Source organism: Alosa sapidissima, chromosome 2, assembly GCF_018492685.1.
Source record: "Alosa sapidissima isolate fAloSap1 chromosome 2, fAloSap1.pri, whole genome shotgun sequence".
NCBI classification, from domain to species: Eukaryota; Metazoa; Chordata; class Actinopteri; order Clupeiformes; family Clupeidae; genus Alosa; species Alosa sapidissima.
Window position 1 is genome coordinate 22,735,264 of NC_055958.1, and position 143,066 is coordinate 22,878,329.

General features: G+C 42.3%; 7 protein-coding genes across 18 annotated transcripts; 4 read left to right on the top strand and 3 right to left on the bottom strand.

Annotated features, from left to right (window-relative positions):
• Positions 1-2,917: 2,917 nt before the first annotated feature.
• glra2 (glycine receptor, alpha 2) lies at positions 2,918-14,323 on the top strand. Of its 4 annotated transcripts, none has more exons than XM_042084567.1 (9): positions 2,918-3,429; positions 4,227-4,363; positions 7,059-7,126; positions 8,630-8,853; positions 10,226-10,308; positions 10,398-10,535; positions 10,736-10,950; positions 12,494-12,640; positions 13,472-14,323. In XM_042084567.1, the coding sequence occupies exons 1-9, from the start codon at positions 3,362-3,364 to the stop codon at positions 13,742-13,744; spliced, it is 1,353 nt and encodes a 450-aa protein (XP_041940501.1). In that variant the 5' UTR covers positions 2,918-3,361; the 3' UTR covers positions 13,745-14,323. The 4 variants fall into 4 exon arrangements, with proteins under 4 accessions (XP_041940501.1, XP_041940500.1, XP_041940502.1 ...); XM_042084566.1 differs by lacking the exon at positions 7,059-7,126 and adding an exon at positions 7,203-7,270; XM_042084568.1 differs by lacking the exon at positions 2,918-3,429 and adding an exon at positions 7,203-7,270 and having other exon boundaries at positions 4,295-4,363.
• Positions 14,324-18,010: 3,687 nt separating this feature from the next.
• On the bottom strand, positions 18,011-26,342 carry fancb (FA complementation group B). 3 transcript variants are annotated; one of them, XM_042084731.1, is made up of 9 exons: positions 26,173-26,342; positions 23,516-24,489; positions 22,689-22,841; positions 22,514-22,609; positions 22,083-22,211; positions 21,633-21,802; positions 19,683-20,086; positions 19,181-19,421; positions 18,011-18,978 (listed from the first exon to the last, which is right to left on the bottom strand). In XM_042084731.1, exons 2-9 carry the CDS (start codon positions 24,425-24,427, stop codon positions 18,549-18,551), a joined length of 2,535 nt encoding a protein of 844 aa, XP_041940665.1. In that variant the 5' UTR covers positions 24,428-24,489; positions 26,173-26,342; the 3' UTR covers positions 18,011-18,548. The 3 variants fall into 3 exon arrangements, with proteins under 3 accessions (XP_041940665.1, XP_041940663.1, XP_041940666.1); XM_042084729.1 differs by lacking the exon at positions 26,173-26,342 and adding an exon at positions 25,396-25,565; XM_042084732.1 differs by lacking the exons at positions 22,689-22,841; positions 26,173-26,342 and adding an exon at positions 25,396-25,566.
• On the top strand, positions 25,578-39,683 carry mospd2 (motile sperm domain containing 2). Its single transcript, XM_042084733.1, has 15 exons — positions 25,578-25,961; positions 26,048-26,102; positions 26,566-26,721; positions 27,184-27,270; positions 27,691-27,845; positions 30,351-30,411; positions 30,724-30,762; positions 30,876-31,000; positions 31,242-31,415; positions 35,789-35,907; positions 36,896-36,989; positions 37,081-37,177; positions 37,800-37,929; positions 38,055-38,157; positions 39,118-39,683. The coding sequence occupies exons 1-15, from the start codon at positions 25,929-25,931 to the stop codon at positions 39,262-39,264; spliced, it is 1,575 nt and encodes a 524-aa protein (XP_041940667.1). The 5' UTR covers positions 25,578-25,928; the 3' UTR covers positions 39,265-39,683.
• Positions 39,684-42,623: 2,940 nt separating this feature from the next.
• On the bottom strand, positions 42,624-45,692 carry LOC121704111 (ankyrin repeat and SOCS box protein 9-like). The gene is made up of 6 exons (XM_042084741.1): positions 45,388-45,692; positions 45,232-45,311; positions 44,923-45,030; positions 44,456-44,606; positions 44,154-44,288; positions 42,624-43,344 (listed from the first exon to the last, which is right to left on the bottom strand). The coding sequence occupies exons 1-6, from the start codon at positions 45,476-45,478 to the stop codon at positions 43,139-43,141; spliced, it is 771 nt and encodes a 256-aa protein (XP_041940675.1). The 5' UTR covers positions 45,479-45,692; the 3' UTR covers positions 42,624-43,138.
• gpr143 (G protein-coupled receptor 143) lies at positions 45,625-53,800 on the top strand. Of its 4 annotated transcripts, none has more exons than XM_042084737.1 (12): positions 45,625-45,994; positions 46,353-46,438; positions 46,791-46,864; positions 47,255-47,732; positions 48,751-48,860; positions 49,544-49,638; positions 49,787-49,879; positions 50,089-50,198; positions 50,703-50,811; positions 51,408-51,525; positions 51,652-51,913; positions 53,229-53,800. In XM_042084737.1, the coding sequence occupies exons 4-12, from the start codon at positions 47,477-47,479 to the stop codon at positions 53,330-53,332; spliced, it is 1,257 nt and encodes a 418-aa protein (XP_041940671.1). In that variant the 5' UTR covers positions 45,625-45,994; positions 46,353-46,438; positions 46,791-46,864; positions 47,255-47,476; the 3' UTR covers positions 53,333-53,800. The 4 variants fall into 4 exon arrangements, with proteins under 4 accessions (XP_041940671.1, XP_041940672.1, XP_041940673.1 ...); XM_042084738.1 differs by having other exon boundaries at positions 47,330-47,732; XM_042084739.1 differs by lacking the exon at positions 46,353-46,438.
• A 122-nt stretch (positions 53,801-53,922) lies between these two features.
• On the bottom strand, positions 53,923-78,715 carry tbl1x (transducin beta like 1 X-linked). 3 transcript variants are annotated; one of them, XM_042084734.1, is made up of 15 exons: positions 78,390-78,713; positions 62,496-62,581; positions 60,766-60,911; positions 60,032-60,251; positions 59,497-59,629; positions 59,112-59,253; positions 58,903-58,966; positions 58,700-58,797; positions 58,478-58,538; positions 58,202-58,323; positions 57,993-58,067; positions 57,252-57,379; positions 56,381-56,546; positions 56,175-56,276; positions 53,923-56,087 (listed from the first exon to the last, which is right to left on the bottom strand). In XM_042084734.1, the coding sequence occupies exons 2-15, from the start codon at positions 62,551-62,553 to the stop codon at positions 56,061-56,063; spliced, it is 1,542 nt and encodes a 513-aa protein (XP_041940668.1). In that variant the 5' UTR covers positions 62,554-62,581; positions 78,390-78,713; the 3' UTR covers positions 53,923-56,060. The 3 variants fall into 3 exon arrangements, with proteins under 3 accessions (XP_041940668.1, XP_041940669.1, XP_041940670.1); XM_042084735.1 differs by lacking the exon at positions 78,390-78,713 and adding an exon at positions 78,268-78,342; XM_042084736.1 differs by lacking the exons at positions 53,923-56,087; positions 56,175-56,276; positions 56,381-56,546 and having other exon boundaries at positions 57,248-57,379; positions 78,390-78,715.
• A 6,699-nt stretch (positions 78,716-85,414) lies between these two features.
• On the top strand, positions 85,415-119,426 carry LOC121701119 (anosmin-1). 2 transcript variants are annotated; one of them, XM_042084098.1, is made up of 14 exons: positions 85,415-85,651; positions 91,113-91,160; positions 104,463-104,525; positions 104,879-105,101; positions 108,672-108,856; positions 109,134-109,263; positions 111,585-111,790; positions 112,783-112,927; positions 113,180-113,326; positions 115,360-115,448; positions 116,411-116,582; positions 116,883-117,103; positions 117,657-117,798; positions 118,177-119,426. In XM_042084098.1, exons 1-14 carry the CDS (start codon positions 85,460-85,462, stop codon positions 118,233-118,235), a joined length of 2,022 nt encoding a protein of 673 aa, XP_041940032.1. In that variant the 5' UTR covers positions 85,415-85,459; the 3' UTR covers positions 118,236-119,426. The 2 variants fall into 2 exon arrangements, with proteins under 2 accessions (XP_041940032.1, XP_041940033.1); XM_042084099.1 differs by having other exon boundaries at positions 113,183-113,326.
• Positions 119,427-143,066: the final 23,640 nt, after the last annotated feature.

Consider the following 143,066-nt stretch of genomic DNA (forward strand, 5'->3'; position numbering starts at 1 on the left):
CCCCCTCTCAACAGAAGCATGGTGGTGGAAATGTGGAGGTGGGGATGCTTTTCTGTCTTCAGAAAACCATGAATTCTCAGGCCTATCAACAAATTCTTGATCTGAACCTCATGTCAGTCAGGGAGATGAAGGAGGAAATAGATTTTACAACAGAACAATAAGCATTTAAGCAAAATGACCAATGAATGGCTTTAGATAAAGACAATTCATTGGCCTAGTCAAAGTCCAGACATCAATGTTTTGGCTAGATCTGAAGCGAGCAGTACACAGGCCAGGTATCTCTCCAACCTCTCTCGACTGGCTCAGTTCTGCAAGGAGAAGTGGGCAAAAAGTCCCAGAACCAGATGTGAGAAACTGGTTAATGGACACAGAAGACGTCTGGTTGAAGTAGTGGTGCAAAATGACACGCTACAAAAAATTAACTACATGGGTTCACATACTTTTGCACATGTCATATTTGGACATTCTAAACCACTTTTGTTGAATTTATAATGAAAATATATAATTTTCTTTTGTTTCTGTCTATTATTTGGAAGGTCAGCTTTACAAATTGGGGTTTGGATGTGCATTAAATAAGGTTATTTTAATATTTTTGCAAAAAACAACTGACTATGTCTGAGGTTTCAGAAACTTTCAAGGAGCACGACAAAGGGCTTTTCATAGCAGTTCCACAAAAGGTGAGCACCCTTTACGGTCTTCATTAACAAACAGCCAGACCCAGCATTGGACTGCTTTATGTTTCTTACTTTAATTACCCAGAGTCTGAAGATCTCAGATTTTCATTTTCCCCAAATGAATTATCAAAGTGCCTCTCATAACATCCTACAGTTGAAAAGAGGTTGGCCATCTGTTTTGATTTGCTCAGAATGGGTGGAAAGGGTGAGTTTGAGAGCAATTACAAAAGAGAGGTCTATTTTCATGACAGAGAATAATAAGGACACATCATATCCAGTATGACATGGAAGGCCAACTCTCAGCTTTAATTACCATACCCCTGGTTCAAATGTCATCACTCATGCCTTTAATGACCACCTAAGCCAGGTCTTCTAGATGTTAAGGTTTTAAGGCCAATTTTAGCTGTCTACTGGGAAACTATGGATTCAAAGACGACTCCAACCCTTTCCCTCAGCCCTCCACAGCCTCATCACCCAGTTGTATCTGTGTATTTAATGAGAAGGGAGATTTCTTTGTGTCTGACTCGAGAGAACACACACTCTGTATAGGTGACTTCACGGAGGTGTGAAAATGATCTCTTCTCAGATGAGGGAGGTGATTAGAGATTTTAATAGTATAGTCTTTTTAGGCTATATATTCTTAACAGAAACACTAATCTGTCTTTTAAACATCAACTCAATTCCACGATAAATTTAAACGAATCTTCCTGACGTGTTATACTTTAGCCTAAATAATAATAAAAAACACGGAGAGAGAAAGATACATACTGTGGAATGTGAATTGTGGTTGCTCCAAATATGAACTACAGCGGCAACTAACTTTAAACATGGGCCAGTAACACGGCCCATCTGTTGAATGGGTGTGAAAGTGTCCATCCAAACTGAAATCGACGAAACCGTGGACGTGCACACAGATGTCAAACTGAGAGTATAAATGATGGAGGGACTTTTTCTGAGTTTAGTGCGGCAGTCGGCGCGCAGTCACTTGAAGCGCTCAGCGCCCAAAGGTGATGTAAGTTAAATACCATGTTGATACCAATTAAATGTTTTCGTGCAACCACAACCACAACATCACAAAGCGAGCATTGTAGGATCGAAATCCTACATATCACAAGAAAAAGATCTTTAGAATTATTAAATTCTCTCTGGTTCACCTTCATAATTATATGTGAACCGGCTAATCAGTCTGTGACCGATGGGTAGAGCCGGTTGCGTCGTTTGGGTTTGGGATTAATTTTAGGGTGATGACTGGTAACGACATCCATGTCTGTCAGCATCCCTGATCTCGCATCAGCTCGGCAACCTTTCAGCATTTTCAATCATGTGATCAGCAATACCGTTTCCAGGGCAACCATGGGTGCCAAATATATTCCAAAAGGCATGCTGGTGTGGCTTTGTTTGTTGTATTAATATACAGTGGACAATTTTCCCATTATGTTTATATTGTGGGGATTATTTTAAGACCCTATAACTGATTGATAAAGCTAAATAAATAAAACCAGAGATGAGCACAGTTCATAAACACGTAATTAAATTGCATTTGTAACTTCATTGTTTATTCATAGCAATATGTATAGTGACATCTATGTTGGAGCTGTTATTTGGTTTTAAATATTCCAAACAGACTATGATAGATTATACCGTGATTTATGTTACAGTTGCACACGAACTAGGCAATGCTATTACGTAGGCAGTATTACGTTTCTTTCTCAATATTTATTATGTTGTTTTTTAAGAAGAGGAATGCTTTTAGACTAATTATTCTGACTACTTACGCACAGACAACTACACTCTAAGAGTTGTATTGGTTAGCCTACAAATGGTGGGCTAATGTAGGATTGCAGTGATGTGGGCTATAGATGTACGAGGGTGAAATTATACAACTGAGCGTTTCCCTTTTGGCTTTTTGCTGGTGCGTAAATAGTGAAAAAAGTAAAAAAAAGTAAAACCTGTTGCATACATTGTTGCAATCTAAATTTTCCTCTTTAAATTCCACATCTTTGTGGTTCATTTCTCACATTGAAAATCTACTCACGTCTTCCACTTTGGAACGGTTGCGCTTGCGCGCAATGGAACCTGGAGCTCTCCAAAGAAGGGTATTAGAAAGGTTCGACTTGCCGGTGCCAACGTAAGATCTGACACCAATGGTTAACTTAACATACGTCAATCTGGTCCCGCCTACACCGTGCATGACGTTCCCTACGCCTTTAGGCAAGTCTAACCATTCCATTGCCAACCGCTGCCCGAGTGTTGATTCCGAACCGAGCGCATCTTCAGCTCCAACCCTTTTACGGGTAGAATTTCCATTACTTGAAGTCTTTTTCAATACTGTCGTCCCTGCTATGCATTTCCAGTCGGTTGGAAACACTGAATAACGATTTTACGCCTACTGGCACATTGCAGGTTACTTTGTTGCCTTGTCAACTACGCGTTCCGGACATAATTAATATTTGGTAGTAACAAGTCACCAGATGTTTTGGCATACATCGCCCACAGTTCAACTGGGTCGGGGAATCTGTGCTCCACCAAATTAAACAATGTCTCTATGGATTGGAATACATGTCATCTATTTTCTCTTCTCCACAAAAACATCTTGCGCTTTGGTGAGAAAAAAAGCTGTCGTAGGTTTTACCACCATTTCCATATGGAAGAAATAAAGAAGTGATTACATATCTACACCAAGAGGAATGAGTCGCCTTTTTACAAACATCTTTACGGCCTTAATTGCATCTTTAATTGGGACGGTCAACTACAGGTATGTAGCCTACCGTATGGTTACATACCACGGGGGTCATTGTGTTTACTAAATTGTACTTGGGAAAAGTTATGAGGGATGTTTGCTGTATTACTGCATTAAAAAAAGTCTCCTTTCACATATTGCAAGAACATCAAAAACGTGTAAACTCCAGATGTATGAAATCATGCACGGTAACGTTTACTTTAAATGGAAACATCACATGGCGTTCGCGGCAATTTTATCGGTAGTCGCTACAAACTGATATTGTCAAAATAGGCAGCCGTTTTTCTGTCATATGTTGTTGCATTGTTTTGCACCCAGTGGCATGTTGCGAGGCTGTGATTCGTGAAATGACATTGGAGAAACGCATTCATCAAAGGACAGTGAAGCATGTTTTCCATTCATATCGTTATTACCAATTACTTCAGTTTTAAACTGAACAGAAATTATATCTGCTGGACCACTTTAAATTTCAATTCAACCACTATGTCAGGCTCAATAGTTCAATTCTTCGTTGTATAACTTAATATTGGCAAAGTATAGCCTAAGACGACGTCAGACGTTTATCCGGAGGGCCAGTAATCATGACACAGTTACATCAAGGTGGGCGTTGTCAAGGCAATAACATATGTAAAAAATTGTACGTGAGAGGGAGGGGGGAGAAAGTGCAAGGTATCTATTAGCCACAATCAAACTTCCTGTTGTTACTCTGTTCTACTGTCTACTAATTATATTGTCTGTCATTGAAAGCAATATATCTTATGTTAATATGTTGTAACATGCACTTGCTTCATCTTATCCTTTTCCTTTCTTAGGATGACAGATGCAAAGGAGTATGACTCCAGATCCTCAGGAAGAGGCTCAACTAAGCTGATGTCCCCATCTGACTTCTTGGATAAACTGATGGGCAGAACATCAGGTTATGATGCTAGGATCAGACCCAATTTTAAAGGTATGCCAAATGATCACAGCCCACAAGTTAATTGCACTAGCAGACCATTTTTTGGGGAAAAACCCTGTGAGGACCCATCAGATGAATTTCTCCTCTTTGCTTCATGATGATGGACTTCATGCCTTGTGTTTTTTTTACCATTTAAATGTGTGTGAATGTGTCATTGAGCTGCAAAAAGATTAATAATCCACTTAATTGCTACCAGCCACTTATTGATTAACTCCAACATTGGCAAACATCTTATCTGCGATCTCATCTATCCCTTAGCGGCCTCCTCTCTGCACTATATTTTCACAACACAGGCTGACTAGCACATCAACATTGACATTTAATAATTCACTAGAAAATATGCCATGCATTACACTCCTGTCAAGGCACAGGAACACAGAAGGCACAAAGGATGTTACGAGCACAGACTGCGGGCTGTGAGGCTTCAGACCTCTGGTGGGTTAAGGCTTCTTGTGGGTTTCAATACAGAGATGAGAGGGAGAGAGAGAGAGAGAGAGAGAGAGATAGAGAGAAAGAGAGAGAGAGAGAGAGAGAGAGTCAGCATTACCAAAGTTGAGAGCTGACTCTCTGTGAAACAAGCAACGGGCACTTGACCTCCTAGTCATATCGACAGGAGACTAAGGGTCAAATGAGCACAGAGCCAGAGTGAACTCGGCCAGAGCAGGCCCCCACAAACAGAGCACAGTAAACACACTGTCAGATTGGTCAACAGCAGCGCAGGGTGCTGTGACTGCCTGTGCTGGACCACAGCTCTCTTTTCTTATGAGGGAGAGGGAGGAAAAAAGGCATGCAGACAGCGTCTGAAAGAGACGCTAGTTGAAAGGACCTCAAGTTTCTTTTTGTGCAGGCTGGCATTCTGAAAAAGCGAGAGATGAAAACGCATACGCTATTCTTATCAGCAGAGGAGGCTTGGTAGAGTTGGATGTGACACTGTTAAGTGATAAGAACTAATGGATTATTTTAACGGCTTGAGTATAGGTTTCTAACAGAAGAGTGGTTGCTTACAATGCTTTCGGTGTGGAAATATACAGTACCAGAGCTGAATACAGAGGTGTCAATTTAATGACACACATGTATATCTTGTCAGTGTAACATCATGCACACTCTTAGAATGTAGTAGTAGGTACGGATATAGTGACTAGATATCACTTTCTAGGAGCAAGAGATAAAGCATGCATTTCTTGAGTTACCATTTTTTCCCCCTTTTAACATGATGCTCATTCACCCACCCCACCTTTCTCTTCAACATTACAGCTCTGACCTACATTGATCCACCTGGTTTCTCGTGTGGGCAGTATTTCACTGCAACTGCTGTTGAGTGGCATTGCTTCACAGCTCCGATGAATATTAGCAACACCAAGTCCCATGCAATATTGATAGAGCAAGTAGAAGAGCAGTGAACTCACAAGTAGACATCACACACTGCAGGGATTGCAGCTGCTTTAATCGCTGAAAATGGTCTCTGCAGACTTGAACATCACACTTCACAAGAAACTGATTAAACAAAGTAAGAAAGGATTTAGCGCTGCTTACGAGAAGTGTATCCAACTATAGGCCCTTTAAGGCCCTGTCTTTTCTCTGCTGACTCTGTGATGGACTCCCACTGAGAACATAGCAAAGTGACATTCAGAAACAGACTGTCCTATACAGTACTTAGGAGCTTTACATTAGTATTGTGAGAACTGGCTCATTTGTTCAGCCTTGAGTCCATCTGATTCCTGTCTGATTACACATTTAGATTGGCATTATTCTGCTATGTGTTTCAGGGATGAAGGGATGATTTTCTGTTTTCTTTAAGACTAGATGTTCCTGTTAGCAACATTGAGCTGTAGGAGTGATGTTATTCTTGACCAATGATTGATGATGACAGATGATGCTTATATACAGGTTTAGGTAACATTTTGCAGACTGCTCCTACTGATATGCTTCAATAGTGCACATTTCTTTGGATTAGGATTTGGTCATAGGCAATAATATCTTTGAAACTATATTGAAATGATCAACTTACTTTTAAAAGCAATGGAAAGGTCTTTAAATGGAAATCTGCCATTATAATGTGAAAAATGTTAGTCATGTCTCAAAGTGTTAATCCCATAATTAAATAAGATTAGTTTGAAGATTACATAAATGAGAAGATCTCCTATCTTTATTCAATGTCATTGTTTAAGACTCAGACTGCTTTTTCTTGGTGTATTCTGTGTAAAGCATTTTGTGATCGTGCGATGGCTTACTATAACTCTTTGATCACAAAACAAAATACCATGATCAACCAAATGGACACTCAGGTGTGAAGTATTCAGCCTGCCTGTGTCCATCCAATCATTGCTACATCCATGCCCCTTTAATTGAACTAATTACCCAAACACTTGATGGATTGTTGGCTCCAAGCTATGCCTATGCAATGTATTTGTCAATAATGTGTCAACCAATTGAGAACACACACATCAGTGTGCTAGTGATGGGGGAGAGTGTTGAATGATTATGTTATTGATTTACCTTTGTGGAAAGACATCACAACAGGAAAGTATTGTTTGCTCTCAAATATCTCATTTACCCAAGCAATAGATTTTTATGGTACTGATTAACTTGAATCTGTTTACCCATTGTGTTTTACTAAATGTATCTTTATTCAACTGCAAAACTACGTTATGTTATATTATCATCTCACTCTCATTCCATTTCACAGGTCCTCCTGTAAATGTTACATGCAATATTTTTATCAACAGTTTCGGCTCTGTCACAGAGACCACAATGGTAAGTCCACAGACATCTTGACCTCTCTGCCTCACTGAAAGATATGCCCATGTGTGATTTATCGCCCAACCTGCAGGTCCCCCAGTAAATGTTACCTGCAACATATTTATCAACAGCTTTGGCTCAATAGCTGAAACCACAATGGTGAGTTGGGTAATGCGAGACGCTGCACCATGTCCAGCCTTGCTTCCTACTCTTCCATCAGCCATCAGACAGCATTTTCAGGGCCTGTTGTTTTTAACCCCCCCCCCCCCCCCCCCCAAATACAACTGAGTGAATGTAATCCTGAAAGTCTATTGGCAGGACTAGGACCCATTAAGAGCCCATTTGATGGCATAACTTTCCAACAGTACTTAAGGCAAAATCTAATTGAAATTCCCAGTGCGCTGCAAGAGCATGTGTTAAATTAGTTTTGTTTTAATAATTCAGAGAATGCCAATGAATGATTCACTTTAATTGCATCCAATGCCAGAGGGCATGATGGCTGTAGGCTTGTGATCCAAACAGATTGATTGGTGCAGTGCCTGGATGTAGCCAACTGCTAAAGGGGTAAACAATTTTAGACCTTCTATTCAGCTTAGCAGTTTCATAAGAGATATAACTGAATGTGTGCGATCAACTACACTTCAACAAATACAAATTAAGAGGAGGGATTTAGAAGTCTAATTTTTTACATTTTTTTATTAGTCAATATCAACCCAAGTATAAAGCAATAAATTGCCCATATAGCTTTCAGTGCTGGCTCAGCACAATATGGAACTGCCAATAAACTTATTTATATAAATAACAATGTAAAATCCTGTTTACTTTAAAGGTACTCTCTGTAAATGATCATGTAGTTTTATCATGTGCCATTCATCTGAATTGTGTTTGAAATATTTCAATCATTTACTTTCTACAGTCACAACCAGCAGATTGATATACTGGCTTTATGATGTAGAACACATACAGCATTTGCCACAACTGTTTATCAGCCTAATGGACTTTATTGTGCTGCCATCAGTGCCCAGAGTTGGCCTTTAGGCTGAACAGCATATCTGCTACTGCTTATGCCATGCATGATTCAATACTAACTGCATCTCAAAATGTAAACCATACCCAGTGGCTTACATCTGCCATTCACCCAGCATTGTCTAGTGTGATCATGAGGCAAATAAACAACACCTTAACAGTGGAGATAACAAGAGAAGCATGTTCTCATAGATCTACTCCAGCATATATACATCCAGAATATAGAATAGAATATAACAGACATATTCATCAGTTATGAATGGGAAGATTTTGCTCTGCTCATTGTTCAGGGATATCCTCAAACTTTTAAAACGTTTTTTTCTTCAAATTGAACCCCTGGAGTAATTACTTCACCTGTCCCTTCCCTGAACATTAAGTGCTGTTATATTACCAATGGCCCTCAGTGAAGGATCACAACCATTTTCATACTAACCAGAACATGATCACTTTAAATGTCAAGGGAAAGGATTCTCATTGGCACTTTCTCTGCAGGACTACAGAGTAAACATCTTCTTGCGTCAGAATTGGAATGACCCACGGCTCGCCTACAGCGAGTTTCCAGACTCCTCCCTGGACCTAGACCCTTCCATGCTGGACTCGATTTGGAAGCCTGATCTATTCTTTGCCAATGAGAAGGGTGCGAATTTCCATGATGTTACCACTGACAACAAACTTCTGAGAATCTTCAAAGATGGAACGGTCCTTTACAGTATCAGGTTTGTACAGGGTTGATTTTAAACCAACTTAAAAAGATTCTTAAACACAGGGTGATAACATATGATATTTGGTATTTGATGAAGTTACATGCAGTGTATTGTGAGCAGGAAAATGATGACCAATTAGTATAAATGATTTTGTTTGTGCTCAAATGATGATAGGGACATCAAATATAGCCCAGCTTTCCACTCAATTCTGTGAGTATTTTCAAGGTAATTATTTCAGAGAATCAGTCCTAATGGATGTCTGTCTGGAGTGTGCGGTTGTGTATCTCTGAGTCATGCTAATTTATCAATGAAAACCCACTTAAAAATCACTCAAAACACAGAGGAACCCTTCGAAGAACCCAGTAATGATTGAAATCCAGTGATGTACCACATTAAATGAGTCTGTGGTCTATACTATTGGTGTGGTAACACTCCAGGACCTGATTTATCATGCAACATGATTTTGATCTGTGACCATCATTTCCACATTGCCTTCCTTCACACACACACACACACACACACACACAGTATGTCTAAATGCATTTTATTGCCATTCTATTCTGCTTATATTGTTGGCATGGTGAAATTGGAATTGGCCTAGTTTTTATAAATACTCACTCAATAACTCACCAGAATGCCACAGCCTAAAACCATCAAATGCATTTCCACTTCTATCTATTCCTTTCCATTTCCCACCCCCACAAATTCATTTCTATACTGTAGTATCTCGAAGACACAAATGAATGAAGGCAGCTCAGACATAGGCTAGGCACTTTTATCTATGGTGTATCTGCAGGGCTGACTTAAAGAGATGACTGTGTACCCAGGTGTGGTCTGTCAAGCGGCGGGTAAAAGTGGCGAGGAGACGTGGTTAGCTGCGCTCTCGCTTCATCAAAGGGCTGGGAGTGAGCGGCAGGGCCTCCGAGTACAGCATCTCACAGACAATAACGGGCGCTAATGAAAGTGTGATAAGCCCTGGCTGAGGGGAGCCCTACACTCTGTGTGGGAGGACCCTTCAGAGACAGAGATGGCGAAAATATGAGGCCAATAACGGGGCTGTGCTCACCGCGCGCTGAGAGGCACAGGCTCATGTGTGAACACTCCAGATCGGCCCTCTTCCTCTGGGAGGAATAGCAGTCCTCTCTACCAGGTTGTATATTAATGCAACCAAAAATGATTAACAAACACCCTTAGTGCACACGATGAGGACTGGCCAGATAGCCATTCTAATCCTGTCCCAGTAAATTAGATATTTAGTTGGGCAGAGAAACTGGCTCGTTTTTCTTGGACCTAATTACAATTTTTTTTATATCTCATGCTGGTTGTTTCTATTCATTGCTGCTTTGCTCAGATGTGGGTTAATGAATTATTTGCTTTATCGCAGGCTGACTTTAATCCTGTCTTGTCCAATGGATCTGAAAAACTTCCCTATGGATGTGCAGACATGCACCATGCAGCTGGAAAGCTGTAAGTACCATCTCCTTGACGGCCATTTTTACTTTGGAAAAAAGTGTCATTAAATGGATGTATCCATTGTTCAATGTGATGGTTTGCAGTTGGCTACACCATGAACGACTTGATATTTGAATGGAAGGATGATAGTCCTGTGCAGGTTGCAGATGGTCTGACCCTACCACAGTTCATCTTAAAAGATGAAAAAGAACTGGGATACTGCACCAAACATTACAACACAGGTGAGTGCTGTATTTTGGTTCAGTGCAAAAGGCTAGAAGTAATACTTCACAGTAGGGCACTTTGGCAAAAAGCACTAGATGAAAAGACGATAAAATCTTCATGAGGCCTCAGTATTCATTCATGATAACAGATAGTCCAGTCCATTATATCCACCTCGAGCAGTTCCTATTCCAATTTCTGTGTGCCCCCACCCCCCCAGGTAAATTCACCTGCATTGAGGTGAACTTCCATCTGGAGAGACAGATGGGCTACTACCTGATCCAGATGTACATTCCCAGTCTTCTCATCGTCATCCTGTCCTGGGTGTCCTTCTGGATCAACATGGACGCCGCACCTGCCAGAGTGGCACTGGGCATCACCACAGTGCTCACCATGACAACACAGAGTTCAGGCTCGCGCGCATCTCTGCCAAAAGTAAGATTCTCTCTGAAAAAATAAATAGGCGTACTGTCATAAACCTGTAGTTTCTCAGTTTTAGCTTCTGTACTGCACAATGTTCTGTCTTTGTCATGTGTGCATGTACCCAATACATATACTTTTATATAATATTACCTCTAGAGGGGAAAACAAAGCATTTGTACCAACACCTAATCCCCCTATGATGAAACAGACTATCCCATTCCAAATAATACATTCCCAAAACATGTTTGGTACAAATCAAAGTCACATACATTCAATGATAATAATATTTCATGGACCATGTTTGTGTAGCTTATCTCCTGTTGATGAATGGGGTAATGCATTGTAGCTCATTATTTTGTATTCCGTGTTGTGGCAAAGCACCTCTTCTGACACATAGCTGGCTCATATTCCTGGGGATAGGGAATTGTTCCTCACATCTTTGAGTCTTCAGGAGCACATGCAGAGTGAGTCATCCAGCGATGCTCAATCAAGCCTCCCCCTCATTGGACGGCATATGACCCACGAGCGCCATGCAGAGCCGGCATGAAAGAAAGGCACACTGTTAAATATTTAGAGAGGCCTCTCACAGCACAAGTTCTCAAACAACAAAAGCTCAATATGCAGGAAGTGTACTTAACAGACTCGGCTGTTTTTCCCTCTCTCTCCTCACAATGCAAATGATCTGTCGCCTGGCAAGACACAGGAGCTGTCTTTCTGAGATGAAATGATGGGTGCTCAGAGCTGGAGGCTTTGTCTCCCTTTTTATCAGACAGTGAGCTAGATAAAGACCCACAGCGCCAGATCTACCTAGAGCTTTGAATCATGCACCGAGGCTAGCTAATTAGTTTACCCTTGAACTTGTAATGTACCCATGTTTGGTCCCTGTAATCATTCAATCTGATATGAACATTATCATTGTGAACTGGAGGCAGTCATTATCCCAACAATTCCTAATTGTGATTATTCATTTGTAATAGCCAGAATCACACGCAGGAATTAATAGGAGACTGTGGGGGGGTTTCTGTGGGGGAAATGCTGTTTTTGGGGGTTGATGGAGGTGCATTTTCAAAAATAACATCTATTATTGGTCCATGTCCTATAGTGATCACTCTTGTTCAAGCAAAACATGTTCCACCTGATTTGATGTACATTTAGAGAGCCATAATTGAATATTATTCTGATATAATTTGCATTTTAATGGACTACTTGGTAATGTAAAGGTCTACCTGCTAATATGAGATACTGTAATGAAATTCATGATTTTATAATTATGAATAATACAATATGCATGATACAATACAACCTTATACATGACACATGCCAAAAAATGATTTATGTGTCTATTAAAAAAATAGATGTTTCCTCTGATTCTGGTGTATAAGATATAGAGGTAGCCTAATCTAAAATACTGGATGACTTAAAAAAAAAAACATGACTTGATATCCTGAAGTGATGTTAAGTCCAGAAAAATAATAAGCACAATTTAGAATGAAATACAGTGTCTGTGGTGTCCCCTGTTCATTATTGCACATTTCTGTCTTCTCTTTATTGGCAGGTCTCCTATGTGAAGGCCATAGATATCTGGATGGCGGTGTGCCTCTTGTTCGTATTTGCTGCCCTGCTGGAGTATGCAGGAGTAAACTTTGTCTCCCGGCAACAGAAGGAGTTTCTGCGCTTAAAGCGAAGACAGAGAAGAAACAAGGTTGCACCAGTTACTTTCTACATTTAAGCTGCAGAAGTAGAAATGCACAGAAGTTTCTTGAAAGAGCTGTCTCGTCTTGTCACTCAGAGAGAAATAGTATGTGAGAATAGCTTCCTTGTCAGGGAAATGTGGATTTGGCAGGTGCTCAATTGGTTGTTGTTCAAGAAGGAAGTCAACCGTAGCAAGCTAAAAGGATTAGCATTATTGCTACAGACAGAGAGGCATTAGCTTCATCACACACAATTTATGCAACAAGAAGTCTGTACCTTAATGATTATGTATTTCTCTAAAGTCCTACACATTGTTAGAATTTCTGACAAATCTGTTCTCCTTTGATGCCATGTGACATCATTGTCCTTACAGACACAATTGCATAGGACTTGTGGTATCAACTATATAGGCCCACCAATTAAACACAGCCATACAGTAGTAGTGAGCATGAGACACACTTGCCAAAACGCATGCTGCTACCTCAGGCCACTCTGCATGTTAGCTCAGTTAATGAGGGCCTTTCAGCTGTGTGCCCAGAGCCCATTCTCATCAGCCTCAGTGTGATGGCCAGAACACCTGAGACACAGGCCAGTTAATTGAAAATTAAAGACTTGGCTGCTGGCAACTCATTACGGGGAAATGTGGGTACCGTGGAAGTTCATGTTGGAATGTGCTGTTGTTCATAAATTAAAATCGCATGCCTCTCAGTGATAACTGAGAATGTGAAATGGTGTTTTAGTTTCATGTTATGGAACTCTTTTTTTTCTACCTGTTGCCACTGTTTAGTTTGTCTGCATGGGATCAGTAATGTTATCTAATGTTTTTATCTTGACTTTCCAGGATGACGAGGGTCGTTTGAACTTTTCGGGCTACACCATGGGCCCCTGTCTGCAGATGAAGGATGGTAACGCCATCAAAAGTGCGACGCCGAATGCAGTGCAGGTGGGCCCCACACAGCGGGAGACGGATATCATAAAGAAGAAGTTTGTGGACAGGGCCAAGAGGATTGACACGGTGTCTCGAGCTGCCTTTCCCCTCGCCTTCCTCATTTTCAACATCTTTTACTGGATTACGTACAAAATCATCAGACATGAGGACGTCCACAAAAAGTAGCGCTACCAACCAAGGGGATCTGCCAAAAAAGGTAGCGGCTATTGGTTGTCAGTTTCTCTAGGGGGAGGATCGTGTCTGGGACAGGTCGCCAGTGGACCTCTACATAGAGGGGAGCAGTGATGTGAAATTTGTTTTCTCTCTGGGATAACAAATCTGGGTTTAGCTTTCTGAAGAAATGGACAGAGTCCCACACAGTGCAGTGTTTCTGATGAGATGTGATAAGCGTTCAGGAGCCATGGTCTCCAGGATGGTTAAACTGTTTCAACTACTGATGGGCCAAATGTTGTATGAGATCACCACCATTGTATTATTATTGCATTGAAATGACCAACATTCCGAGAGTTTGTATGAGCAAAACCTAAGATCAGGAAGGTTTGCTTTTTAACGTGAGGTTTCCTATAGTGGATGACTACACCGTTTTCTACAGCTGCACAACAACTGTTTTTACAGACTGATCAGTAAGGCCTAATTTGTCCATTCACAATAGTGAAATACTGCTGTCATTTCTATTAGAAACCTAAAGCCTTAGATATTATAACGCAAGATCAAACTGTATGCTTCCTTCCTGATTTTGTCTTACAGAATGTATTTATTTTTTAAATGTATTTATTATTATTTAATATATGTATTTATTTACTATTTGTCTATGTATTTATGTGCTCATTCATTCATTCATTCATTTATGCACTTTCTTTAAGTTGCACTGTTTGAGCACAATTTCGTGTAATAGTAAACAAAGCTTCCAATATCTCTGGGTTGTATGAATGTTGACGTTCAACAGAGTGTGAGATGTGAATCTATGATAAAATCACACTAAAGGCTTCTGTTTCACTGATTCTTTTCTATCCACGAAAGTAAACTAGCCACTTGTTTTGTCTGCTTTTTGGCATGTGCTGAAATGCTACCATATACGTAAACACCAAGTCAATTAGAATATTCACAAACCTGTCAGTGGCATTGGACAGTTGTACAACAACACCACAGAACAATTTTATAAAAAGGATATCGCTCTGAAAGAAATAAGCAAGAATACCATCACACTATACAGTAATAGTATTGTCACCACCTTTAAGGGACGAAACTAAAAAGGCTTGATCAGGAGATTGGATTGTTACAGAGATCGTCACAGCATGTATGGTTCACAGAGGTACTTTCCATTTCAAAGTTGAATCATTTTATTTTTGAAATTATATTGATAGTAATGTTGAGTATGTGCATAGCAACTATTTAAGTGTCTCTGAGAAGGCAACCTGCAGAGGACGAGTTAAAGAAAACCTGAGGTATCTCAATAAATTGAGTTAATAATCCAGGAATAAATGTATGTTAATAAACTCTCAGACAAATAAGTTTAATGACCTGCGATTTCAGATGCTTAATTTTGCTACAGATATTCAAGAATTGGTAAAGAATCCTTGTGTTCAAACACAGCCATCAGCACCACGATCCGACTGGCTGGAAAGAAAGTGAGAGATGGTCAAACTGCCTGCTGTCTGATCCTCTTACCTGGCCAATGAATCACTCGCCTCGCTGGCGTATGGGGCTGCTGGGGGTCAGCACAAGTGACATGGACGTGAGGCGACATGGAGAGAAGGCTAATATTGGATAATGGGCTTCACAGCTGGCCACAGTGATCCAGCAGCAGGGAGCATTTACCTGCATGGACACCACCTGAATGGAAAATGCCAGAATGGCTTCAGTGAGACGAGACAGCGATTCTGTCAGACACACACAGAACAAGATAACTGGTAACTCCTCCAAAGTGGGCCCCTGCAGTAATTACACATCAGTGGCCTGTTTGGGTTTTCTCTTTTTTTTTAACCTTCTCTCGTAGGCTACTGCTTTTTTCTGTTGAAAGTTCTATTCCAGATACCTCATTCTACTTGTATAAGGCTACACCAAGCTAAATCCAAATGATGTTTACTCACTCTAATGTAGACTAAAATGTGTTGTATTTTTCCCTCTTATGCCGTATAGTTGATCAATAAAAAATATATTGCAATGAACCAAAAGGTATATTTCCTTACCTGTGCCTATCTTTATTCTGCAAGTCTGAAGACCATAGTACAATTATATCACATGCAAAAGACAATACAGTTATGCTTTAGATGTATATATGGCAGCATAGAAGTTTGCTGTCAAACTGTACATACCAGTATTCTCTTTAATACCTTAAAAGAAAAAGATATACACATATCCTAATCCTAAACAAGGTTTCTGTTAGCAAGGTTTCTTGCTAAAGGACAAATGAAAAGAGCAGTAATGTTTCTCATATGTAAGGCTAAAAGGCTAATACATGCTTAAAAGGCTATTACAATCCTCAAGAGGACATGAAGGTATGTTTCCCAAGGAGAGAAACCTACATGACAAAGCATCATTTTAACAAGGTCAAGTTCATCCTCATATGTGCAGACATGCTATTTCAGAGGGAAAGCACACAGTACTTGTCATGCTTGCCCTTTACAAATGCCTCTTTTCAATTTATTAGGTATGTGGTCAATATCTAGAAGAAATACATATAAAGTCAAATTAGGGAGTTTTAGGTGTGCATAATATTAAAACCATCTTATTTAGACTAAATTTTATATGAAGTAAAAATTCTTTCACTTATTTCAATTCTCAGCATCAACACACTAAGCTCTTCTTGCTTATTTGAAAAGCACACTTGTGTTTTAAATGAGTTTGACCTATAGGCCTACTGCCATCAAAAGAGACATTCAACTAAGCTTAAAGAGTCAGTGACCCAGAGACTACAACTGTATCCATAGAGACTACTCCTATACCACTGCTTATGTCACTCAGCATCTGTGTTACTCATAAGCTGCTGGATACATTTTTATTCATGTTCACCACTGCTTCTGCTAAATGAACATGGGCAAGGTTGCTTTGCCGTAGCTTTGGCTCAGCAGCAAAAATAGTACCCTACATGCATTACATTAAATATTCCTTAGGTAAAAAGAAAAGCACAGCAAGTTGAGCAGCAATGAGAGCAACGACCACCTTACAAAAATAAAACAATAAAGAGGTCTGAGTAAGCAGACACAGGCTGTGAAACAGCTCTTTTCTGCAGATAAGAAATAATACATTTATGTCAGTAAGTAAGTTCCCTGATATTACAGAAACAATTTTTGTGGATGGTTCCTGCAATTTAGACAGTCTGCTCAAATGTAAAGGAAAATAGCACATCAATGCAATGAAAAATGGATGGATGCGTGAAAAAAGATGACGTAGTAGTAACAATCTCAGAACGCTGCTGAAGAGGTTCTAATGCATGGCTATTTTGTTTGTTCTACAAAAGAAAGCCTTTTGTACATGAAGTTCCTGAGGCGTCATGTGAAATGCTTGAACCAGTGGAACAACAAGCAAGCAATGCTGAGATAACATCGGTTTCTGAGATAACATTTCTATCTATAAACTAATATAAACTTTAACTCAAAACTGTCTAAATGGTCCAGCCCAACAGAGGCAGACCATTAAGTCTGGAAAAAATGATAATGAAGGCATTTCACACTTAAGTTTGGTTGGTGCTGGCATCGGAGTGCCATAGCTAGACTATATTTAGTGATGTCTTTAGCATGCACAGTATTATTCAAGGTCTCCCCAATATGCTGTGAGGTCTGATTGTAGTGTTCATGTTCAAATGGACCCAGCCCATTTCCATCTGACCAGTGTTTCAGAGCCCAATGGGGCCCATTACCTGACAGAGGCATTGGCAGTGTGCTGGCGACGGAGGAGGGAGTTTATCTCCGACAGGACCAAGTGGCACAGACAGATGGAGACACAGCAGCTCCTGGCTTAGTCGCAACACAGCCTCACACACACACACACACACACACCAAAATCCCCCTGGGCTAACTTCTCAAAGCAGGGGCCAAAACCACATATGAAAGAACACCCACCCACACAAACATTCATACACATTCAGACTCACACACACAAAACATACACACACACACTCATGTGCACACACACAAAACACACACACACACACACACACACACACACACACACACACACACAAAACACACACACACACACACACACCTCTCCTACATTCTCCTTGCACTACTTTTTCATCACACAACACAAGTATAATTGTATAGGAAAAAGCATTATTGATGAGATGCGCTTTAGCAACACCACAACCACCATCAAAGGCAGATTGTCTTTTCTACCACAGGTGTTGAGCCAGAAGCATATTGCTGATGAAAATCAATGAAATGTGGATCCAGAACATCTTCCAGAGAGAGAGAAGGGCCTGAGACAAAGCACAGAGCACTAAAGCTTTATTCTAAAACACAAGGCAGAGACAAAGGAGCTAGCGCTGCTTATGAAAGGAACAGTGGCGTTCCCAGAGGGCTTCACACAAACACACACAAGCCATCTGCAGATGCCAGAGGGCTGGGGCGAGGGAGTGTGGCTGACGAATGTCACCAAAATGTTAGAGGTGTGAACCCCATGAGAAGTTCATCAGAGGGGGCGACGGCAGCAGTGCATTAGTCTGGCTCCCCAGGGGCGGTCTGTCTGCAGAGAGCTCTTCCAGGTGAATGTCACCACCGCAAACATCCCCCCCACCAGGTTGGACGGAGTACCAGGAGAATACCCAGCATTCACTCAAGATCACATGAAGGGGCCAAAGAGACTTTTCTGAAAGGATTCGGACAAACAGCACCGCAGTGGCTGAGCTCTCTCTCTCTCTCTACTGCGTCCCAGTTAAACGGAGTAAAAGTGCTGCCGTGTGGAGTACAGGACAGTTCATGCCGTTGTTTGTGTGAGAAACCTCAAACTCATCAGTAAGAGGGCGACACTATGAAGCGAATACAGATCTGGCCTCTGATCCCAGGAGCACGTCTACGTCCACCTGCTTCTGAACCTGAAGCACACTCTCGACCAACGAGCAATAGCGCTCCATCACCACAAGGGGGCCCACCCTCCTCTTGCTCCCCTCAATGTCCCTGTGCCACTCCTCTCGCCGTCTCTGGAGCTCGTCCACCGCTGGCGGAGCCGGGGCTGGGGCTGCTCCTTCTCCTCCTGGCCCCCCGCTGCTCCCCCTCCTCTGGCAGGCAGTGAGGAGGCTGGACAGTCCATCCCTCAGGGCCAGCGCCTCATTCTCCAGGGAGCAGCCCACATCCTGAGCCCGCACCCCTGATCGGTCCTTCCTCAGGGGCTGGATGTGGTAGGAGGCTGGGAGGAAGTCACACAGAGAGTGCAGAAATCTGAGCAGAGCAAACTGGCCTCTGGAGGGAGAGAGGAAGGAGATAGAAAAGCAGGCACAGCACACCCGCAATTAGAAAGGCAATCTAGAGAGGATTGCATCAGATGCAGTCACTGGTGCTGTACTGACTTCTTGGGATGTATTTCAGAACCAGACATGTTTTTTTCTAAGAAATATTCTATAACACTCTCACTGTACCAGATCACTCAATTAGAAAGCTGCACCTGCAATAGATGACCAGTTCTCCCAAGAAGGGGCTCGTCTGTTGCCAGTGAAAGACCAGAGCAGCAGATGGTCCTGCTGAGTTGGACAGAAGGTACTGGGGACTTCTCTCCACTTTCTCACACCCCAATGCTTCCTGCAACCACTGGCTCACATCACACAGGGTGTGGTCTGGGGAGTAGATCTGGAAGGACCATGAGTCCAAGAATGCCAAGAGGCTTAGAAGGTCCTCTCTAGATTCATCTAAAACACAAAATAAGACATCATGCACTGTAATTGTTGTTTTTGCTATAGTATTGCTATAAAGATATTAGTTTTCCCCCATTTGGTCATGAAAAAACAGCACAGAATCCAATGTTCATACAACTGGTACAAGTAGTAAGCTTCCCTATTTCATAAAGATGGTAACAGCACTTACGCCACAGTTAGGAGCATGCCTCAACAAGACATCCCACTTGTATGTACATGTAAATGTAAATGTAAATGTGCAGTGTGCTGCTATACCTCTGTGGGCTGCAGCGTGCAGCGGGCTGGGCTGGAACACATCTGTCATGCTGAGGGAGATCTGTCCACACTGGAGTCCCTTTGGACCCTGGGGCCTGACACAAGCTGGTGACACCTCTTTGAGGACGTAATGGAGCATGACAGGGCATTTGACAGGACCACAGGTCAGAAGAGGGGTCAGCTCACAGACGGCGGTCAGCGCCAGCTTCTTCAGCATGCCTCCACCGCCACTCCAGCTGCTGCCCTCCGCCTGGTCCGGCCTCCTCCTCTTGGCCACAGGCTCGGGAGGAGACGAGGGGTGGGTGGCAGGGACCCAGTGGGCACGACTCTGGGTCTGGATAACTGTGGCAGCCTGGCCCTGAGCGGTCTCCAGTAGTAGGGAGATAGAGGCACTCTCAAGCAATCTGGCAAAAATAAACATCCAAAAGTCTTTAGCACAGTTAAGTAGCACATAAGCTTTCCACCAGGCTGCCTGATGCTGGAGAGCTCCTCCATCACAACACGGGTAAAGGTGAAACTGACACGGTCCTCAGCGTTAGTGGAGAGTCGTGGGTCACAGTGAGACTTGCTGGTCCTCATCACATGACAAGCTCCCGACAGCTCAGGACGCCTCTTGATGTGATTGCGGAGGCAAAGCAAGGCAGGACTATGATTGTACCACAGCTGAAGCCTCAAAAGAATTCAGAAATAAAGAAATAAATACAAGAGCTCTGAGGGGAGACACTGTTGCCATGGCAACGAGGTGGGCATGCTGTAGTAGAGCCTTTTTTGGGATCTTTTTTTTTTTGCCTTGAAGACAGCCTTCATTTATATGTTCACATCCACGTGAAGTGGCCACGAACTTGCCATGAGAGATATTTGTGCATCTCTAAATAAGGTTTACCCACTTCCAGCAAAAACATCAATCATTTTGACTGATAATTGTAAAATCAGCGGAAACTAATTTAGTTTTGTCTTGCATGGCCTGTTCATCCACTCTATACAGGTGATTAAACAAAGCCCATTGCACATTATACATACATTACATTCTTTCAATATCTATATTAAATAAAAAATATAGTCAACTAAACTGTAAAAGAATATGTGTGCGGTTCATTATGGAACAGGGGAGCTATGCTCTCATTTGTTTTTTTCAAATGGATAACATCAAAGTGTAGTAAAGAACAAATGAAAAGTTTTGTAAAAACATCAAAACAGTCCGTAAGCACATTGCTGATGATTACTGTCTGCTGCTGGAAGCATTTCCAACAATAGACAAAAGTATTTCTAATTCTACAGTATAAAAGAAACAAAGAAACTTTAAAATCTTTGAAAATTGTACTTCTCTCATATAACACCTCTTGCAGGATAGAATCACACTAACTCTGTCCAACTCTGTTGGCAGAAGAACAAGCAACTCTGTTGCTGTCAAAGAAGCAGTCAGAAGTCTCCAGCCCCTTCTAAAATGTGAATGCTTTCTGACCTCAAGCAGAAGGCGACAGCAGAGCCGAAGAGCCGAAAAACTGACAGCTGGCGGATAACATTCATAGGAGCCACGCATGATTGGACACAATTAGCAGAGTCTGTATCATTATCACGGAGTCAAGGCCAGTGTTCTGGTACAGATCAAGCTAATGATTCACACTGTTTGCTAAACGGAGAGAAAATGGAGTCGAGTCAAGCTAATTACTACCAAGTGATTTGGAATGAGACATTCCACAAGGCTTCTAGCTCAGGCTTAATTTGATATTTGGCCCGCAATGCTCATAAAGAATGGAAAACAGGCTGCAAGATCTGAGCCATGTCTGATTGGGGTGTAAACATTAGAAACAAAAAGAGTGTGTGTGTGTGTGTGTGTGTGTGTGAGTGTGTGTGTGTGTGTGAGTGAGAGAAAGAGAGAGAGAGAAAGAGAGAGAGAGAAACAGAGAGAGAGAGAGAGAGAGAAAGATCATTAGAGGACAAGGAACCTACATGGCATCTTCTTTTGTTAAGAGCACTCCTACAACCAGGCAGTCTTCAATGACTCGGTGCCAGAGTTTCTCCACCAGAAAGGGCTGCTGCTCTGACTCAGGCTGCATCCTCTCCTCCTGCAGCGCCTCCTCTCCCTCATCAGCATCTTCCCACAGCGACACCAAACCTTCCTATGCCCCCCCCCCACACACACACACACATACAGACACACACACGTCCAATACAGCACTACATATGCCATGCTCAGCAAATCACAGCCCATAAAAGCTATGTGTTTTCAAGTGAACAAAAAAACTGACATTTTATATGCCTTAGACAGAATACTGCTGTGCTGAACAGAATTGTAATGTTGCCCAGGGTGGAACAAAGAATGAGGAGTTTAAAAAAAGGTTGCAAAACATATTGGAACATGAGACATGAAAGAGCAGGTTCACTGAAGAGCAACCTAACCTGTTCTGTCTTTGATATGATGTGCTCTCTTCCAGACACCAAATCTGCCAGAGCATCAGTGGACTGCAGAAGCACCCTCTCTTTGACATCAACATCTCTCTGAAGGTCTTGGAGCAAGGTCAGGCCACTCTAAGGATCAAAAAACACAGGGCAGGTGTGTGGGAAAAGGCATGCACTGGGTAGAGGTTTCAACACTGCTGAGGGGACTTTGAACAGAAAGAGTGAAAACCTTACTCTATTAATCATGATCTAATGGAACATGTTTGCTTTACATTGTTTTGTTGCTCTATGGGCCGTAATAAATTATGATCCTTTACATATACATTTACATACAGGTGTGGCTTTTGACGAATTGTTATGAACTATACATTACATTATAGTTCACTTTTAAAATATGTAGAAATGACCTGATAGAGCTCGACAGAGCTTACCTGTAGTCTGGATTCTAATGCTTGTATGGTGCAAAGGTAATTTCCTTGAGCAGCATCTGAAGTTTCAGATTCCTCACTGATCTCGCCACGGCCACACTAAACACAGAATGCACTCACATTAGCATTCAGCAGGGAAAACAATAGAAAGAGACGGCTTAGAGCAATCTAAACTCACAGAGTACATTGTGCCACAGAGGTCTGTCATAATGAAGTTTGTTACGGTGTCAGCGGGATTCTGGTCATGAAACACCAGGAGGATCTGGTCAGTCCCATAGCCAACAAAGTCATCAATGAGTACTGAACTCACACCAGACCAACAGGCCGCAACCTGAGGAAAACAACCCATAAAAACACAATCATCCATAACTGGTACTAATACCATGACCGGTTTATACGCATTTTTTTTGTTGAGAGGAAAGGCAGTGGAGGTAGGACAGTGAGTTGTCATTTTTTTGGGCACAGTTCTTAGGAGTGCAGGTGTGCATTACAAGGTTTTCACTAAATGTCTTCAGAAGGTACACTCAGCGGATGTGTTCATAATAGCAAAAACACTTTGCTACATCTGTGGTTATACCCAAGTGCGTTAGAGTGCATCCAAAACAAACAAGTGCAAAAAGTCTACTAAAAGGTACTGTGCAATTTTCCATTCGAGGTTAGGGTTAGTAAAAAAACATTCACAAAAGGTTTTGGAGTCCATTCTTCTAATACACAGTGTTATATACAAGAAAGAAAAAGGAAAAAAAAAAACATACTGCTCTTATCAAGTACCTTTTGACTCGTCAAACTTCACAGTTACTCATTTAGCAGACGCTTTTATCCAAAGCGACTTACACAATGAGGAATAACATTCAAGTTTCACTGCAAAGGAGACCTTAGGTAAAAACACATAAGAATGGGCCAAAGGTTCCATCGACTTCACTACTAACTTGACCACAATTGCACATGAAATAAGACAACAGAGATTCATAATCGTAAAAAGTAGTGCAAGCTGTGCAACAGTACCTGAAATGTGTCTTTCCAAACAGCACACACATTTCCTTGGTTGAAAGAGACAACGAACACTAGCCCACTGTTCCCAATGGTGGCCATCTTGATGCATTCAGGTTCTTCAAATGGCAATTGGCAGACTTCTTTGAGTTTTCCATTCTCAAAACAGACCAACTGTTTTTTATTTGTGGCTACCACCATGTTCACTTTCATGTGCCCTTTGACCTCCTCTGCAGAAACCACCAGAGAACACTGTACGACAGAACTGTATGTATTTGGAATAATGCATGTTCCGTTGATCACCTTTTCATCCTCAACTGAGTAACCAACTATTTTGTTATCTTTACAAACACTGATTTGACCATTCACTTCTTCCTTTGAATGTATTTGTGAGCCTAATACAATCACATCACTGCATAACTCTCCCAAAAAAACAACAGACATCTGAACAGCAATACTTCTGACTTTGCTGGTCTGTGCTGATGCATAATGTACTATGTTCTCATGTGTCCATAGAACAGTGGGGCCTTGGAATATTGTGACACCATCTTGCAGTTCATACTGGGAGTTAAATTCCACATGGAGCTCTGCTTTAGTAGGGCTTGTCAATGTGATGAGTTTATACTTGTAACAAGACAATTTCGGCTTCCATAGTCTTAGCAAAAGGCAAGGCACCACAATTTTCTTTCTCACATCTAAAGCTGTGGAGCAACAAACTACATCTACATCTGCAGAGCTGTCCTTGTATATAGGTGTGTCCCCATGCCGTGACGTAAAACAGTTTGTTTCCTTTGTGAATGTCAACCTCAGACATGTGAGCTCTGATTTCTTCCGACTGTCGCCATCTTGATGGGAGTTTCTGCACCGAAATGAAAGGATGTCACCATTAAAGGTGATCAGCTTTGTGTATTGCTTTCCTTGAGTCATCACAAGTCTTAAAAGAGCCAACAGCAGTTCCACTGATGGGCCATCTTTGTGTGATCCACCATCTGAAAGAGACAGTACTTATGTTTAAGAATTGATACCATTAAAGAGTAGATGTGATTGCTAGGAAATCTCGTCAGAATATATGCACTTGTTTTGGTTTGTTTCCCATTGATTTCGTGGGCTACGTGTTTTTTAGGTCAGTGTTTTTCAAACGTTTTTGTGCCACGGCACACTTTTGACACTTAAAATGTCCCACGGCACACTAACATCCTGTTTGAATAAAAAATAAACATACTATAGATTAAAATTTCAAATAATACACAGATATGGCCTTATTATGGCTTCTATGCAAGACCTGCTCAATAAAACAAGCGCCCTCTGTTTCATTTCTAGGTGACTATATCTAATTTAATTGTTGTTATGAACTGGATATGTAATGATTCTGTGAATACTGGATATGGGGCCCCCGTTGTACAATGCCTGCATACCACAAATAGTGCAATCATACAATCAATGAGAGCATGTGGTTATAAATTCTTTGATGCAACAGTTGCTTTTCTGGACCAGTGAGTGACATTTGGGTAATTTTCTGCGGAACACCTGATGATCTCTCACGGCACACTAGTGTGCCCCGGCACAGTGGTTGAAAAACACTGTTTTAGGTCATTAGACGAGGGTGATGATTAGCTAACTTGTGAACCACTGGCAAGGGATGGAGGCGAACAGTTTTCAGTAATGGGGAATGGGATGTCCAGATAAAGAAATTGGGAAACAGACGTGGTGACATGCTAGTATGCAGCAACCATAGACTGTAGCCTATATATAGTCTATGGCAGCAACTATCTTATTAGCCATCACGATTGTAGCTTGTTAGCTAGTTAGCTATGTGCTCATGCAGTTATAGTGTATGCAACGAGGTTAACACACATTAATGTAAACGTAATAGCCATATTTAAAACAAAACTCACCAGAGCCAAGTTGTGATTTCTAGTTACTGAAACTCTTCTACGTGATCGTACTACGCTGTAACATACGTACTACAACTTAGTAGTACTAACTTAATTTCCATCACAAGCGACAGAGCTCTACCACTCAAAGCAGCGCGCCACAATCTGTCAGTGGGCTGAACTTTTTTACTGTGGGCTGAGCCGAAAGTGCTTTGTGGGTGAAAATCCAGATTCTCCAACATAAATATAGAAGCTAGGTCTAGCACACGGAGAATTGCCTAGTAGCAGTTGTACTACAATAGCCGCTCACATCAATTACATGGTTTTTATTTATTTATTTGTTTATTAACTTAAGTTAACAAGGTTTTCACTGAGTGTTTTTTCTCCGGCTTTAACGTTAACTGATTCACTTTTAGAGTTCCACTTTGGTTATTAGTGGACGCTGAATTTGATGTGCAAAGGGAAGAAATAAGGAACTTGCTCTAGTTTCAAACAGACCGCTTTAACTAAATACAAGCAAACGTTACTTGTGACAGTCAGTTCAAGCAACAAACATGGCGGAAGTGGGTCAGCCTGAATCAGAGCAGGTAGCTAACGTTAGCCTGACAACTCAAACTCATCATTAAGATATGTCTCCGTAAATAGTGTGATAAATATTCTCTTTTGTTAACAGAATGAAAGCAAGATCGAAGAGACGAGACAAAGGTTCAAGAGTGAATATGTTCAAGGTAAGAACGTTTGCCAGCTGGACTTGCTTGCTAGCTAACGGTAGCTAGCTAGCTAGCTAGTATATCTTACCTGTCACTGATGTTTTGACAAAGTGTGTACTAATTTCACAGGCTTTACGATGCAAGTACCGTAACGTTACAGTAGAATGCACAATTTCATCGTGAACCTTGAGTGACTAATGTAATGTTACACCTGACATTGTGTTCACGCTTGTGGACTTTGAAACTGTTTGCGTTTGTCTGAAATATCAGCTAAGTTGACAGAACTAGGAGCCCTTATTAAAATAACACCTGACATACATTACAAGAAAGTCTAGGTACAGGTTAGGTCACGTTAACATTGCTTTATCAGAATGTCATCACCCATGTGCAGTCACTCAGAGGGGCAAAGGCCAGAGGGTTCTAATATCAGATTTATTGCTGAAATAGTTTTATATGTGGGTCTTTTTCTATGTTCTTCCAGATTCGTCAGACAAATATGATTCCAGAGATGTGGAGCGACTCATGAAGGATGATAGTTGGGTTGAAGCCTATTTGACATGGCGACAGAATGTTGTAGACGACGCACTGAAAATGATTGATGAAAGTTTTCAGTGGCGAAAAGAATACACCCTGAATGGTTGGTTTTACTTATAAGTAAATAAATGTGGGTCAGATCATGAACGTATTTGTATGGCAATTACCTAATCATGCATTCAAAATAATCGTGGCTCATTAGGTGAAGATGATCTGTTTTATTTTAATATAGTAACTTGAGCTGTAAGACTTTGGTTTGTATGTCTAGTGTAGTTTTGAAAACACAAGGCATGATTTTCTGACAGCAGAACATTCTGCCTACATTTGCCCTTGGGTGATTTCTTGTTTTTCTCACAGAGAGCATCAGTTCCTGGATTTCCCCAGTTCTCTTTGACTCTGTGTTCCTTTCAGAGCCCTATGTGTTATTCTAAGCCACAGAATCCATTTCTGGTCCAACTAATGACTACACTGACTGACCTGTGTACGAAGTGTAACAGATGTGGTACACTTAACAATGATGTATTTTTGGGTGCATAACCTGAATTTGCCTTTTCCCTCTTAATAGACCTCACGGAAAGTAGTATTCCCAAGTGGATGTTTGAGACTGGTGCTGTCTTCCTCCATGGCTATGACAAAGAGGGCAACAAACTGTGTATGTATTTCACTGTCATATTGTAGATATTTGACTTGACTTATTGAAGTTAAATACCTCACCCTTTAAACATGTTGCTTTCATTCATAACCTATACGATTGTGTATGATCTTATTAATTTTAGGGCAAAAGTGGATTCTTGTTTTGTTTTCTTGGGCACCGTTGAGAAACTCATTGCTTAGGGGTGTTGCTCTTTTTGTATGAAGTAGGATGACTCCTTGCAGAGAGACTGCTACACAAAATGTCATAATTTTAAGAACATGCCTTGCCACTGTAACCACAAGCTTGCTCTTGAGATTTGGATATTAATTTCTGTAACGTCATTGGAGCACGAGGCTGGTAAAATGTCTAAAGAGATTATTTTTGAAAGGATGAGATTGCTGGCCCTACTTAATTCTTTGTGTCTGTTGTATTTCCTAGTCTGGTTCAAGGTCAAGCTTCATGTGAAAGATGCAAAGACATTCCAGGATAAGAAGAAGTATGTGGCCTTCTGGCTGGAGCGCTATGCCAAGCGTGAGCCAGGGATGCCTCTTACTGTGGTGTTCGACATGACGGAGTCAGGCCTTAGCAACATTGTAAGCCAGCATTTCAATAATTGCTTCCATGCTTTTGGGTGTGTGTGCTTCCCTTATTTACATTACAGCATCCACAAAACATTGATTAGTTGCCAACCACTGAATTAATCACCAACTATTTTGATAATCGATTAAATGGCTTGAGTAACTTTTTATGTAAAGATGGGTTAAGGTTTATTCTAACTTCTTATGTTAATATATATTTTGCCTCAATACATACTGACATTTTTAACTAATTGAAATTAATAAAAAAATAAATAATGGACAGATTAATTGACTATGAAAAGTATTATTTGCAGCTCCAATGGATATACTTGGATATAACTGTGCTCAGGACAATGTTAAATAATTGACAATTATATACATTAATGTTTGTGTTTGACGTCTATATAGGCAAAATTGACATAATGCTTTGATTCACATCATTTTTGCTTTGAGACAATGACGGGATTCTGCAGTGTCTAAATTGCAGTACACACATGTTCAGTGTGTCGCCAAGAACAAATAGCTAATATTTCTGGAGTTTTCAACTTCTCTATCTCTGTTTCCATCGCTATCTCTGCCTTTGTCTTTCTCCCTCTTTCTGTCTCCTACACATACACATAGATCATATTCTCCAAACCCATTTCTCCCAGAAAATTATTCCCAAATTGGAAGCGAGAACGTTAAAGAGACTTACCTTTTTTCTTTATTTGCCAGTGTATTAGTTTATTGGGCTATTTATTTAGTAGTCCAATAAAAACAATGTTTTCTTTTTAACATTTGACTATTTGAATATTTTTTGGGCTCATTTTTAGACTATTTAATACTTTTTTTACCATTTGACTATGTACTCACTATTGTACATGTGTAAATACATATAACTAGTATTTATTATCATGCCTTTGTGTGCCCTTATTGGCTGGGCTGTGCATCCTAATATCTCTCGCTGTTTGAATGCAGGCTTGAAAGGATTGTTGTTGTTCAATGGTTTAACACGTTGGAGATTAAAGTGACCTTTAAATCCGTTTGGTCAATCCAACTTGCCTGTCTAATCCATAAACTGACTTGTTTCAGTTCCTCCTCCCTACAGGAGCAAACCTTTTCTCCTGCTCATTTGTCAGGCCGTAGTCACACTCTCATTTATTTGCTTTTCTCTCTCCCCCATCTCTTTCATTCTCTTCTCATCTTCCTTTCGTCTCTTTTCATCTTTTCTTCTTTGTGTCAGTCTCTGTCCATGTCTCTACTGTCTCATCCACTTTGAAATGGCCTACTTAAGAAAAGCAGGCACAGTGGAAAAAAATCACCATTCTAATCATACTATGGACTAGTATGGAATGAACAGATTAGTAGACATCTGTAAAATCTTTTTAAGATGCATAATACGCATGGATCCTTCTTCCGTGACTTAATTTTTTAAAATCTTTTTTGTGCAAAACTACCATGAAATTTGGTCTCTTTTTACATAAATCTTGCTTATTGTCTCTAGATTTTAACTGCTTCTTGAAACTGTCTTGTCTAGATTTATAACAGTTTATTTTTATAACAGTTTATTGATGAAATATGTTGAAATATGTGTCTTGTTCTTCACTGAAAACATGTAAAGGAGGATTTTGCAGGTAACTCTTAGGTTTTTTTTCTCTGATGAATTTGGACTCTAGTTCTGGACTCTGACTCTGTCTTTACCACATTTCTGTGTTTGCATGATTACATAGCATACCTCTCTCTGGTTTAGGTGTCTACACACATACTTTATGTGTTTTGGGGATAATATGTGTTCTCCACAAGTTACCAGAGGAAAAAAGTTATTGTTTTACAGGATAGCCATGAAAAATGATCGGATACACAGTGAGAAGTTGCTCATTCACCATTTATATAATTTAGTTATTGGGATCGATCTATATTTGTAAAAACTGGTTGTTTTTAAGCATTTTTGACATTTGATGGTGATATGGAGAACACATTTGTAGCAACAGCCTACAGAGATCATGGTTGCTTATTCTCTGCAGTAAACAAGGAGATTGTGTAACACCTTTAGTAAATGAATGACTCAGTATAGCAACATGTATCTCTTGCTTGGATCTTGCATGGTGTGCTTACTCGGCAGTGGAGACATTTTTATTTTACTGACAAACTGGTATTCCTGGAGCTGAGGAGAGAGCGGGTGGCCGGAAGTAAAAAATGGATTAACAACAGTGCACTGCAGAACTTGTGACAAAGTTTCAGTCTTTATGAAGTGGGTCATTTCCCAGCTTGGGGCAGTAAATATCTCAGCCTGTGCAAACAGTCTCCTTACTGAGCTTATGAAATTCTGAAATTTATGAAATGTATGGTTGAACTCTGCTTTGAGCCTGTGTATGTGATTCATGCCACTCATCTCCTCTCTCTCTCTCCCTCTCTGTCTCCTCTCTCTCTCCCTCTCTGTCTCCTCTCTATCTATCTATCTATCTCTCTCTCTCTCTCTCTCTCTCTCTCTCTCTCTCTCTCTCTCTCTCTCTCTGTCTCTGTCTCTGTCTCTGTCTTCAGGATATGGAGTTTGTGAAATATATCATTAATTGCTTCAAAGTATTCTACCCAAAATTCCTCTGTAAGTACATTCTGAATTGTAAGTCTATAAATATTTTTTTTCTTCTCCAATTAACAAAAGCCAATTCAGTTCACTTCTGTGTCTCCCAGAAAATAGTTGCTGAACAGATCCCACTCAACTGGCCTATCTAGTTTCAGTCATACATACTATATGTGGGCACATAGGGGCACTCAATGTTCGAGTACTCCTTTATGAGCTGTATGATCTGCTTAAGTCGATAACTATTTTAAGAATAGAGTTGTTTTAAACAGTTGGTCTTTTGACACAAGCTGTAATCTATAATTGATTTCTTTGTGACTGCTCATATTTCAGCCAAGATGATCATGTACGAGATGCCTTGGATCATGAATGGTGAGTATTTCTTTCCTCAGGCACAGTAGTTTGTTGTCATTAGCGTAATAGACTGATTCTATCAGTCAAGTCGGCCGTCTCCATCAACCTCTTGTTTGTTGTCCCCATGCTAGCTGCCTGGAAGATTGTGAAGACATGGCTTGGACCAGAGGCTATCAGCAAACTGAAGTTTGTTAACAAAAGTGAGATGCAGACCTACATCAGCCCAGAACACCTTCCCCCGCACATGGGAGGAACGGTACGTACTAATGGTGTTGTTTTGAGGAAACACCACAAACAGGAGACCTGTACTAGTCTGAACATGTTTGCTGATAAGAAATGACATAACATTTAGATTGTCTGTGTGTAGCAATGTGGGTGCTCTGACTGATAATGTCATTTTAGCAACGATTCAGCATATAGATGTTTGATAAGAGAAGTAGTATGGTGCTGGTTTATAGATGTTTGATAAGAGAAGTAGTATGGTGCTGGTTTTTCAGGATTCCTTCCAGTACACCTATCCTCCCCTGCCTGACGATGACTTCCAGTCTCCTGTCTCTGAGAACGGACCAATTGTCAGCGAGGATGAGAGTGAGTGTAAGGACCCAGAAGTGGACTGTAAGGAGAGCTTGGAGTCCAGCTACAGCTCAGAGGTGGTCGCCAAGCCCAGAAAGGTATGATAGTACTGGAACAGACACATACACGGCCAAATACAGTATGTGGTGTTGAATTGTAAACAACAGCAAAAAAACAAAAACATTTTCACCTCCCTTTCAAAACGTACAGTGTTTGCAGTTTGTTAAAAAGCCCTTGATTCTCTGATTACACCTCTCAGGGTCATTTGTCAGATTCTTGTCCTGAGCCAGCCACTAGTATCCTCATTAGTCATTAATGTATGGTAAAGCGCCCACAGTGTGCTGAATAATTTATTAATAACAGCACTAGCCTCACTATCGTTCCTGATTATATGAAGGCACAGTGTGCAGGGTTTTGTGAGGTTGTCTCTACTCCTTTGATGTTTTATTTATTTATATTTGGTCCATATATTTTGTTCTTGGAGATTACACCTGTTTAGTTCCTCTGAGGAAGGACTGAATTAGCTGGTGCTAAAGCTCTGATTGGGCAGCAGGGCTCCTATTGTCTGCTCTGTAAGGCTTAATCCGTAGCACTGTACCTGCTTATCCAACCATATCCCCCAGAGACGTGCATTTTCTCACGACCTCAGGATTGTGAAGGTGCCTTAAAGCCCAGAGCGGAGTCTTGTCCCATGCTTTAGAGGAAGTCATTTTATCAAGGGTGGTCCAGTATCTTTTAAAACGGTCTGTGGCCCCTGCCTACAAGACTCCTTTTATGTCCATTTCGTGGCTTGTGTTTGACCTTGCTTGTAGCTGGGGTGCTATGCTCTGTGGGAGCCTGTTATTCTGTACTCTGGGGCGGTCTCGTCTGGTGGGCTCAGAATCCCTGAGGAGAGGATGGTGTGATTGCAGCCTGCAGTTCAGTTCTTGGCTCACACCCGTCCACATCTGACGCTGGTCACACAGTCCTGCTATCATTAGCCAGGGTCCTGACCAATCCGCAGGCAGGGCACCGGCACACTGTGCTCATTCACCCGCTCCGTGTTGTGATTCAGGCGAGCTGTTTGAACTCCTGACACCGCTCAAACAAAGGTGGATCTGGCATGATGCAAGTAGCTGCAGTAAGGCTCACACCACGAGTAGTAAGTGCGTCAAAGAGGCCAGAAATCATTCATTTGCAGTCTGTGCCAACGCTTCTGTGGCGAGCAGTGGCATTACTGTTGCCGGCGGTTTGCCAGTTGCTGTCTTGGGCATCGTGAATGTTAGAAGTTTAAGTGCAGGCAACCACATTAGACTAGATGTGCATCAGTTCTGAGAAGTATTTGAACTTGAGCTCCAAACTTATGTTCCTTTTACTGTGTGTGTGTGTGGAGGGGGGGGGGGGGGGGGGGGGGGGGGGGGCGGGGCGTGTGGGAAATCACAAAATCACAAAAATGAATGAAAAGTGTCCAAAACTGTTGTGTTTACTGTTGCTGAATGTGTTGCATGAGTTAGTTGTCAATAGCTACTTGGATTACACTTTGGGAGGTATGGTTTTAAGCAAGTGAGGCCCACTAGCATCAGGGGTTGGCAGCAGGGTAGCCTGTGTGAATTTTCATGCTCTCCCTGCCCACAATGTAAAGCTATGGTTGGACGTCACAGATGTGAACATCTAGGAACAGATGTGGTAAAGCTAAAAGTTCCAAGGGAGGGTGCAAGGGAGAGCAGAAGGAGAGCTACGTGCCTGGGAGAGGGACATGTGGCATGAGTGGCATGTGGATTTGGTCTGATACATCATTGTTAAGTAAATAGCAAAGACATCTTGTTTCACTTTTAAACAACCAGTCATTTCATTTCATCTCAATCCAGAAACACCAGTATCTCTGACAAACAACTAGGCTATGTACCGCTTCAGATTCCACCAAAAAGTGTGTGTGTGTGTGTGTGTGTGTGTGTACATACAGTGCAGTGCTTACTTTCTCTGCTGCAACAGAGGTGGGAATCATAATGCTATTGCCACCTGAGGCTACTGAGGCTTTCCACTGGCCAACTAATTTCCTGTCTTTCTTTTTTGAACCAAGGGCTGGTGGTGGTAAGACATTGTGCGTGGTTAAGGTGCTGCGCAAGGAGCTGTTTGTCCGGATGCTCTGTCCCGTCTCTGACGACGGGCCTAAACTGTCACACACTGTTCCCAGAAACTCCTCCTCCAGGCTGCCCTGTGCCTCAAAACTGCGTTATTGGCGCTCAAATAGTCTGCTCTCAGTAGTAGTTCTTACTTTATCATGTTGTTTTTCAAATGACTACCTGATGTGATGACTACCAAATGTATTTTTTTTAATCAAAATGAACATGCATTTCTATAAGAGAGTGCAGACCTAACAAAATGCTCACTGGTTTTGGCCCAACATGTCATTCCGGAGTGCTCTGTAGAGGATATTTATAGCCTACTAGGGGCTCACCTAGTCTTTAGCCAATGTGGCTAATTGGCCTAACAGCAAGGATGACGTTATCAACTGTTGTTACCTCACTCTATCTTCTTAAGTGTACCTTTGCCATAGTCTACATTTTAACAAGCCAGTCTGATCCATTAATGAATGGTTAATTCATTTCAGAAAAAAATATATGAAAAAGACAAATTTAACCTGTTGAACTTTTTTTTAATGCTTTATTAATTTTTAGAAGCTAGTTATAAGCAGTGTTTATGAAACAGAGGCATTGTGAAATCTCAGGGCCACTTTATCTAGTCACTCCATCAGCCCATGCTGCATTGTTCTGTTGCCTAATGAACATGTCAACATACTTACATATTCAAAAGACTGCGGCTGCTACTAAAGACACACTCCTAATCAGAAGGGTTCTTATAAGAAGGGTTAAGGTTGATTTTAAGATAATCAAAACACAATTATTGCGCTTTTTTTGACCATACAGATCAAGTATTTGGTTCTTTCATTTCATATAATGGTTGCATTGCCGAGTCATTTTGCAGATGGATCTCTCCATATCTTTTTGCTGTATTTTTCCATATGGTGTAACATTTTGAAGTGGCCATGACCACAACACTACAATATATTAGATGTCATTGAGGCCTGGTGCTTCAAGTGCAATGTCATCATGCCATTAAGAATCACTCCCTATGCCTTTCTCCAACCCTGAATCTTGAACTTGGACATCAGCCTGAGAGCCACTTATCTGACTAAAAATGGTCTACATTTCAGAAGAGACTGCTTTTTTCATGGGTTGCACTTGAGTATCTAAGGATTTTCTATTCATTCATGCCAGTATTGCAATCACAGATATGTGAGCATTTCTCTAGTTAATAAGTCATCTTTATCTCTGATGAGTCCTTATTGTCTTTACACTAACATTGTTATTCAGGTGACTTTTATCAAGTACTGTAACTTTTCTTGGCACACTCAGACAGCGAGTCATATTGAATGGATGGGTCAAATTGGGTTCATACTGTAGGTTGTTTTGCCAAAGCCAATAAATCTTTCTGTGTGCAGAGTTGAGCAGATACAGTATCACTGTACTGCCTGATATAAACAGATACATTGTGCCTGGACTGCTCACATGTTAAGACTGTAATTGATTTTACTAATGCATTATCGTTCATTTCACTTGATTTCTATTGATCAATAAAACACATTTCAAGAACAAAATGGGCTCTCTATTTCTTTATTATTAACACACACAAAACATTTGACACACATTTCATTTACACCAACCATCTGACTTCGTGATGTTTTCACAATGATCACGTGCAGTCACCTTTGGCCTCCTCTGGGTTTCATGTCCGCTTTTCCATTCTTCCCCCCCCCAGCTGCTTGTAGCAGCTTGAGTCCAGAAGGCTGGTTTCACTGATAAACAAATGGGTGTCCGCATGCTGTGCCCACTGACCGGTGGTTACGTGGCGTCTCCTTTTGCAGACCTTGCACAAAGCATGTGGGTTCTCAGCAGTTTTGGGTGGTCACCTAATGTGCCAGTGTATGTGGGTGATGTGGATATGAGGCGGAAGTTTCTGGAAGGGTTTCTGGAGCGGTCAGCATTTACTTTCTGCAAAGCCAAAACAGATTGTACTGAGAATGGTGCGGGTTGTCATGAGACTTGAGTTGGCTAATTTGAGGTCCTTATATTCTGTTGGGCTAAGTTGAGAGCAATATTTCTGCTGGCCTCCGCTGACAGACAGAAACCACTAGTGGACGCCTCACATTATGGAAGTTTTTTTTTTAAATTAATAAGCGCAATCCCATAGAAGTAATTCTGGCTGTTTCCTCTAGCTTCTAGTCACATGTTCTATATTTAGTTCCTGTGAAATAAAGGAAGTCAATTTGCTGATTTGGGATTGTGCTTGTGCTTAGTTTGACCTAGAAGGGCTTTGACCTTTTGACAAATGGCCCAGATTGGCTTTCATTTTTAAAAAAAAAAAAAAGAAAGAAAAATGTCTCCCTCTAGATCATCTGTCTCTTACCTTGTTGCTCTTTTTTTGGCCATAGGTGAATTTCTCTGAGGACAGCTTGAAGCCTGATGAACTGGACAAAGGGGATGGGTATGGTCGACTGAAAGGAATTCGGAAGCCTCTGACCACATTTAAAGGCACACTACTGCATATCAGGTAGGCCTATAGTATGGACCTGATGGAAATTCTCCCCTTCTATGGCTTCCTCCAGTCAGAAATCCAAGTAAACTGAATTCAAGAAATGAACCATTTCTGCTAGAACGAAAAGATTGGGTTGTTTATGACCTCTTTCACAACTACAGTAGGTAAATTGCCAGACAACACTGACTTCCAGTTTGTAATCTGGAGCACAGTAATTATTCAAAGGAGCAGACTCATTTTCCCAAGCCCTATTTGGAAGTCTGCCTGTGGAAGTGGAGGCTCTCATTTTGATGTTTCCTCAGCTGACTTAAGGCCATGATTAAAAGCGATAAACTGATTGTGCCTATCCTTAGTCCACGAGGAAGTTTTTCAGTAAAGGATTCAAGGAAGGAAATGGGTAGGAAGAGCCTTTGATGGTTCATTGTTATCGTCAGGGGTGTTCTTTTCCTCCCCTGTGTAGAGACGGCAGAACTCACTATGACCTCAGGCATTTGCTCCTGTGCTGTACTGTGCTGTGCAGATCACAGTGAAGCCCTCCAGAATTCAGAGCCAGGGAACAACAACTGGAGACGCTGGGCAGGAATCTTAATCCTTTAGGAGGGTTTAGTGCTTTTAAGGAGTAATTGCAGTCACACTCTGTACTGTACTGATATTGTGTTGGTGGAATCTGAAGCGGTACATAGCCTAGTTGTTTATCAGGGATACTGGTGTTTCTGGATTGAGATGAAATGAAATGACATTGGTCGTTTAAAAGTGAAATGGCCTTGATCTAAAGAGGCCAGAGCAAATTGACATGCCTTTTTGGTGGGCAGGTTAAAAAAAGTAAACATGCCGTTATGATCATGTGGAACCTTACCACACAGTGTCCTGGCTAAGCTTCTCTAGTCTGTTACTACAGATTTTGGGTTGACCATTTAATGTCATTCTGTGTAAACATCAAATTTACAACCCTTAAGAAGTTTGTTTGAATTTTTATCAAGTTGTGATTTTTCTTTGTTTTTAGTCCAGCGGAAGAATTGAGCTTTGGCTCCACAGAATCTGAGAAGAAATGCCTCATTATCCTCAACAACATTACGAAAAACCAGGTGGCTTTCAAGGTAAATGGAACACAGCCCTTATCTATGTTCTACATGGTTCTAGTAAGAACAATAGGAAGTGTCTGTGACTGATAGAATGTGCTTTCTGCAGGTTCGGACTACAGCACCAGAGAAATACCGCGTGAAGCCCAGCAACAGTAGCTGTGAACCCGGAGCCTCCATGGATATCGTGGTGTCCTTGCATGGAGGTACTGTGCAGCGCAGCACTTATCTGGGCTCTCTCTCACACACTTCCCAGATGTTTCCACCACAAAGACTCTTGGGTGATCAAAAAAAAGTCTTGTCTGTTAACTCTGGGAAAGTGCTGACAAAGTGCAGCTTTCTCTCTGTTTTTCCCTGACATACATATTTTAGCAGTGATAAAATAATCATCCGTTATCTCCCCAAAACTGTGCCTTCAGAAATCTCTGGCAGGAGTAAATAAAGAGGTTCTGGGGAGGCAGTCAGACAGCGGGCTATCGTCCTGTGAGGCTGCAGCCCCCAAAGGTTTTTCCCTTCAACCAATTTCCTGCAGGCCAGTGTGGGCGTCTCATGCAAAGACTTTTAGCGATAAGACGTTCAAAGGCCTCCATGCGTTGAAGTGTTAGTCAAAGCTCAAGATGTGCCAAGGCTAGCTTAAAAAAAATAATAAAAAAATGGCAATATTCCAAAAATTTGTCTCCTCGGCTATTCAACCTGATTAATTCATTTCTGCTCAGAAAGAGCAGGCCAATCTGTCGCCTCAATCCTCTCAATCAGTTATTCCCTGAGTGGATAAGAAGCAGGTTGTGCTGCTGTGGTGGTGACAGGCGCGTGATGTGCTCTCGGCAGGTTTCCAGGCGTCACCACAGGACCGGTTCCTGGTCATGGCCGCTGAGATGGAGCAGAGCGCCGGGACTGGTTCCCCAGAGCTCGCCCAGTTCTGGAAGGAGGTTCCTAAAGCCAAAGTCATGGAGCACAGGTGAGTGTGCTGTGAAAAATCCATCGATGAGACGCCTGTGTGACGCCGCCCTGTCTCAAATTGGTGATGAGGCCATGATGTGAAGTGTCTTGACCTTTGGTATTGTCATGTCTTTCCCCCACCAGACTGCGCTGTCATGTTCTGGAGAGTGTTAAACCAATCCTCAGCTCAGCAAGTGAGAGTCCACTGGCTTCAGGCACCAATGGGCATCAGGACCTCCAAACTACAGTAAGTCCCCTGCAAATGGTGCTCATGATGGATTCAGTTCTGTAGTTTGACTGATACAGTGTACTGTGTGTACAGTGCATAGGGGCCGCAGACAGTTTGTCCAACGACCCACATGCACTGAATTCAAGCCACAGTACACTGAAGACAGTAAAGCATGGTGGTGCACAATTCATGTTATCGCACACCAGAAATCATCAGTTTCAATACATCAAAATATTTGAAGAGGTCATGTTGTCTTATGCTGAAGAGGAAATGCCTTTGAAATGGGTGTTTCAACAAGACAATGACCCAAAACACACCAGTAAGCGAGCAAAGTATTGGTTCCAGACTATAAAGATTGGCGTTATGGAGTGGCCAGCCCGATCCCCAGACCTCAATCCTATAGAAAACTTGTGAGGTGACATCAAAAATGCTGTTTCTGAGGCAAAACCCAGAAATGCAGAGGAATTGTGGAATGTAGTTCAATCGTCCATGCACTCCATGCAACACAAATGTGAAGCAATTCTCAGAAATAATGGTAATACAACTAGATATTAGTGCAGTGATTCAAAGTAAAGCAACATTTTAAGACATTTTTCAATTTATACAGTAAATGTTAAAGTTTGTAAAGAAAAATGCAAACACTGCTATTTTTTTTAACAGTGCCAGAACCTTTTTCTTCACTTTCTGTAAAGATATAACACAAACTTGATCAATTTTGGTCATGTTTTGATTTGAAATTGAATGTGCAGTGTTCCCAATGCATTGATATTATGGAATTAAGGATTCTGAACTTCATTCAATATTTTAAAACGCACTGCTCTTATTCTGCACATACTGTAACTGTATATGCATGGTCTTGATGTCCTTTTTCATTTAGAGATGCGGTTTAGAACAGACCATTGTTTTCTTTCCCTGAGTGAGATGAAGTGTTCATGTGTCCACGCATGTGGGGCTGATTCCTCCGTCCTCTCTCTGCAGCTCGTACGGCTCATGGCCATTAATTCCAGGCTGGAGCAGAAGCTGGACTCGTGTCTCTCGACCCAGAGGCTTCTGACGGTCCTGGTTTCGGTCCTGATGGCTTTCAGCTTCTCCACCATGTACTTAATATGGACCTCCTATTCTTAGCCTCTTCAGACTCCTCTTTTTGACCCTACTCATAGAATCCTTTGGCCACTTCTTTGACCAAAGGAAACTTCTTATGAAACACAATGACCAAAACAAGAAAAGGTTTTTCCATGGAGAAACTTTCCCACTGTTGCGAGTGAATCATGTGGGACTCATGTGGTAATCATGTGGTCAGGATCTGCTCTCTCAGAGAACTGTGTTTGAGATGAACAAAGGTGTAAGAGCCATAGAGGATGACCATGTGGTTTCAAAGTGTAGGTATTTTTATTACTCATGATGAAATAAATATATAATTTATACTAGATGTCCTATAGATAATGTGGAGATTAACTTTAACTGATTATGTGTACAGTATGTCATTATAATATACTGTGTATATGCAACATCAAAACAATTAAACAGTTTTGTTACATCTGTAATTTTTTTTTGTGACACAAACATTTAATTTAACCATATTGTTATGCTCAAAACTGCCTCATTCATTCATTCATTCATTCATTCATTCATTCGACCAGTTTCTCATGCCAGTTTCCTGTTTAAATGCACATCTACTCTCTGTCCGGCCATGGTGAGCGTTCTGGCCCTCTCCGCCAGAGTGACCTGCTCTCTCCGGAGGCTCCTTAGATGCTGATAAGGAATGGAGCTCCTCATCACAGACCAGGTCAATAATTAGAACACCAAGGGAAATGTGCCCCGACGTCTCCTCTCACACTCACCCCACAAGACTGCAGGACACTGGGTGTTTTCTGACTGCCCTCATGTCTATTTGTTTAATTACCCAAAGCATGCAACTATAAATATCAGAGCAATTACTGCTGTGTTAGATATGTGAGCGGAATCCAATCAGAGGGCTCAGCAGGAGGTCAGGGTATCTATGAAGAGATCCGGCTCAGAGTGGTCATGCACAGGGCCACTGGCCACGGGGGAACCGCACACAGGCAGACATACATCATACATGTGTAGTGAACAAGCAGGCAGACATCATACATGTGAAGTGAACAAGCAGGGGGTTAAAGTGAGGCTGTGCAGTGTATTGGTACCTTATTGGTAAGACTTTGTAGCTTATGGCAGGTCATGCATGCTTTTGTGTTATTTGTATCAGTTCCTCTGCTATAGACCCAAAGGTTTCCAGTCAAAACTGGCAGTGAAAGTTTCTCCTCCTTTCGTTAATGGTTTTGGCTTGGGCTTTTGTTTTTTTCGCAAATAAGTGCATCCAGGTGAAAAGTGTGCATTATTTGCTGTTAGCGCTCATTGAAAAGCAGTGCTGCTGCTTGAGTGCTAAGTGCTGCTGTATTTGGCAGTGAATGGATGGAAGTGAAATGTTAGGCCTCATGGGGGGATGTAATGTAAAAGCTTTAGTTGGGAGGATGTGAGGCTAGCTCTAAAGTGCTACCAGGCCATGGGGTGGCAGGCTGATGGTTGGAACCCAGCCCAACTTGAGCTGATATTGCTGGGCATGAGACTATAACTACTGTGGGTGCTTACTGCGTCACTTCAAATGGCTCATTGACTGTTGGAGCATAGAGGAGCTATTATTTGATTGGCCCTATCGTTAATTACAGCGAGATGCTCTGTACCAGTGCTCACATGCCAGTGATCTGCAACCACTAAATCAACTGGACATCGAACCCAGATGAAGTGAAGCAGAGATCAGGGCATTTCTGTATGGAGGGGAAGCATGTTTGTGTCAGAGGTTAATGATTTACCTTCAGGAACAAATTGGGAAAAGGAATCAATGAGGGTTGGTGAGTTACAAATAATTCCACCGCTACTCCACAATTGCTTTTCAGGACAATACAGCAGAGAACAGCTTCCATGTTGTATGGAGGGCAGTTCTCTATTTACCTGATTCTGACCTGGCCTTATTTACATAACCTGTCAGATCCTTTTGCATCACATTTGGCTGCATTCAGTCTGTATCTTTAATTACTCTTTTTAATTTAGACTGTTCCTTAAATGCCACAGCCTCTAGTAAAATGCCTTGACAGCTGTCACTGTACCCATTGCCTCTGTCTTTGTTTTGTTGTACTAAAGTCCAATGCCAAAGCTGTTACAGCTTCAAGTCAGAAACACTTAAACCGTTAGACCTGATCCAGGGCCATGGCATGATCTGTCCATACCCATTAACATCCCCTTGGATGGCGCCAGACGACTGGTTTCACTCAGTCCACTGAAACTGATGAAATTGATGCATTTGTATTGTGCCAGGTAGGATGAAGATTACAAAAACAACTTTTTTTTGTAAACATTTGGTATGGTAGAAAACAATGTGTGCCTGCATGTGTGTGCATGTGTCTTTATGTGTGTGTGTGTGTGCGTAGTGTACAGTCACTAAATGTACACATCAATTCATTTATTGAATGGCTCCCCTTGAACAGAATTCCACGAAACTTGGCATGCATTCAGAGGGTGTCATAATGATCCTACCTCCAATTTCATGCAGTTTTGACCATATCAGCCAGAGATGTATGCGATTACAACACCTGTTCTTTGCTAGCTAGGTGGGGCTATACATCAATACATCAAATGAGTGGTTATGGGATGGGTTGACATGTCCCCTTGAGACCAACAGTCAAAAAAGGGTCATCCTAGGCCCTACAGTTCTTAAGATATTCACAGAAAACTGTGTCTGCTCTACCCTCCTTTTGGGGGTCCGGTGCGGTGGATGGACAACGGATCAAAAATACGAAAAAAAAAAAACTCTGATCAAGCCAAAGTTATATAAAATAGTGCTGACTGGTTTTTATTTGAGTATTCATTATCTGAAGCATATTTTAATGAAGAGTGGCCTTGGTGTTTTGGGGTTATGTTGTTTTACAATATTCAGTTCGGTAACACAACACACATTTGCCTAGTTGCATCAATACAAACTCATAATAATTTAACTTAAAAATGCAGTGTCTTGAGATTGAAAGAATGATCAAATTCAAATGTAAACTCATGGCATCTTAGGTGTTCATCCATGATGCTGGTGTTACTATGCCCCCTAGTGGTAACTGTGATATGTATGCATATGCATGCACTGTATGTTTTTTAATTGTAAGATGTACATATCACAGTATACATATATATGCATATATGCATATATATATATATATATATATATATATATATTAGAGAGAGAGTGGTAATGTATTAGTTTACAAACCAGGGACTGGGGTTGCAAATTAGCCAATTGGATAGAAACATTTTATGCAACACATATCATATTGTTATGGCTGTGATAATTATGTATGTAATAATGGGTGCTGCATTGTCCCTGACAAATAAACTAATAAATAAACATATAACGTCTTTTACCTGCATATAATGTGTTTTTTTACATGTCTTTTAAACAAACAGTGTTAAAAGTGGACAAATGATGAAACAATATCACTTTAATGCTTCTTAACATGAAATTGTGAAGTATTTGGGGAGTTCAAACACATATAGTACATAATCTACAGTACATACTATCATTAAAATATTCAGAGAATCTGAAGAAAAATATTGGATGGCTGTGGTCTTTTGGACCTCAAATGGCACTGCATTAAAATGAGACCTGTTTCTGTAAAGAAAATCATTGTATCACATTCACATCACATGAATGAAGAAATAGTAAATATTTTTATTTTCAACATTTGATCTATGTCTATGTCTTTTTTGCTGCTAAATATGGGTTTACGAGACTTGCATATTATCATATTCTGTTTTTATTTGCATTTTACACAACGTCCCAACTTTTTCTGATTTGGAGTTGTAAATTATTTTTTTCCTTTCCTTTTATGTTCTCCCACCTACATCTTGTGAAAAGGTGGCTGACAGGAGGGCATGTGACAGGTCCTGCAGGTTATAAATGCCATTACAGTAAAGTCACTAATGACTCGAGAAAAAATTAAATGCTGCTGCCAGTGGTCTGTTTGAGCAGATTCACTACAGCACTGTTGGTGGGGGCAATGTCCACAGGCTGTTTGCCTACTTTGTTCTTGGCCTTGTGGTCAGCTCCATGGTCCAGCAGAGTCTTGACAAGCTCAGGATTAGACAGCTGGGCAGCAATGTGCAGTGGAGAGTCTCCGTCCTTACTGCAGTTAACACTGGCACCTGTAGAGACACAGTTGTTGTTGCCAGAAATCATGGGGATGTACACAGACCTCAGAATGATTTTGGTGATAATAATGTACAGGTAGATCACAACAACATATCAGAATGTGATTTGGTTGTATTCCTGATAGGTGTGTGTGTGTGTGTGTGTGTGTGTGCGTGCGTGCGTGCGTGCGTGCGTGCGTGCGTGCGCGTGTGTCTCTGACATTGTCAATGCATTCCAGAATGCTTGATATTGCACTGTGTGTGTGTCTCTGACATTGTGAATGCATGATGCTTGATATTGCACTGTTACGCTGTTGGTCAGGTATGATCATGACACCGTTAGCTAAATGGTGTTATATTGGGCATAAAGGTGATACATGGGACAACTTTTTGAGCAATGTTGCAGGGCTACCACATAACCGGTCTTAAGTGTTCTGATTGGATGACCATGTTAATGTGCCTACTAATGATTCAAGTTCCCAAGAATAAGTTGCCCAATAAAATAAAATAAGTTGCCATCAAAGAGAACATGGCAGAATACTCAGGAGCATTGCCCAGCAACATTGCTCAAAAAGTTGTCCCATATATCACCTAAAGAAACAATGACACATTTATGTGTGCATCATCAGCTTTGGAGAACACAGATACATCACTGTCAAAGCTGTTCCAAAGTTCTACAAAAAACAGGCAACTTGAATACGTGTATTATAAATGCTGCCCATCCCTGTTTGTGTGTGTGAGCGTGTGTGTGTCATTTCCTGCATTTTGAAGCTTTTCTGTGTAAAGTAATTCATAGGATAGATATGAAAGAGAAATGGTTCTACCTAGTTGTAGCAGTCTCCTCACTGTGCTGAGGTGCTGGTTGGAACAGGCTGTGTAGAGAGGAGAACCAGCCTGATCTGTGCTCTGGTCAATATCCACACCATACTTCAGCAAACTCTCAATACATTCTGTGTGCCCTACAGCAAGGACAAACATTTCCCTTTAGCAGGACAGTCCAGAAGCAGGGTCAATATTGTTGTTATTTTTTGCTTCAGGTTCATGCCTCAGTGTCCAGACAATTATTGACTTGAGTAGAAGGGACAACTTGTGATATGAGTTGGGAATCAAATAATTGCCCTTTGACCTTTGGCAGCTGCCTGGTGAATAGGGGAGGCGATGGTGCTCCCACCCTGAGGTGAGGCCCCATGCTGGAGGAGCAGATTGACACAGGCTGCACTCCCACAGCCACATGCGTCTGAGAGGGCCGTGCTCCCGTTTACAGAGGAGATATTCCCCTGCATGCACACACAAAGCCTGGTTCGCCAGTCTGGCACACACTACACTGAGTTCTATGCATTTCAGAAACTTTGAAGAAATGGGTTGTTATTTTACAAGTCTAGTATAAAGCAAGACAGCAGCTTTAACTTCAGGGAAATAAGCTGATTGTCCTGATTTAACATGTGCCTTCTTGTCTTGCCTTAGGGGGTGGGACTCCAATGTGAACACAGAGAGGGTATTGTTTGTCACAAAAATATACCAAATATTGGTAGCAAAAACACATGACAATGAATTTCATACCAAAAAGGCAAAGTGCAGTTAGGCCATACTTACATCTGCCCCATGCTCCAGCAGAGTTTTAGCGCATGCTGTGTGTCCCTGCAGGCAGGCCACATGCAGGGGAGAGACCTGGTCAAGTGTGACCAAGTTAACACTGGCTCCCTAAATACAGAATTGAAATGTTAAACTCATTTCATCATTTTACCTTGAGGGTAATTTCTTGAATGTTGCATTTATTTCTGCACTGCAGAACACTACCCAACAGTTAGCATAACAAAATAGCCGGAAGACCGCAAAACCAACCAGACAGGACATGCCAGGGTGTTAGGCAATGTCTTAAAAAGTACATGAGAACATGTTTACCTGTTCAATAATACGACTCAATGTCAGAAGTCTTCCATTGTATGCAGCATCATGAATAGGAGACCAATCAGATTCTGTATCTAAAAAAAATAATAGTAGATGGAAATGGATACAACATACTGTACAACACCACTTCTTCTATATACTGCCACTTACCTGCCAGCAGTGGATTTGAGAAGAACACCGTTTGCCCAGCTTGTTGTGCTTGTTTTTTCTGGATATTCCCAATTCCTTCAGGCACAGCCATTCTTCATAGGGCAGTGGTATTCTGTAATGTCAGAAGCTGATCTTTGCCCCTGTGCTAATGTTTAACTGTCTAATATTTAATCGAGAGACTCCACTCATCACAGGCAGCTGAAGTGCAGCTCTGCTGGGCTACTATTCCTCTCTCTCTCTGTCATTAGGTAGCAGGTATTTAGGATGTGTGTGTCTGATATTTAGGGCTGTTTCCAGACACACATACACACACAAGCTATTACAGTCAGTAGAAAGTCACTGTTAGGGCAGAAAGATGTTGAGCAGGTTTGAAATCTGACACTAGCATTGTTGACACACATACATCATCTCCTGCTTGAAACAAGGAAAGGAAAAGGGGGTGGAGGAAGAGGAAGGGAGGAAAAGTAGCACAAAAACGAGGAAACTTTGTTTTGTTTTTAAAAGAATGCCAAACATGCTTTTTGGCATGCTAAAGAGGTTGCACATGAGAGCGACAGTATGGCATAACCAGGCGTGTAATGCAGGCCAGACATGAAGTCAATAAAAGGTATGTGCAAAGACGCTGCAAATTATGGCACAGATTTTCCGTTGCTTTCGGACATTTTTGTGGTATTGAGATTGCATTGATGTTCTAAATCAGCTCATCAGTTCTAGCTGAAGCTGATAGCTGAAATATCACAGCATGCTATTTGAGCCAAAGGATTTTTGCAACACTGGATTCCCAGCAATTATTCCTGATTCCACTCCGTTACACACAAGGCATCTCTGAGATCATTTGCATGCAGCCAACACAGAGTAAACCTACACTGTTAAAGTTAATATTCACAGTATGTTTCCTCCATGGAAACTTTTAAATATTTAAACCGTTTGAGTAGTGTGTGACTATATTTTTCTTCTATGTGTAGGATTAAGTATCTTATGTACATCAAACAACTGCCCTGTGTACTGTGATACCTTGTCTTCTCAACTCAAACTCGGGGTCTAGACCAAGGTATGCTGGCAACTCTCAATCTAATCCACTAATCTATCACGTTTCAGTAACCCAGCACATTTTCCAGCATCTCAACTAGGGCAAGCCTTCTTACACTGCAAGGATTAGCCCAAACGTCTGTGCCATGAATATACAATGCACATTCTATTGTCAGTGCTTTCATTTACACCTAAAAGTAGCCTACAGTGCAAGAAAACTGCTTAGGCCTACAATACCAAAGAAATTCAAGATAGCAAAGCATCTCTTGGTAAGACTTGTCCTATGTCTAGTCAAGAATGAACCAACCACTAGATGGCAATAAAGACATACTAGCCTACCTTTCTTTTGACTCAGAGCATCTTTATCTTAATAGGCCTATCTTCACAGAAGCTTGGATGACCTTTTGGAAACTGTAGCCACATTAACAGTGAAGGTCTTTACCATAAGGTATTTGTTTTTTATGAATTCAAACATATTTGCCTTGTATGGTCTTTGTATAATCTGATGTTTCCTCTAAGGAGCTATACTTCGTGTTTCACATATCCAAGTGGAGCGGGAAAATAATATTGTTACTATTTGCTTACTGACGCTATTTGACACTATGTGTTAACATTTTGGTTAACTGAGTTTCAACTGACCAAATAACTCATGTATTTTGAAAGTATAGTATTAAAATAGCGGACATCCCATGCGACATGGGCTTGGTATAATAAACTTATTTCCATGCCCATTAGCCAAGATGCCTAGGGCCTACGTGCAGTTGTAGTTGCAGTTGTTGATTGTGATTGTTGTATTGTTGTTATAAAAATATCTGTATGTTTCCTTTTGTCTGTTTAGACTACTGGTAACTTACCTTACTACTGGCTTGCCAAATATTACTGAATTTTTCCCCCCTCTCGACTCCAACCAAAGTGACGCGGTTCAAACCTGACTGGAGGGATTAAGGAGAGGCACATGATGGCTCAACCCGTGATTTCACTGGGAACTCGGGCCAGCCTTAATGAATGAATTTCCTTTTCTCTCTCTCTTGACACTGTGCTCAGGCACAATCTACACATAATGGCATCTCCTCGACTCGAGACATTTTGCTGTCCGAATCGAGATGCTTCAACTGAATTTGTCATCAATTTCCAGCCTCTCTTCTTCGGTGCCATCTGCATAGGTAGCGCTGCTGTCAGTCTCATATTTTCTATCATACAAATTTTACCAAAACGAAGAGGATACCGTCGCCTTGGACAATATCCACTACCAAAACCTGCTTCGTCGTCCAGGATATTATTCATTATCAGCGTGTGTGATATTTTAGGATGCTTAGGTAAGGCCCACTTTCCTTTCCTCCTCATCTCAAACCCAATCTGTGAAAGGGTTCTCTTCTCTGGCACACGTTGCTGGCACAGGTCTAGCGTGGTCTCAGACGACCCTGTATGTTTCAGAAACAACAAAGTAGCCTAGCTATAGTAGACTTAAATAAAATAATAATAAAAAAACAATAAACCTTCATCTTGAGTTAACATGTAAACGTGGTGTGGTCGGTCTTCATCTGTGAAGTTGCAACTATAGGGCCTAGGCTACTTAAATGATGACGCATCGATAGAAATTATTCGTTGGTCTGGTAAATTATAAAATAAAAAGTGATAGGCCTATATTCTTTGGCAAAGGAGTGGGCTGTCGTGGCATTTATGATGATAAATTCAAGTTAGTGTGTAGCCTGACAGTGACATGATGTAGGCAACTAAGAATCAGGCCATAGAGTCAGGCTTAGGCTACCGCATCAAAACTCATGCCCTTATGATATGCTATTGCTCTCTGCCCTCCCAGTTTTCTTTCTAAAAGCACCATGAGAATAAAGAGATATTGTGTTCTGAGGAGAGATATCACATTAGTTTAAAATAGCTTCTTCCATCACTATCCATAGCCTACTCAAGGTAAATTATCTCCACTATAGTGTATGCATGTCTCATTTAACCCAGATACTAAACCTACTAATCATTACATAGACTATACCCTGTAGGTAGCCTACAACTCCATTCGGTGAATTGATTCATGGGTGTGTAGAACACCGAAAGATATTGAGGCTGGAATGGAGGGGAGTCCTACAATGCATCTCCAATGTGGTTATCAGCAGTAAAGCAAAGGTTCTATTACAAATTCTATTAAGGGCTCTCCCGCCTGTTTATGTAAGGGACATTTTCTTCTTGTTTCTTGTCTGGGATTTGGGATACATTTATTTAATTTAGGTTATTCTATTTAGCAGTGGTTTAATTGCAATACTTTCAGACAATAGAGTTTGACAAAGACAATGTATTAATTAAACCATTTTTGAATCTCCCCAGGGATCATTCTGAGATCATCCATCTGGCTGGGCTTGCCAAACTTTATCAGCCAAATCTCTGTTACCAATAACAGCAATGTGTGGCCAGAGGTGTTCTGTGTGGGCAGTGCGGTGCGTACTCTATACAACCCCCTCATTCACTTTAACATGTAAATCTGATGTAGAGTAACAGAGAAAATACATTCTGTGGCATTATTATGAGGTTGAGAACCAAATTTAACAGTCCACATGTTGAAGTAGGCCATGACATGTAGTGGTGAACCACCCCCTACGGCATGATAACATTGTGATACATTGATAATTGATAGCATCAAGATTCTGCAATATTGCATAATAATAAGAATGCATTGCAATATATCTGTCTATGATCATAGATATTTGACGTACCAATAATGTATTGCTAGCAGAAATATTGCAATGTATCAATGTTTCATCCCACCCTTTAAAGAAAGTGGGAGCTGAAAGCTCTGTTGTTGTGCAGCTCAGAGTAAACTGAGTAAACCTTGCCCCCAGCAGGACGCCACACAGAATAGGGAAAGAGACTTTATTTAGAGCAAGACATTCTCTCTATAAGTGAATCACTCTGTTGGTATTTGGTTGTGTGTAGCATTTTTGTCCCAGTGCTCCTTAGTGTTATTTTGGGAAACAACTGGTGGGAGATTAAACGTAGATCTACTCCTGCAGCTGAATTCGATTGTAGGACTATTGTAGGATGTCGTCGCCATCACAATGACTCATTTAGAGGAATTTGTTTTTTGTGTTATATAATGGCTCTGTTACTGTGGCCCTGACAGATGTGGATCCAGTTGTTTTTTAGTGCATCGTTTTGGTGGACTTTCTGCTATGCTGTAGACGTGTTCTTGGTGGTGAAAAGGTCTGCAGGTATCAGGTATGCTGCTTCTGCCCTGTGAAACCCCGCCCCCCCCCCCAATTGGGAGCTCTGCAGACTATTTTAAAATATACTTGTATGTATGTATGTTTTCTGGGTTACATCATGTTGAGCTATCTAACCCATCATGTTGAACTCCCTTTGGCAGCACCATTGTGTTATATCACATGATCACATGGGGCCTGGCTGTGCTGCTGTGTGTGGAGGGGGTAGCCATGCTCTATTACCCCTCGATCTCCAGGTGTGTTACACAAGCAGGCTAGCTCAATAGAACCGTGTCTAACAGATGTGGTGTTATTGGGAGTTTTTATTTGACATGTCTTCCAGTTTAGTATGTCTAAAGCTTAACAATAATATCTAAAAGGTGAACTTGTCAGGAATGTATATTCTGTTGGCTTTTTAAGTTTGTGAGTTGATGTGGGTGTGTTCCTTGCTGTCTCTTCACTCCAGCTGTGAGAATGGCCTTCAGCATGCCATCCCCCACTACATCACCACCTACGCCCCCATGCTGCTGGTCCTTATAGTGAACCCCGTTCTCTTCTCTCGCACCGTGTCAGCTGGTAAGTGTGTCCCTACTGGCTGTAGAATAATTGATTCAATCACATTCATTTTAGTTTAGAATTGTATTTAACCCAGTAACATACTGTTTTTACAACAATATGTGTACTTTATTTCTAGAATCATAGTGCAGTCAACATTAATCATCATTGGGGAAGACCATTGAAAACAATGCATAGCCTACTCTACTTTGACTGTAATCTCCCACCTCAATCAGGACTTTTCATGAAATACTAAGAATTCTATCATGGACAAGAGTTTGATGATCAGCTATTTCTGAGATCAATTCATTCATATCACAGCCCCCCCCACCCTGTTTTTCTTTTCACTCTCTCAGACCAAAGTTATTAAATATCACAACTAATTTTATCAGAAACTGGACTACGGCTATTTTAATGAAACTCATAACTCATAGATGGGAGCGTTGCTATTTAACCAGGTACAAAGTTCATCCATGTCCATCCCTTAGAGCTGACCATGACTTACTTTTGACCCTTTCTTTGCAGTTACGTCCTTATTGAAGGGCCGGCAAGGAATCTACACAGAAAATGAGAGGCGCCTTGGAACAGAGATTAAAATACGCTTTTTCAAAATTATGCTGGTGTTCTTTATATGGTAAGATATCCTTTGGATTTGTAACGTATGTTTAAAATTCAGTGCACATAATTTTTGTCATTTTCTTTCAGGGAAAATGCAGGATCAGCTAATGTATCCTTGAATTTGCTTTTTAAGCTCACTCCAAGGACATTATTCTTATATCTCAAAGCCATATGAAATAATTGATGTCTTTTAACATGTTGCCATAACAAAGCCATGTTTAAATAAAAGCTCTTGTATGAAGAGTGCCATGGATTTTTTTTCTCTGTTCCATATCAAAATAGTTCCATGCTGATCTGATGCAATCTGAATGAGTTGCTTTTTACATCAAGTTAAAGCTCTGCACTGAATGGAAACATGGCTGGGCCCTCTGCAGAATTACAGACAAATCTTCTCACTATTTCATTTGTCATTCAGACATGATTTTTAATCTTTACATGCATGCATCTCTCATTACAAATACAGAAATATCTGTCAAAACCTAATCTGAGGCTTTGTTGTACTTTTAATAAATAACAAACTGATATTCCTCACATTAGTGTTCATTTCTTTGATACTTTTTTTTTCTAAAAGTAAAGGGAACTGTCTTCTTTGTTGTCTTCCCTGCTTTTTAGCTGGCTGCCCAATCTCATCAATGAGAGCCTGCTCTTTTATCTGGAGATGCAGGAGGACATCGAAGCCAATAACCTGAAAAATATCAGAAATACTGTGCTCATCACATGGTTCATCATGGTGAGTGGAAGCATAGCATCAACACTACTGTGCCATGGTGGAGTTAAAATTATAAACTTGCAATAATACAAAACCAAACTGAAATTTTTTTGTTTTTACATTTGAATATTCCTTGGTGTTCTCCAGGCCATTTTGAACCCCATGCAAGGCTTTCTCAACACGCTGGCCTTCCATGGCTGGACGGGCTTTGACGTGGATCTGAGCCTACAGCGCCGCAGGGAGCTGGCCTGGGACTCAGCATCCACCTCTGTGCCCGCGGCAGGGGGCTACAACCCTGTGGTGGGCTCCACGCTCTTTTACGAGGGCCACGTGCAGGAGGCCAAGAAGAGCATGTCCGGCAACGGTCAGCAGCAGCACCCCTCTGATGGCATCAGTGTCCTCTCAGAAGGTAATGGGCTGTGGCAGGGCAGCAAGGGCTCTCCAGTGTATCAGGGCTGGTGACAGACGCAGCACCAGGCCAGATACAGCCGACAAGATCATGAGGGCAGCAAAATGGTTCTTGTTGGACTAGGAGTGTGTGTTTGTCGTGTCTGCATGTTCTGCGTTGTTCCATGATGTGCTTGTCTTTAAGGAACGTGATGGCAGCTCTGACTGCTGTGGTTTGAGTGACTGATGAGGTGAACGGTTCAAAGGTTTACAGTACTTGCTATACGTGTTCAGAAAGAGAGTCTATTTTACATCTGAGGGGAAATATCGTTCAGGTGCTAGGTGGCAATGTAGCTATTTTAATTTCTCCAAAGATTTTTTAGGATATTTTTGTCGTTATTGAGAGATAAGTTTGTACTTTTGAGGAGTAAAATTTGAGCTTTTCTCAAATGTTTGTGTGATTTAGGTTTTTGGCCTACTGCAAACTGTAAACTAAATGTTTTATGTATAGTCCTAATTTAAAATTGATGAAATAAGGATCGATACATTTTGATCTATCATTTTATTCCATCTCCTCACCATAAGACTAGTCCAGAATATATGAAACTCTAAGGGACATTTGTTGTTTCTGGTAGTGATGCTGTGCAAAACCTCAACTTTGTTGTCTTCCTTCTCCCATAAAAAAATATCAGTAAAATATGTTATGCTGTCTTGTCCAATAAAAAGATCCTCACAAGTCATGTGTTTTCATTTAGTTAATGGATTAACCACAGGGTTAAATTGTGGAAGAAATTGACAATAAAGCCGACTTGACTAACTTACAATTCTGACATAATATAGTGGTTAATTTTTGTGGTCTTTATTACGCTTGTTGGCAGCAGTCACTGATTTTAACCTACCATCAGTAATTTGTCTTAAATGCTCTTGAGTAGGGCTGCACAATTTAGGAAAAATATCTAATTGTGATTTTTCTGACAAATATTGCGATTGTGATTTGCGATACGATTTTTGAATGTCAATGAATTGACTCAGTTCAATATTCCAAATATCTGTGCCACCCCTGATTGGTCAACACACCCAGTGCACAGCACCCCTGCCCGACTGAAGCTCACCAATCAGAATTTCTCTGCCCCTCATGCACTAGGAGGATGAAATTAATATAAAAGTCAGAAATGTGACAAAATTATCTATGCACGATTATTTGTAGCTTTTGCGATAATTGGGTAATTGTGTTGGTTCATATTGCAGTTACAGTCTGTGACTGCTGTAGGCACTTTACTTGCCAAAGGGAACATACCATAATTAACATGGTCATTTCCCCCATTTTGTCTTGCTAGGTTCAGAGTCTAGTACAATTGAAATCCACATTTCCAGTGAGCTGCGAGACTATGAGGATGTAGACGCTGATGGAGAGTCGCTGGAGAACTCCACAAAACGCTAGATGGGCCTCAAAGCTGACTCACCTACCAGCCTGTACGCTCTTTGATGTCTAGGACTCTTCACTTCATTTTAGCAGTTGCTTTACATTCCTCCCGAGTACTCTGGCACTAACATTCCCTTTCAACTACATCTCACTTATTTTTAGATTTTCTTTCAAAGGATTCAATGAATCCCACACACACAGACATGCAGTAATCTTAAATATTACATGCCAGTATTTGGACTTAGTCAGGACATTCACCATCACACACTGGACAGTAGAAAATGTGTTTTAGTACTCATCAGATATTATATACAAAAACAAATCATCTCTGGATACAGTGTTCAGTGAGCAATCATGATATTCAATAAAAGATGGCACAACATTGGTAAAAAAAACCTTGTTGCTTAGGGTAGTTAATTTTACATGAGAAACTGTTTTCATTGTGAATGTTTTTGTACTTGTTTTATTAAAGATTAATATAAATGACTCATTTCAAAGCTTTTTATTATAAAGAAATGTATTGTATTTCACAGAAAGTCGAGTCAACTGTGAGCTGTGCAAAAACTGAGTAAAGAATCCAGCTGATAAAGAAACAGGAACACGGTGTGTTCTAATATCAAAATAGAGTGATTTATTTGAAACATCGAATGTGACTTCATTTTCATCTTGGAAACAGATGCCCTCCCCCTAGACTGGGGAGAGGTGTAGCCATCACAGCACTTGCTTAGCTCCAGGTCTCTCAGCGTGCCCAGTTGGCAACCAACCACAATTCCATTCTCAGTCTGACACAGACAATAACAGCTCTTGGCAAGGAATGAAATCAGAAAAAAAGTGAACCATCAACCAATGTCGGTATGTTGTGTTAAAAAATGCCATAAAACAATGGTCTTCCTCTTTTAGCAGAAAAATGAAAACAAAGGCTGACCCTTCTGTCTGAAAAAGTGCACTTCACATTTCTTCTAAATAAACTTGCTGCACTGAACCAAAAGAGGGACCCCCAAAAAACAAGACTGGTACAGTATGTGAAAAATGTGGTTTCTTAGTCAAGACACAGAATCCTGTGTTATAAAATCCAAAAAATCACAATCAAATGCACAGTACAAAAATTAAAGCTAGACTCATTGCATGCATTTCAGCAAGGTCAATTCTGGTTCCAGCTGGTGTTTTGCCTTTTTCTCATATCTGTGTTTTGGGAGGATACATCCACCATAGCTCTCAGAAACCATGGTCAAATTACCAAGACTAACCCATTATAGCTACAGCAGGACTTTTGCTTGACTGGCAAGAGGCTGTTTATCGTCCAGTCCAGAATGTCCACCTGGTGTGGGGTGGAAGAGGGCCGGGGACAGATGGAGAGGCTCAGAGCGCAGACCTCAGCAGCGTGATGAGTCTCTCACCAGGCTGTTATTTTGCACCTCGCTGACTAGGCAGCACCAAGACCATGGGGCCCCTTAAAAAAAGAAAAAGAAGAAAAAAAAAGGAAAAAAAAAAAAAAAAAAAAAAAAAAAAACACTTTCCTAGCGCCCTTTAAAGATGCACAAGTTCACTAAAGCATGACCCATTACAGGTGGGGGCCGCATGTGCTGCTCACACATCCCCATCACAGACAGCGCAGGGGATGTGATCATAGAACACGTGTAGAATGGAACTTAAAGGAATGGCATGTTTAACATGCTTCAGATGAAAACGAGCAAAGCAAGAATCCAAGGAAAGTAAACAAGCCATGAGCTTCTGGAGCATTACATTTGAGTGGACTGTACATACGCATATATACACAGTATATAAATCTGTGTACTTACCTATTTTACATATGTTTACATTCATTACATTTACATCCAGTGGGGACAACGTACATAATATGAACCCCCTCAACTAGCTGTCCGCAGATGCCCATGGAGGTCTTAGTCAACCAAGGGAATAAAACGTATTGATAAAACCTTTAGCCTCAGCAGATTCAATTCTTCAAAGACACGGTCAGACTGGATACAGCACATTATCATCATCAAAATATATTTTTCCCGACCTCCACAACTCAACTCTAGTAAATTGATTGAGTAGCATTTAGTTATGTCCATCCCACTGCATGAAGGAGAGCGCTCCTTAACAAGAGAAAGAAAAGACATTAACATTGTGTGAGAAGGCCAGTGCTGACACTACCCCTCCACTTCTTAACAGTTAGAATAGTGCATGCTGAGACCGACTACAGTCTCTCCCAACACCAGCACATAAAAGCACTGGCCAGCCCCGACTCATCTGTCTCTTAACTCTAATCCCCTTGATGATCGTTCTGACCGCAGTCCCAGTTTCCCCGTCCAGATCTGTATCTTTGCGCTTGAAGTTTTTCCCCCTCGGATACAGCCAGCCAGTGGACGATATCCAGCCCAGTGGCAGGGTTTCTGCGCAGCTCTTCCACACACCCTCCCATCTGAGACCGCAGTGTTTCACAGCTGACCATGACGCTCTGGGAACGGAACCAATGACATATTCAGGGGCAGTCCGGCCATTTCTTTTGGTTTTTGTCGGAGACAGGCATTCATTTCTCTCATATTTATATTTTTCAAATGTTCCGTCCTCATCCGGCACAACCCCCTTAGTCCGCATGATGTTCCTGCCTCCTGTCCAATCAGACCCTCCAGTCAGCCACTCAAATACAGAGAGGGCATGGTTGCTGATGCCCCAACTATCCTCAACTCAGAAAGGCATCAAGCCACAGGTGTTCAGTGTCCCATATTGTCCACGTGTGCGACTACTTTCGAAGATCGAGAACACACACCTGTACAAAGACAAAAAGAGCAAGTAATTTAAAGACCTCACATATGAATGTATCATCACCATACAACTGAACCAGACTGTGACTTACGGAGCCATCTGAAGCACTTGCTCCAACTTTGTCTCCTGTGCTGTTCCAGCAAACTTCAAAGATGCCTCCTGTTCCCCTGTAGCTGTGCACCAGTGCACCACTCTGGGAAGACAAAAGCAGTCAGGTCAACGTGATTCAGCTAGCAGTGGCCTGCAGTTATACAACATTCGGGTCACCAGGATTTGTCTCAGGACTTGACCACTCACCATGGTGTTCCAAATATGGACGCATTTGTCAAAGGAGCCGCTGGCCAAGTACTTCCCATCTGGGCTGAAGGCCACGCTGTAGACAGGCTCCTGATGTTTGGTCAGAGTGTGGATGCAGTTCCCCCTCTCTACATCCCACAGACGCACAGTGGAGTCAAACGACGCACTGCAGGGAGAAAAGACAAGGATGAGCGTTAAGGGCCTCTGGTATGATGGGACATTAGATTTTATATAGTACATCAGACTTTCAAGATAATTACACATAACCCATACATGCACCCATTTTATTTAAGTAGCAAAGTTAAGTTTGAAGATTAAAAAGGCGTTAGAGCATGATACACTTGTGACAGGATGATAAAGGCATTTATAGCACTGGTGTTAATTGCAATACTGGTGTTAAATCATATGAGAATTCAGACAGCTTTTTCCATCATACCGCTAACATGAGGTGAGCCAAATGTATTCTGGGCTCCTTTACTCAAGAGAATGTTGGAAGGAGTGGGCTGGAATTATGTTCAAGGGATATTGAATAGATGATAGCCAGTGAGCTTTTCAAGGGGCAGCGACTGGGTGTGAGGTTGCTAGTAGAGTAATTAGTCTTGTGGTTAGCAGAGAACCCTTGAGAGATCAATGGCCACAGTGACTGTCTACAGGGGGGGGAGAATATCAAGTCTTGTCTGGGGCGTTTTTATTTCTGATTCAGTTCTGCGGCTGTATTGGGAGTGATCACATGCTGAGGAGCATGGTATCCAACATACTGTAAATCAAAGTAAGAAACGATGCACTCTAGAAAGTCATCCCCTCATCTAGTCCTATGCAGAGCCAAGCCTTTAGGTCCTCTAGCCTCTTCTCTGCACATGTGATGCATCACCTGGCCAGCATGATGTTGGAGTTGGGGTTATTGGTGCCAGGGCCCGTGGGGCTCCATTTGATGGTGTAGATCTCCTTGCTGTGAGCTTGGAGGTCGTGAACACAGGAGTCCTGCTTCATACTCCAGATCTGAAAGAGGAAGATATATAGGTCAGAAGGATGGTCAGATTTTGCCATTTCAGTTTGGCTCTCAGTGTTGCATTTGACAGTTACAGCTGGACAGGCTGGGAAATTGAGTAGGACTTTCTGGTGCAGTCCAAGTTTAGGCCTTATTGAGGTGGCCAGAGTTACTGGCAACTGTGAATCCGATAGAGTGGCCATGACCTCTTACAGTATGTTCAATCTTTATATGCTACCTTTGGGCCCGAATTCTACACATCATTGATCACCACAGTTATGCAGATGATACAGATATACTGTACCTGTTTCACTCATCAGATGGCACCAGCCTGAGACTCACTCTGTCAATGTTTTGATATGTAGCTGATCCAAACTTTTACTAGGTATTTACACAAACATTTTGTTTCAATTATTCTATATTATGTTCTTAATGATATTTACTTACTTTTAATAATTTCTTTATGTTTTCTTGATCTGTTCTTTTGGCTTTTAAATGTATATTGTACACATTGAGTTATCTGTGTGAAGCATGCTAAAAATATAAAATTCCCTTGCCATACAATTTCATATTGTTGCATATTTGTCTACATGCATATTTCTTGACCTACTGCCTCCATCTTACCTTCAAAGTCATGTCATCAGAGCAGGAGGCCAGTAACATCCCTGATGGGTCCCATTTAATGGCATTAACTTCATTCTGAAACACAGACCAGCCAACTTTATAGAAACTATAGAGCTGTTTCCCCTTTACTGGACTGCAGTGCAAAGGAAATGACTGAATCCGAATAAATTGCATCTCCACATAGGGAGCAACAATGGTGTTCTGCTTACCGTATGTCCCTGGAAGGTCTTCAGTGGTCGATCACTGCCCAGTCGGCATACATGGATGCACATATCTGTGCTGCACGATGCAAACGTCGTGTTATTCTGCCAGTCCACATCCAGTGCTGGTGCTAGAGGATGGAAGTATTAAGGCTTGTTAAATAAATTAAACATTTATTATAAAAAATAAAAAAAGGTGTTCATTTCCATTTCTGCTGTTCCAATGGCTGAATGAGACAGGGGGGCTGGAAACGGCTGTCGTGTCTAGTCTGCTGTAGTACTGACCTGAGTGGAAAGGGAACTGCTGCTTAGCTTCACCCGTGTGTGCGTCCCAGATGATTGTCGTCTGTGGGGGAAATGCACACACATCATTATCTGGTTTGCTGCTTGTGAGGTTACAACAGGACACAAAACAGAAGTGCTGGCATTTGGATGGTCTACAAATCCCTGTAAACATTTGATTTGACTTTCAAGATGCTGGAATTCATCCCAGACAAGATTTTGTACCTTATCAACTCCAGCACTGAGGATGCAGTTCCCCTTCTTGTTCCATTTCAGTGCAAATATAGGCCCTTTATGCTGCCCCAAGGTGCTTGCTAGATTTCCTGTGGAGAATTTTCAATTTGTTTAAACTTCTGGCATTTACACATATTCAAGTACCGGTATATCCAAGTGCTCTGTGGTCCTGATGTTAAAGAATTTGAACATACCATCTTTTCTCCAAATTCTTGCAAAGCCGTCATAGGATCCAGTTGCCAGCAGAGTTCCATCACTCTATGTAGAAGATATAAAATTACCTGGCTGTTCTGTATATTTACAGGGAAACCATGTGAATATGACCTCAAAACACTTGATGTGGCTGTCAGATCAAAGATATTTTCCACAGCAGGCCCAGTGACATTCTAGCAGTCACACTCACATTCCAATCCAGAGAAGTGACGTCCTTATTGCTTGGGACATCCTGACCTCCCTCTCGGATGCAGTGCCTGAGTACCAGCTGTGTGGAGCTGCTGCTGTTGTTCTCATTCAGGTTCCATATCCTCGCCGTGGAGTCTCCCGACCTACAGCAACAAGCCCAAATCAAGACAGCTACGGTTAGAGCAAATGTGCTGAAACAGACAGACAGACAGACAGACAGATAAATAGATACTTTATTGATCCCCAAGGGGAAATTCAAGAAAGTGAAGAACACAAGTGTTTGTGTGTGTTTGTCTGGCCAGGGAGGTGGAGAAGTGAGCAGTCAGTCTCCAACTCCCAAACTTGCCCGTGCTGCTGTGGCCCGGTGACCTAGACACGTGACTCACCCTGAGGCCAGCAGGTCGCTGACTGGGTTCCAGGCGCAGATGAACACCTCAGACTCGTGGCCCCTCAGCACCGTGGCCTTGCTGGCGGGGATCTCCACCTCCCCATCGATCTCCATGGGCTCCGAGTGGTTATCTGCCAACACACAGCCAGCCCTCACTTACTAAAGGCTCGTTGGGCCGCCTCTCACCAGCCCTCACTTACTAAAGGCTCGTTGGGCCGCCTCTCACCAGTGTTTCTAAGCCTTCATATCATTTCTCAAAATTCTGACCATGTTACAAAAATGATCTGCTATGCGGACGTCCACTCCCTGTCCAGCTCTGAGAAATCCCATAGCATGGTCTGTTCAAATAGCGCTGATTCTAGGCTGCTGCCCAACTGCTCGCAGCCAAGGCCATCAAGGTGAACAAAAGACATCTCACATTCCCACCACCCAGACTCAACAGAAACCACAAGCCTTTTAAGGACATAGAGTACTGATACTGAAAGCCCACAGCGCCTCCCAGTCGCCCAGGTGGCAGATGTCCTTGTCCTTACTCAAGTTGTGGGTGCCATTCTCGTCCCCGTTGACCACCTCTCCGTTCTCTGGTGGTTTCTGCTGGATGCTGCCGCTGGTGGCTGCAGCGGGTCCAGCCGCCTGCTGCTGGACTGACAGCTTCTCCCTGAAGGCTTGTTGCCGCGTCTGCACGACGTCCGGCATCACCGCATCAATCAGAGATAGCGACTCGATAGGCCGTCCGTCAAAGACTGTACCATCCTGCACAGACAGAACCCAAATGGGTGTTCAAAACAACAAAATAATCAAACTACTACACAACCTCTTCAAAAAGATACTTTCATTTGATTGTTTTATGTATTACTAGTATCCCTGTGTTCAACTTAAAAATATAAGAACTGTCTTATTAGATTTATGGTTTTATTAATCGTTAATACTGAAGTACCCATTGCAAGTTTCTTCCTTACCGAATCACAGTTTGTATATGTTTATTGTTATTATTCTGTTCTGTAAATACTACACCCCAATTCTATTAGGGTGTAGTATTTTTATGCTATTTGATTTTACTATAAACTGTTTATTTTCATGTTAAATTAATGTTTATTGATGTCATTGTAAGTTATTTTGGACAAAAGCATCTGCTACCATAATCAGCATAAGTGTTCATATAGACAGGCTGAGAGCTCTCTTTTAACAACCGTAACATACCAGTTCACTGAAATAAGATCTCAGTGGAGAGCAGTGTTAGACTTAAAAGCACGCCTGCAGTCCTCACCTCATTGATGCTGATCTCAGCCTCCACATACTGGAGGCCTTTCTGCAGGACCGAGATGAGGGCAGCAGGAGGCACTAGTGTTCCATTGATGTTGGACTGGCTGATGTGGCTCTCAATGCCAAAGGTGAATGCTGAGTGGGAGAAACCTGTGACCAAGCCACAACAGACCATTTATACAGGCTCGTATATTTTACCACAAATGGAGGGCTCGCTACTACAGTGAAAAGGGTTACAAGTCTGCACTAACTGGGGACATTAAAAGCATCATGCTGTGCTCTTTCGTCTGCAACACCAGCTCAAAGTGTAAATAAACAAACACGCAGCATATTCAAGACATGACCACAGAGCTATTTCGGTTTGGTGCGGTCAGAGTAGTCTTGATACTAAAGAAATAATCTAAAGGCTATGAGTGAGTGAGTGAGAGAGCGAGAGAGAGAGAGAGAGAGAGTGTGAGACACCAGACCTTCAAAACTTTAAGGATCTAAGTCTAAGAATAATATTAGGCGAGGAACAAAAGAGCGCAAGAGTCGCAGCAAGATATATAGATGCTTGGGAGTCACTTCATCAGTGAAGCACACAAAAACTAAAATACACACACACTGCCGTTGCAGTAATGTATGATGTTTTGTTTTATGTCTTTACACACTACTACGTGTGTGTATGTATATGTGTGTATGTATATGTATGTATGTATGTGTATATGTATATATATATATATATATATATATATATATATATATATATATATATATATATATATATATATATATATATATATATATATATATATAGAGAGAGAGAGAGAGAGAGAGAGAGAGAGAGAGAGAGAGAGAGAGAGAGAGAGAGAGAGAGAGAGAGAGAGAGAGAGAGAGAGAGAGAGAGAGAGAGAGAGAGAGAGAGAGAGAGAGAGAGGCATCTCTCAACAATGGAGAAATAAAAGCCAGGCAGCACAGCCTAAATAATTCATGTGCTCATCTCACTGAAAAATGGGTTAACATGAATGGCAGACTGACGCATGTTCATATCAGGACATGTGATATGCAGATAAAGCAGTGACTGATACGTGGACAGGGTTGAGCAAGTGCCCTGTTCAGTGGACAGTTGCCTTAGGTTTCCTCTTATCAATGAAATCCAATGCGTATAAGCGGGTAAACGTTAACAAAGCATGGCAATTAATAGGCAGTACTTTCCTATAAGCTTTTACTCAGACTTGGAGTGGCACTTCTCCCAAGAGTTATGTACAGCAAGTTGATAATAAATAAATAAATATCATGAACCTACTGTAGACTGAAACATTTATTTATACATTCAGTGGCACAACAAGAAATAGCAAGAGTGACTAAAACCAGAAAGTGGTCACTGAAATATTGTATTCAAGAAGACAACTATACGCTCTCAATGGATCTTTACATTTTGAGCAACAGTAATGTAACGGACTATGCACCAGCTAAAAGCCTGCATTCAAACAACAACTCCCATCCCGGTCTCTCAACGTCATTTCTACATTAATGCATAGACAACTTGCCATGACTTTCAGTTGGATTACTAATACGGTATAAGTGTGCCATCAGTGGCCACTCACTAAGTGCAGATCAGTGGCCCTTCATCACTAAGGTGCAAGGCTGCTACTGAGCCCTTCATGAAAACAACAGAACACTAATGTCATCTTAACAGGAAAATATTCAAAGTAAATGTGTGAATGTGAAATGCTGATAATGAACACAGCTTACCGGATTCCTGTAAATATCTGTAGACCAAAAAGTTGACTTCATCACTTGTTATACTCATCTTAAGCAACCTCAAGGACAGGCCCACTCTGAAAAAGACAAAAAGAGGATTTAAAAAAAAAAAAAAAAAAAAAAACCCTCACTCACAATACATCTCAATCAAGTCAATCACCAGTACACTAATGACTTTACATCATAAACATTAACACATCAACCATTCAATCTAGTCACACAAATGACAAGTTGTCCCTTACACCCCCACCATCAGCAAAACCAGCAACAATCCAACACCAATGTCCACTTGAATGCAAGGCCGTCACTGTTGTTTCCGATTATGGCACTAATGACCACTAATGGCCACTAATGGCCCATTTTAAGGCACCCCTACCAAAACTGTTCTACATTCATGTCTATAATTCAAAAGCTAGTGGGACACCTAGTCTGCATTTTGCTCTCACTAGCACAGTAAGATGACCCTAAAGACAGTGGTCCTTAACTGGTCTAGCTTTGGGACCCACAATTACCCATGTTCATGAAGTCGCGACCCATATATTGTTTTAGCGTTCAAGCCAGCGGATACGGTGAGCTACGTAAGACATGCAAAGTGCCTGTAGGCCTACTTGTTTGGAACATGCTGATGTTTGGCATTACATTTGTGAAGTCTTCAACTCCTGTCACGTCACCTTTCAAAGTACTCGACAGGTTTGTCTTTGACAGGGGTGCTTTGTTTCCATGTGGCATTTTCGCTCACGAACACTGGGGTTTCGGTCCCATTTTGTCTCAATTGAAGTGAATCCATATCCTAGTACTTCAAATAGTCACGGTTGTAGCCTACTTGCGTTTACCGCTAAAATGATGTACAACATGACCTATTGCATAAACAAATAAAGGTCCAATATAATATTTGATATGGTAGCATTTTAATAGGCAATTTGTTTTTAGACCACAGGCTTTGCGACCCACTTTTGGGTCCCGACCCACCAGTTACGAAACACTGCACTAAGACACTTAGAGAAAATAACCAAAATCTTGAATAAATGAAGAGTTCTGTTGCATATAACAAATACTACAAATCCTGGATTAATACATATTTCCGCTCCGTATAAGGAATAGCCTACTACAAATGCACATCCGGGTCAGATACCTGTGTATAATTTTGGTGGTTTCTGGACTAGTGATCTCAAAACATGAACAACTCCTAGTAAACAGAATGCCAGAAGAGTATTTTTGGAATAAAGCAAACAGCATCGCTCTACCATCACACAATCTATTCTAAAAAAGATGGACATTCTTGATATTTGTTACATATAACGGTAAGTCATAGAGCTGTAACTCCATATACTGTAGACTACACAGTGTAAATTAGACTGTACACACATCACACATGTTGGTAGACATTTCTGTTTCTGTTCCCTCATGTACAATGAGTTGTCTTTCCAAGACAGACACTTGACTGCAAAACAGGATTTCCATTAGCAGTGCACTGCAGTAGTTAAGAGACAGAACTAGCCCACTGCACATCTCCACACTGCACTAACCTAATTTCTGAATAATTAATTTCTTTAAACCCCTCCGAAAATGCTATTTTAAGACTCAGGCTTTCTGTTCAACTGACTGAAGCTTTTCAATCCAGGACACACTAGTCACCTCGGCACTTCCTGAAACTCCAACAGCCAGGCTCAGAGCACCAGCAGCAGCAGCAGCGGGTAGGCTACACCTCAAGTTTCATACCACATACTTTCATAAGTCACACCAGAGTTCCCATGCAGTAGCATAGCAACGAGGAAAACCCACAAAACAGACAAGAAGCTATGCTGCCCCAATTACCACTGGGCAGTCTGCCAGCAGGCTTCAACATGCCCTTCCATATGAATAATTCACCCTAAACCTTGGGATATTCTTTCAGACGGACTTACACTTTATTGCAGAATACCAGACATTCTCAAGAGCTTAAGAACAGCCCCACACAGCCATTACATTTCTGTTAAAAATGACTTCTGGGACAAAAATGCCACTGATGATCATACGAGTTTTACTTTCAAGTTTTGATAACAGGAATTGGATGAGGAATTGCTTCACATCTCAATCATCAAATATTAGCACATTAGCATTGACGCCATACCAATAAACATAATCCAAAATAAATATGCAATTTCACATAAAACATGAAATACTCATGTTCATGCTCTTCTGATATGAATATATATTGCAGGCAACATTTTGGTATATTTAGTCAATACTTTAATTTGTATGTATTGTGACGCAACTGTGAAGAAAATATTGTGCAATGGGTCCTCCTCCACATCTTCATTTTAACCCGTCAAGGCCTCCACTTTGTTACCCATTTTCTACTTCAGTTTGAGCATATCTAATTCAGAGGATATGTCCTAACAAACTGCCTCTTCTTCCACACACCAGTTGTCTTCACATTGCCTGGGTGCCTTGAGGGGGCCCTCTCTCATTCTGCCACCTCTGTTGCAGCTCCCTTCGCTTAATTACGATACAAGAGAGGGCTGGGAGGGAGGCTATCTGCACAAAACCTGATGGCTGCTGTCATGATGTCTGCCACCAGTGCAAACCGAACAAAACAACTGCTAACATAATTAGCCAGCAGCCTGGAGGGAACCGTGTCCCAATGGAGGCGACTACCCTGCTAATCCATGTATCAGATGGGCTTCTGACTGCAACATCAATTACTCCAATCCCACAGCATTTAGGTTGCCTTCAACAAAACACTGCCTCTTGTAGGGAAATCAACACACGTATCAAAGGCATGTGCAAAAGGATTTAGTGAATTAGGATTAGAAATCAGGTCTGTTCTTGTTGATTTATTGAATTAGGATTACAAATCAGGTCTGTTCTTGTCGATTTCATGATGGGTTGGCGTCATATTAAATAGACTAGCAATACAACCATTGATCAGCATGAGCTAAAACTGAAAGATCTGGCCAATCACATCAGAGACAGCTATATAACTAATAAAAACAAATCAATTTTATCTGACACATTGATGTGAATCTTCAAAAAACATACTGACAAATGCTGGAATCTCACAGCAAAAACGGGGGTGCATGCCCAGTATTGCATGTGTGGTCAAGTAAGAAGGAAGATGTGATCAATATCACCAAGTGGGCAAAGCCAGCAGCCAGGTTGAAGTTATTTTGTGAAAGGTTTGGTTAAAGCCAACCAATAGCATTGTCAAGTAATACCTTTAAACTGAATGTGTCAAACAAGATTACAGTAGGATTTGATAAGCTAATATCGCTGTGGGCCTGGGCAGTTTTACAAAGAATAAAATGTAGCATTTCTTCTGCTGTTCTATTATATTTCAATTAATTAAAACATAGCTCGTCAAACCTTTTTAAATGCCACAACGCACCCTTTCAACCTGACCAAACATATACTCAATTTAAAGCCATACAACTTGTTCCATTTTGCTGCTGTGAGACCTCCAGCCACTTGGAACTTTGATAAGGTATATATAGTGTATCCTATACAGGCAAGGCAACACATGGGGGGAGACCTAACTTTTGTTACGTTTTCGCTTCTCATCTACACTACTCCAAAGCTTTTGAGTAGCGTCTGTAATGCAGTTGAATTCTGCATTTTACAATGCTGACAATTGCGCAAATGGTCATATGATTTGTGCGAATGGTAGGGGTGTAATGGTACACAATGTAGTCATGCTTCACTACCCATCTCGGTATTGAAGCCACAGTTTGGTTACAGTTTGGTTATTTTCAGTACAGTAAGCCTGTAAGTACTGCTAGCCATTCACTGACAATATTGCTGATACTCAACAAATAATAAGCAGGAATAGTAGACCTGTGAATCTTTTCAATGGATTTAATCTTCTAAAACAAACTTTTTTCTTTCAATGGATTTAATCTTTTAAAATTAACTACTTGTTTTTCTGTTGGCTCACAAACGTAAGATGTAGTGGTTCTAGTGTAGTGAGTCAGTACTGACTACCCACATTGTTATGTCCTTCACTGAGGGCCCGTCCACACGGAGACGCTTTTTAGGTTAAACGCAGAGGTTTCGCTTAGTCTTGGCCGAGCGTCCAAACAAATCCTGTAAACGCACTGCCCTAAACCGCACTTTTCTGAAACCTGGTCCCAGAGTGGAGAAATCTGAAACCATAGCCCGTTTGAATTCGTTTAGACAGCAAAACCGCACATCCTGCTTGCGTATCGATGATGTCAGCCACACCTCAGCTGCCCTGGACTTGCAGTTATAGTATTGCCTAACAATACTAGTTCACACATGACATTACCTACGATTACATTCCGTAAGATAAATATCACAACTGGTGCTGCGCAGCGCCGATAGCTTATGACTTGGTGGACTGAACACTGTTTTTTCCCGGTGTTTTTTAATGCATTCTAGCTACTGTCAGTGACGCGAGAGAACTTAAGTTATTAGGAAAGTGCGGTGTAAGTTTAGGCTACATTAATTTGTGCGCGATTTGATGCAGGCAAACATATTGACTGTTACTAATGAAGGTTTTATAGCAATATTATAAATGTGGCAACAGAATAGCCTAGAACTTGGGTAAGCCTTGCGTTTAGTAGCCTAATTGCGGTGATAGCCAAAACTAATGTGAATCACGGACTATCCTACAACCAAAAAAAGTAAAAGGTGATTAGTAGGCCTACCTGCGTTAGCCAAATAAAGGACGGGACTGCACCCTTCACAAACCGTAAAATAAAGTTTATTAGTTTTACAGTTGACTACAGTTGACAGTTCACCATCAGTCCACACAAACAATTCTGGTTTCCTTGCACTAGCCATTTCGTCATAGCCTATTCTGTCTGTTTGTAAAGCACAAACTTTGGTCAAAGAAACAGTGCCACCTATAGGCCTGGGGTATAAAGTAACGTGTTGAGATGGATCCGTTTGGACGCAAATATTCTTGATGCGGTTTCAGGGAAGACGGAGGAAAAAAAGATCGGTTTCGTACGTGTGGACTAGCCCTAAACAAATTGACCAGTCATTAAGAACAATGAGATCACAACCCCCACTGACAACCAATAACACTCAAGGTGGCTTGGGTTGGGTTAGAGTTACCTTTTCTACCCACTGGATATTTTACAATCTCAGAATCAGACCATTTTCAGGACAATTAAAGCAGTGGTTGAGTAAAGATAATCAGAGTTTATTCTACCCTCATCCCTAGACCCTTACCTGCTAAGCACACCACACCCAGTTTTAGGCACTTTTGGCAACATGCAATTTTAAATCCTTCTCAAATCTGTAGCTAGGGTCCATGTTTCTCTTGTTTCTTTTCTCCTCATTAAATATGGAGTTTTTTAAGGAATTAACACATTAACATAGTCTATTCAACCAAATTCTGTCACAGATACCTGAATCCCCATGGTCACCATTCCAGATATTTGAGCAGTATCAGACTTTATCCAATATCAGTATTGGGTTAATGCATCCTTACTGATCACTCAAAACATGTTTTGCCGTGCCAGTCTACCCATCAAGCAAGGAATATCCATCTGTATGCTTGTCTCTCTGATCTTCGAATATCGTTCAACCTATTTGTCCGATGGTTTTCATACTTAACAGGTGTTCTGCTAAAGACATACTGTAAAGAGTGTGGTTTTAATTACATGGGCATGGCAAAATGATAAATTGATGTGTGAATAAAATAGATGCTAAAAAGATCACTAGTTGCCTTGATCACATGCCCTAATATATTCTATTTCAACAATGCTAGTGCTGCATACATTGCAGAGGGAATGTATTTATTACAAAAGATAGCACTTTCTTAATACTCTCTATTTGCATCAATGTTAATCATCTCTGTAGTGTTAAGATTAAATTAATCATAAAGTATCTCCAGTACTAATGCAATTCACAACATTAAAATTACATTGATAACTCCCAGAGCAAACAGCCACTTCAAAAGGGGCATTAGTAATGCAGCGCTCAGAATCCGATATTAATATCACTGTACACCCTGAGGACAGAGCAGCCTGCGTACAGGACCAGCTGCACCCATAAGGTCATGGAAGTCTGTGAAAAAAGAGGAAATCTCACACTCTAAGGCTCGATTCTGCTGGCTAATCTGCTCTAAAAATAGACCCAGATGGGTTGTAGCGTGGAACTCAAGGACAAGCCAGCATTGGTTTTACCAAAATCTATTCAACATTCAGCATGACTTAAAACAACAGAATAATAAGAGCTTAACATAGGCTGCAATGATAAACCAGATGCATTTACAATTCGACAAAGAATGTATATAAATATTATATGCGTTCCTATATTCATATTCATTGAGGATGTAAAAAGGCACACAGCATAATTATGGCAGTTGCAGTGATATGGGGGATAAAGATAGAGGAAACTCAATAATATGCAAATACTCCAAAGCTGTGTGCCCAAATCAGAGAACAGCATCAGAGTAAAGGAGCCGACAGAAGCTGTGAGGTTTAATGTGACTGATGGAGGAAAGCAGGACACCACAAAAACAGAGACAGGAGGAGAAATCAGTTAGGCTGTGTGTGTCAGAGAGAGAGAGAGAGAGAGAGAGAGAGAGAGAGAGAGAGAGAGAGAGAGAGAGAGAGAGAGAGAGAGAGAGAGAGAGAGAGAGAGAGAGAGAGAGAGAGAGCTGCCTCAACATGGTAAAAACCCAATTTTTTTTTTCATGAGTAACCTCCTGATAGAAGTGCAAACAAGACCTGGAAACAGCAGCCATTTTCTCTTGAACTGCTCTGCTGACTAAACCTGCTTTGAAGCCTCTGGATGGACTGCAGTCTACACAGCTGGGAGGGGAGAGGGAATGCTGGATAAATACTGGGCCTTCCAACAGGTCGCCACAATGGCCATTTCTAGCAGTCTTAGCCCTGTTGCTCGATGACTGACTTGGCCTCCACAATCACAGCCAGACAGCCACAGGGAACGGGGGGGCAGGTGATGTGGGGGAAGGGCAGGGGAAATGGGGGGGATTCCCAGTGTCTTGGGGAAGCACTTCTTTTTCTACAGATTGGGGGGTGGGGGGGTTGTTGTCGTCTGTTTGCCTTCATCTTAAACAGCTAAATGGTACAAAAAGAGTTGACACCAAGCTCACAGTGAGACAAATCCAGCACACACTTGTCCGTATTAAAAAAAAATAGGACATTTTTACAGCAAAACATTTACCACAAAAGGACATATCAAAATAATCCACAGACACGCTCTAGAGCCAAAAGGATACATTAAGAAATTAGTTCCATTACCACTGCGATGGAAAATTGGCAGTAGGATACTGAGCGCTCAGTCCAAATCCAACTAATGGTCTGTTTTCACAGTCGGCGACTAAATTTCCAAAGTCGGACAGAAATCATGGGAGTTACTGGAATCGCGGTGCGCTCCCGTCAATTAGATCGCTAAGTCTAAGGTGCCAATCTTAGCGGTTTTAAGTCAGTCGGAGCCAGTCCTTTTCTAGTTTTGCCGTTATGACAATATCAAACATGTTTGATATTATCGCAAGTCTTTCTAGTCGTAGCTCATGCAAACAGTGACGTGAACTATAAAAACCAATAGTCACCTCTCTCCAACACCAAACAGGAAGGGGCAAAGTAGGCGACAGCTGTTATTCTTATAATATTTGTCATTTCTTATACATATTTAGTCGGCTCTTCCACGTGACAGAACAACTCTATATCGGTTAGGGATGTCACGCATGAAACAATGCTGCAGAAACACGAAAATACGACTGAGTTTAGTAGGCCATCATTTCAGTTCGTGTTTATCTATTGCACAATGGGTAATAATTTAAAGGAATCTAGTTGCAGTCTTGTAAATAGTGACCCTGCAAGATCCATAGTCATTGCAAAATCATAGTCTGTGACTTAAAACTCTACTACTTGTCTTTAGATGTGAGAGGGTCTTAGACTGTAGTCTTTCAAAAATCTTTTCCAAATCTTTCCAAAGTCTGTCAGTGTAAGGAGGGCTTAAGAGGATGAGAGCCTCCACTCTGAAGTCAAAGAGTCTGTTGCTAAGGTGTGTAAGGAGGCTATGGCAGTCTTGGGACCGCTCTGACTGATTGCTCAACTGACCTTTCTAGCTTTATTCAGGCAGTTTTGATTACGTCTCCCTCAGAAACCCAAACCCTGCCACTGCATCACAGGTGTGAATTGATTCAATGGGCATTTGTAAAAGCCTGTTAACGCTGCCTGGTGTCAACCTTTCTCAATTACTTGTTGTGCATTTCGTAATTCCAGTTATGCATCACTATAGATATTTGGCTCTAAGTTGCATCCTACAAAGATGTTGTGAGGAGTAAAAATGCTAAATAATGCTATGTATTTGAAAGGAAAGACAACAGGTTTATGTTTTATGGAAGTCTGTTTTATGGCAGTAATGTTTTTTCTAATCGTCTAATGTGATATCAATGCTAGGACAATTTGACCATTACTGGGCTATTCTTACAGATATGCAGTTGTATAATGAAGATTATGGACACTGCCCAAAGACCACATGGTGCCAACTTGAAGTCATCTGTAAAAGACTACTGCATAAACTCTTCATAAAAGATGTTAACTGAATTATTTTTCAATCACAGCACAAGACACTCATTGTCACCGCAATACCTGAATTATCGAAATACATTACAGCTATGGGTCTGCCAATTAAGTCCCACTGGTTCAGGCAGTATGCTTGAGGACAAATATTGCTGAACATAACATTTTTATTTATTTCATTTATACATTTATTTAAATTTAACTTGATAAAATAAACAAACATCATTTTTACATCACTAAAATTGTGAAATAATATGCTTCCGTTTTCATACACCTTAATATATCTGGCAGGGGAAAAAGGCACCTAAGGCATAGGCTAGGCCTACAATGTTTTTCAAAGGCTACTGCAATCCACTCTAATGTTCTTCGTTAACGGCTCCCCAGGAATACTCAGAATTTTACCTTACTAACCGCATACTATACTTAAAGGATGACCAACATTAACCTAAACAGAGGTATATTTTCATTTAAAATGAAATGACTTGAGATTTCCCTCCTTTTCAGAGGCCAATGAGTAAGTGCTCTGTTGCCATAGTGATATGCAACACTGTGCATCTCTTGTCAACAGCTGTGAGTGTCACCCAGAAGCACCTCCCCATCCACTCTATTCACAGACACTCCTCGCCACCCCCTCCCCACACTCCATCTGACATGAAGGTCAGATGGGGAGAGATGGGAAGAGACGATTGAAATGTTTATCAGCATTCTTAGTCCTGAACAGGCTGAGCAGCCAGGCATCACATGTTTTAAAGGCACAGTACACAACAACAGAGACATAAGCTGTGCACAACAACCATAGGGGGGTATTCCATCAACCTCGCTAAAGGCCAAACCTGGCTTATTTCGATAAGTCTCGCTAATTTTACTGAGAATTCGGTTCCATCAATGAGGTTAACGTGAATCCCAGCTTGGTAACTATGGGAATTTATGCCACATAACTAACCTGCTCCGTAGCAGGTTAACTTTCAATCTAAATTAAGCCATGTTGCAAAAAAAACAATCAGTCGGAAAACGAGTCCAAAAAGATAGTTCCGTCAACCTGTGCTCTCATCACCTGTAGTTTACAACTTCAAAAATAGAAGTAGGCCTAGAAATGTTTTTTCAGACAGTGTCACCAAGCATGAATTTACACATTCACTAGCTCCAAAGAATTTATGAAGATTATGCAACTTGTTTATGAATTTATGAAGATTATGCAACATGCAATGTTTTAACTTCCCATGCGTGTGGTTCTAGGAATCTTGCTACTCTGCGTCATTTACGTTCGGTGGTGGTGTAACGTGCAGCGAGATGGCATACCAATGCAATTACATTCTTGCATGTTCACATGTTTGCTTCCCATACGAAGTATTGAGGCTAGGCTACATAGCTTTTCACCTTGATAATGGCATTTTTAGTTATACTCTTTAATGAAAGACATATGTCTACTGTTGATAAAGGGTCATGCACATGTTATAGGCTGTTCAGTGACTATAATATGCTTTGCCAGTGGGCTATATTATATCTGATGCAAGCCAAAGGATAATTCTGTAGCCTGTAGGCCTATATGCAGTTTTAAAACTGCTTCATGTGTCGACGATTGTTCATGAATGTCAAATCAACTGTGTGCTACACAGATTAAATACTAGGCATAAATGACCAATTGAAAGCCATGCATTTCAGATAATTATATTTCAAACACTTTAGGACTTATGGGAGACAATAGGCTATATACTAATTTATTTTATGACATAAAAGCTTTCAAACAAGCATAGGCTTACCAGCAGGTTTGAATGCAACCGTTTTAAGATTATCATCTCAATCACTGCTTTTGCTACAGTTTGAGGGCATTCAACTGAACAGGCTAACATTCTGACAATTCACCAAATCTTCTCAAAGCACTGTTGAGCCAGTTGTTCCACATACCCGATTTTCTCTCGTTACGTATATACATCATGTAGCCCTTACTTTGAATTACACACGTTATGTAGGCCCAAGTGTTTCATCAGTGTCTAAATCATCCTCGGCCAGTGAACTAGATTTCATTCTCAATCCAAATCAGGAGGCAGGGTTTCCCGCAGGAAATGTGTTAGTCAAGCTGGTAGGTCTTAGGCCCTGGGGGGGGGGTTCTTGTATCGGTTGCCATCGGTGGGGGGGTGTGGGTGTTGGTGTCTTGTTTGTGTGATACACTACAGACTCTGTATATTTAACAATTTGTTATTAAACACTACATTAAATAAATAACCAGCTTCTCAAAATAACAGTTAACAAAGAACAAAGTAACAACACCAAACTATACAAATATTTCAAAATATGTGTAATTTGTGCAATTTTAACAAAGCCTATTACAAACTACCGAACAAGTGCAAAAGAAAGTGCAAAACAACAAAATGTGCAAATGTAATCAGTCACTACTTATGGCAGAGCTGACAACTAGCATTGTTACAAGCCATCCTCCTTGGCTTTAAAAAGATAATTTCAAGGGCCCTTTGGTAATTGCACTGTTTTACTATTGGACCATTAATGCAGGCTAATCTTCATGCAGGCTGTCAGACTGTTGACCTGCAGCCTGTTCCGCAAGTCTGTCCTGATCTATACACCGAGAGTGAATGAAGTTTAGATCATTTTATAGTTTTGTGCAATATGGATGGAATTTGAGCGCGGAGCGTTTTTTAATTTAGAGGCCGGAGTGGCCGCTCCGTTTCGCTCCCATACCGCTCACACCACGAGTCTGAGGCATGCCCACTAATAAAACCAAGACCGTTAAATTTCAAAGATATTGGCCATATAGCCTAAGTTTGTTGATGGGGATGGAGTTAGCTAAATAATTTAGAAAGCATACGCGTAGGCACGGATGGGCCTGGACGGGCCTAGGCCCGTCTATTGTCAGTCTTGCGCGTCCGATTAGTCAACACTGTGCTGAGAGCAGGTGGCTGTTTACTCGGCCGCTTCTCTGGTCAAATTCGCGTCAGGTCAATTTAGCTCCCTGGTCCCAAAGAACTAAGAGCAACGACAATATATTTCACTCAGAACATTTATTTAAAAAGACTGCAACACTGATAGTGCAACAACAAACAAGCTTGGCAACGATAACTAAAGGGATCAGTCGGGATTAATTGCCAAAAGAACGAAAATGACAAATCACGCAGTCAGCTAAATATTTTAAACTTGCGCCAAACGGATGAACCCAGTATCGGTGCGTCACATAAATTAAAACACAAATTGAAGCAACAACTTGATCATTGGACAACCCTACCACTAAACCTTACCATAGGCCTGCAACGTTTGGAAAAGTGGAATATGAATGCATTTCATCACACCTGACCATTAAACGGAGCTGTGGCTGTTCGCGATTTGACTGATTCTTGAGAACGAGGAGCGAGATATTTGCACCACTCAGCTCCGCTCACTAGCTCTGATTCGGAGGCATATCACATATGTAAAGATTATAAAATCTGATTATTTTTCGATTCATGACACGTTTCTTCTTATTTTTTAATGCGTTCTGCGGAGAAGGGAGATTGGCGTTGGTCACGGTTTGGAATGAAAGGGAGAAAACAGGACAACACTTTTTTTTTTGACGACGTAGTTAAGGCGGCAGGCTTGTTTTGCCAAGGCGGCCGCCTTGACTGCAAAGTGCTGCAGTCAGCAATAACGTCAAATAGGTTACAGTAGTATTGCAACACTAGCCTGGGTGCCATTCCGAACTTAGCCCTGCCCACAACATTTGAGGTCAGGAAGTTCGGTCTGGCATTGACCTCTCCAGAATAAGTCCCGCCTCCGTAACTTCCGTATCCATCCAACTTCCAGGCGTCGATTGTCTATGGGAAATAACATGGCGTTTCGAAATATCATACCGGTAAAACATCTGTAGGTAGCGAAGTAGAAAAAAATGGTGGGCAGATTGTGGGCACCGACAATCAAAAAATCCAGTGGAAACTAGATGGCAGAAGTGTGTAGGCCAATCTGCCCACCAGCTTCTTCTACTTTGTCACCTACAGAGTTTGACAGGTAAGATCTTTCAAAACGCCATGTTATTATTTCCCATAGACATTTGACGACTGAAGGTTGGATGGATACGGAAGTTAGGAGGCGGGACTTATTCTGGAGAGGTCAATGCCAGACCGAACTTCCCGACCTCAAATGTTGTGGGCTAGAATATTTTTAATCAGAGGATTTTAATCAGTGGATAAATGGTAGAAAATGATAGCTCATGGAATGAATCTAAGTTAACATTACACAACTTGAGTCTCAGGATAGCTGTGCAATTCACACAACTTGCAGTCTTGTGATTTGGAGTCTTAACATCCTTGTGTTCATTCATACTACACTATTGGCAACTGGAGGGGGGGGGGGGGGGGGTGTCACACACACACACACAACGCTCACCAGGTGAAAACCCTAACTAGTTTGTCTGATTTTCTTGGGGAAAAAACATGCAAGAAGCGACAGAGGGAAAGACATCCAGAGCATTGTAACTGGAGGAATGAGGCACATATTCTGCGTTATCTGGCAGGTGAACTCCATAATGCTTTAACTTCAGCTATATTTTTAGATCTTTTTGGGTCTAACTATACCATCTAGGCAAAACAAAGAGAAATATGTCTGGTATGGAGGTAGAAACGCAACCACAAAACGGTGGTTGCAACTGCAAAGCGCCTAGGCCTACATTGTAATCCTATGGGGCAGTCATGCATATCGCAGTACCACTTCCACAAGGCTCAAAGTGTCATTAGTAGTGTCTGACAACATGGAAATGATCCCTACACAATCCGCAGTACAGATAGACCTGTCTGTTTATCTAAAGAACAATCAGTAGAAAAAGTGTTGCTTTGCCTCTTGTCTTGATTTGGTGCCATCTTTGACTGTAGCTTGACTCCTGGAGATGTGTTGAAGAGCCCCTCAGATCTAGTCTTTGAGAAGTGATGGTGATATATAGAATGCTGATTTATCGGCAACATAAGTCTTTTGGCTGTGACTTCCAATACTCTTTAAAGTGACTAAAATCGGGCTTCAAATCATGAAGTGTGAACTAGCATTTAGCTTGTTAAGGATACACAAGTGACTATAACAGCTGCTATGGGGCATTGATTTAATTGAGTGTTAGCAACTTAGTAATCCTAATGTTAAGAAAATATCAGTTTAATGGTTTAATGTTGGTGAATCTGGCATTAGTCATATCATTAATATGTTATACTACTGCTATTGAAATACAATCAGAGCAAAACAACATGCTATGTTACTTGTAGGTTCGTAAAAAACTGAAAGGCTGAATGAACCGAACTGATTAGGCTATTTTTTTTAAATGTTCACACCACCAAGGAAGTTCCCCTTAGTTCCTGCTGTGGGAAAGTGCCTAGTCTTACACAACATTGGTGTTTCAACAAAAGGCACACACTTGAAGGAGCCAAACGTAAGCCAACACCCTAAGATGAGACATCAGAGAGTGGAACACTACATACTAGGTCAGTACCTGACTGTCTGGGCTTGTATATGATTTCTATATGAACTTCATCACACACTGGGTTTTCCTCCTTGTTGTAATGGTTAACCACCATTGCATTACAGATTTGGTAATATATTGGAATATCTGAAACAGAGAGATACTGATAAGCTTGTTTATCTATGCTTCTCAGACCAGTGCTTTTCAGAGAAGGATTGCTTTTAGGCTGGCAGGCAGAAGATGCCTACGACCTACTCATGACAATTGGTACATCATTGCTGCTCTAAAGCCAGATCTAACTTGCCATTTAAGTATGACTCATAAAAATCATAGTAAAATCTGTGTAGTTTCTGAACTGTAGCCTGCCAGTTGGCTGGTGGCCCATGTGAACTGTTTCTTGAGAATAACTCGTAGACTAGACAAATATTTAAAAATTAAAACGTTGTTTAGTCACCTTGGATTCTGAATGCTGTGAGAACCTATGAGTGCAGATAATGAAAGAACACAACTCTGTCCCCAACAAAAACATCCAAACCTGGGACAGAAAACCTTTGCTGTGTCTGAGCCTCAGGTTACTGGTGTGAAACGAAGAGCAGATAATTTGTTTGTTAGTTCACAAGATATGATTTTTTGAGTTTGACAAGCCTTCCATGGTTATTCTCAAAGAAGAGTGAGGTAGAACAGCTTGTGAAACACAAAACTGTATGAAGGATTGAACCCAGTAGCCATGCATAACATATAATGCTTGTGTCTAAGATATGCTCAAGTAACCACAGTTTGGTTTTGGTGGCACAGAAGAGCTTGCGTAAGAGTACTATAAACTATATCCACAAAACTGACCTCAGCTGGGCAGTATATTTAAACAAGCTCAGGGGCCAAACAGGGAAAGAGTACATTACCTCAACCAGAACTCACAAATGAAAAGACATAACTGTATGGTCCGATACAAGGCTAGTCATTTGGTGCATGGAAAAAAAAACAACCACCAACCCAAGCACACTTTAAATAGTACCTAAATAATTCCTAATATAAAATCAAATGAGATACTTGGCACCATGAGCTTGATCAACAGGTGAAGTGACTGTACAGGCTTATGGACCATGTGCTCAACTCTAACCTAGGCCTCATGAGCTTAGGCTGGAAATGCATGGGTGCACTCTGAAGAAACACCAACTCCTCACTTCACTGCCATCTTTTACACTGCATATGCCTACCTTACATTTGTGTTGTATATAGCAGGGTAGGGTTCAGTGGACTAACAAAAGAGTTTCTCACACTTATGCTACACAGCACACACATATGATGATTACTTTATAAGACCAACAATACAATGAATGAAAGCTATCAGGGGGGTCTAATGGCTAAGACAGACTTTCGATCTATTTACTCCGCTGTCGGGTAAAAATGTAGGCCATCAATGCGGTGTCAAGGAAGCCAGCTACTAGAAGAAACAGTATCTGCTGTATTTCAATGTTGCAAACCTTCCCCTCCCCCACTCATGCGCTTCCGAAGTCTATTCATGGACCTTTTGCTTATTAACAAATATTTTAAGATAATTTCATTAGATATCCATGCAGTTCGCAAACAAAATCACTCCATGCCGATAATTTTATGAATACACCATACCCGAGGAACAATACACAGACTGCCAGTAGTAACCAAAGTAACCAAACGATGGTGCAGAGAGAGCACATGCTTTACAAGCTTTCTTTTTTATTGTTCGACGTCCGAATAACAGACCCATACATTTGGGTTACAGTTAAAAGTGTGGACAATATTTAAAAACGTGCACGTTACCCGTATGTCATAACAATAAAGTATAAGGTAGGCTACTCACTTTAAAGCTCTACGGAGAGTTCAAAATAATGTACCGGTCGGTATACACCAAACACTTTGGGTAAACGTCTACGACTTAAAACTTCTCAAAACATCAAAAAAGGAAGAGAGAGAGCTTCTTACCTTTCAAAGAGCGAGTGAGCTCGTGGTACTCACGCCACCTCTTTCACTTCCACAAGGAAAGACCTTCTAACTTCAGTGCGCAAACCGCGACTTTCCACCCATTTTCGTCTTATTATTCAAACTCTGTCAACCGGGTTTCTCCCCAGCTGCTCTCCCGTGCCAGGAGAAGAGACAAATAATCGAGAATTGCGAAGTACCGGTGAGGTAGGATATTAAACCAGTAACGTGTGCCTGGATCGGAAAATGAATTGAGTGGAGTTTTCGATGTTTCTGAGAATGGAGCTGTAAGACAGCGCCTTACACTCTCTGAGAGTGAGCGGGAGAGGGGCGGGTGGGGGTGGGGGGCGTCAGTGACCCACAATGGAAAAATCAGCACCTGACCTTAAAACTGTTTATTTACTATTCTAGGCCTATATATTTTTTTTATTATCATTATTATTATTACAAATCTACATACATACGTCACATTCTAGCAATTCAGACAAATGAGGCAAATTATGTGAGCTTCCTTTGATCTGAGTATAGGGCCTACTTCTTTGTTCTTATGAGGCATATGCCTCTGCAGTTCATAGATTGTGATAGGTTATCTGATAGCCTACTGTAGGGACCGTAGGCCTACCCTAAGGCAAACAAAAAACAAACACCTGCAGATTACATTTCATTAGGCCTACATTATATAACATTATATTACATTACATTACAGGTATTTGTAAACTGTACTGATTGATGTTGCAGCCAGTTGTGATCACATTTGGCTGCATAATGATAATGACAGGCCTACATTGGTGATAAGACTAAATGAATCCCCAAATTTCCCTTGGGATGAAAAAAGTAGGCCATTCTATCTATCTATCTATCTATCTATCTATCTATCTATCTATCTATCTAAATGATAAACCCTTCTGTTCTTTAATTGTAAACAGGCTATCACACAGGCCTACATGTAATGTGCCAAAAGCCTACCATTCCCTGGACTACTTTCACTTTATTCATTTTCTCATCCAAGACTAAAACATAAAATCAAAGTGTCTGCATGATTAATGAAGTAAAATATTAGCAAAACCAATGTTCATTCATTAGAAAGAAGAAATTGTGCTGTAACATCCCAGCGTGATGCAACATTTCTGTATCGTTATATCTAGCCTATGAGTAGATTCCCCTCCCCCAAGTGTCCTTTTTTCCGCCTGCCGAGTCACATAGTGGTTGATTAATTCTCCTTTCGCCTTGCTCCGTCATTCAGATTTGGAAAGTAAATAACAAGTTGACATCATTACAGCTCTGCAGTGTGACACATTCCTCTGGGTGCCGTAAATAATATAATATCTGCGCATATTTCACCCAATTTCACAAGTTATGTAATTTCAATGCAGAGAAACAGTAGGCTACTGTTATTATAGACCAAATAACATAGCCTATAATATCTCAACATTTCTGAATGGTTCAGAGGCGGTTCATATGGTCATGCAAAAAGTCCAACAATTTTAAATGTACAGATGACCCAGTTGGCATATGTAGTTTAACAATCATGTGTGTCTGTAAATTTGAGTAAAGATTTAACATAGATAAAGGTTAAATACTTAAAGCTCTCAGAAGCTACTAAAACCATAATAATTGCAATGGTATTTGAAAATAACTGTTTACCATGTGTGCATTAGTGGTTTAAACTGTACAAGAGAATGAAAACTTCAAATTCAGTCATTTAATAATAACATATACATTTGGTGTACACTGCAAATACAAAAAAGTAATGGTCATGGTTTTCATAGTAACCTCTATTAACGTGACTGCGGTAAGAGCTCTTCCTGCCATGAAGCTAGTGTTGACCTCCTAACAAAGAACAGGTTCAATCTGCTCCCCCTCCCCCACCCCTGGAGACTGATGAGGGTCACATGGCCTTTCTAGACAGCACAGCACAGAGCAGGGAGGGAAATATCTGGTTGTGGGGGATGGGATCTGTGTGTCACACAAGTCTCTCTCTCTCTCTCACACTTTCTTTCTCTCTCTCTCTCATTTGGTGCGTGTGTCGGTGTGTGTGTGTGCTGCAACATTCATCGACGTATTGGACCTGATCCACATAGCCTTATTCATTCATTCATTCATTCATTCATTCAGACAGTAAGCACCAGTCATGACCGAAGAATGAATCATCCATTTGAAGACTGTATGTTTGAGGACAGGCTTCACGTAAACAGTAACACTATACTGCCCATCCCCCATCGCCACCCATCCCCCACAGCAACCCTCAGATGGGAGGAGACACATTAAAGGGTTTTATGATGTTGTTATGTCATGCAACCTTGTTTTGCCATACACGGAACAGTGTGCAGAACAAATGTTCACTCACTGACTTATGTGAAAGCATGATATGGCACAAAGTATATGTCTGTCCTTTATAAGGCTTTGTTTTGAATCAGTTGAGCAGATACTTCAGCTATGAATGCTTTTGGTAACAATTGTATATTTTGAGTCCTATTTAATGAAGAAAAGTATGGTCATTTAACAATGCTATGTTAAAAAGAATTAACAGTTAATAGGATTTTTCTCATAGTGCTGTGTCACTTGTAGGCAAGGGCGGGAAAGAGTGAACTGATGTCAAAGACTGAAATTAGAGGTCAATAGTTGGTGACCTTTCATGTCATGCATCTGTGTTACAGTTTATCTATATGTCAATATAGAGACATTTGTCTTACTTACTAGATTCGGTGTTGATAAAAAAATAATACTAAATGTATGTCCATGTGGCAGTGTATGTGTACGTGCTTTTTAATGGGGTATTGTCAGTGAAGATGTCAAACAAATTAGTATAGAGTTTTTTGTTTAATTCTATGAAATTATATGCCTGATGTTATCTTTATATAACTAATGCATTTGAATTAAACCAGTAGGCACCCCCCCCCCCCCCCCCCCCCCCCACACACACAGTATTACTAGTTGATCAGCGAGCTCTCTTACTCTCTTCCCACACATTTTCATGGTAATTCAAAAATGTTTGAGGATGTGAGTGTGTTATATTCAGAGCATGAATAAGATGGCTGAATCTGTCCTCTCCTTTTCTCTTTAGTGCTAGTCCAGTGACTTTATTATGAATGAGAAAACGAATGACTAAGCTGATAACACTGCTCTTCACTGAGAATACTATATTGAGTTAAATAACATAACCCAACTAAAACAGCAAATACGACCATTCCATAGTTGTCATTAAATGACAACATCTTGAAACCTTTAATAGTGTGTGTTCCCCTTGATAAGGAGAAGCCAACTGACAATCTTCTGTTGTAATAGACTTTCACAAAAATCTAACCAATTTCAGCAAAAAAGACAAAAAAAAGCATTGATGAATAGGGCCTTCACACAGAGAAATGGAATTTTCTCATTTTAAGTATTGAGTAAATTCGCCCAAGAGTGGATCTTTAATACCAATATTGACTATACATACAATATTCTGTAAGCTTCTTGGAAGAGGGAAGTCCCCTTTTGAAGCATGAGTATAGCTCAGTCAGTCTGATGCTCTGTCTGGCTGTGTTAGCGATATGGTGGCATAACAGGGCAGAGTTGGTCAATGACAAAATGAGTGTTGCATTCATGTCCCTGCTTGGCCTGGCACCTGCACCTGTACCTGATGGAGTATGCCAGAGATGACCACACAATCCTACCAAAAGGACGTCTGAGACAAAATAGGTCAGGATCAGAAGCACTTTAAACTGACAGTTTATAATTTTAGTGCTTGGGTGGATTACAAATTAGAAAGTGGTAGGACGAGTTGGGATGTTGCAAACGACAACACTGCCATCTATTGGTTACATACTATATTTACCACAATTTGAGTCAGAATGAGCTTTTATCTGGGCAAGATTGGACATCAGACAGCATTAATTGTCCATTTCTGAAATGTGTTATATGTAATGTGTCACATTTGAAAATGTACTCAGTCAGAGTTCTTCAACATCTATTTTTTTAGGTAAACAGTGTGTTCATAGACGCGTCATTCTTAAAATTCATCCGGGAAAATGGAGCTTTCACTGCACTTTCACTGAAGCACTGACATCTGACAATGCCATTACTAATCTCATTCAGCAGACCACATTACTTTTGAAATGTTTACAGACCTTTTATATGCAGCACATCTCATCCGCTAACAAAATCCATGTTAGTCTAACCTATTGATCACAGTCAGTCACGGACAAACTACTTCTGGTTTGTTTGTGATCATACAATCAGTATAAAGACCTTACATTTGAGTGCAGGATGATTCCCTTATCATCTTGAAGGGCCATACACTGATACAAATAATCTGCCATAATCTATTTACCAATATTGCAGCCAAAAACAGATTTTTTTATATTCATATAGTTCCCCCTAGTGGTAAGTAAGAAAATTAGCAGCATTATTTTGGGGATTCACGAATATGATTTTTTGATATCAGATATGGCTATATTCAAAACACAGCTTGATTTCTTGACTTCTTTATATTTTAGGTTGTATTGACAGTCTTGTACAGGTCACATCTCATGATTGATACTGATGATTGATACTGAATTGTTTTTGAGACATCATAAGTTCCATTTATGTGTGCCTTTCCGTAATGTCAGGAGACCACAGTGATTCTCTGCTGGTGCTGCCTTAAGTAGTTTATTTATTGTTTTCTGTTTCTGCCCTTATTCCCAAGAGAAAGAGCAAAGGCTGAGGGGTTCAAAAGAATTCTTAACTCCTATCATTGTTTCCTCCATAAAACCTCACAGGTGTGCCTGACAATGGCTGCACCTGCAGTTTTGGGGATCAAAGACGGATGTCACAGACACGCTTATCTAAAGAAAAACCTCTTGCCTTCTAGCAGGAAAATAACAGAGGATGAAATAAGTCTGACACATTGCAGAATATTCCTTCATCTTCAAAACATTCTCTCTTGGGGAGGAACAGAGAATATTGAAACAAAAAAATAAACTATACTTTTAGAAATGTTATTGATTATACAAAGTGGTGTATCATTGTGGCTTCCTTTCCAGCAAGCAATATAGACCACAATTGATTTCACTACTGATTCATTGTTCATGCAAAAATTAGTGTCTAGTGTATAGTGTCTATACTTTGAGAACACATTCAATAAAAGGTGATGGAGTGGAGAGATGTACATATAAATTTGTGGATGACCAGATGGATCACCCTGTAGCAGTAACATAGGTTGTCAATTAGACCTATGGAATACAGTTCTATCTGACAGATCTGATATTGTTTAAGAGTTTGTACCAAACAATCTCTAAAAGCTGCATTTTTTTTGCAGTAGGCCAGTTCTGAGCATGGGACGAGGCACAGAAATGGCATCTATCTAGCACAGTCTCTAGATATGATTTGAAGGTCAGAAATGAGGAATATAAATGAAGAGAATGGATGTTTATTTACGCATATAAACAGCAGTTGCCAATGGTAACCCGAGGTAATTAACATCCTAAATTGACTGTGTGACGTGTATAGTTGAAATGAAGTCCCCCCTCTGCCCAGATAAACACCTCTACAGCGCACAGTTTACAGGCTGAGTTCACTGTTGGCAGAAGCCATTCCCAGTCAATGAAACCATGCAGTCTAAAAGATGCGTGTCCTTCAGGCTGCAGGAGACATTAGGACCGCACACAGTCTGTGTGTTTCCTTCACCACTCACCATAAAACCCCTGCCACACATGGCTATAATAAGCCAACAAATTAAACCATTACACAATTTTTAAGGTACACAGACATCCGTGCTTAAAATATTTTAAGAGTAGCAGGGGATCTCTCCTTCTCCACAAATTCCATTGTGCTGGAAGACCACCAGGGAATTGACCTGTCAAATGCACTCAATGTACACACTTTGGCATTGTGAAAACACAGATAGAAAACTGCTGCACGTCAAACATTTGAGTGATGCAGATGCTGATCTGTTCCATGGTACACGCAAGGATGGGCGTGCTTTCACTGGCTTACAAGTAAAAGATTGCATATAGTAATCACAGCCGATGTCTTAAACAAGTGGAAGTCCTGGCAAAATGGAGTGCCCATTTTTTCTCTGCTTTCCACTATGTACCTATCCACCGTGCTTTATTAACGTAGCAGTCTCATTAGAGAGGGAAAGACTGAAATGCTTGGCACAGGCTGCAGAGCTGGCCCAGAGCAGCATGTATCCTGGCCAAATCTACTGACTATGGGAGCCTCTGTTTCAGTGCTATCCTGCATTGCTTGAAGGTAGGGACACACCTATAAATACTCATTACATTAACACAGCGCTACTGGGGTGGAGCAGAGTAAAGTGCTCTGTAAGCAGCAAGGAATGAAGTACAAAACTACTCATAAAATATCTAAGGGAACTTTCTTATTCCACACTAAATTAAATGAAGAGGACTCCTATGACTCTTTCCCCACCAAAAATCATAATAGATATTCAAAATTCTGGAAAAATTCTGTCATTTGAAAGGCTGATCCTAATACAGTAAAGCTAATGATACACAAAGCAACATTTGGATCAATGTTGCTGGGCAATGTTCCAAAGTTTTGTTGTTCTGGCCCATTGATATTGGGAAACATTTTTTTTTTCTGAGAGGGTTAATTATCAGTATGCAAATGATCATGATCACTCAATCTGAACCCATTGAACTGGTTATGTGGTTACCCAGCAATATTGCACAAAAAGTGGCTTTATGTATCATCACCTTACCACGTGCAAGCTAGAGTTGTTGACTTTTTGCACGTTCAGAGAATAGCTCTACAAGTTTGGAGCCATAATTGACAACATTTAATCTCCAGATGAGTAATGTTGGCTAAAATACTACCTAGCGTTTAATTTAATTGACTGTCCTTGGATGATTCGATAGATCATTAATAGGACAGGGAGAAGGTTTACTTACACACAAACGTTTACTAGTTTGGACCTACCTGCTTTGGGGGACTGGTCGCTTTCGTCTATCACCTTAAACTCATCCAATAGCGAGCTACACGCGCCCCTGACTCCTCCCTGGTGGGTAACTGAAGTTTCTTTAGTTTCTCCAGCGAAGTCAGAACGCATAGTAGCGCCAACTGTATGCGGATAAACATTGGGTCGCACAATGTCCAAAAGGAGTCCAGTTATGTTCTTTTCCCTTTGTTTATGGATTATAGTACTTTCGAACCCGGTGAAGGTCGGTGCGAGGAAACACGACGAGTCCTTCTTCACCACTAGCATTTACCGAGCAAGATGCGCTTCGAGATGTCTAAGTCTTCACATCACCCGCATATCGGCGTTCTTCAAGCATTTTCAGGTAGCTTTGGCACATGTGGAGTTATTCATACGTCAGTTTGAGTGATGATGTTTATTTGAAAATGTGCCGTACATCAGCTATATTAGCTGTTTTGCAAAAACAATATTGGCTTATTGCGTCTCTCTTTTGGACACCCCGTGCGCGCATTTAGACCTGCCTGTCGTTAACAGCATTAGTAGGGGATTCCTGAAGTTTTTAATGTATGTTTCTCACACATGGTGAATCATCTTCAACAAATAAGAGAAGCGTTTACAAGACGTTAGGTGTCACTGGGCTGCATTTGCTATTTTGCAAACTATTGGTGCTGATTTCAGAAATAAAATGAATGGAACACCTACCTGTTAAGCTGGCCATGGCAAAAACATCACCAATGCTAAAAAAAAAAGAAAACGAATTACTGCTTATAGGACCATACTATTTATCAGGTCCACTTGAGAGTCTACTGTGTCTTAGTTTAAAGTTCCAGATAATTTCCGTTCTCAACCGAGGAGTTGTTTAATAATGACGGTGATTACTACTCTAATTCATTTCTACTCTACTACTAAGAAACTGAGGTGAGAGAAGAGTGTTTTACTCAGAAGACGTGGTGAATATTTTACTTTTCCACTGAGGGTTCAGAGTGCATGTTGTAGCCAATTTCATTTTGGCAATATCTGTCACATTTCATATTCTTGGGATTAGACAGGGTAGGCTACTTGATCTTCCACCTTCCACCATTCATTCTTGTAGCATTTTGACAGAGTAGAAAATTATGTTCTCCCCATTGTAGTAGGTGTTCAGACCATTTCATCAGGAGAGGAATTAACTATCTCCTCCTCTGGGCTATTTGGTATGTTGTGTCAGAAGTTGTTTTTCACCCTTGACTAGACACACTGTTCTCTCCCAGAACCCCACTAAAGAGGACTGCAATAGATCTTTTCTTCTCTTACTTTTCATTCAGGGACTATCTCTTTTCTTTTATCAGTGGCATTAGCATAGCAGCCTTGTAGTTGATGTTCTAATTGTAGTAGACAGCACTCCATTTGGTGGTCACTGCACTTGTTCATTGGTGGTTTAGTAAATTCACACACTGTTTGCAAGTTTGTCAATTTTTGGCGTGGCAGCAGTATAAATTGGCAGTATAAAATAGGTATGCAAAAAGATGCATCAAGTTACCATTAAAATAACATTTATTTGAAAAGGGGAGAAGGACCATGTATTTTTTGTAAGAAGGAAAAGAATAGAGTACAGACCTGATAGCATCCACCTTAAGTAATTCTTTTCAGTCATGTAACCTGAAACAAGTCTTGGCCAGATAGATATGCAAATGTATGAACTGACCATCTAAAAAAAGAAAAGAAAAGTTCTCTGGTGAGGATATTATTTGCTTGCTTGAAGTGAGTGTTACATATTGTGCTGCTTTTGGCTTTAGGCATTTCCCCAAAGCAGGAAATGGGAAGGTGAAAAATTATGCATTTATTTCTTGATAAGAGGCTGGTTGGACGGGATTGAACAGTGCTAAGAATAGAATGCAATTGTTGATTCTCGGAGTGGACTACCGAATGGACTGTGTTCTCAGCAGGCCTTTCATGTGGAAATGGAGGTCTGGTCAGCTGCAAAAACATCCCCCCCCACCCAGCCCTGTGCCCCTGCCACCAAATGCCACCGTCACACTTCATAGAGGACACTGTGTCTCTCTGCTTTTCACTTGGTGAGGTCACCTTCTCTCAAAAGCAACATAACCTCATGTGATCAGCTCCAATGTAGTTTTTCTGGAACACACACACACGCTTCAACTCATATGGCAGGCAGCAGACTCTGATGAGGCAGCTAAGGCTGACTTCAGATTTTATTATTGAGCTTTGTGGACTCAGAAATGATTGAAATGGAGAATGTTAGCATAATCAAATTGCAATTAATCATGCATGCATTTGGTTGCCACATGGGTGTTGCTGTCAGTGGTGAATTACAGCGCACAGTTTTGTTTCTGCCCTACTTTCCAATGCAGACTAAGGATGTTTACAACGGGGAGCACAAATATGGGGAGCTCCTGTAGCCCTTGGGTGCTGTGACATTAAGGTGTTTAAAGGTGAACGTACATGTGTACATGTGTTAATGGCTTCTGTGATAATGTTCATAATGTTGCACACTCGCCAGTTGCTCTGGTGACTAAATACTGCTACAGAGGAATACTTTTTGGCGTTTGTGACAGAATAGCATTAATGGGTTAATTGAAGCATGTTCTGTTTTGTTATGTGTTTTACTTTGCCCTGACTGGGTTAAGGAGAGTTCTGTCCACATTGAAGGATATTTTCGATATTTTCCGTCCTATATGGATGATTTGTATCTTTTCCACCATGGATAGAAGTAAACTCCCACTCATAAATATTGTGGCTGACAGTGTGAAGTGAAACAGGGGTTTTGTTCCCTAATAGACTCAAAAGGCATCCCCCTTCTTTTGGATTATTAATGTGCTGGTCTACAGAACCAAAAAAACAAGGTGTGTCAATGAGGTCTTGTTTTTCCATGTGCAGCCATAAAACGGTGCATGTTAAATTCCACCCTTCATTCCCCCACATTCATGTTGAGGCCTTTGGTGTAATGTATGGCACACTGGGACCTGTGTTATTAACCAGTGGAAAGAAAAACAGTGGAAAGTAGTTTTGCTGTGTCCCCTTGTTTCATCTTTGATATTAAATAACTCCGGGTGGAATCAAACCTCAGCTACAGCTCGCCTCGTGTGTGCAGGTTTGTAGTAATCACGATGGGATGAATAGGGGCCTATGTTGCCTGGGTTCACCTCTCTGCATGGGGTTATGGACCAGGACAGTCTTGTCCAGTCTATGCACCTACTATTGCACCCATGCCTCATCTTACCAGTGCCTCACAACTTAATGGCAACTCTTAACCTTTGAGCAGCTGATTTCATATGCCCATTGATTCAACATCAATGCTTTTGAAAAAAACATGTTTTTCACCTAAAGATCACAATAGGGGGGAAATGTGTAGGTTAAGAACATGCTCACAGATGTTGAGCAGGTGGAGAGGGATGAGGTTTGTGCTCTTTGGCCTGTCCTAGGGATTGTTTTGTTTGGATTAAGGGTGTATGTAGGAAGCTTATCTTAACTGCTGTGTAATCAAGACACTCTAAACATGCTAAAGAGCTATGCGCCTAGAGAGTGGCCCTTAGCATTTCCCATGAACAGAACCTTGGAATGTAACTTTATTGTTCACAATTATGTCAATTTCAGATTGTCGCTGCAACTGAATGCAGTTTCTATGGCTTAATGAGGTGTTCTGGAGCAGTGTGTTGATAACCAGTATCGCAACACCTCTGCTGGTGTTCTGTGAGCTCGGGGTGCAAAATGTCCTTTTGTACTGATGGGAATGTACCAGAACAGGCCCATACACCACTAAGGAAACTGTGGCTATATCCCCCTGAAATATCCAAACAGGAAGGCCCCAGGTCACCTGCTAGGTCTTCTCAGCTGACAGGGACCATAAACCAAATCTGAATGCCGTGTTTACACGTCTATATCAACAAGGCTTAAACATGGACCCACTCCCAGATGCACTGTCACTCACGCAGCTTCCGCAGGTTGCCTCTTCTCTCCGATGGCAGCAGCTGCACTGACGCAATGCAAAAGCAATTGATCTGCAGACTCCACGGCGTGCATCAGCTCATCATAACATTCAAGCCGAGCAGGAATGTCTTCAGGACTTTAGGGGCTGAGGAGCTGACCTATAATTATCCCTCGTCGGCCCGTGACATGGAAGGGTCAGCCTGTAACAGCTGGGGCAACATCCCGCTGAGCCGCCGCGCTGCAGAGATGCTGTCACAGATCAAAATGAACCTCTCCATAGAGCCCTGCCACTGATGACTGATGGGTTCCGAGAGGTGTCAGAGACACTGGCCATGATGTAAGGGTTTGTCAGTGGCCATGACACGCCATATAAATTACTCTGAGTGATGGCCAGTGGGATAACCATAAGGACCATTTTTTTTTTTCATTTTAAAACATGATTTACTGTTCTCTATTTCTCTCTCTCTCTCTCTTTTTCTCTCTTTTCTCCCATGCGGTCCCCTTTCCTCTGTCTCTCTTACCATCACCAGGCTGCAGGTACCATACTGGGATCAGAGAAATCAAATCTCTGCGGCTGTAGCTCCCTCCGCAGAAAAAAAGAATTTTGAATTAGGTAAAACGGAATGAGGGCAGGTGACGCATTCCCTTTTCCCTCCCCCCAGTGGAAATACTCCTGAACGCTGTTAAGTAGGCAGCGGCTTCTCGTCTGAAATGGGATGGTATCGACTTAAAAGGATAGACTCTGTTCCAGTCTCGGCCATGGATGGCTTTGAAGCCTGTTGACCATTATCCTTGACACTGACTGCACAACACCCACCGGAGCTGGACGGCAAATTAAGTCCTTTAATGATAAGTTCGCTCCCAAGGTTTCACAGGGAATTTCCAGTGGATTACATTGTTTGAGGAGGCTTTGAACTTGACATTGAACTTAAGCAGACTTTTTGCATGGCAGGGTAGTGAAGTTTGGCTGTGTCCTTTAATGTAAGGACCAGAACACTGATTCATTGCCTGCCGTGACCTTTTATTAGCCTCACATTTGTCTCAACGACTTAGTTTTGCCAAAACACTTTATTACTAGACCCCATGTTCACCAAATGTCAAATTCTGTTATAAAATAGAAAATAAATAATGAATAAAAAATACATTAAGTAATTACTAGGCCTGTTCAGGGAACATCTAAAAATGTGTGCTCCATCATCCCCTGCAGCCAAACTATGGTGCTAAATGTTGTGTCATTGTATTTCATATCTCCACCAGAGGAGCACTGCCAGGGCTGGAAGTAACAGCTCACGTCTCCCCACTGGAACCCAGGAAATTACTGCCTGTAATTGCTCCTCCATGGTACATTTGAAAGTGAACAGGAAAAACTACATTGTTACCCAATACACTTAGGACAACATGTCTGAGTTCATGGAAACCATAACTTGGCCCTCTCGGAGAAATTAGAGAGTGGTTTAGGTGTTTGCGCTCCGCATAAGTGTGCTGACACAAGTTCCTGTTTGTATAACCTCTCAAATGTCAGGAGGTTAGCTAAAGCAGTCTGTGATGAGAGCTGGGGTCAGGGTGTCCTCTGGCATCCGTGAAACTGACCAGAGACTCGGCTGGTACACATCTTTCAGCCATCTGTGGCAGCTCTCGTGGGGTTCTGAACAGAATGTATACCGTCTTAATTAATTACCTCTGGGATTGCAGCTAATTATTGTGAGTGTATGAAAGGTAAAAGAAAAATCCATTGTTGAGGGAGGAGGGGCACTATAAATGTGTCTATGTTTGACTTCCTCTGGAGAGAAAATTTACTGTAACAAAGCATTCATTTTATACGTTTTACAACTTATTGATTCTAAATGTAATGCAACCCTAACTTATGCCCCCCCCTCCCTCTCTCTCTCTCCTTACAGAGTAATGGATCCTTGGCATGGTGTCAAAATCACAAACAGTGCTCAAAGGTAAAGTAACAGGAGGCTAAATGGGTTCTTTGGGCAATGTGACATGGTGCTATAAAATGTAATTATGTCTAGCAATTTACCACAACATGTTTTTGTTGTTGTTGTTACAGTTACAACTCGTTATATAGCATATTAATAATGGCATTATGGAGTTTCAGATATAGATACAGCAGCCCAGTGGTGGGATGTATGTAGACAGCTCAACCGCCACACTGTCAGATGAGGATAATCAGTTTGTGTGTGTTTGTGTTGTCTGATGTCCAAGCTGTCATCGCTCCGGCTCCTGCTGCTTACACAAACATCCTCTGCAGCTCGCCACAGTTTATAGACCTCATTTATGGATTCGCTGCAGATTCACATCAACATCTTTTATGGCCGACTTTTCCTCTCACTCACAATAGGTGAGTTGAGTTGCTGGAAGTTGCTGGCTGTTGTAACCGCCGTGTCGGGCCTAATAAGCGTGCCACTGGGATGCCTGGACCGGGCTCCTGCTCATTTGAATTCTTGTCATTTTGCTCCGTGGCTGGGCTCATGGCGCGCTGCTCATGGCGCGCTGCTCATGGCGCGCTGCTCTGGCGCGGCGGTGTCCCGTGGCGGAGGATGGTGTGTTGGCCGGCTGAGGGGCTGGTGTTGACATGTTCTCTCAGCTCTCCCCTGAGCTGTTGACATCCCGTTCGCAGTTTGCCCGAGCCCACTGTGGGCCGCGCATTCACGGGAGGGGAACCTGCTCAACAGGAGCGCTCTTACTGGCGTCCACATGGGACCGGGCCAAACTCAGTGCCGTGATGTTGTCTGTTTTTCTTTTCTACGCTCATGGCACCAGTCTGCATATTTTGTTTCAAAGGTTGTCAGAGGTAGAAGGCAGCGGGTGGGAAGGATTGAAAATAAACTTGGTATTGAATGTTGTCTTTTACGAGAGCCTAGATGTTTATACTGTCTGCCATGCGATTGTATGAGTGCTTCTATTTTGATTGCTCTGTTTTTTTACACATTGAAGAAGTTTACAGTAAATTGTGTTTTTGATGAGGTGGTGACAAAATTGCTGTCAACCATGTCTATTTAATAGCATTGATAAACAAAAGTTTAAGTAAATAAAAGTGTTGAAACATACACTTTGGTTAAGATTTTCAGTCAAACAGTCCCACATTCCAGTCCCATGGCAGTCTGATTAGAACTGAGGTAATACTGCTGCAACTTTAATATGTTCGGTAAAGACAGTGATAGTGAGAAAAACTCTGTAGTCTGAAGTAATGGATATGTTGAACCAGAGCTGTGTGATCCATTTGAACATTTGGTATCATTTATTTGAACCACGAAGTAGGCCCAGTTCACAAATCCTGCATTTTTAGTTGCACATCTTTGACACATGGATGTGTCTATTTCTGTTAGGACTCACTCCAGTCACATGCCTTCTGTATGAGGAATCCGTGGATGAAGGTCTACAGATTACACACTAGTCTGTCTTGTCACAACACATTGCGTAATGTCATGGTTATGACATCCATGGTTTATAAAGGAACTGATATTTTAAATGGTGGAAGCCAGACACCATGAGCTATCTACTTAGGCACACCCTTTCAGTCTTTTTGCTACTAGCTGTCCAGTTCTGTGATGGTGTTTTTAAGTTGTAAATGTGTTAGTAGTTGTGTGAGCTGATAAACAGTTAGCCTGAAAATATGGCTTATAAAAGTGGAACAGAAAGGAGCAGCCGTGAGCTCCTGCCAAAGGCCTTGGGCGCAAAACAAAAATGAATTTCATCCAGCTTAAGGCAGATGAGGTTTTACGAGGTCAGGGCTAATGAGCTTGTCTGGGTGCTTGAAGGAGGAGATAGAGGGGCATCTCTCTCAAGGCTCAGGCTCCCTCTTCAATGCAGCAAAACTTGTTCCCCTCTGTGCGGAGATAGCCAACCTTGGCTCCTGGCATGAACAGATCCCAAGTCATTCATCAAGAGTTTTATGTTTGAAAAGGATGTGGCTGGATGCATGCCCAAGCACAGCACATTGTTTTCATAATCAGCCATCTATGTCACAGAAAGTCTAAAAATGCCTGGGATTTTTTTTCTTCTTCATGCACATATTGTCCCCACCCCCTGAATCAAGCATGTCAGTTTGCCTCATTCACTGTGTGAAGATAAATAATATATTTTTGGTGTGAATTAGACACAGATGTAGATGATGTAATTATTTTCTATGCAAGGCAATGCTATCTGGCATTATTATTGCCAAAATAACTTGGGGATGCTGTCATCAACCCCCGACAGATCGAAGAACATAGGGCTATATTGCAAATTCAGTTATGTCTGTGTAGTATTGTATTTCTTTCCAAGTGCATACTATTTTATGACAGCATTATGTTTAGAGACCTATAAACTCAACTCAACACAAAAGCTGAGTTGAAATAGAGTTACTAGAGCATCTGTTTTCATCCTTGTGTGTGTTTATAGAGTTCAGATATACTCTACTGATCTACATAATTGACAGAGTGCTTTATTGAGGTATTCAGAGCGACTGGCACACAAAGGCTCTGGCCATTGTGACCATGTTGAACAATTCCCTCACACAGGCCAGAGTGTTACAGTGCTGGGCGTGTGAATGGCCCTACAGCTACCGATTAGCCTCCTCACTTCATCAGCAGTGCACAGCCTCAGTGGAAGTCAAACAGGACGACAAAAGCACTGGCCCAAGCAAACCCCCTGTGACTGCTGTGGGGATCGAGTCTCTCACACTGAAAGGTTCGTCAAAGACTCCCACTGGGGTCCCTGGGCAGATAATGTGTGGAGAGATTGGTTAATTATTTAAACAAAGATTCTGACCCACCCCCCTCTAGTCTGTCAGCACTTTTGGAAATCAAAGCCTGTAGCATTAATTTGAGTGGGGGGGGGGGAACGTAATCTTGGCTGGCTCATATGCAGTGTCCAGAGTTGGCCCGACTTGGCAGTGTGGCCATTGTTATGGTAATTAACCTCACTGGCCTCTCACTGGAGCAGGGAGAGGGGGCATTGGGGACCGACGTGGAGTCATTAGCATGCTATAACATCCCCATTTCCCCATTGAGGCGCGAGACGCCAGGAGGCCGGAATGCCAGCCTTTGTGAAGGGTTTTGTCATGTTGCTTCTTTATCTTTCATACAACCACTTGAAAAAAGCAAAAGCAAAACCAGGCTTACCCATCAAAAGTTTGAGAATGCCGGGCTCCTCTTTCACTGCCTTCACAGTATAAAAGAGGTGTATGGAAACAATCAAAACAATCAGAAATATCCCAGATTTTGAAGTCTGCCGAGTACAATCAGGACAGCACTCTACAAGAGTCAAGCATCAAATCAAACACTGGAGTTGATTTGCGAATAGGAATTACTCAAACCCAGCTCCACAGCCACATGCATTATTCAGCTGGCCAGTGAGACCACAGGAACCTATCCAAAATGTAATTACATTGTTTCCTGAAATCTTCAATCGAACATTTAGAAACTGAAGTAGTAAAAGTGTTCCTCTTTTTATTCTGTTATGCTGAAATGAATATGTCAGTGAACAGAGAGGCCCCTGTTGCAAGGCTAAGGAAGATTAATTCATTAATCTCTAACTCGGCCTCCCTGAGCGGTAAGACTTCGCTCCAGCATCCTCTTCCCCCTCTTTATTCTACTTCCAAGGTCTTCCTCATCAGCCAGTAGAAAGGCTCTTTTGGGCGATGGCGTCTATAGGGCCGCTATTTAATTGCAGGGAGTCGTGTCCTTAATGAGACTGAAATGCCCAGGTGTCTCTTTTCAAACTGCGCTTTTTGCAATGGTGCCTATTGTGAGGGAAAGCCCTGAAGATATGGCTTGTGTGTGAGTGTTTATTCAGTGGCATCACTCTTGAGATCTCCTTTGAATTCGATGTAAACGTGAAAAATAAAGGTCAGAATGACAATCACAACACACCCCTAAGGCTTTCAGGGAAGAGTGTTGTTGGAATACTGCTGGTTTCCTCTCTCCTTCTCTCTACTTGTGCTTGAGAACTGTCAGGCGACACGTCTCAAATGGTAGTGTTGTTTCTAGGTCATTCAGTCCAGTGGAATTAAATTGGTAGCGCTGGCACTGCACGCATCTTCATTAATCTTCATTTAAGACATAATTTTTGCTTCAGGGAAAATATCACTTTCCCCATTTGCTTCAAACTTGGCCGGAGAGTGCTGGCGTTACACTGTGAGCTCTTTGTGTGGTCATCTTTTCTTTGGCGGCCAGCAGTCATAAAGGGTCCCCTGAAAAAGAGGTAGGTGCTAGGTGGTTGTTTTATTGTGTGGCGAAGCTGGTTTCCTTGTCTGGCAGGAAATGCATCAAAGCACCTTTTGGTTCTCTTCAGCCAGACTCTCACACCTTGCGCCATGTGTGTATGAGGTGTGCCACCTTTGTAGACAAAGCAGACTACAGCTAAAGGTCAGTCGCCACTGAGTGTGAAACTACCATTTTTTCCTGTACCCCTGCATTGAGACTTAACTGGATCCAGTCCAAATATTTAGTTGTCAGACACTTTTCTCTCTCTCTCTCTCTCTCTCTCTCTCTCTCTCTCTCTCTCTCTCTCTCTCTCTCTCTCTTCTTCTCTCTCTCTCCTCCCTCTCTCTCTCTCTCTCTCTCTCTCTCTCTCTCTCTCTCTGTCTTTGTCTTTGATTCTCACTTTTCATGATGCTGTTACCTCTTGCAGATGCCTTAACATGGACCATTTATTTCTCAGCATTTCATAGCTTTCCACAGTGGCTTCACTAAACACATTAATGGATCCCTTATCCATTAATATTTACCTCTGTCCTGTGCCGTGGTGGTGTGGGGGGACGTGGGGGGTGTGGGGCTGCGAGTCTGGCCGGGTGTGTGGGTGGCGGAAGAGTGGCGCAGAGGGCTGGTCAGTCTCTGCAGGGAGGAGCAGCTCTGGACATGGCTGTTAAGTTTCATTGGGTGAAGGAGGGGGCCCGCGCTGTTGCCTGCTATCTGTGGAGCTCATTATTCACATGGTGGGTGGCAAGGATGGGGGTGAAAAAAAGAGAAGAGGAGCCGGACTGGGGCATGCAGAGAGGTGGAGTCCTGCTGCAGCCTAGCTCACTCCCAGGGTCATTGTTCTTTTCTCAGACTAGTCATGTCTGAAAAGGAGCGAGGTGACTTTTATGTTGGATTCAAACAGTTGGCAAGCTGTAGTGGCTTGCTTGCTTGTTTTATATATATATATCTTCAAAAGGACTGAATGTGGGTTGCATGTTAAAGTGTGTCATCAGGAATGTGTACTTATATAGCATCTGCATTCCAAATATATCCTGATTGAGAAATAATCTGTTTCTTTACAGCTGTCATGATCTGATGTGTCTGCATGTCAAATAACAGCTTGTTTTTAATTTAGCTGGTGTTGAAGGAGGATTATCTGAATTACGACAGCTTGTAAAAATCCTCTTTAAGCAATAAAGACTTGTCACAGAAAGAATGTCTGTGATTATCCTCATGCCAGAGTGTGTACTGCTTCTCTGAGGGCCTATCTTTCTTATCAGCATCCGCAAGTTCCTCTGATAGTTCTGTCCTCTCTGGAAGCCTCCCGAGATGATGCAGATGGACCAGAAAAAGCCCTCAAAAGGGACCGATAACATGGGATAGAGGTCAACACTGATGGATTGAATGTTTCTGACATTTGATTTAGTTGTTTCAGTGACCTAGCAATTAACCACAGTGATGTGTCAATTAATAGCAGCCTACCCACTGATACCACTGGAGCACTAGACAGTTGAGAATATGGAGATTTATATTCAAAACATGTTCTATTTGTTAGAAATATGTAATTCCAACTGTATTTGGATTGGATGGGCAAAGTGAACTTTGTACCACTATAGCTAAAGTTGTCGTAGCATTCTTTGCTACACAGCACAATTTACAAACTGCATGTTTATCAGTTTGCTGCAGCAGCAGTGACATTTGTTGAGCTTTACTTGAAATGGTTCAGCAGGGGCTACTCAATTATCTTAAGCCTCTTGGTTGTCTGGTCAGTATGTCGGGGGAGTGAGTGTGCCTGCTCAGATTCCTAAGGACACCCAATTTATCAGTAATCAAAAAGTCATCCATTCTGGACTAATCCCACATTGATCCCCTGAAACGTGCAACGGTTTAAATCTGTTCCATTTGCTATTCCATTGCCCTATGACTTCCAGCTGGTCTAAGCTGGAATAATGGAGCATGTTAATTATTTTGAAGGCCTTATAGCTCCCTAAATCGCACCATACTGTAGCCGCATTCCCCAGCAGATGATTGAAAATGATTGGTCCACATCCTCACTCCTCACTTCAGGCTGCATACTCACAACATGGCATGACTGCTATGTGCAGCCCACAACCAAAGCCTGGCCATGGGAACTCATGCTCTGCTCTGGAGTGTATATCTGAATCTGAAGCAGGCACAGCATGTTCACACATTAGTTTGTGTTCGGTGGCATTTTGAAGTGTCCATCATTTCTTGAAGACTGTGGGTTTTGCCGTCGCCACCTCCTTAATATTATGCAGTCTTAAGAAGAGTTGTGTTCTTGCTCAGGAAATCTTCTGAGAAGCTAGCCAGAATGATCCAGGCGCTGTGCTGAGCGGCTGACTTTCCCAGGCTTGTGGCCCCTGAAAAACCACCAAGCAGGCTGTTATCAGGCATCTGACCTCTCCTGATGGATGTATCCTGTTGAGTCTAATTGTCACAGAATGTAAACGGAGCCCCCAGAGGAGCACTAAGTTCAGCTTGTGCCACCACGGCGCTAGCAGGCTCGGCACACCCTAAACTAGTTTATCAACACCAATTAACCCACTCTCCCAGATCTACAGCACGGGCTGTCTCATGATACCAGCAACAACAACAACAACAACAACAACAACAACAGAACAAGAGCAACTGTTGAATGGGCGCAGTTGTAGTTTGATCCGCGGCGGTGGGGGGTGGGTGTTGTCTGCGCGAGACGTCAGGTTCATTAAGAATTAAGCGAATTGGCTATTACATTCCACTGTCGACAAAGCCTAGTGCTGTTCGAGCCGTTTCACTTTTTCCTCCAGCTCATAAATAAGACAGGCACCTCTGATTGTGAGGTGCATGTATAATTCATAGAATCCCCCAAACACCGCCCCGCCGCCCCCCCCCCCCCCCCCCCTCCTCCTCCCCCTCCCAGCCCATTCTGCTGAGCTATCCCTCCCAGTCCTTTTGTTGTCTGCTTCTCCAACTGCATTTAAATTAATAATTGAGGTGATACTTCAAGAATGTCTGTTTGATACCACCTGCTAGGCAATTCAGCAGTGTTCTCTTTTCCCCTTCAAAGGAGGCAATGCTCCATCTAAGTACTTTGAGCGATTAAACGTGTTGGGTGTGTTGCTTAGACCAATGCTAGTAGACCTATGAGCTATACTTTTAAGGGAATTTGTTGTGCTTGAATTGTGTCTATAATCCATGTAGGCGTTTGTTAAGCTTCAAATCGCTGGATATTTTCATAGTTTCTTATGGCCTTTTACCGTCTCTAAGACTCTAAGAGCTACTGAATCACCCAGCTCACAAAGAGTGTGCATTCAGCGTGGCTTTTCTACAGTAAATGACATAACTAAATATCTGGGCGGATGGGTGGATAGATACGGTAATTGCTCAAATAAATGTTTGAAAGCTGAATGATTGTAAACATATGAGTCAGATTGACAATTCACATCTAAGCTCAGCGATGAAAAGCAGACAGCCTCCCTTCCCCTAAAGGCTTTTATATGACAGCAGTGGTGAATTCGAAATTCAGTTTGGTGAGCGTTGTTGTACTCTGAACCCGCCAAAGGGTCCAGGGCTACATGACTCATGGAATCCTTGGTAAACACCACGACCAACACAAACTGATGTGGATGCCTTTCAAGTCCGATGCAACTTGAGTCAAACCAGTGCTTGAGTCCTGATGAAAGATGGAGGGGGTTGGGGCGAGAGTCGAGTTGCGGAGTCGAAGCACCGAAGCTAATCAGTCGCGCTCTTTCTCCAACCTTGACATGCCTAATCCACTCACACACTTAAATGTGGCAGCATGTTCAGACTGCTTTTGCAAACACACACCTGTGTTGATTTACCAAAAAGGAGAATGATACCATACTTGATAGCTTGTGCTATCCTGTCCATTGCCACATTTTTGAAAAATAGCTTCTCTGAATAAAGATTTCACTGAGCCATGATAAAATATCTGTAAGTTCACAGAGTGCATGCCACATGTTTCCACGCGAGTTGAGATCAAGGCGTCGCTATCAATCTTCACCTCTCATTCCTATACACACCACAGTTGGAAAGCATTCGTAGGTATGTGTAGGTATTTAGGTAGGTAGGCTGTGTAGGTATTGCAAAATTGTATGGAGGGAAATAGCACAGCAGTGAAAGTGTTAGTGATAGTGAGGTCTTCAGCACAGTGTGAGTATGTTCAACAATTGTAGAGATACATGAGATACATACCCCAGCAGGGCTAATTATTCTGTGAAGCTCTGTGGTTATAGGGACTGAGTTCACCTCCCTTGTGCCCAGCAAGAGATTAATTTTTAATTCCCGATATGCCAGGAAGCCTGTGTGGATATTTTAACACGGGCAAGGAATAAAATGCCTGACTGCAGTATGGATTTGGACAAGAATGAAACTGACTTTATGTTATGATAATGTTGTTGGAAGCAGGGCCCATGCCATGAATAAGAATGAGGTGTTGTAAAGGGTAGACCATGGGTTGACAGGGGAACTATCAAGAGTAATGGTGCTTACAGCCTTCCCTGTGTTAGTGTTTGTGCGCGTGTGTGTGTATGTGTGTGTGTGTGTGTGTGTGTGTGTGTGTGTGTGTGTGTGTGTGTGTGCATGCTTGTCAGGAAGCCTAAAAGAGTGTAAAAGAGAAAAGGAGAGAGAAATAGGTCCACAAACCGATATGAAGCTCAAGGATGGCGATCAACCTGAGGAGGGCTCGCTGGGTCGATACTCACTTCCATATAGGAGGGGGGGGGGGGGGGGGGATTGAGTCCCCCCCACGTTTGTGAAAATAGCAAGGGCTGGGAGAGGACACATAACTCAGTGCTGTACAGTACCAAACGGGGACGCTGAATTTACACGGCCGATCAACAAAGGGAGATTCTCCCAGGCCCCTCCCTGGCTGGGGCCACAGCGGGGGCGCGATCCCGCTGCTCACCTCTCCGCCATTCCGCTCACACTCCATAAATCTCCCGCTGCTCCGCACTGAGCTGACACGCAGCCTCACCGCGTTGTTTCAGGCAGAACAACGCTTAGCGTCGGTGGGGGAGAGATGGAAAGAGGGAGAGGGAGAGGGAGAGAGAGAGAGAGAGAGAGAGAGGGAGAGGGAGGGAGGGAGGGAGAGAGAGAGAGAGAGAGAGAGGGAGAGAGAGAGGGACCGAAAGTGGGGAGGTGCGCTGGAGGGAAAGTTTTTCATCTGGTGGAACTGGTGTAGAAAAGGAAGTGTTGGCTCTCATCTGGTTGTTTTTAACAGGAGAATTACATTTGTAGTGGCCAGCCATTTGGTAACAACATACACATGGCTGAGTGTGTTTGTGTGTGTGTGTGTGTGTGTGTGTGTGTGTGTGTGTGTGTGTCTGTGTGTCTGTGTGTGTCATTTGATAACAACATACACATGGCTGTGTGTGTTTGTGTGTGTCTGTGTGTGTGTCTGAGTGTCTGCTGTGGAGCCTGGCCACACACATGCGTTCTCTCTTGTGTGAGCTTGTTCTGTGTGCGTGCCTATTCCTCCCGTGTGATTCAATTTCAAGAGTTATGTGCCTCTTATTATTATGACTGCAGTGTGTATGGTAAAGCCTGCGGCAATCTTCACTGGTAGCACTTCATGCTTCATTAAGCAAAGCAAAGCACCTCAGCTGCCTTTTGTACATTCGTCTCAGCATAGTTTATGTTGTTTCAGCTGTCCCCTTTGGGATGTGCATGTTTCAGGACGAGACAGAGATAATCTTGAAATGCCACAGGGAAGTTTGTTTTTGGATGCTCAGTGTCCTCTTTAGTTGTCTGCCCCACCCTCCCCCCCCACCCCCATCCCCTTGCCTTTACCCAGGGAGGAGAGATTGTGGCGGGGCTGCCATTCATCCTGACTTTCACATCGGCCCCACATAAAGCCTTTCAAGGTTCCCCAGTGCAACAACTGCTGCATTTTATTACAGCGTGAAATGGGAAAAAGAAAAGAGCCCAACGGCAGACCCTACTTATCCATGCAGAATGTGTCACTTTTGGGGAAGAAGATAACAACACAAAGGGAGCGGGTGAGGCACAATGCTTTTGTTTGCAGGCTGCTCTAGCCGCCATTCACTGGACTTACAAGCTTCTGGTAAAGCCGGCAAAGCTCGTGTTTGGGTCTGCACAGGGAACCAGTGTGCATTTCTCCCCACCGCCACAGTATCCTTTGCTCCTACACAATAAAATGGTGGTTCTTTTTATTATCATTTCACCATGTAGATTCAGTCATCTGAACAAAACCCTTCTGTTCTGGATCCCCGAGGACACTGACACAGAACACCTGATCCTAACAATCAGCACTTACTGTGGTGAATGGATCCAGTTGTAAACATGTGTTTTAAAAGCTATATTTTTGATTGATGCAAGCGGCTTTGTAATTATAAAGAGCTCTCATATTTGCTTTGGCAAGACATCTGTTGTCACCCTTCCCTTTCCCTGCTAAACTGTCAGTGTGTGGGTGGGACTGTTGGGAAACGCTGACAGATTGTCAGTTATCAGCACACCTGTGCAGGGGTTTCAGACGCTCGACTGCTCACTTACCTGCTGCCACCCTCACCTTTTGTGACACACCTTACCGCTCTGAAAGGCTGAAAAATGCCAAAAATTCCATGAAAGGGATGAACGTGAATGAATGCAGCTTATCCTGCTGCGTGAGAATAGTATCAACAGGTAGACAGAGCCCTCTAAGGTACTGGGCATTATTGTTAAAAGAGAACCATTAAAGGGCCAAAAAAAGAAGTATAGACGGATTTGAGACCTTCCCCCCCTTTAACTATTGTAATGCCTTCATATCCTGTGTCCATGGGAGCGGTGAGAGCGAGAGCGGCCCTGATCCTGGGCTTTATGTGTGTTTAGAGATTTGTAGAGGGGATTTAGAGCCTTGGCCTGTGCATGAGCTTGTTTCCTCCATTTCCCCGGCGGGTCTGCTGGAGCCACGCAAGTCGTTGTCCAGGTATGGCCTCGAAGACGCACTGGAAATCAAACTAAGGGTGCTGCTATGTTGCCGTGAGGGAAGGATAAATCCCTCTCTTTAGTTTCATGCCTTGCCTTGGTCAGCTCGGCGTGGAGTTCTTTTTCTTGTGGGGGAGAATCCACATCACCATGCAATTTCAACATCATCTGGTTGTCGTCAAATTTTCCACCAATCTGTTCAGATATTGGCGTTCACTCACCTCTGAATTTCTAAATCAGTGTTCCCTATTCCCTGAGTTCCATTCCGTGAGGCCTGCTGTGATGTGGGCTTTCACTGGCCCCAATCTAATCATCATTAAGGAACACTTGCACCGGATTCCAGGAAGCCAGTGTGCATTCTGAACACCTCATCACCTGTGTTCTCTAATCTCACAATTGTTTAGGCCCTGCATAATCAGGCTGGACAACCAGTGCCTGAGTCATGAGTGAAGATGTTCTGCCCACTTAACACAATGGCCCCCATCTCTCAGCACCACGTCTGCGCCACTTAACACTTGCGTGGCCAGACAATGTCACACGTCCTCCCCTGAGATAGGACACGCCAAGTGCTAATTAAGAGACTTGCGGAGTGTAAAACTGGCAGTGCCTGCGCGCCGGGCCCCCTTGATTTCAGCCTCACAGGAGCCAGGCTGTACGCTTCAGCATGTGCGTGTCCCACACTCGCCATTAAAGCCAAATAAACGTTTTCTGTGGGAATGGCATTATAACGATGGACCCGCCTAATGAGCGAATTAAAGAGCCATAAACAACTGCGCAGTGAGCAGTGCATCAGACAGAGGCTCTCGTAAAAGTCCATTTTCCCTTTGCTCCCCTGATTTGCCCTGATTTTCCCATCTCGGGAGTCCTTGTTACTGTAGATGTAGAAGGCTACCTAGGTCTGTATTTTCGGCACACTATAAGTCCGTTGATTGGCCGTTCCCTCATGCAGCTCAGACAGCCCCGGTCATCTGTATGGACGTGAACCTAACGTGGGCTCCTTCCCAGGCTGTCTCTGCAGCGGGATGCTCGTGCAGGGCTCGGGGTAGACCCAGGCTCAAATTGAAAAGGGCTGAGTCTGGTTGGCCGCTTGTCTGCTTGGTGTGGTTTGGGTCGGCCCCAGTGGCTGCACAGAAGCAGCCCGACCGCAGGTTTCGGTTCTCCCTGCGAGCGAGCGCACTCCCAGGGTTCTCTCTCTCTCCGAGCGGCCGGCACCAGGAACGTATGAGCCGTTTGCTCGCTGCTCGATCCCGTCTAAAGATGCGCTCTTTGTTGTGGTGGACTCAGCATGATTCTATCAGACATGCATGAACTTTCATCTTTTATTACATTTGGACACATTGGATTTGATTTGTTGTGGGTAAATAGCTGCACTTACGACCAAAAGAATATGACTGTAGTGATACATTTTCTCTGCGCTTCTCATGCGCTATGTTTGACTGGGTGCCTGGCGTTGTTGTTACATTATAGTGCATAGCTCTTTTATCTGCAACCCACGTAAAATATCCAGTAAATAAGTTCCATGTGTGGCAAAGAAGGGAATCCCAGGAACATTTAAACGGGGTGTATCATCCATTAGGCTGCTCCCAGTGCACAACTGGAAGTGGTACAGAGAGAAGCGTGGTGCTGATGCCAGAGCCTATCAGGTCCAGACGTGAGCAGGACCGAGTACTGATGCATCCCCAAAGGAATCTCCGAGCGCTCCCACCAGCCAAACGCCACGCACCGCCGGCAACCGAATCTTTTATGCTGAGCCGTCCCCTATTCGCCGCCACTCTAACACATTGCTGGTCTGGTAAATATTAGAGGACTGTGTGTCCTGTGTGGAGGTATTTTTGGGGACATGTTTGCTTTGTGGGAGTGCGCTGCATCATGTGGATAATGGCGCGTGTGTGTGTGTGTGTGTGTCTGTGTGTGTGTGTGTGTGTGTGTGTGTGTGTGTGTGTGTGTGTGTGTGTGTGTGTGTGTGTAGTGTGAAAGTGGAAGGTGCTTGGCAGACGGTGTGGAGGCAGCCGGCTGCTTTGATGTGGTGTTTTCTTTGAGGCACTGACTCTGTCCTTTTTTGTCACTGTCTGTCTCTCCTTTTCTCCTTGTCTCTCTCACTCCATTCTTCGCTCTGTCTTGCCCCTCTCCCAGTGCCTTGAGCCCTGCAAAGAGTCCTGGGACCTGAAGGAGAACCAGTGCCAGGACTTATGTGAGGTATGTCACCGACTCTGCTGTTTGAGTGCTCCCTGTAGGCTGGGAAAATTCAATAAGGGAAATGATGAGAGAATAAGGCTGAAGTGGAAGCTCTGTGTTCTTAATGGCATGCCGTACATTACCGAATCAAAGCCCTTACCCACCCACCCATCAAACTCATGAGTCATGAGCTGCAATGTAAACAGGGCTATTCCTATAATGGGGCACCTCTCTGACCTAACAGGCGGTGCTGCACTTGGCTTCTCAAATCAATCTGACATGGGTTTTTCCTTCAAGTCATATTTCTTTCCTCCCTTTCCCCCCTGCTTTTACTCTGCTCTGTCCAAAAAAAAAAAAAAAAAAATGCTCCTCAGCCGCTTTTCCCCAAGAAGCACTACGAGTGTCTGACGAGCTGTGAGTTTCTGAAGTCGGTGGAGTCGGCCAAGCAGGGCGACTGCCCGGCCCCCGAGAAGGCCACTGGCTTCGCCGCTGCCTGCGTGGAGAGCTGTGAGGAGGACAGCGAGTGCTCCACTGTCAAGAGGTGCTGCTCCAACGGCTGTGGACACACCTGTCAGCTGCCCAAGAACCTCTACAAAGGTACAGATCCACACACACACAGACACACACACACACACACACACACACACACACAACCCCCCCCCCCCCCCCAACACACACACACACACACACATACACACACACACACACACACACACACACACATACACACACACACACACACACATATACACAAATATACACAAATGCACAAACAAGTAAAATGTACTGGTTTATACCACACCACACTGGCTGATCCATAATGTATCATGGTATGTTCATGAATAGGTTATTTTGATAGGCACAGTTTGATTTATTTAACAACTATACATTATTTTCAGGAAAGTGCACATGTATTTACAGAGCCCACAGAATAAATAGAGCATTTATCTCTGTGAAATGATCATGTATAATGTATTCTATGTAGTATCACAGGAACAGCTCTGTTTGCGTGATGGCTCAGCTTGCAGTTCTGCAAAACGAGACAAAGGATTCAACAAGAGACTCAAATCTCAGAGCTCTTTATGTGTGAAGCACTTGGAGCGCAGGAGAGGTGTTTAGAGGCCATGCTCTGGGAAGTGAAGCATTGTTTTAAAGTCCTCCGAGACTGAGCTCTGAAATGGAACTTCTTGCTCTATGATCTGAACATAGTGTAGCCCAAGGCCAAGGCTTTAAAGGAACTGAACTCAGTTGGGGAGAAACAGAATGCAGCTTTGAAGAACCATAGTAACAACCCTGTACCCATCTCTCTCTCTCTCTCTCTCTCTCTCTCTCTCTCTCTCTCTGTGTGTGTGTGTGTGCGTCAGGGAAAGTTAAAGAGAAGGGAAATGGACAGAGAAAAAGCTCCACAAAGGTCCCACAAGGACTGATACAGTATAAAGCTCAATGATGTATGTGTGTCTGTATAGATGGATTTGTGCAAGCCTGTGTATGCTTGCAGTGCACGTAGATGTGTTTTCCATCAAGTACATCCTTGATGGGATGTTATTCCGAAGTCTTTGCAATCTCATGCCAGGCAGTAAGTCATAAATGAAGCAATTCTTTCAGATAGCAGCATGTGAAAATAGAACAGCAAGAGATCCTCTTCCTAAGACCCACGCATGTATGTTCATTCCTCCTCATTTCCAGGTAGACTGAATTTCTTCATTATAAATCACCACTTCAGTTTGCACTGAGCAAACATCTAATTATTTGGCCAGTTTTCTGAAGCTCTAATTGCTTCTACGTGTGCAGAAGCCTCGTAATGGTGCCGAGGGGGGGATGATCCATAATGCTGGAAACGATTACCCCATCATGAGTGGGGTGCAATTGAGCGTTGCTCAGGGTGAGATGGTTCTCAGATGTTCTCAGCGTGCAGGTGGAGGTCCTGGGAGAGCGTGTCCCTGACAGAGGGGGAACCGGCTCAAAGAACCCGACCCTCTTTGTGCGCAGGAGATCTTTGAACACTCAGAGACAGAGGAGCCCATGCTGGGGTTTTGTTCCACAGTGCGCTGGGGGTCTTCCATTACATCTGCACCCCCAAGCTGGAACAGCGCAGATCCACTCTGTTGTTCCATCTCGCCCTGTTCAAAGCCTGAGGCCTTGGCGTAGGTTTGTGTAGGGAACCAGCAGACATTTCTTTTCATCTTTTTTCTCTAAAACGTTCAGATTTTGCCAAGGTTTTGGGATCTAATTATGGAATCTCGTAATTATTGCAATGAAAAAATTAATGCAAAAATTATGCTGTGATATCTGCTTCTTGCTGAGTTTACACTCTGTAGCGTTGCGGAGTTGTCCTCATTAGACTGCTATATTCAGCGAGACTTGTAGCTTGCGGACAGTAAAGTCTGTAAAGCTCACTCCTCCCAAAGGGCTGGAGAGCTTGCTGCTGGGAGGCTGGTTCCTGTAAGCTGCACGCTGCCAGAGCCAAGACCTCTTCAGGCAAAGATGGAATGTTTGGGCACAAAGGAATGTGAAGCTCCATATTCTCTCCTGTTCCATACATTGCACTTCATGGCTTCATGATTTTTGGAGAGGAAAAATGACCAGTTAGGAGTTGTTTTGGACCATTTCATATTCAAATATTCCAGTGCAACAGTTTCATGTTATATGAGCCCAATCAGTGATGCCAAAGGTTGAAGTTCTGATTCATTCTGTCGGTTTGGGAGATGGATTTTTGAAGGGTTGCACCATGGAAGTCAATGTGACTGGCTCGCAATTCTGTTGCTGATTGGTTAGGTTCGTAGACTTCACATGTGGTTAAAGAAGGCTATAATCTGCGAGTGCACCACTGGAACCTGATAGCCATAAATAGACACTTCTCTTGTGATGGAGGTGATGTGAGCGGGTGAGGTAACATGAGCTGCATCATGAGCGTGGCTGCTGGAAGCTGCCGGAGAACGTGTGTGGAACATGGATGCTGCAGCTATGATTCTTGGACGAGGTGCAGAGGGGGGGGATGGCCAAGCCAGGGCCATGATTATGATTGGCAGACTGTGTCGTATGTGGGTGAGTGCTGGAGCAGAGGAGAGCTTGAGCACGTAACGCTGTGGTGTGTCTTCTCTCAGATGAGGAGGGGGTGCGCGGGGAGGGGGGGGGGGCAGGACTTGCCAGCAGCCGTGGGAGGAGGAATGCTGCGGTATTGTTATTGCGTTACACATTGTGCTGGGAGGTGTGACACACGCTCGGCCTGTGAAAACCACAGCACAATGACAGGCAGCTGTTCGCTCGGAGAGCCCTGGAGAGGCGCACGCAGGAACGGCCCCATATGTGCCTGGCGGACGCCTCTGTCCTCCTCTGTCTTATTTAAATCACACGTCCACCCTGAAGAATAGATCACAATAATGTGGGCCTCTGTGCAAAAAGTGAACTCCCTGATAGAGCTACAATGACCATTTCCATGCCTTAACTTATGGAATACATTAAGTAGGAGGGTCTCCCAAAGACTGAAGACAATGATCAGCTCATGGTTCATTCAGGTACTCTTAGCTGAGGAATGGCTTCATGTGTTTATGCTCTTCCTCCCACACAAAACAGTAGAGGTGCTCAGGTGCTAAATATCAAGTCCTCTATTATTCCATCAGAAGCGTAGTGATTTATAGAGAAGTGTGGAATTTGTTCAGCATTCCTCTGCACTTAGAGAGCTTCCTTCTCTATTTCCATTTCATTAAACCTACGGGCTGCTCCTCAATCAGCGGCTCAGCATATCTCACTAGTAATAAATTGAGTGGGGAGAGTTAATCTGTCACGCTGGATGATTTTGTTTTAAAGCCCTGCGCTTAATAAATCTATAATTTATAGCACATGGACACATTTATTATGGTTTATAGGGTTGAATGGGGGGAACAATGATACAAATGGAGTGTGTTTGTGTTCTCTCCGACAAAGAGGAGCTCTCAGCCCACAATACCCCAGATAGCACTTGTCTAATCCAGATGTACTCACATCCTCCATAGAAAGCATTTGTCAAAACATGTGTTCCTTCCCTGAGGTTGAGCGCCCGCTCAGTGCGATGGCTGTGATTAGAACGGATGGTGTTTTATGTGTTTATTTTGCCCTCAGTCCAGAGAAGTCCAACAGAGCGCCACAAGTTTGGAGTGAAATGGGTGAAATGTATGTCCTCTCCTTCAGGAGTGCCCCTCAAACCCAGGAAGGAGTTGGTGTTCTCGGAGCTCCCCGCGGGCCAACTGAACATCCACTGGTCCTCCAAATTTAACATCTCTGTGGAACCTGTCCTCTACGTGGTCCAGAGGAGATGGAATTATGGGATTCACCCCAGTGAAGATGACGCCACGGAATGGGAGACTGTTGCACAGGTAGGCATGCATCCAGTAGATATTGTTGCTTCAAACATCTCTTCTTTTAAATGCCTATTTGACCTTTCTGTGATGCTGGCAAGTTTGTTGTATATATTTTTATTATTCAAATATTTAGATATGTGTTAATGAAATGACAGGTGCAGATTTTGTGCGATTTTGAGGAGAAGCATAGTGAGTCAGAGCGGAGAGATGTAGCAGTAAACATGTGACCTGTGACTCTGTCCGTGACCCCTGACCTCCGTGTGCCTTTGCCCTCCCTCCATCTGTCCCCCAGACTACAGAGGAGCGTGTCCAACTGGCCGACATCAGGGCCAGCAGATGGTACCAGTTCCGAGTGGCCGCCGTCAACGTCCATGGCACCCGCGGCTTCACCGCCCCCAGCAAGCATTTCCGCTCCTCCAGAGGTCAGTCTGCCTGGGTGGCCGCACTTTGATGGCCAGTTCCTACGGCTCTGGCCCTGACACCTAATCCCGCTCAGCTCTGGTGTTAAGACCAGGGAACAGGTGGAACCTTTGCATAGGGATTTTACAGCAAGTCCCCCCCTTCAGTGCCCAAGTTTAGCAAGAGTGTTGAAGTGCACCCTGACGCATAGTTCCCTGTGTGTCAACTGTTGATGTTCGCATGTCCATAGGTGGTAAATCAGTTTTAACCCACTGATGTTAGTGCGAAGTGTGACAAAGCCCAGCGTTGCCATCCTCAGCCCATCAACTCACACTTGTACACTATTGACACTTTTCACTGCATAAGCCTCTTTAAACTTCTTGGCTTTTACGGCGTTGTTTCTCTCCCAATTCAGAACCGCGCAATGAGCAGAGCAGAGCCGTGAGCCGGGGTTGTAATTCACTGTGATGGCTGTCAGTGCCCAGGCGCTGTGATGATGTGACGAGCGCAGAGCGTGCCCATTCACTGTTGCAGCTAGCGCTTCATCTGCCTCCACTGAGGGGGTTCCCCTCTTTACTGCCATATAAAGTGTAATATCTTTGAATTAGTAGGGATATTGCAGGTCTCAGATACATGTAAGGGCTGCCTCTGTGCCAAGATGAATGAGGTAAGCAAGCCTGCTTCAGATCTGGCCCCAGATTAGTAGCCGCTGATGGCAGGGAGGCCAAAGGCAGACTTTAGCACAGAGTCTTAAATGCCCAATGACATTGAGGAGCTTTCTAGCAGAAACCCAGATGTGTGGGTTTTTTTTGTTGAAAACTCAAAATGATTTTTTGCTGGCATAGATGCATACTGATGCTTTATAAACGTGATGACGTGTCTGAATGTGGACTTTTGTATCTGCAAAGTGTGACATACTGGCAGAATTCATTTTAATTTCAGCAATATATATATTTGTTTTTTTTGGACATAGTTACAATTTAGTGTGCAGAAAAAAATGAATTTGGTTGGAAGCTGGTTTAGTTTCAATCATTTCCAATTGCCAGCATTATACTCCTCTATTCTCTGGCCTATTTAGGCATGTTTTACTTAATGGCAAAGAAGCAACACATCCATGGCCTGAGGGCAATTAGAAAGCAGCTAATGCATTTGCTCTCTGTAGTGTCATGAATCATCAGATCTCTGGTGTGGAACTGTGAACAGTTTTCGATGTCTCCTGTTGCACACACCCACACTGGGAGGCTCTGGTCTGTCTACTGACTTCCTGTTGCCATGAGATGATTAGCTGTGCACGATTCCAGTAAGTTTTTAGAAACTCACCCGGCTGAGGATGTAAAAACATCTTGCGTGAGTTGGGGGGTCAGTAGTGTTGATTGATTGTGTTTGGTGTTCCTGGCGTGATGAGGTCAGTGGAACTGATGAGCATGTCAAGGTGTTGTGTTTTTATGAAACGCACACAAGTGTATCATCTGATTCCAATTTCTTACTTGTATAATTTGCAGCGGCAATTTGCTGTGACATTGGTTGCTTATTTATCTTGCATGGATAGCATTAGCTAGCTCTCCGTGATGCATCCAATTGCTCTCCGCGAGTAGCCCAAATGTGTTTCAGGTGGGAGCAGGCTTGGTAAGAGGAGCCGCCTGCCTCACAGTCCATGTCATTTTCTCATTAAAACCCAATTCCCCCTGGTCTGCGATTTGGCCCTCAATGGCTCAACTACTCTGACATCATCGGTCAGACACACGCTACTCACGGCAGCCGGCAGCAATTCACGGCTCAGTCCATCTGTCAGAAGGCCTGTCCACATATGAGGCCTAACAGCCTGTTTATACAGGCCATGTGCTCAGCAGTCAGGTACAGTAATGTTGAGAGGCAGAGCAAACATAAAGCTGCATTTACAGACGTGCGCCTGAGGGTCCGCAATAGTGCTCTTGCCATCGCTATAGTAACAGACGAGATGTTACATCAGAGTTGTCTGTGGAAAAAGGCATTATACTGCCATTATGGTGTCATTAGTATGACTTAGAAACATGACCCACATAATTCATAGAGCACACATTTTGTTACACTGACAAGCCTGAAACTAAAAGTACCACCATCTAATAAACAACTTAAAATTGTGATGACACCTTAAGAGTTTACAGATTAGACTAGTAAATGAGCTAAGTGGAAAGATTGTGTTCTTTTGGAGGGAAAAAAACATTCTGAGGAGGGAGAAAAAAAGAATCAGAAACTTGTGTAATTGAGTCAAAGGTTGCAATAAATCACTGTTCTGGATTTTTCCAAGAATGGACCTCCTTAGCTGCTGAAAGGCCCACTCACAATGCGGTGATGTTTTCCACAGACCCCTCTGCTCCACCCAGCCCGTCCAGCCTGAAGGTCACCAACGTGACAGTCGGCGCTGACGGCTCGGTGACGGCTTGTCTCAACTGGACTCTTCCCGAGGAGCCAGATATCCCTGTGCACCACTTCAAAGTCTACTGGAGCTGGACTGTTGCTGGCAAGTCTGTGGTGCCGTCCAAGAAGAAGAGGAGAAAGACCACCAACGGGGTAAATCTGCCCCCTCTGTCTCACTAATGTGGTGCTGGATGGTTCACACCCCAGTGCCTGGGCGGGACGGCTGAGTGCTAACATCTCGACTCGAGTGTGCAACCCGCAAAGCTGTAAATAAGAAACAGTCCCACAATGGAAATGATACACAGCAAATGGCAATCACTGTGATTGCGTAAACTGTTTAAGCCCATTGTTTATGCATAAACACAAGGTCCCATTATTGTTTTATTGCCGTCTTCAACAAATTAAACTCTTTTTACATGGATGGTTAATCTTTTAAGGGGAATAGAACATAATGTTTGTGCCTTATTTACAACAAGGTATCCTGCAAGGGGTACTTTGGAAAAGCCATTTCCCCCTTTTTCTCATTTGTTTTCAGTTGGGACTATTCAAGCCATGTGGAGAGAAAACAATTGGATTACATTTATATTCATTTCTAATTTTTAAATTCATCAGCATTCATCAAACTTTTCATCTTTGACATTGTTCCACACTGCATTACGTGATCTAGGTGTCACAAAAGCCCTCTCACATTCCAGCTGAAATTAGTGTTGTAACAAGTTTCAGATGTGCCACTGAAGCCTATGGGCACAGCAACATGAGATACTCATTTGACACGTGTACCAGTGGTTTTCACTTCGGCACCTCAGTGCTTGGAGAGCGACCTGCTGGTACTGGAATGCCAAAACAAGCACTGTCAATAATGAAAGGCAATCAAATGCATGCTGTTTAAGGAATGCCAAAACCAAAACATTAGGTAGCTAAGCGCTCAGGGGGTTGATAACACAGTCTTTCCCACAGGTTCTAAAGAAACAGACCTCAGAGTGGTAATTCTCACCATGTCAGTCCACACACCCAACATATGCTTCTCATAACTCGGGTTTCCCATAGGCCCGGCTCCGGTTCCAATGTCAATTGGGTTGGGTGACACTGACTAGCCACAGTCTGGCTCCGTGATCAATGCTCTGTCTGTGCTCTGTCCATCTTAGGCCAGAACCTCTGTGGAGCTCGAGGGTCTGCAGGCCAACAGCAGCTATACAGTGGAGCTCCAGGCCGTGACGTACTGGGGACAGGTGCGCCTCAAGAGTCCCAAAGCCTCCCTTCACTTCAGCACAGCGCTCTACGATGACTCAAGTAAGCACTGACAACCGCGCTATTTCTCAGTGGTGAGACATGTCAGAATACACGATTTGAAGCAACAAAACTGTGCAATGTTACGGCCCATCTCAAGTTGTAATATCACAGAGATTCCCAAATACTTCACATATTTCAATTAACCACTATAACAACCACATCTGTGGTTTATTGATCTTTTCTGGTCAATTTCCAAAGCATCAGACACTCAGACACTTGAATAAATAGATCTATTTTGCAAATCGTCCTTAGCAGAGTCGCTGTCCAAGACAAAGAAAGAAGATGGTCCTGCTGTCAGCTCGGTACCAAGCAAACGCCCAGCAGGCGCTCTGGAGGTGGGAACGCCCTTCTACCAGGATGGCCAGCTACAAGTCCGCATTTACTGGAAGAAGAGAGGAGGTAAGGCAGATCGACAGCTCCCCCTTCTCAGTTCTGCTGCCAGCCCAAGTCACTCTAGCTGTTTTACAGGGAATTTGTGATATTAGCGCCTGCAGCTCCGATTCATTGAATGGCATAGAGGAAACAATGGCTACTTGTGGCAAGTTAATTAGAAGTGTAAATGTGTTCATGCAGAACCAGGGTTTGCATGGGCAATCCAACAATAAACACTTATTGGGTGGACCTGGCCTTCAGAGTGGATTGAAAGCTGAGTTTAATAGATTATCCTCCCCAAAGCAGTCCCATGCTCGTGTGTTGAAACAGTCCATTTTGTTTTACAAGACTTGACGTCACGCCCAAGAAACACCAGAGGGGAACACAAAAGGGTTAAATGGAGAAATCCCCTCTATAGCTGCACATATGCCCCATCCTTCTATTAGGACCAGAGTGGAAATACTGAAACCTTGAAAGGCATACTCCAAGGGCAGCTTGTCAGGTCCCATTCAGTGGTCTATGTTATGTTACTAATATATGTCATCACCCAAGCCAAGCTCCACATAACAGAGTCAAGAATGCACAGGCCATGGGGAGCCTGGTTTTCGTGATGGAGTGGCCTTATGCAGAATCCTAATGAGGGAAATTCTTCCTCGTCTGGAACTGTTAGCAGAGCTGGACACGGCTCTTGGCCCTGAGTGGTTGTGACTCGGCACGGGCACATTTTCAGCCCCAAAAGAGCTCCAAATTTACGAGCGCTGGTCTGTTTCCTGGTGGTGCTGGTAGTGGTGGAGGTGGTGGTGGAAGTGGGCGCGAGCGTGGTGGAGGTGAATGGGCAGCCCAGGCTCCTTGAGCGGCTGGAGCAGGCAGCTGCGCCGTGCTGGCCAGCTAATCCCTCCACGCATGGGATCGAGTTCCTCATCAGCTCCTGCGGCTGCGGCCTGAGGAGCAGGTTCATTTAGTGCTGATTACAGCACTCACTCATCCCTCTGCTCAGCCTCTCTCTCACTCTCTCTCTCTCTCTCTCTTTCTCTCTCTCTCTCTTTCTCTCTCCGCTCAGCCTCTCTCTCTTTCCTGCTGCCTGTGCTGGAGTGGAATTGCACAGGGACAAAGCCATGCAGCTGAGACACACCCGCATTAAATCATCAGCCATCATCAGCGAGGCCCTTTTGGACAGGAACCTGTGTTCGCGCCACACTCTGCGTGCCATAGCCATGTTCCTTTCTTTGCTTTACATACCACTTTCCCTTCCCTGTCGGCCATGCTTTACATGTCTTGTTTACTTTTGCCTTCTTCCCACTTCCTTCTCGCCTGTGATTCCTCTTTTCTGCTTCCAAAATGCTCTGAGCCACTGTGCACCAGATCCGTGTCTAAGTCTTCAAAGGAGCCCTTTTATCTCGCGACCGCAATCTAGGCCCCTGCCAAGGGCTAACACAGCGTAGCTCAATTATTAATTTGAGAAGTATAATTTCACATCTAAACAGCACAGCTTGATGAATAATAAACTCTGCAAATAACATTGGGCATTGCGAGTATAAACACCCTGATTATCCCCACTGAAGCACTACTGTTTAATAATAACCAACACGGGGGAAGTTGAGTCAAGTGAGGCCATGTCCTGCTGCGACGTTTAATGGGAAATATTTGGAGGGGGGGAGGGGTGTGCTAGTAGATATCTATGTTGATACTGTATGCTCCCACTAAATTCTTTTCATTATATGGTCTGTTTATAAAGAGTGTCCTTGGTGAACTGCCTGTTCATTGACAGTATTTTTCCAGAAATCAAGTTGTTATCTTGCCACCGAAATGAATTATCCATGTGAGGCAGATACATTTATAGCAAGAGAGATTACAAGAGCAGAGCTCTTGAAAAAGAGTTGCAGTGAACCGAATCTGCCACACAGCATCGCCATGATCTAAAAGCATTGGGTTGGCTTTTATAGAGGAGTTATATGTGGATGCAGGATTACTCTACTCAGCAACTTTTGTAATGGGATTTTGTTTTTCCTTGGGACCCCGTGGCACTCACCCAATGATTCTATCTGTTCTATTGGCTTTAGACCCACTTGTGAGTCGCTACCATGTACAATGGGCACCTGAGTTCTGCAGCTACAATGAAACCAAGGGACCAGAGAAGTCTGTCACCCAGGTATGTTTTTCATTTATATGGCCTTGCAGTCACTGAGCATAGAGGGCTGTTCACAATCAGACACCCTCTTGTCTAACTTGATTACTCTACAATCGATACCTTGCCACGGTACAAATGCATGTGTTTTTCAAAAACAAAATGTCCATCGCTTTAACAGTTCCCTGAAGAGGGCGAAACAAGTGAATGTTGTTTTTAATAATGACTTGGTTCATGTGGTGGAACATGTGGTGTGTTGGCTAATAAAACCCATTCACTAAAACAATGTTTCTGGGAACCAGGATTAAACCCTCCCTGAACCCCTATCCCAACCCCCCCTGCATGCCCTTGCGTCGGGGCTGGGGCTTGGGCTGGGGGCCTGTTTGGGCTCAGTCTGATGGAGAATGGCAGTGGCCTGGTGATCAACACATTCTTTAGAGACCTCTGCTCTGGTTGCTAGGAAATGCACATCCTTTCTCTATAGATGCCTGGAAAGAGATCCAAATGTGGGCCTGTCCCCTACACTCTGTATGAATGCCGTGCCTTGCTTGAATTCATTGGGGTCTGCTCCATATCACAGTAGTACATGCCCCCCTTCCACCATGATTCTGGCTCCACAGTCCCTGGTTAAAACATTTGTGCCACAAATAACTCAAATAGTTTAGATCTTGAATTAAAAACATGTATAATTATATTGTATATCATTTATATGAAGTGAAAGTAATTCTATTAAGAATTAGGAACCAGTATCTGCTGTCACTTTTCATTCAAAGAAAAGTTTTCAATAAACTAGTGAAATGAATGTCACTGATCTCTTAAAGTGTTCTAGCTTTAATGTGAGTGACAGTTACAGAGCATGGCAGGGCTTCCTGTTCTTTCACAGCATTTATTTCATTATTTCCTGGACTTCTTTGGACTTGACCTGTGAGAGATGAGAGTCTGTGAGAGTCATCAGGGCTGACAAATGTTTTTCTTTTTTGGCTCAGGAGAACTACATCAACCTCCCTAGCTTGCTGTTCTCCTGCAAGTACAAAGTTACTGTCCACATGATGAAGTCAAAGAGACGTTCCAAGGATGAGAGCGTTACGTTCCTCACCCCATCTTGTGCTACAATCAGGAGCAAGAGCCTCAAGCCCATCCACTGCCCTGGAGAACCAGGTAACTCCCAATACACAATGCAATGATATCTCATCAGTATCCAACCTTTTATTTATCCGGCCATTTATTTCCCCATAAATAAAATAAATAATATAATAAATAAAATAATACCCTTTGTCAGTAGTTCCATTTCAGCTTTCAACTGTTAGTTCCTCTGAGTACTGAGATGTAGAATTTTAGAACTGCTTCTAGTAGTGAGTCATTCTAAAATATACCACATGGTACCCAGTGCATTGCCAATTGGGTTTCAAAATTGACACGTAATGAACTTGATGTAAACATTTACATTACATTTCTCAGTTTCAGGGCATCCCAAAGTTCTGGCCAAACCAGAGAACCTGACCGCAGCCTTCTCTATCCACGAGGGGAACATCACAGGGAACTTCTTCTGGAGAGTGTCTCGACCGCAGCCACACCAGCGTATCACGGGCTTCCAGGTCACGTGGGCCGAGGTGACCACAGAGAGCCGGCAGAACAGCCTTCCCAACAGCATCATCTCGCAGTCCCAGATCCTCCCCCCGGTATGCCTGTCTCCAGACCCGCAGGGTCACCTGCTCTCATGTGGTTTGGGATATTATGTCTACAAGGCCCTTTTGAGGCGACAAAGAGGGAGCGCAGATGAGATATGGAGTGCTGCTGTGAGCTGTCAGTCAGGGGCGCTCTGGGTGGATATGAATAGTTGTGCAGACAGAAGCGGTGTGAGATCCCAGAGGGTGAGGATGGTGTTGCTTCCCGTCTCCTCTTTTCATCTGCCGACTGGCACAAACGCTTTCATCTGCCAGGAGCTGAGGAGGCTGAGAAACCCACACGTTTACATAACGTCCCCCATCAACAACACACGCGGCCTGTCGGCACCACCCAACAAGATGAGGCCCTCTATAAATACATGTCCCATACACCATCTATCACACCAAAGAGGGCCACTAGAGAGGGGGGCAGAGATGACAAAGTCTTTATTTACTATTTGTTATGAACGTGCGCCCAAAGTGCCTTTGATTTACAGATCTTCTCTTTATCTCTTTTCTCTCTCTCTCTCTCTCTCTCTCTCTCTCTCTCTTTCTCTCTCTCTCTCAGGATCATAATCTGTTGGTAGTGGCTAACCTCAGGCCAGCGACATACTACCGGTTGGAGGTGCAGGTAATAACATCAGAAGGGGAGGGCCCCGCTACAATGAAGACTTTTCAGACGCCCAGTGTGTCTCCAGTCCTTCAGCATCGTAAGCACCAGTTCTCTTCACTACTTTTCCAGTGCTTTTGTGGCCACTTTTCAAACCTGGTGGAAATGTAAAGGTTTAAATTGATTTAGTACATTAAAAGGAAACAGCACTCTGCTGGAAATTGCTACCAAAACAAGTGGTTTAGAAATAGTAGTTATTTAGTATGTGCTTCTGAATACCACTGTCATCACAAAACTGCCCAAATGTTAAAAGACAGGGCATGCATAACTGTGAAGTGGCCACATATTTAATGGGCATGAAGCATCTGGAGACAACAGTCTTAAGAGCAGTGCTGTGTGTTGGGCATAGCCATATGGTTGGCAGATTGAAGCAGAATGAGTAAGAGCTCATGTTGTTCCCCAATGGCATTCCACACAGGGCCTCGGCTCAGGCAGCACCACCAACACCACCAGAAACCAGCGGCAGAGAAACACTGAGGAGCGGCTGACCAGACCCACTCCGCCAAACCAGCTCCGGCACCCTCAGCCTCTCATCCACAGGCCGACTGCAGCACACCGACCGCCCCAACCAACCATCAGGGGAGAGGCCATGAGTCCCCACCCCACACCCCACAGCCATGGCCTGGGAGTCTGCCTGCACCACGGCCGATGCCTCTCATTCAGTGGAGTAGCTCAGAGCTTTCAGGAAAAACAACACACACATGGGAGGAAGATTTCATTTAGTTCCTTCTTCCCCTGGCCTCCCTCTTGTGCTCATGTGCTGTGCGATTCTGTCATCTTCATGGACAGCACAGACAAATGTGCTCTGCGATCCCTCCGGTTGTTCATCATCAAAATGATTATACGCTTTTCTGTTTCTTTTGCCACAAAACTCATGAGTATATCAGGGGAAATATCCATACTTTTTCACATAAACTTTGCATAAATTTGACATCAAAGACACTTGAGAGCAATGGAATGAGTACCATGTGAGTGTTGAATAGAATCAAGCTTTGAAGCAGTGAAAGACAGACTCCACCTATTTATTTTGTGGTACAGCACCAAGTCTGCCGCCTAGGCACACAGAATATATGAGTCATGTAGCTAAAGAGCTGTGTAGTGGACCTGAGGATATCACATTTAAAAAAAAACTGTGTAGTTGACCTGAGGATAATACATTTAGGTTGATGTTGCATGTAGAAGTCCATCTCATTTTAAGCTGTAAATGTGTAACTAGCTTCAAACTGAATGCTCATATTGGTTTTGCATGTGAGACCTTCTTGTTCAGTAGGCATGAGAATACATCTGTGTCACCTCATATGAATATGTTAGCAATATTCCATTAACAGATTAACAGATAATTATTTGGGAAGTAATATGTATTGTATTATTAATGAAATTATAACTTTTTGTGTGGACATGATGAAACTGTATATGTTCTTGGCTGTAGAAATATTTGTTGTGAAACAGTCAGTGAATGTCTATATTTATTTATGTGTGTGTATTGAAAAGTTTTGATTTGTGTGTATGTGTGTGTTTCTGTGCTCTTGTCTAGACCTTTTCTGAACCAATAACTCTGTAAAGACATTTTGTAAAAAATCAAATTGTAAATATAGTCTTATGTTACGTTATTTTTCCATGGTAGACCCTGTACATACTGTTAAGTAATAAAATAATCCTCAAACTCCATTGGCAAACACTGAGACTCTTGTGTTTACATGTTCTACCACGGAAAGGCCTTAATGTCAGCATTTAAAGTTTTCTCTAAACATTTTGCTTTTTGGCACATGCTGCTGCTTATTTAACGCCAAAGTGCAACTCAGCATATTTGCACATCTCTCTCTATTTTATTAAGCATGAAACATCCACTCAAGCGCCCAAAATAAAAAGGTTATTCAGGTTGAGGGGAGCGCAGCGTTCCAGAGGCTGACTCATTAAATATGATCATCATGTCATTGTTTGTTTTTACACCATGGTGGAGTGATAGAAAGAAAGGCTTTCTAAATGTGAAAAACGAACTGTCAAACACTGCTTAAAGTAGCTTATCTGAAATATGAAGCATGTGTTTATCATGTCGTGTGGATGATATGTTATTGCATGGCATACATGCTCAGTGCTGTTTGGAAGTGGACTGTGATGTCAGCCTGTCAGATGAGGGCAATTCTACTACACTCTTGGCTGCTTTGCCATGATGCTATTGTGATTAAACCAGGGTGTTGCTCATGGAAAAGAACATCGCTACCATCTCTTGGACTGATCTCGATTGCAAATCCATCACCCAGTTTTGTTTTGTACAAGGCTGAAATGTTTGCAGGTGTGGGTCTTTAAGCTACATATGTTGTGTCTTTTAACCATCAACATTTTCCATTTTTTCTTTTGAGAAACATAGGCTACTGAGCAGTATGTGAACGGAACTGCTTGAAAATGAATAAGATTCATAAAATATATAGCCAATAACTACTCATTTTGCCCATGTTGAAATGCAATTATTTTTACAAGCATTGCTTCGGGAGTGGTTTCTGTGTATTCATATTTGTAATGGCAAACGTCAGACTTATTTCTTTAGCTGTGGAATGATTGATTCTGTGTACAATAATCTATTTGTCAGTATGTGTTTGTAGGAAAATAGTTCAGGCACAGAATGTTTCATCCATCTCATTTATTAACCTACCTGTCACTACTGCATACACACACATATTTCCATTGTTGGTTCATACTGTAACGTTATCTTGAATGTGTCTCAACCGAATCCCATATATATTCGACATATCCAAGGTATGTGCACTTTATCATGGCCTGTGCCTGGGAGAGTGCCTATAGGAAAACTGTGTTATTATGGAAGTCCTTCATCTTTAAATTCCTGCAACAAGAACTCAATCTGGATCCAGACCTTGCCAAAGGCTTCTCTGGCAGAGAGGAGATATAAGCACTCTCCCACAGAAACACATGGTTTTGCCCAGCTTGCCTTCTTTTTTTATCTGGACTGAGTTTCTCAGGCTCAGTTGTGTGTTTGTTCAGAATGTTCCTTTACATTCCTTGGTATTAAGAAACCCTTCAATGGCAAGTCAGTTCAGGGTAGAGCATTTGAGACAACCACATTACCAAGTGGTCAAGGTCTGGCCTTGATGCCAATAGACTCTGCAGCAAATTGTTCTGAGAACTTGTTTTCACACTTTACCCATCTTGTCAGTCCTTGAACACTTTGCTATTCAGCATGTTTATGTACAGTTCTATTATGTCGCAAGAGATTAGTTCCTCTCTGTCCATGCAAGGTAATCCTCTTGTCTGCACTGCTACCCTGTTCGTGGCTGAGCCAAGGCCTCCTCTCCTCCCAGCCAAGTCCATCTCTCCTCCCCCCTCTGCAGCCTCTCTCAGCCCAAGCCCCTACAAACAGCAAATGCCATTGCCCTCAAGTGTGAAGACATCAAAACAAAGGCTTCAACTCTCCTTTGAAGCCGCCCAAAATGCAGCTGTGGGTGCAAAGTTTTGGCGGGGACAAAAGGAGCAAAGCTTCAACAATGAAATACACGCACATATCGGATAGTGCAGGATTGCGGAGGAGAAATGCAAACGTAAATGCCATGTAAACAGGATTGCTCGCTGCGTGGAGATGAATAACTGCGCTCACTCAAATATTTACTCTTCTTGCCTGTTGACCTGTGTCTTTTATTTGAGTAGAGAGTGATGAAACACTAACCTTTTTGTCTCTTTTGAATAGACCAACAAAGCCCAGCCCTGTCTCGGACAGATTTTGTTCCAACCCAGCAGCACCCGTTCTGCAGATTAGCAATGCCATATTTACTGTTCATCAAAGCTCTCACGCCATCACTGCCCTTAGCCGCTCTTAACCGCCCGCACAACCCCTCCCCATGTCCCAGGATGGCACACAAGAGCACCAGAGGGTTTCCATACATACTCCTACAAATGTTTATGTTCTTTGGTAATTAGTGGCAGTTTTAGATGCCAAAAAGAACAGTATACAGTGAAGTTCACTGTGTGAAAGAGGACATTTCTCCTCTTGTGTAATTTCTCCTCTTGTGTGGTTTATTCAATTTAATTAAGTCATTTTTCTTCATATTTCTTCTTTTCTATTTTTAAGCCCATGGACTAGATGTGTGTATGGAATGTCACAAAGGAAAATCTTTCACAGTCATGGTCCTTGGGTGGATTGGGGCTCTCAAGGTACAAACGGCAACAATATCCTGTGCAATTGATAAAACTTTTTTCCTTTTCTTCATTAGATGCTTTGTGCTGGCTAGGACTCCCCTGACCTTGCCCAGGGGTCCGGTGTGTTTCTGGTTACAATCCGGTGAGTGGGAGCAGGCGGGCCACAGATGAAAGACTGTCAGACCGGGAGGATGTTCACTCCAAGTCTAATGAAGTCCAGAGTGCTTATGCTCACCACACCATGAGGAGCTACACTACACACAGACACATAGACCCACATAAACACATCAACTGCAATCCAGTCTTTTTTATTAGATACTTATTCACCCCTCTTTGAATTGTAATGTGTGATTAATGTCCTTTCAGTGAGATTGTTAACAGTGTATGTCATTATTTTTCCTTTCAGTTCAACTAAGACTAAAGTTATGTCTAAATTATCCAGTACTGATCAAATAGCAGATCTTTTCCAGAGCTATCTTTATAAGAGGCTGATGCTAATTCCATTAGTCTTAGTGAGGATCAGTGAGGATATCTCCTTAACCAGCCCAAAGCAAAACACACTTAGTGACAGGTCTTTTTGGTTTGAGTAATCTCTTTTTATTGACTAAGACTTAAGATGCACCAGACCACTGTCTACCTCACTGTTCCTTTCTGAGACGGGAGCTTTTCTATCAAAGCCACACACACTGAGTACAAAATCCTTTTCTACCGCAGGGTATTGGGGCCTCACCAAGGCTAGCCAGGAGTGCTTATGCTCCCTTAAGCATTATTCAAGGCCTATGAAATATATTTAAGCCCTCTGCTGTGCACTGAGTCAAATGCAGAACACTTTTAATGACTTTTACAGCATCGCTCATTCTGTCACTAGAGGGAGAGAGCAGTGTTGTGCTGAGAATATTCTTTGAAAGTGGAAGAGAAACAGTTTGGTTTGAAACTTTCAGTATGAGAAATAAAGTATTAAGAGAAATTATGCAATCTAGAAATAGCCTTTCACAGAGCCAGAGGACAGTTGTGACTTTCCACAATGAATCGGGACAATTAAACCCAACTTTGAGTCCTTGTCGGTCCTCTGTGGCTGAAGCAAATCATAACAAATCTATGCAGTAAAGTCACTCATGCCTGAAGAAAAGTCATCCTTCCAATATCTCAAAGTCCCACTGTGTCCATCCCAGTGTGCTGCGGGGTAAAGGCGGCAGGGTGCTGTCTATTGTGTACACAGCCTGACGTGAGTTGTCTGTGAAGTTTATTAAGATCCACAGGCTCCTGAGATGAAGGCTCGTCACCTCCTCTCAGGGACATGTGTGTCACATTAAAGCAGATAAGGCGTAGAGAGGAGAGGAGTGGAGAGGATGGAGTGGCCCCTGGATGCTCAGGGACAGAGTGGAAAGGTAAACAGAGCGGGGGCCCGTGCAAATCTCACTTAGCAACTGGAGAACAACCCCCTGGGAGCGTATTATCTAGATCTCATTTGCCCAAAGGAAAACATCCTCTCGTGCCCCGCTGCAAGGGCTCCATGACTAGGCGATATTTCAAAATCTATTACATATCCTAAAACTATTAACCGTGGTAAATCTGAACGCTGATTAGCAGTAATCCTCCCCGAAGGCTCTTCCAGAAAATAAACAATTATTGACCCCCCTATTTCACCTCTGTAATGAAGCCACGGAGTCCAATCAACAACAAAGAGCTTAATACATCACTCTAACGCAGAGTGATCTGTGGTACATTTATTGGCATAACATTGAAGTGGATATGATTTAGACGAATTGCACGCTTGAAAGTGGAAAAAAAAAAAATATTTGTGAATTCAATGATGGCATTTGTTGCAGTTGTAGCAGACTCCAGTGAATGCTCCTCAGTTCTCCCAGTGTGCCGGTGTCAGAGTCTATTGTGATGCTGCTGCTGCTGGTGTTTGGTGTTGAGACAGGCCATGCCAGGGGTCAGCAGGAAAAGAACAGGTCTGGAGTTCCGCCACTCTGAAGTCGCTGGTGGTGGATGGTAGCAGGACCTCCGAGGCAGGTCAAAAGGTCGGGCCCCCTCCCAGGAGGAGGACGGCACCAGAGGGCAGCAACCTGGCTCTGAGACAAGCATGCGGTCACGGGGTCGGGTTCAGCTCAAATCCACACACAGCAGATGTAATTGACTCTGTCAAGAGGGAGCTCCGCCTGACGCTCACACAGACCTGCTCCTCCTGACAGGAGGTGAGGGTACGATGAGGAGGACGAAGGGAGGGAGCCACTGGAATAACAAAAGAAACCTGAAGCTTGTCATTAGGGTGCACAGCAGAAACCGCACAGGGCTGCAGAGGGCAAGAATCTGCTTGATGTCAGGATGGGGTTTCTGCATACCGCATTGTAAGTGCAATGTAAATGAGTTTGGAGAAGAGGTGTACTTTCGTCAAATTCTCTTCGTTGTGTTGTTGAATCTGATCACTACTTCCACCATATTAGGATGAAGAAGGATCTCCTAAACATCCCCAGGAGAACAAAAGAGGCCAAAGGGCGGAGAGGAACAGCAATTTTCCAATAGGATCAGCACTGCCCATTCCCCTTACAGAGGTCAAGGAGAATAAATCTGTAAGGGCTGAAGATTGTAGGGAATAATATCAAATACCAATCATAGTGTAATGATTGACAGATGACACAAATAGATTGTGAAATATTTGATGTCTGACACATGGATCGGGTAAATGTATACATCTGTTAATCCTCATGGTTCTCCACATGGATTTTCCTTAGGCAAGAAATAGTGCATAATCTTTAGGCAATATATGAAAAGAGCAAAGTGAGTCAGAGTATATCCAGACACTGGTAAAATCTTGCTATTATGTGATGCCCAATATCCATATGTATTGTCTTACTGGTGCCATTGTGTTATTTTATGTATAGAGTCTGTTTAAAATCAGCCCACATGTGTTTTCAGATCAGAGTGGTGTATGTTCTTTATTCTTCATTCATTCGTGTCTTATAAACGAGAGGCAAATGGTAGAATGGTTGGCATGTTATAATGTTATAAAAGTTCAGCTAATTTGTGTTATGAAGGATCACACAAGGAGCTCTGAGGTGAAGTATAACAACTCCAGACATTCTATTATTCTTTGCACAAACACAGGAAGGAGCTGTTTCATTTGATTGACTCCTACATGAAAACACCAATGGGGTGATCTAATGTGATTTGCATTATTCCAGTAAGTTGTGTCTAAATATAATAGGATGGAAACCAACACATGGCTTTGGCAAACCACTATGTTTATAAAAGGGGTGCCGGCCTGCTGCCTGTGTGAGAGAGTTTTGTGTGAGACTTTATATGTATATCCTCTGTGTGTGTGTTTTCTGAATGTGTGTGTATGTACAAATGTATTGAACTGGGTGTGTGTAAGAGAGAGAATACGAAAGCAAGAACGATAGAGACTGTGTTTCCAAGTTTGTGTATTCTTGTGTGTGTGTGTGTGTGTGTGTGTGTGTGTGTGTGTGTGTGTGTGTGTGTGTGTGTGTGTGTGTGTGTGTGTGTGTGTCAGAGTGTCTGCACAGCCAGGCCCAGAGCTTGTTTCCACTCCCATGCTCACCGGCACCATTGATTGTAATCACAGCGAACAGGCTGTTCTGCCCTGTGGCACACCAAGGAATCTGGACGTGTTTAAAGCACTAACTTTTATGTTTGCTAGACATGTATGAAGTTAAATTCTGATGTTGCGGCCAGCTGGGTTTCATTAAGCAAACATTATGTCAGACAGGGGCCTGGCTGATGGATGCTAGCGACTCTCCCTTTCTGCTCCACTGGGGTGTGATTGAAGCCTTCCGAGCATCCCGCAGGTAAGCCCCCAAATGCCAATCTCTCTCCAAGGCTACATCCCGCCTCACGTGTCAGACAAATTGCACACTGGCCACAGTTTAGCTTTTACATATTAATCATGGTGAGGAAAGGCCCAATGGTTGGGTATCTCCATGGATGCCCACAAGCCAGCACTTGTTTGTGGTTTTGTTTTGGATTCATATTATTCTTGTGTTTTGGCGCGTGCACCACAGAGTTCCTGGTTACAATCCCTGGAGCTCTGTGGATTTCACATTATGAGGATATTTTCAAGTCTATGTCTTGTATTGTGTTACTGCTTTTTGCAGATGAATTGGCTGTGCTATTGTTGGTGATTAAATCAGACCACATGTATGCCTCATTTACCAACATGCCTATCTGTGCTCATCCTCAGTCACAGCATTTGGCTGAGGAGCTTCTTCTGACTCATAGAACAACAGAGGGTTAGTGGTTAACCCTACATCAGATTGCCAGTGCCCAGGTCGCAGATGGTGGACTGATTGGGGGTGTGGAGGATGCAGTAACTCTCTCGTCACGTCAGTACAGGGTGGAGCTCAGGTGTGTGAGCCGTGAGGATCACCCATCAGCTCCTCATCTGCCTCATAGCTGCCTATTTAGAGGTCCAGCACCGGGCAGTTTTTTATCACCGACTGCAGCTGTACTGCTGTTTGCACAGGCTGCACACAACACCGGCTCTACGTGCACTGGAGCTGGTCCGGTGAGCCACAGTAAAATGCGCTGGAGGAAAAGCGTGCAGTGACACTGAGTGCAGGGGCCAGTGGAGGCGGGAGTGTTTTCCGGAGCTCCGCGCTTTATTGGCTGTTGTCAGTGTTGCAGTTGTTTTATGCGGGAGAGCTCAGGCGCATGTGGGATCAAGCGGCCCCTGCCAGAGCAGCGGTTGAGCTGGGGTGGAGGTGCTGAGACGGCCGGTGATTTATGCGGGTCGGGAAGCCCCGCGACGCCGTGTCAGAGCAGGCCGGTGTGGCCACGCAGCTCAAGAGGCTCCAGGGAGAGGGAGAACATGTGGGATCTGTGTTAAACAGTCTCCGACTGCACACGACGGCCCCAATATGATCTCTCCTCCTCTCTATCTAGCTCCTCTCTCCCTCATGGTCACCAGGCAAAGGGAGTCTCCAGCTCTACTTTGATAGATGTTGTTTTTGTGGTCTGTCTAATGTCATTATTAACAGTTTTACTATATACTTGGTTGCTTAACTTCAGTACACAGTTTCAAAATGTCACTTTTACAACAAATTGTACAACACAGCTGGTATGCACAACGTTGTCATGATGATTTCCTGTAGTGAATAAAAAAAACAACAACATCAAATACTATATTATGACTTGAGGTTTTTAACACTTTCATGTATTCAACAAATATCATGAATATAAACTAAAAAAGAAATAAACTATAAAGAAATAAATTAAAGTGAGGCTTTCCATAAGAGCCAGGGAAGGCGGTTGCAGGTTGTTTAAGAAACACTGGGTGGTTCCTCATAGAGGAGGATCAAGTCCCAGAACACATTCAGAGTTTATGAATCATGAAGGTTGGTTCCGAATGCTGAGATTCTACGACATGACACCGCAAAGCCATCCCCCAGTGCAGCGCTGCTTTTCCACGGAATGTTTTCAAAGATGATAAAAAAATACCTTAACCCTCCACAGATGGTCCTTGACCAAATGGATGGTCGGGTTTGAGATTCCAGCGCATATCAAACAGTCCGAGGTATCAAAATCTCCCTGACAGATGAGGGAGCTGAAGAAAAAAGCTTCACAGATCCGGAATTCTTTTCTATTTACTTTCAAAGGCCCCGAGAGCTGCCCTGAGCCATCTAAGGCCTCATGGAAAACACAGAGACATCAGGGTAGTAAGTGGAACAATAATAACTCAGTGTGTTCTCTTGGCTTCTAAGGAAAGGCTGGATCAAATATTACACCATTTTGCCCTCAAGCTGAAAAATATTTATTTGGGATATTTATATGAAATGAGAGGCTTTTGTTGTGTTTTGCGCCTCTCTCTACTCCCTAAGGGTTGTGAGCATATTATGTTACGGATTATGATATAGGCCCTCTCAACCCTGCCGCCCCCTCACTGGACACACATATCGTCTCATCCTCAGCTCCACTCTCTATAAGGGAGGTCTACAACACAAAGCGCCAAAATACAAGGAAAATATTGTGTGGTCTGTAAGACTTTTAGGTCTTTTTTTGTTTTATGAAAACCTTAAGGTCTGTTGGACATGTATCATTTCATGTTTCAACTATCTGTCTGGAACGTGTGCTTTGTTAAATTTAAATGTACTGACAGCTAGAAGTCTTAGTCATCACAGCAAAGCAAAGACAGTTGGTATTTTTCGACTAAAGAACTCACTGGTTCTATGGAGAATTGTTTATTGTGAAGAAAGAGCCTTTCATGAGGTCTTTGAGGGACTTACTCTAATACATTACAGACACATTTTTAGCATCCACACTTTGTAATGGTTTTGTAGCCTGTTACCCAGCTGCTTTTATGACACAGCCCCAACTAACACTCACTCGTACCTTCTGTTAATTTAGCTGTTATTTGCTTAGTTGCTTATTTTGCTTCTCTTCTCTCTTTGGTCAAACTGTCCACACAGCTCATGCTTTTCGTGTATGTATGTGAAGATACTCTTGTACATTTCAAGAAGCTGAAACACTGAAACATGGTCTGTAAGGATGCATTAATTAATGCTATACTGAGGCTTAACAGCTCATAAACGCCATCTGAACTGGAGCCTTTTCATGCCAGAGCCTGAAGTAGCAAGACTAATGATCTCCCACAAACAAATCATTTCGTGTAATTAAAGCAGTGGTTTTGCACGGCTGTTGCTTCTTCCTTCGCTTGGACCTCATCAGAGTGCCAGGCTCGTGTGGTTTACACTATTCCAGTGGGCTATATTAACCAAGGTCCTACTCTAAACTTTGGTGATTAACATAATTAGCAGAGCCAAATCAGAACCAGGAAGCAGTAATATGTAAAGATAATACGAAACCCAAACATTTTATTAACAAACCACTGCAGTGGTCTCCCCAAAATCCCTGTAGAAGACGTCTGGTCTTGCCTTATGATCTGTCTTTCATAGACGACCTGAGCAGACTGCCAAGAATAGCACTCTCTCAGCTGTGTCTGGCTCTTGTTAGCAAAGGATAGGTTCCACTCAGAATCAACTTTTCAGAGAAGTGATTTCTCTGGATGGCTTCTGTTCTTCATCTGTTGTTATGCCAGAGAGAGGGGCAGTGTCCCATTGTGTGCGATCCTTCAATGACTGATAAGTCAGGAAGAGTAAATGACACACCTCCAATCATCTGATGTTGTGCCAGGGTCCAGTCCACTTCTTATTTCATTAACGAGAGGTAGGAGCAGGCCAAATGGAGCCCAGATGTCCAAAGTCTCAATGTATCAGCGTCCACTTAAGCTTGTGGAGTTGTATCATCTTCCTTCTTAACTCTGTGATATCCTTCGAGAGCAGGGATTGTGCATTTGAATATAATCCCATAATCTATTTAGCTATCTCAAAGAACACTGTCAGATTGCAGATCTGTTTTTTTCCTAAGGAGAGCCACACCCTTCCTCTATGCTGTAGTTAACCACTTCCCTCCAAATGGATCTGGCACACATTTGTGATACTTCAGTTTGTACCTTCTGGGATCAGTTTTTCTCGCTGATTAAATTTGCTTAATAACATTTCACTGCTTGAAAATGTATGATGATTACCAGTATCCAGCTAACTCAGATATGTTTAAAAAGGATTCAATTTAGCATTGCTCTCATTCGACTATAAATCTGGTCTGCATTGATTTCCCAAACCTATTGGACTTGAAGACTGTCTTTAAGGTGTAAGAGGGAGAATATTCATAACAGTCTCCCAATGAATGTACACTCCCCATGGAGAGTGAGGATATGCTGAGGGATTAGAGTGGATGTTGTAGATGACACACACAAACGTGATTAGATTCCTCGAAAAGGCATTTGGAAAATCCACGGGTATTAACTTGCACAGAGATGCCAAAGCAGACTATCAGCATCTATGCAACATGTATTTCCCTCCGAGATTAAACCTGATAGGTCAGTCACCTGGAGACTAAGCATTTTGCAATAGTGATCAGCTTGAATAATGAAGTTAAACAAGCAATGGAAGAACAAAGCAAAACACAATCACTGAATCATGCCATATCTTAAAAAGCCTTTCAGCATATCTTATTGCATTTTGTTACCAACTCCATCTTTCTTTAAAATATGGACTTTCAACTTGTTCTCCTTAGATGCTGCCAAGCATACAGTCTGTTTTTTATTGGCCCGTTGTCCACATGGTCGGAATATTCATATTGCTTGCCAAGGGCCCCATTTCTTCACATCAGCAGCTGTTGACGGATGACCATTTCAGATCTAAATCCTATAATTGAATAGATGGAGCTTGATTGATGTTTTAAGGAAGTTCCTTTCCTATTTAAATATTCATGTGTTCCATGGCCTGCAGGGAGGACTGGAGGAAGCCAAGGCAAACCTGCGGAGGACAATAACAGCATCTGACTTCCCCTGTCTGCTTCTCATTACGGCCGTTCTCATGGGCCGCCATCCGCACTGCATTCCTGCCGCACTCTTCAAGCGGCTGGGCTCAGGCACACATGAAAAGACGATTGGTCAACAACAATAACAACAGCAACAACAAAAGATCACGTTACTCTATTGATCAGTGCCGGCGTGATTGCTTCCTGCTGTTTAATGCTGCATGTATTTCTCTCAGGTAAAACATTGCTATGAGTTAGACAATGACTGTATGCACAACTCATTTCATTTAACTCATGTAAACACAGCTGAATTTCCTTGCATAGATAAAGCAAAAATGTAAGCAAGTCAATCTATTGAACTGTTGACAGTGCTGGCTTCAATCTGTTAAGACTTGCACAATATAGAAGTAATCCATCAGAGCTTTACAACTTGCCCAAACCCATCTATTTGTTGAGCATGAGCAGCATAGAAATATACAGTATAAATTGATTATCCTAAACCCAACCAAACAATGTTCTTGGGGAACAGGCAAAACAATTTCAATAGAGAGATTGTTTGTTATTGAAGACACACTTGCCACAGGGATTTTGAATAAGAGCGCACAGTCTTCTTCATTACTCTTGTCTCAGTGAGACTGTACGTCAACCACAAGCAGCAAGTTGTATCTAGCGCTGTTAGCAGCTCTGAGTCCAATGTGTGTGTATGGCTTGGACATTTACATCCACACCAAGTCTCAAGGACACAGAGTTGGATAACACTTTTTAACAGATTTTTGATTGAGTGATGTCCTCTCATACCTATTAAAGTACTCTTGGCAATAACCTGAGAAAAGTGTTGGGGTCTTTCATCCAAACCTTGAATTTTTCAAGTGAGAAAAATAGAAGTCAACCTTGAGTCTTGCAATAACATATCCCACGCAAAAGGTCTTGCAACATCATAATAGCCAAAGATTTTTCAATTTGTACAAATAGTTTCCATTTGTGTCATTGAAATTAAATCGAGGGGTCAAATTAGAGTTGGCTCGTTGTGCACAGAGTGGCAGAGTGCTTCTAATGTCGACTGTCTCCTCTTTCACTTGTAGGAGGACAAGAAATAAATATGATCTCAACGGAGATTTAATTAAATGGGTTTGTTTGGGAGACCAGGCAAGTAACAAAACAATAAAGTTTTGTTTCCTTACTGGTGAGTAAAAGCTGATGGGAATGCAACTCTCTGCTCACATTCTGTCATCCAAGGCTTTACCGCCATGCATAATTAGTCTACACATCTTCAGGTTTGGGCCATAGCCAACACATACCTCTCCAGCACTGACACAGTACAGTCAGAGTAACATTTAATGGGCAGGGCAATTATAGACCGTTTATTATATTATTTATTATGCATTATTCCACTAAGTGAAGTGCATTTTACTCTAAAATAAATGAACCAGTATTTTTCTCTCTTTCAATGGACGTGTCGTGTCTGAATCTGATCTGCAAAGCGTTTAAGTCTGTGTCCAAATCTGCAAAGCAACTCTGACTGTGTGTGTAATATGTATGTGTGTGGGAGAGAGAGAGCTCAGAGCGTTGGTGTGTGAGACCTGAGAAAACCACAGAATAAAACAGAGGAATCAGTTGTCTTTATCACTCGCTTCCGCCACAGAGCCTGAGACCGGGCCGGAGCAGATAAGCAATAAAAAGGATATGAGGTGTTCAGCGGTTAGACATCCTCATTGCCTAAGTCACTGGCGCAGGCCCAGCCTCTCCGCTGCAACACAGTGCTTGTTGTTGCTTTGACAGTCAGAGTTGTAGCAGAGTCTGTGGAAATAGCTGGATCAATTCAAATGCAGAGGCTTTGAAGTCGCAGATAACGTGAAGTGAGCCATAATATCCTCCGGGGTCCTATTTAGTGTTTAGGAAAATAAACAGTTGTCCACCAAGTTTCATCTTGTGTCACTGATTCTGAATACAGAACTCTGGGACAGATGCCAGTGGTGTTTTGAAAACATAATTAAAAAGACAGGAATTTAAGTATGTGTTCTTCAAACACACAATGTTGCGCAATGCTTGTCTGTCTGTATCAAGATGGAGATTAATAGCAATGTGCAGGTGATGAGCACTTAATAAGGCGGCGATGAAGAGTGGAGTGTGCAGTATGCGAACTCTCTGCCCTGACGTCTGCCGCTGGATCAGAAGCATACCCATGAGACACTTCATTTGATGCACGCAACAGATGAGAGATATTCAGGGATTGAACTGAGGGTGTTTTGAAATTCATCTCTATCTGAACCCTGGATTATTATTGATCTAACCCAAAGAAAACCAAGGAACATACAGCTGTATGATATAAATGAATAATGTACATGGGAATATGATTTCCTTGGATAACTTACATGGGGAAATACATTGCATGATACAATCATTGTCTCAAGTGGAATATGACCCACTGAATAAAATAACATTTATATAAATGCGCCATAATCTAGAGAATATTCTAGAGTTGGGATATCACAGTCTCTCCAGTGTCTCCAGTGTCATTTTAGATCCACAGTACTATGTGTGGGTCTCAGACCAGCAAGACCTGTTGGTCTTTTGGACGTTTCAGACACATACAGAACACGCTGTGTATGCCTTGGGCACTGGCTCATTAAGATCAATGTCACTCTGTTTTTATAAACATGGAATCATGGAATATCAAACAAGTTCCTGAGGCATTCTCTGGTAGGAAAAAGAGTCTGTCAAGGTTGAACTCACTCTATTTCATCAGTGTCCTCAAGTACTGGTCTTATTGGTTTTAGGGAATGACTCCAGCAATGAATGAATGTACAGTAACAAAGGGCACTGGGTTTGTTGTTTAGTCCGAACTGCTTTAAAAAGTTACTGTGAAATGCACAAAATTAATATGTTTTTTTTTTGTCAGACGTCACATAATGTTGCATGACATTACTAATACCGACCCACCCTGACATTTACTGGAAACATTTGCAACTTGCTGTTCTCTATTTTCTGCAGATCCTTTTCCTCCATTTGTCATCACATAACCGCAATGCAAATAGTTTATACATAAGAAGCCAGTTGTAATAAAACTTTATGGTTGCTTGAAGTTTTTTGAAAACGTTTTTATAACAAGACCCACCTATTTGCATACAATAAACTCAAGCTTGTTACAAGTTTTAATCCATTTACATGGAAAAATGGATTTTCACTATTTTAACTTCAAATGCGGTGGTTTTAGAAAGCCTATGTCAGAATAAAAAGATGATTGTATATTACAGTTGCATGGTGAAAATGAAATAGTTTTGAGAGACACAGGCATACTCCCACCATGGAGAGAACGGGACAAGACACTCTCCTATGACACACAAAAAAAAATAATTTTGAGGCGAAGCAGGCCAGCACGCCAAAAACACTCTTAAAGAGGCATGAACTGGCAGGGTCCTGTTATCCACATCTTGGAAAATAATCACTACCTTCTGGTTGTATTTATGAGGGCAGTGTGGCCTCGTCTATGACGCTGGAACAATACATTGTGAAAACACACACACACACACACACGCACGCACACACACACACACACACACACACACACACACACTCACAGAGCAGCTGATCTCCTTCACACTGGAGCAGTCGGGCCTTGTGTGAGATGGGGGTGGGGGGCTGGGTCTGCTTGAGATTATGTAGTTAAGGCAAAATGCACTATATCAGCCTTGAAAGACATCAACAATCCACTCTTCATACCAGCATGGATTTCATTTGCAATTGTAATGATTTATGATCTACATGCAGGCAAATTATTCGCTGAGACTTCACAGAGACAGTTCTCCACTCTACATCCCAACTGTCACTCTGGGTTTTTGTGGGGGTGGTTCTAGGAGAGGTGACATTTCTCCAAACAAATTACTTGTATCCGTTCCATAATTGATGAAAAAAAAACGATTGCAGTATTTTTTATTTATGTACTGTATGTTTATATATGTATCTTAGGTATTCCACACATATGCTTCTGATCAAGTCATAACCAGCATACATTAAATTGTCCTTGAAAATCATATATTATGGCACATGTGAGCTTATATAAGTTTTGCCATAAAATAAAATATTTGTCCCTGGGCACAGAGAGATTGCTTTGTCCCAGTGAGAGCAGCACCATCCACTGCCACACAGGCGAGCCCATTTGTCACATCACTGGAGAAAGGGCACATTGAGCCATTGAGGCTGGACAGCATACTATATGCAATCACCTTTAAAGCTGTTTGTTCTTTCAGCACACGCTCTGCAACTCTGGTGGAAATGCTGGAAACTGAAATGCTGTCCTGAGTTTTTTGAACATGTAATAAAATCATAATTTTGACTTGTGCCCGCAAATAGAAAAATAATAAAAGGATGGACTGAATTACTGCAGTTTGGTTGCTTGTTTACAGACTCAGATATTTCAGAGAGGGTTAGGTTGCAGATTCATATTTGAAAACAATACATAAACAATTTGAGATTACTCTGGGATAGATTTCTTCATGTGACTTTGAAATGAGAGGCTGGGCAAAGTTTCTGCAGAGATGATTTTCTCCATTTTTTGGGCTCACAATGTTTATTTATGTGGGCCTCTGAGGATATGTCTCAGGCAAAGCCAAAGACCAATTTGCAGCATGCACAGACGTAACAGCCACGGAAATGCTCCTAATAACATAACAACACATTCATTTTTGGATTAAAACTAATTTCAGTCAAAGAACATAATATTACTCTTATGTAAATTTGTCTACAGCAACCTTTCATATCACGTTTCAAGTGCTTCAGTTTAATTTATTGCACTCAGATTTCAAACAGTTTGGACAGATGGACACATTTAAGCCTCCTTACGAGACAAGTCGGGCCATGTACTGAAATTTCTATTCAACCTTAAAAGAAATAACACAATGCATATCAATCTTCTGTGTTTACTAGTTAGATTTTCCCCCCCTCATCTTTGCCATTTCTTGGCTGGAATAGGATTTTAATTGAGTGAAAGACCTTTTTGCCTTTTTCTGTGATGTGCTGTTCTGTGCTGACTAGTGATGCTATAATGTCCTTTCCGGATCCCACCCCGACTCTCCCATTCGCTTCCTGTCATTCTCCACCTTTTTTTTTTTTTTTTTAAAGTAAGTAGATACAGCAGGTATAAAAAGATTTCCGAGTACAGGTAAATACTATTGTATGTGATCGGTCTGCAGCGCCACCATTAGTCACCTTCTCAGAAAGGAGAGCATATTCCTGAAGAAGTCATGCATGACTGAATGGTGACGCTTTCTCTCTCCAGCTCCATTCTCTGGGGTTACGCTTGCTAAAAACTATCCAGTTTTATTGACAGATGACTAACCGTTGCCAAAATCATGAGGGGACAAAAGAATGTAAGGAAATAGAAACTCCAGAATGTTAGGAGAAAACAGCTAGCTCCTCGATAATCACCCTCTACTGAAATAACACTTCACGTGAACTTCTTCAGTTCTATCAAGTTCGAGGTTCTGATTCCCAGAGTTCCAGAAACTTCCAGTGCATTATTGTTACTGTGGTGTGGCATCATAAATCAGAAGACCTCTCTCCACAGGCTGTCTTCCTTGAGTCATGAATCTCTGCAATATACACCTGATTCTCCCTAAAATGTCCCATTCTTGTCCCGCCACTTCAACTCCTGCAAATGACATCAATTATTCTGCACTGACAGATATCTCAATCATTCTCAGACCCACTTTCTTAGTTTCACTGCTGACCGTCAGGATGAAAGCGATGGAGTGGCCATCGTGTTAAAGTCCACAAGAAAGCTTTTATGTGTCTCAGTGAGCTTGTTAAGAAGCGAGAGGGAATGCCATGGAAAGGAGCACATGTGGATATACCATTCCCAGATGAGCAGCTGAGAGTTTAAGAGACAAATGTGTGCGGTTATGTCTGCCAACTTTTCCTGAGTGGTTGCTGCTATCAATGCATTTCATTAAATATGAAATGAGTTTTACACAGGACAGTGCCAATGGTCAAATATGCTATGAAAAGCCTTTCCTGGAACACAACTCGGAAGTGCTATAAAACGTGTTTGTTAGTGTAGCTCTTGAGAGGCATTTGTGAACAAGATTGTTCACATTTTTTCCCTCATGAAAAACAATTCTCTCAGTGCATGTATAAATGCTGGTCTACAAATTTGCAACAGGTAATCAGTTCAAATCACAATTTGTTTCATATAAAATTTAAATGCAAGCAACACATGGAGCATGTCACAGCGGTCACACTGTATGTTTATGATACGTGGCAAAAAGATTACTGATACATTTACAGTTACTGAAAATGTAAGCAAGACACCAGTCAACACACTATTACAACCTTCAATTCATGGACAACTAAATCACAAATAAACTCACTACACTACTACTCACATACAAACACAAACACATTTTTTGGCATCTTCAAGAGCTTTGATATGGCACTAATATAAGATATATTTGTCCACATGCAGCATCAATATCTCTGCAGATCTCTGCAAGAGCGTATAGGGCTATGCTTGATCTCACTCACTCTCTCACTGTCATATCAGAGAGCCCTGATTGCCAAGCCCAGCTGAGGAGCTGCTTTGATATTCCTCTACATTTCCTCTGAACAGGGCCTGCCAGCTGTCTCTGTGTTTAGGCACCAGGTATTTCACCTGCCATAGAGTAAATGACTGAATGCTTCAAGACAACTGCTGAAGTCATTTGTATGTTCCGAGACACCTGTTAAAAAGTTGGATTCTGAATATGAGCTGAATATCTCTCTGTTGTTAGGTTGATGATTGTCCTCAACTCAAATGGTGTCACTGGCATGATTAGCCTTCACCAATATCCCTTAGTTACATGTTAAACTTGCCCATTTTGTAGTTGGTCTTAAATTTAACAACTTTATTACAGACTTGTCTGCTACCACATTTCATGCAGGCTTCCTCTGCTGACATTTATCACACCCGAGGTAATAGCAATGGCTCTAACAGGCCTCATCACGAATGCATGGACTACGACCTTCCTGTCATCCTGTACAGGCTCTATGTGGAAAGTCCACTGAAAAAAATTCAAAGGTCCCAACTGACCAATTCAGTGACAGCACAGCCACATTGGAACAATCATCTGATGTTTGGGTACCATGTGATTTTCAAACTCCTGAGGTCGTTGCCCAATGTCCTACAACAACCTCGACTTATTTTCCTCATTCATCATTGAACACACATTGGCAGAACCTGGAACACAAAGGCTGAGATCCAAAGGTTTGGCTTTGATATGGAAAAGATGCTAATGCATCATAACCCTGAAGTTTCGCTCCAGTGGATGGGAAGGGCCAACATATCAGGCTAATGACGTTGATTGTAATTGCTCGTGCAAAAGCGTTACCTTATGTTATTTCTGATTTGATTTAAATTTCACTTTAAAGGTATGATGACAAACAGGCCAGGAATCACAAGAATGGACAAACATCAAAGTCTCTGAAACCAATCTAAACACTCTCTGACCCACTGTCACAAAATGTCAATGTGGAATGAAAGCCTTTGCATGTTCTCCTCAGCTGAATGGTGATGTGTCGGCCTGACAACTGTCCCTTCTCCTTCCCAACTTCAGGAAAAGCTCCGAGTGTGAAGTTCCTTAATAGAAAGGGCAAGGGCATGCGGAACATGTGCAAGCAATTTGTTTTGAATAAATAAAATGGACGATCTCCTAAAAATCTGCGCAGCTGGTGAGAGTCACAGTGGCAGCATGCCTTTGTTTTGAAGCTGGAGAGCAGCTTCACTCTGGTGTCACTTGAGTGACATTCCTCTGTTGTCATGGACTGAGTGAAAAAGATGCTTTGTGAGACCCTGCCCATGGGGGGGGGACTGGTCCTTCAACACTTCTGCGAGAGGTGAGCAGAGCCGGTGTCTTGGGAGCTCTTACACAGGTTCCTGAATGACTCAGAGACCATGTGCAATGGCGGGACAGAGGGAGAGAGACATATATCACTTTCACAAGTCTCAATGATACAAGGCTAAGAGTTCCCAAAGACTAAATCGTGACATGTGTTGTGCTTTATAAAGGCTCTATGCATGGGAGTGGTCCTCCACTCTCCCCGGTTAAACAGATGTGGTATTTGCACATTGTTCAATGTGTGAGAATAGTGATTTATGTACTTCATTAAAGGCACTTTGTGAGAGTAATGTACATCAGATGCATTTTCAGACTTCTAAAGTATACTGAGGTATGTTCTGAAGTCGGCATGACAATGGATATTTTTTACAGCTACCCATATTCCAGACGCTAGATGCTTTCCTTAAAGCCAAGGATTTAAGGACATAATGATTTAATACGTAAAAGTGGATTTTTTTTCTTGAGCAGTAGGTTTCTCTTACAGCATGCTTCCAGAATTTAAAAATCAAATCTCACATTCCATTGAGAATTCCAAAACAAATAAAACACAGGGAGATAAACCGTGGTCTGATGGTCAATCCGTCATTTTGCTCATGTTGTCAAATAAATTTACCAAAGCTGGTATGGATCATGGTGTTGCTAGTCTTGCAGAAGTCCAGATGGATTGAGATGAAACCAAGAAGCCTGGGAATTTGGAGGTGAGTGTCATTGTGCAAAACTTATAGAGTGGAATAGTGGGACAGTTTTTGTACCTTGGCCCTGCATTGGAATTGGCCACAGCTGATCAATGAAGTCCAAGAGTTTTTAAATCTGTTTAGGAAAAATATGCTCGAAGACATCAGCGCAAAAGACTCACTTTCCAAACAAGTGTGCAATGAACCTATAATAAGTTTAGTGCAATTATTTTCTTACAGTGAAGGCACTGCAAGGTTTTACATGCAGTTTTTTTTATATGATCTCCTCAGGAAAAATATGGAATATAGACTAGGGCCCTCGCTAACACTGTGAATCTGATACGTCTGATGACGTGATATCTGATACGTCTGATGACAAACTTAGAACTTCACATATTTGTATGTGGTAGCCAACAGTGTGCATAGGCTATTTTTGAAGTTCCATATCAGCTTGCAGTGTTCCCATAGAGCTGAGCTACACCTAAAGCCTTTCAGGGAAAAAACAGTTGCAACCTCTATTTCATGATACTCAGTTACTTGTGAACCTCACATCCTCCAAGAATAAGAAAAACACAAGGCATCTTGTAAACCTGGACTATCCCTGTGGTTTTGAGGCAAAGCTCAGAAGCAATAAAGGGAATCCCAAACACTTTAGGAGGCATGGGAGGCTCATGGGGTTGGTGCAGCTAATTGTTTTCTGGAGAGAGAGGGAGAAACATGCTGAAGATATCCACACTGACATCACAAACTCCTCTGTATGACTTATGCGTCCAGCCACATGCCCTTAGATTCCTCTATCTGATTTATGGCTGGACAGTGGCCTGAAGAGGTGTTGGATTAAATGAAATACAAGAGAGAACATCTGGAAAGGCCATTGGCTGGAATTCACAGTCTAGGCCTATTTGATAGGATTGGCTGGAGTAGGTCTGGAAAGCCAGAACATATTAATGGACGCTCTGTTACTTTTTGGTCAAGGAGCAGTATTTAGCAAATTATTTTGATGTCCAACTTAACATCTTCCAAATTTTAATTTAGTGTCTGAGAATGCAGTGATTTATGAATGTGATGAGTGTGTGGGTTTAATGTTCCTCATTTCCTCAGCATGTTCTGCGGTGTAGCCATTTTTGTCATTGTGTTGATTTGAAATAGTTTCTGTATTGTGTTCAAACATATTCTAATATGCTATAGACATACCAACATCTTAGAAGATATGTGAGAGATTAGATAAGAGAGTGGCATGAGGCAGATGTGTAGAACAGACATACTGCAACCAACTCAAACACCTACTTAACTGTAAATGTAAGATAAGTGCATACTGTGTATGTATCACCAATTCCACTAAATGTATCCAACAATGTTTTATTCTTAACTGCTAATCCTTTATTTTACTACAGGGGTTGGTTGGTCACTGTATCAAGTTCAGATATCCTCTCCAACATAAAAGATTAGCTGATCATTTTCTCCAAGCACCTCAGCATGAAAATCATTTATTTGTAGACTTACAGGCATTTGTGTGAGATGTAGGCTAAGATGCAGAAAATTAGCATGGAATGTGGATCTTCACATTACAGATGTTGTATCATAGCCTATGCCTTTTTCTAGACTGACATTAACCCATTCACGCTGGATGCTGCACAACGCAACATTCTATCTCCAGCCGGTTGCTGCGTAGCGCAGCTTGTTTTTATGTTTCTATTATTTAGTCTAGAATGCCATAGGATTCTATAAGTGTTTTTAGCAGGCATTTTAGGAGTAAATGGGTTAAAACAGGATAAGTGATTATGTCTGCCTGAAACTCATTTTCATGGAACACGATCATAAAGGTCAGATTGACACATCTGTGACAAGGCTCACTTCAATTAGGCTACTAGGTAGTTTTGCTGTGTCAGGTACAAGAAGCCCCAGCTACACTACACCAGGCACGTGCAGAGAAGGGGGGCTACAGGGGCTCTAGCACCTGCCCTTTTGCCCCTTTGATGTCCAAGTGCCCTTTTGACAAGACCCGTTTTTTACTTTTTAAAATTTGTAATACTTCCGCTAGTTCCAACGTGAATATTCGCTAAAATGTCTCATTAATAGTTTGTGAAATTAGAAATTTACAAAAATAACAATTTTCTGTGTTAATTGAAATGCCTTGCGGCCACCAATCCGTGTCGTTATACATTCAGTGAACTCTCAGAAGGTGCACGCAGGCACAGGGCTGCAGGAGACGTTTGGGAGCACGGTAAGGTCACTTGGCAGTTAGCCTATTTGAACATGCAATAGTATTCAGCTTAGAGATAGAGATCAAAATGTTTAAAGTTGTTTCATGTTTAATGAAGTAGGCTATCAAACCCGTTTTAACCATGTCATGGTCCATCCATTTCAATAACCTGGCAGCTTCGAAAATATAAGGCTGAATGTTCATAACATATTCTGTTATGTTATAGTAGCTTAGGTTAGTAGACCTAGTTCATAAAACAGATTAGGCAAACCTTTTCTAAATAGTCATAAGCCGACGACATATATGGGGTTTTTTTCCTGCCATTAATAAAATTAAAATGAAAACAGTGAAATTAAAATGAAAAACTCGTTTTGCCATTTAATTTTCAAAGTGTCAGTGCAATTATCCTGCCAAATTTAAAAATAAAATGAAATATATACATTTGGCTTTTAATTGTCCTGATAAACACGATACATTTGTGACAAAAATAAAAATACATTGAAAACGTCTATTTGTCATTTAATTTTCATTACCATCCTGGTATATTACTGCCAAAGATGAAAATGAAAATGTTAGTTGGAAAATGAAAACTTCACTTTGACTTTGCCTTTTCCTGACAATGCACACAATGTTTGCCAAAATGATAAATGAAATGAAAACTGACACCTGCTTGCGATTTATTTTCCATTTCTCGATTTTCATTTTCATTTTCAAGTTCACAACATGCAAATGAGCTGCATTGTTAATGAGATGTATGTTGGTGGTGCTCTGGTGACGACAAATTAAATGCGCCTACCATGATCATGATTTAGCTTTAGATCAATAAACGCGGTTGGTAGACGGCAAGATGGCAGCCAGATCGGTCCAAGACGAGGCCGTAGCGGCCCTAGAGTCCCCTTGTATCACACAAGGCCGGCCCAGGCAGGATATCCCTGCCGAGACGATTACAGCCTATGTGCAGTTAGGAATGACAGCAACAAAAATCTCCCTCTATTACCATCGGTCCTGTATTTCCACCGTCTTGCGTGTATGTGTCACTTAATATCCATTTCTATACAAACCAAGATGGCGGATTCCTAAAGAAACGCAAGCACCCACACCATAGGTGTATCTAAATTAGCTATGTACCAAAAATTAAATTTTACCGTGACTCGAAGAGCTGTAAACAGTGTTGTAAGGCTGCGTGTTCACATCCTCCAGGTGAATTTTAATTTCATGACGAGAATTCTCGGTCTAACCGTTCATGTGCCTTTAAAAAGGCGTAAATAGGTGACCCATCAGGCCAGCACTATAACTCAGAGCGTGGTAAACAGAGCGGATATTTCAGGTATTAAATGCTCCCGTTAAGAACCAAACCAGATTTTGTTCAAATCTACAAACCTATGGCTACTGAAAAATGGAAGGTTCATTTTGCAAATGTTATTTTGAAGTGTTAAAAAACATCATTGTTTTAGAATTTTTGAACAAAAGTGGTGATAATTGGAGGTGTTACGATAGCCTTGAAGCTAATCTTCTTTCCACTTTTCCGACCTACGGTAAATCCATTGAAAACCTTTGAAATGATTATCGTTAGTGCCGCTTTTCATTAAGTTTACTTGCCTCTATGCAATGCTTAACCTTAACATACAATGCTATTGTAGGCTACATAGCTTTGTTCATGAGTTTCCGTGCTGGCTGGACTGAGCTTCTTATCCAAACAATACGGTTATCCCCCTACGGTGCATTAGCTTCACTACAACCGGACATGCTAAACATTCTTTTTACGGGAACCTAACGTTATGTACGACGTAGGCGAGTCTTTTGCCTTTTATTGTTTATGTAGATAACACAGAAGCTACAATATCGGCACAGGATATATGCTATATGAAGTTATGGTATTTAAAATGAATGGGCTTCTATGGGGGTTACTTCTAAGTGGTCCCTCCAGCCTCCATTGATATCTTCTACTTCTGGGAATTCGCCTGCCCCCTTGGTCCCCACTCATAACGGTCAAAAAGTGTGGAACGCTGGACACTTTTCGCCCTCAACGGACGCCATTTTGGCTACATAGCGGAAGGGGAGGGAGCATTTTCAAACT

Bases quoted from the DNA above. Each gene is read 5' to 3' on its own strand.
- LOC121701119 (XM_042084098.1), top strand. From the start codon at position 85,460: ATGTCCAAAAGGAGTCCAGTTATGTTCTTTTCCCTTTGTTTATGGATT. The intron at 111,791-112,782 runs GTAAATCTGCCC...TGTCCATCTTAG, and splicing joins GGAGAAAGACCACCAACGGG to GCCAGAACCTCTGTGGAGCT. The intron at 116,583-116,882 runs GTAACTCCCAAT...TACATTTCTCAG, and splicing joins CCACTGCCCTGGAGAACCAG to TTTCAGGGCATCCCAAAGTT.
- gpr143 (XM_042084737.1), top strand. From the start codon at position 47,477: ATGGCATCTCCTCGACTCGAGACATTTTGCTGTCCGAATCGAGATGCT. The intron at 47,733-48,750 runs GTAAGGCCCACT...GAATCTCCCCAG, and splicing joins TGATATTTTAGGATGCTTAG to GGATCATTCTGAGATCATCC. The intron at 50,199-50,702 runs GTAAGTGTGTCC...CTTTCTTTGCAG, and splicing joins CTCTCGCACCGTGTCAGCTG to TTACGTCCTTATTGAAGGGC.
- tbl1x (XM_042084734.1), bottom strand. From the start codon at position 62,553: ATGAGTATAACAAGTGATGAAGTCAACTTTTTGGTCTACAGATATTTA. The intron at 59,630-60,031 runs GTAAGGACAAGG...GTGTGTTGGCAG, and splicing joins GAATGGCACCCACAACTTGA to ATAACCACTCGGAGCCCATG. The intron at 56,088-56,174 runs GTAAGTCACAGT...GTCTTTGTACAG, and splicing joins CAAGTGCTTCAGATGGCTCC to GTGTGTGTTCTCGATCTTCG.
- glra2 (XM_042084567.1), top strand. From the start codon at position 3,362: ATGAGTCGCCTTTTTACAAACATCTTTACGGCCTTAATTGCATCTTTA. The intron at 3,430-4,226 runs GTATGTAGCCTA...TTCCTTTCTTAG, and splicing joins ATTGGGACGGTCAACTACAG to GATGACAGATGCAAAGGAGT. The intron at 10,309-10,397 runs GTAAGTACCATC...GATGGTTTGCAG, and splicing joins CACCATGCAGCTGGAAAGCT to TTGGCTACACCATGAACGAC.
- mospd2 (XM_042084733.1), top strand. From the start codon at position 25,929: ATGGCGGAAGTGGGTCAGCCTGAATCAGAGCAG. The intron at 26,722-27,183 runs GTTGGTTTTACT...CCCTCTTAATAG, and splicing joins AAAAGAATACACCCTGAATG to ACCTCACGGAAAGTAGTATT. The intron at 30,763-30,875 runs GTGAGTATTTCT...TCCCCATGCTAG, and splicing joins GATGCCTTGGATCATGAATG to CTGCCTGGAAGATTGTGAAG.
- fancb (XM_042084731.1), bottom strand. From the start codon at position 24,427: ATGACTCAAGGAAAGCAATACACAAAGCTGATCACCTTTAATGGTGAC. The intron at 21,803-22,082 runs GTTAGGTTGCTC...GGGGGGGCATAG, and splicing joins TCATATCAAAGACAGAACAG to GAAGGTTTGGTGTCGCTGTG. The intron at 20,087-21,632 runs GTAGGTTCCTTG...TATTTTTGCCAG, and splicing joins TTAACAAAAGAAGATGCCAT to ATTGCTTGAGAGTGCCTCTA.
- LOC121704111 (XM_042084741.1), bottom strand. From the start codon at position 45,478: ATGGCTGTGCCTGAAGGAATTGGGAATATCCAGAAAAAACAAGCACAA. The intron at 45,031-45,231 runs GTAAACATGTTC...TTCTGTATTTAG, and splicing joins TGAGTCGTATTATTGAACAG to GGAGCCAGTGTTAACTTGGT. The intron at 44,607-44,922 runs GTAAGTATGGCC...GTGTGCATGCAG, and splicing joins TGCTGGAGCATGGGGCAGAT to GGGAATATCTCCTCTGTAAA.